The sequence below is a fragment of the Triturus cristatus genome, chromosome 9 (assembly GCF_964204655.1).
Source record: "Triturus cristatus chromosome 9, aTriCri1.1, whole genome shotgun sequence".
Classification (NCBI taxonomy): domain Eukaryota; kingdom Metazoa; phylum Chordata; class Amphibia; order Caudata; family Salamandridae; genus Triturus; species Triturus cristatus.
The window spans coordinates 405,979,597-406,123,775 of record NC_140592.1 but is presented as its reverse complement, the minus strand read 5'-3'; positions in this window follow the sequence as shown (position 1 = coordinate 406,123,775).

The window sequence follows — 144,179 nt, the reverse complement described above, 5'->3', positions numbered from 1 at the left end:
TTTACCATATACATCCCCTCTCAAACTCTAAACTCACCTTTAAAATTAGTTAGTTGTGAAAGAAATGTGGCACTCAAACAGCAGATTATCAGAACCAGGATCTCTGTTCTCTACACCTCTCTCCTCTCAGCAGAACCAGATAATGGCAAAGTTTCCCTCTATTTTTCCACACATATACATGTAAGTTTCAAATCTCAGTGCTTCCCCCTTTTTTTCAAATGTAATCACACATTTCTATTGGTTAAAAACCAACCCTTTTCCAAAAGTACCCTTCCACCAACTTGACTTCTGCCTAGTACCCATCCCCCAACTTGACTTCTGCCTGCTACCATAGCAACAGCTCATGGAACACTGCTGTGTAGAGTCAGGTCAGAAGTTCACCAAACAATGTTTCATTTCCAAAGAGCAGGAGTGCTTGACTTTTCAAACCTAACAGCAAATCCATAGTACTGTTCTTTGGTAACACATTTTTCTGTACCAATACAAAACATGCTTCTATAAATTTACACATACAGCCTAGTTTTTATTCTAGAATGGTATGAAACAGCCAATCAGTTTAAAAAAAAATATATATATGTTTGCCTCCATTTCCAAACTGTCTTTCATTTCTTTTTTCCATTCTACTGAATTACACCTCCTAAGTGCACCCAGTTCTCCTTTGAAGATGTTCACAGTGTGGATTGTAGGGCACAGCTATGTCTTCTGGAGTGAAAAGTATGCAGAGAAAACAGATATGGTGAGAGACCTTGCTTTGCCAAATGTAGACATTAAATGGATTGGTCAGAGAGGGTTAAAGTGGCACCAATTGATGCCATTGGTGAAATCCTTCATGCAAAACCAACACCCTGACCTCATAATAGTGCACTGTGGTGGCAATGACCTAGGCACTTTGACTGGGGTAGGTCTGGAAATGCTTATGAAGGAGACCTTTGCACAACTGTTTTCACTTTTCCCTAAAACTGCCTTTGTGTTTTCTAACATATGCCAAAGGCAAAAATGGAACTGGTCCAATCATTTCTGTCCACAGATTGACAAAGCAAGAAAACACGTCAACAAATCTGTTTCTGCTTTCCTCCGAGACTATGGTATGGGATCCATTTACCACAACAACTTGCGTTACAACATGCAAGACATTTATAGAGGAGATGGTGTGCACTTCAATGATGAAGGGAACAGAGTCTTCCTCTTGAACCTTAGACTCTGCATCGGTACTTACTTGTAGGTACCACTAAAAAATCACTTCATAAACACAACGGCTCTTTTTAGAGCCCCCTAATATCTAAACACTTAAATCTGAATTTTATTTCTTTTTTTATTTTTTTTTCTACCGTACGCGTACGGTAAGCTTACCGTAAGCTTACCGTACGCGTACCCCGCGATTTTTTTTAAAATCAATAAATGTTTTTTTTGTACTTTTCTGTCCTTCTTTGACCCCCTTTCAAATGTTAGGGGGTCTGTAACTCTCCTCATTGCCCCCTTTTCAAATTATCACCCTTTTTTTTCTGTGTGAAACACACAAAATGGCGGCCGCCGCTTCCTGGTTTCGACCGATTCGAATGTTTACTAAGATCTAACAGCCAATCAGAATCGCGCTCGCGCACGCCACCGTACGCGTACGGTAAGCGCACCGTAAGCGCACCGTAAGCGCACCGTAAGCTGTCACAGATATATATATTGATTTAAATGCTATTTTCTCAGAATCTACTGAACAGATTTACACCAAACCTACAAAAGGCACTTCCTTGACCTGAGGACTACCTCTCTGCCAAATTTCTAGTAATTCTGTTCAGCCGTTCGGGCTGTAGCTGTGTCTAAAGGTCCTATGGAAAAATGCATGGGAAAAATGCGTTTTGAGACCCCCCTTTTATCTCAGCCCCCGCTTGACGAATCCCCCCGAGACTTTCAGGGTAGGAGCGGAGCGTAGCGCCCCACCTATTTTGAAAAATTCGCGAGGATTCGTTGACCGGCGCCAAAGTTATTCAAAATAGAATGTTGCGGATTTCCTATGGAAACGTGGTCCTAACTATAACTACCTACTGGCGACCGCCAGTAGGTAATATCTATATATATATATTATCTACTGGCGGTCGCCAGTAGATAGTTATAGTTAGGACCGAGTTCCCATAGGAAATCTGAAAATTCTATTTTGAATAACTTTGGCGCCGGTTGACTTATCTTCGTGAAATTTTCAAAACTAATGGGGCGCTCCGCTCAGCTCCTGACCTGAAAGTCTTGGGGGGATTCGTCAAGCGGGGGCTGAGAAAAAAGGGGGGTCCCAAAACGCGTTTTCCCATGCATTTTCCCATAGGACCTTTAGTCGAAGGTACAGCCCGAACGGCTGAACAGAATTACTAGAAATTTGGCAAAGAGGTAGTCCTCAGGTCAGGCATGTGCCTTTTGCTTAAATGGTATAAATCCGTTCAGTAGTTCCTGAGAAAATCAAAAGTAAAATCACATATATATCTGGGCGGAGCCTAACCACACATCTCATCGTGAGATCTTATTGGCTGTCAGCACTTCATCCAAGAAGTGTTGGCAGCCATCTTGGGACCAATATACATGATAGCACCTCATTAAAAAGCGTTGCAGTTAATAGAAGGTTTTAGGACTTTAGTTACATTATAAATCATTTGTTGATGGTACCATAATCATTTTAGGAATTGTTGTGTGTTCTAAGGTGATTTTACCATGTGAAAAAGCCTTCTGCTGTGATATCACGAATCATGTTTGAGAGAAAACTATTTTCTCATGCTTTTCCCACAGAGGTTTGGAAGGTGATCTATAAGCTAACTGAGAGCATATTTTCTGTAAATTCACATTATCTTTCTCAGTCATGTGAGAATGAAGTCTGACATTCTCAGTAAAACATGTACATCCAACAAGGGCAGAGACTGTCAGTTGATTCCTTTGTGTTCTACTGCAGCTTCCCAGAGTGTTCTAAAGAACAACTTGAGCGCTAACAGTCCTACTTATGACAAACGTATGGCACACCTGAAGCCATCTTGGTTGGAATAAAGTGGTAATTCTTAAAACATTTAATTTAAAAAGGAACAAAATGAGGGGGTTCATTTTGCCATAGAAAGTATGATTAGTGCTGCAGAAAGAAAAATTAGGGCACATTTCGAGTGACTTCTCAAATCCTCTTCTATTTCATTAAAAAATTCTGACATGCAGACTGAAACATGCACTTTCAATACCAGCAGCAGACTTCCCTGGTGAGCAGTAGCTTTACTACAGTGATCTAATAAGCAACTAGAGTGCTAACATTCTGAATTTATGGCCAATTTGTGACACATCTGAATGCCTTCTTGATGGAATCAAAATAAAAAACTGAAAGTATTTCCTACTGAGGAGACTGTAATAAATGAGGAGATTAGGAAACATCATAACAAATAAGTCTCCCAAAATCGCCACCAGAGACAAAAGAGCCCAAATGTAGCCCAAATATCACCCAGATGTAGCCCAAGTATAGCCCAATGACAGAATGTCCCAGAGTGTTCTAACGAACAACTAGAGCGCTAACAGTCTTACTTATGACAAAAATATGGCACACCTGAAGTCATCTTTAATGGAATAGAGTGGTAACACTTAAAACATTTAATTTACAAAGGAACACAATGAGGGGATTCATTTTGCCATAGAAATTATGATGAGTGCTGCAGAAAGAAAAATTAGGGCACATTTTGACTTCTCAAATCCTCTTCTATGTTATAAAAAAATTCTGACATGCAGACTGAAAAATGCACTTAGAATACCAGCAGCAGACTTCCCAGGTGAGCAGTAGGTTTACTACAGTGATCTAATGAGCAACTAGAGTGCTAACATTCAGAATTTATGGCAAATGTGTGACACATCTGAATGCCTTCTTGATGGAACCAAGTAAAAAACTGAAAGTATTTGCTACTGAGGAGACTGCAGTAAATGAGGAAATTAGGAAACTTCATAACAAATAAATCTCCCAAGATGGCCACCAGAGACAAAAGAGCCCAAATGTAGCCCAAATATCACCCAGATGTAGCCCAAGTATATCCCAATGACAGAATGTCCCAGAGTGTTCTTAAGAACAACTAGAGCGCTTACTGTCTTACTTATGACAAAAGTATGGCACACCTGAAGCCATCTTGATTGGAATAAACTGGTAACACTTAAAACATTTAATTTAAAAAGGAACACAATGAGGGGGTTCATTTTACCATAGAAATTATGATTAGTGCTGAAGAAAGAAAAATTAGGGCACATTTTGAGTGACTTCTCAAATCCTCTTCTATTTCATTAAACAATTCTGATATGCAGACTGAAACATGCACTTTTAATACCAGCAGCAGACTTCCGTCGTGAGCAGTAGCTTTACTATAGTGATCTAATGAGCAACTAGAGTGCTAACATTCAGAATTTATGGCACATGTGTGACAAATCTGAATACCTTCTTGATGGAATCAAAGTAAAAAACTGAAAGCATTTCCTACTGAGGAGACTGCAGTAAATGAGGAAATTAGGAAACTTAATAACAAATAAATCTCCCAAGATGGCCACCAGACACAAAAGAGCCTAGATGTAGCCCACATGTAGCCCAATGACATAAGTGTGCAAAACACTTATTTTTTGTGTATTTGCAGTTTTATATAGTGCAGACTTGTCAGGTATTGGAATGCTTTACATGAGCATTGGTTACATCACACAAGATCAAATTCATTTTGGTTGTAGACATGGGGAGATTAAGTGATTTGACCACAATCACAGAATGTTGAGCTGAAGCAGAAACTCCAACCTGGTTCCCCAGTTGCAAGGTCTGCAGCTCTGGAAGTAACACCACATCCTCTCGCCAAGGTGCAATATTTAATCAAGTGGTCAACTGGATAAAAAAACATAAAGATTACAAAAAATTTAAAAGTTCTTTGTCGCTATTTGAAAACTCAGAAAAGATGTCCTCATTTTAGTTTTTTAGAGCACTAACCATAATTTTGACGCACATAAGACCCTCTCATATATGTCATTTCTAAAGGAAATACTCTAGGTATTACAGTTTTGATTACATCAAGATGACGTCAGGCGTTCCACACTTTTGTAATAAATATAGAATGTTAGCAATCTAGTTGTTCATTGGGATACTGTTGAGAGGCAGAGGCCAGGGGCACGGACTCTGAAAATTGAAGGCAGGTAGGAGAGTGCAGAGGCAACAATTTGACCACACTGGGCAGGCAGGAAGGGCAGTGGCAGCACAACAGACTATGGAGGGCAGTGGAAAGGGGGGCAGGGGCAACAAACCAACAATACAGGACTGGCAAGAGAGGCTGTGGCAATATAATAGACCATTGTGGGCAGATGGAAGAGGCAGTGGTAATACAACCATACATGCCAACAGCCTCATTTCAGCCAGGAAACGTCCAATGTTTTTAAGCTCAAATGGGCTTTATTTGATCTGTCTCCTGTCTACAATCTCCTCTTTTTCAATGTAACTCAAAGGGGAAAATCAATACCCCAGTTTTTTTTCAAAATCTCCCTCTTACCAAGTTTAAAATGTTCGCAAGTATGGTACATTGAATCATGGTAGGCAGGAGGATTTGGGGTAGGGACATGGACTCGGATAACAGAGGACAGGAGGGACATGGAGAGGTGCACCAAACTGACCCTACAGGGCAGGCATCAGGGTTTGCAGCAGCACAATACACCACACAGCACATGCGGGACGGGAGTGCAGCACAACAATCCATAGAAAGCAATAGGGAGGGGACAGGACCATGCACATGGACAACAGAGAACAGATGGGAAAGAGGCAATGGTAGCTAGCTGACCATAATGGACAGACAGGAGAGAAAGCTGCAGCATAACAGACCATAAATGGCAGGAGGGACGGATCAGGGGCATTACAATGGCAGCACAGAAGACCATGCATGGCAAGCGGGAGGGTTAGTGGCAGCACAATGGCTATGATGGGCAAGAAGGAGGGTGCAGGGGCATGCACAAAGGACCATGGAGGATAGAAGGGAGGGTCAAGACCTGGGCACAGACAATAGAGTTCAGGGGAAGGGGCCTCACAACAGACCGTGCTGGGCAGGCAGGAGGAGCAGTTGCAGCACAACAGATCAGGGAGGGAAGAAGGGTGTGGCAGTAAAATGGACCATGGAGGACAGGAGGAAGGGGATAGGAGGATGGCATGTGGACGGGCAGTGTGGAGGTGGCAGGGACAGGTTACAGTTATCTGACAATGCTTGGCAGGTGGGAGGGGAGTGGCAGCTCAACAGAACACTCAGAGTAGATAGGAGTGGCAGGTCCATGGAACATAGTGGGCAAAAAGGATGGAGCAGGGGCATGCACAAAGACATCGGAGGGCAGGGGGAAGGAGAATAGGGGCAGCAAGCTAAGCACAGAGGCTAAGCAGGAGGTCAATGATGGGCCATAGAATTGGGCAATGGAGGGCAGGAGGAGTGGACTGGTACATCATGCTAAATGGAGGGCAGTGGCAGCACATCAGACCATGCATGGCAGGAGGGAGGAGGCTAGTCCATGGATTCCGACAACAGAGGATAGGGATGAGGTGGATGGGGCAGCAAGCTAACTGTTCAGAGAAGGTGGGTATTAGGAACTTTATTGTTTTTAAAATGTGTGTCTGTGCGAACTACTTAAAATATGAACAAGTATGCAGCATAATCTCACTTTTATTCAGGAAGAAGAGGACGTTTGTGACTGTGACTCCGGGCTCCCTTGGCAGAAACACCCCCTGACCCTCCACCCCCATCGCAAAATGTAATGCCCGTGAAAAGGGTAGGTGGACGCAGTGTTATATAGAACATAGTCCTGAGAGCACGATTGAAAATGAAAACTAGATGTAGTATATGGTATAAACTATGCACCAAAAAGTGTGATATAAGATGAACCGGGGCGTGAAATATAATATGCAATAAATTGTGCGCAATGACAGATTCATTGGAGAGCGCGAGATAGCACAGGCACTGGCGCGTGCTATGCGATATGCGCCTTGGAGTGTAATATGCACAGGGCAGTGTTGTGTAACATAACTAGTCTCTAAAGTTGTAACATAAAATATGTGCTGGGGAGTGTAACGTTGCATATTCACTGTGACAAAGATATGGATCCCAGATTGTAATATGTATGGCATAGCGCTGTGCGTTATAAAATATAGATCGAGGAAGGCACGTTAGATGGGGCAATATAACCCGAATGCAAGTGTGGCATGATATATTCACGGGGTGGTGTTACAGTGCACATGGGCTAGAGAGTGTCATAGCATACGCACTAGCTGGTGGAATACAACACAGAGGTGTGAGGCAATCGGCGGGCACTGGTGGGTGTAACACAGCATTGGGCTCAGCCAGGAGCACGCTGTGACTCTCAAGTGAGGTTCGTCTCCTTTCCAGAGAGTAAAATAAAAAGTATTACACATCCGGCAGTGGATGTGTTTTTTATTAACCGTGAGGGGGGTTTCTTGCATAGTTTGGTCGAATTTTTGTCGAATCCCCTTTGAACGGCTTGGTGTGCGTGTATATTAAATGTGCCCGTCAATAGCTACCCACGTTTGTATAAATAAACGACAAGGGTGTCTACTTGGAGAGTACCCACTGGCGGGGGCGCCGGGATTAGGCACGGTAGGGCGTCAGACACGTCAGAGCTCACTAGCAGTGTAAATACATTCCATGTGGATTCATTCTATGCATAGTCGCCTTTTAATGAATATCACGCAAATCGTCATGGTGATAGGTACATACGGTTTGTCCAGCATGTCCTAGGTGTTTCTATAAATATATATATTTTTAAAATAATAAAAAACAAAGGCCGGCCCCGGGGGATGGGGTCCCCGGAGCCATAAGTGGCCTTAGGAGGGGGGCAACGCAGCCCCCTCCTAAAGAATTTAAATAAAACAAAAGGCCATGACCCGGGGGTTGGGGTCCCCGGGGCCGATTAAGGCCTTGGGAGGGCCAAATTTTTTTTTTTCAACAAAACAAATTAGGGTGCAGGCCCCGGGGGATGGGGTCCCCAGGGCCAGTAAATTAGAAAAAGAAGGGGGGCCACACAGCCCTCCTTCTTAAAAAATATAAAATAAATAAAAGACCGGCATCGTGCTGGAGGCCACGCCCCCTCCTTGCAGCACTCTGCAAACGTGCCCCCTGGCCAGTTGTAAGTTGGGGAATTAATTCCCCTTCAATACTGAGGGTCCCTGAGGGCCAACTAGCCCAACAGGTATCTCCAATATGCGCCAGGGAGCTGCGTTGCAGACAGGTGTTCTGAGGCCATGCCCCTTTTTACACCTCCATGCAACGCAGCTCTGTGGTGCTTACTGGAGGTACCTAGTGGGCTAATTTGACCCTAGGGACCCTTAGAATTCAAGGGGACCTAATCTCTCAACTTAGAATGGCCACAGGTCGCGTTTACACAGTGGTGAAGGGAGAGGTTATATTAGGGTGAGAGGAGGTCTACCACTCTGTCACAAGGATAATGTCATCAGTGATGTCATTTGAGATGTCATCAGTGATGCATGAGTGATGTCACTGACCATGTCATGAGTGATGTAATATGTGACGTCATCAGTAGTGCATTGCGGGCGCGCGAGTTATAGTTAGCTGAACTAACTATAACGGGGGAATTTCAATGGTTTTTTACGAGTGAAATGTCCAGCTAACTATAACATGTGTGAAACCTTTGGTTTTTTCATTGAATTTCTAAGGTTTTTTAAATGCTAACTCCTAACTATAACGTGTGTGAAACCCATGGTTTTTTCAGTGAATTTGCAAGGTTTTTTAAATGCTAATTCCTAACTATAACGTGAGTGAAACCCATGTTTTTTTCAGTGAATTTGCAAGGTTTTTTAAATGCTATTTTTTTTTTCTTCTTTTTTTTTACATATTTTTATTTTAATTGTCTATCCTTTTTTAAAGACTATGGTTAAATTTTAAAAATTCTACAATATGTTTTTATTTTACAATTTTTTTAAAATAAACAGGTAAAATGTGTTAGTATAACTTTTTTTTTTTGTTTTTCCATTTTTTTTTTTTAAACGTACGCGTACGGTAAGCGCACGTGTTGCTTTAATTACGTTAGATTTCTACACTGTTTGCGTTCATTTACGCAATTTGCGTATACGCACGTCACGCGCGCACAGCGTTTAACGCGTACGCTGCCCGCGCATGTTACGCGGAAGTGGAGGGGCGTGCCTGTTGTGCGCATGGGCGCGTGCGTGTGTCTTTTTTACGCGCATGCGTACTTTTGCCGTAAGCGCACCGTAAGCGTAACGTAAGCGTACGGTAGGTCATGTGATCATGAAACACAACTTTTGATTGGTAGAAACTACTTTCAGTTCTAGAACTCTCCTACACCACACCCATTCCCCTCATTTCTGCTTGTGATCCCTTAGGAGAAGGAGCTGGGTTGTCTTTGTGATACGATGGCAGAACAGCAGAGCTCTTCTGAGAGTGAGGCTAGCAGCACTACCTTGAGGCAGAGAGCGAGGAAACAAAAGACCTCTTACGTATGGGAGTATTTTTCTTTTCCAGAAGGCCAGCAAAAGGTAAATGCACCCTTAGTGACTTGTAAGCTGTGTAAGCGTGTACTTTCAAGAGGGAATCCTGACAGGAAGTATTCCTTTGGGAATCATACCATGATAAGACACCTTAAGGATGTACACAGAAGGACACATGCTCGACTTACTGAAGGTAACCCTTCAGTAAATCAACCAAGCACATCCACAGCAGCTCAGCCTGGACCATCATCTGCAGTGCCGAGTCCTTCTTCTGCAGGTCAGGTGAGCCCTTCATCTGTGGGGGGAGCATCTCCTTTTTCTGGTCCTCTGGAAATTAACCCTCGGTTTGCGAGGGTTGAAGTACGGTGCGCCACTTGTCATGATCTAATTACTTATAGGGAGACCAGTATTTCCCTAGTGAACAATAAAATAGATCAGCACACTTGTCGTACCATCTAATATTCCCAATCTTTCTTTCCTCTGTCCCTGCATGAACACAACGGCTCTTTTAAGAGCCAACCTTACCTTTCATCTATTTTTTATATATGTTTTTAAAACCTTTTTTTTTTTTTACCGTACGCGTATTTTTTTTTTTTTTTTTTAAAAACACTAAAAATCAATTATCACATTACAAGGTCCTTGAGAGACTACAATTAAAAACTGAAAATGTGATTGTAGAGAAGTGGAAAAAAGGGACCATGATATTATTGACTTACCATACCCACTCAAAAAAATATTTATTCATTTAAATTTTATTTTAATTGCTTTAAAAATGGTTCTAGTTTTCGAAAATTTTCTATCTCAATCTGAAAAAAAGAAAAAAGTATTAATATTTAATAAAACATTTTATAATACAGTACACATATTTACATATTTTTCAAAAAATATTTTTGCCTTTTTTTTGCTGTTTTCAGAATATATTGCATTTAACTATAAATTGTGAAAGCAATTGCATTCATCATTTAACAGCAGGCAAAAAAATAATTAACAATCTCAAAGATTGTTTTAAAAAAGCCCACAATCTCTATTTGCATAAACATAACTTTATAGAAATGCATAATATACTTAAAAAATATCATCTAATATCAATACTTATTTCTTTAAAATACCGTCTGATATTTTTGTTTCAGAAGTATAATCACAATAATATATCTCAAATAACTCCACAATACATCTGGTTCCATTTCCTTTAGGCCAAATAGTAATTTTAAAATTCTTTTTTGGTTAAATTTCCAATGGTAATCCAATAAAAATTTAAAGTTTAAATTGTACAGATCTCACCGATTCTCTGTAACATTTTGGTTTCCGAAAGATTTATTAATAATTAAATAAGTCTACAATAGAATTGTTTACCTTTCCGCATGGCCAAATAGTAATTTTAAAAATCTTTTTTGAAAAAATTTCCAATGGCAATCCAATAACATTCCAAAATTTAAATTGTGCAGATGTTACCGATTTTTCCTAAATTTTTGGTTTTCCAAAGTTTCCTTAAAAAATGGAAAAATTCCACATTACAATTGGTTACCTTTCCATTAGGCCAAATGATAATTTGTTAAATCTTTTTATTTGTAAATTCCAAATCATAATCCAATAAAATGGTAAAATTGTTTTGTCCAGATGTTGCCAAATCTCTCTAAAATTTAGGTTTCAGGAAGATTAGATAGGAATTTGCTAAATCAAAAGGCAAACGTTGCTTAAAAATCAATTGGGAATCATTACACAGTGTCCGGCCTTTTTCACATTTAAGATAAACTGTGTAATGACCAGAAGTTACAGTAGGTCCATCATGGAAAATTATTGCAACTGTTACAAAAGTTTTTCCTGAAATTGATAATTGCTGTCCTGTAAACTTCTTTATTAAAGTATCCAATTTTGAACCATCAGCTCTACATCGTTGCATCATTAAAATTACATACTGTCCGTATTCCTTTAAAATTAACGTTGAAAACATGCCAGATTTACACTCACCGCATTGCATGCTATGATTAGCATCTTTAAATAATTTAGCAAAAGTGACTGTTTTACTCTCTGGCAATGTTAAATAAATAAACCTTTCATTATCAACATTAGAACCACATATATTATAACAGTTTTCACAACTATGTTCCCATTTATAAGAGAGACCAAATACATTTTCAATGGGAACCCCTTCTTCTTCCAGTACCTGAAGAAAATACATCAAGAATTCCTGTGCGTCTTGCTGTACATTTTGAGAAAACTGTGTTCGTCCTGAACATACATCTAAAAGTTTTCTAATTTCAGTAGCACTTTCTATTTGAGTTTTATCATTACTCAGCTTTTGAAAAAGGAGACTCAGCACAGAACACAATCTTTTTCCCTGATTTACTATTATCTGCTCTTGCAAACTTTCCAGATAAAATGCAACATTCAGCACTACATTAGCGTAGCAGTTGACACCAGAGCTATTTTCAAAATGACATCCTACAACCTGTTCTTCATTTTCCTTATTCTTTTTGCTTGCAATTACATCACTCCTCTTTTTTTTCCTCCTCTCTACATCTTCATTACAGATATTCTCATTTCTCCTTTTACGAGAAACTACACGTTTCTCCAACACAGGATACTGACCTAAATTAGGAGCATAGCTTCTTCTTAATCTATTATACTCCTTTACACAATTTGTATCAGCACTAACTTTTGAATCATCAAAGTCTATCATGAATAAACCTGATAATGTTTTCACTCGTGACAAAGCAACATATGCCATACCTTCTTTGAACACAGTTGAACCAATGTTCACAAATGCACAATCTACAGTCAATCCTTGAGACTTGTGAATAGTTACAGCATATGCTAGCGAAAACGGAAACTGCTTCCTACGTACATATAAGTCTTTTACAAGCATGAAACGAACTGAACAACGACAAATGTCTTTAACTTCTTCTATCTGAACAAATTTTATTTTTAAACATTCAATTCCATCTTTTTTCTGATAATTAATAAAACCCACAACTCTTCCCATAGCTCCATTAACTAAACCTTTTTCAACATCCAAATTTCTCCTTAAAAATACTCTACAGTTCATGCAAACATATAGATTTTTTTCTAATCCAGCTGTTTTGGAAATGTTCTTCTCTAGTGAATCCAATTTATTTTTCAGTTTGCCTGTTAATGTGATAGTAATTCTTCCATCCTCAATTTTGTCCACTGCTTCCAATTTCCTGATATCTTCCTTTTCCAATTTCAAAAGCTCCTCATTGAATATTGAGCATTCACGTAGAGTTGGCATTAAGCAGATGACACTTTTGTTTTCTGCAATGTTCTTGTATATCTTCTCTGCAACTATTTCTTCCTTTTGAAATAAATTATGTAGCAGCCGACTCTGTAATGCTTTTTTGCCAGCTTCAGTGAGTAGTCCAATTCTGATATCTTTCAGAATACTTCCATATTCTTCATCGTTTGCTTGCCTCATATTAGTAGTAAGTTCCTTGTACTCAAAGAAGGACCAAATATTTGTATTACCGATGCTTCCCAATGACTTCTTCGTGTCTTCATGTGTCACAGTATTAAACACTGGTTGTCCTTTAACTGGAGTAAGTTGCAAAAGATCTCCAAAAACTATGACGTGTTTTCCTCCAAATAACACGTCATAGTCTGTCTTCAGAATTTGCTGCATTCTTAAATGCACAAAGGCAAGCATTAAGTTTGATACCATGCTCACCTCATCAATAATGAGAACTTGCATCTTCTTCAATACTCTTGAAACTTCCAAGCATGCTTCTCCAGTTAGCTTGTTGTATTGTATTTTGTTCTCATGCTCCACTGGTAACATTAGCAAACGATGTAAAGTGATTCCTTTTATGTTATATGCTGCTAACCCAGTTGGAGCAGTAACCACACAAGACAAAGTAGAATCCGTTTTTTGCTGTAGGTAGCTTCTGATGACTTTTATTAGGAAACTTTTTCCAGTTCCAGCTTGTCCGCTTACATACATCCTGATTGGATGAAATGATGTGCATGAGCACTCTTTTTTTTCATGTAGAAATCCGTGATCAATTTTGTTTCTGATCTCTTCATAAATTTGTTGCTGCTCTTCGTTCAGTTGTCTTTCCAAATTTTGTAAGTCTATAAATTCTTCTTGAGCTTGATTCATAGCCGTTTCCACTTCATTCATGGCTATTGATGCTTCATTTTCAACGATTGGTTGTCCTAGGGGATCTTGACTGAGTGTTCCTGAACTTTGGCTGTCCTGAGAACTGTCTCTAGCTATTTCTGCTGCAATTGTAGTTTCCTGTTCAATTTCTTCATTTAACATTTGCAGATAAGTTGAGAATGTACTGCATTGTATGCTGTCTTTGCTAGCATTGAAGGAATCTTCATAACTCTGGAATTCTCCCAGTAGTTCGTCCTCTGTACGCCATGGTTTAAACAGCTGTAAAAGAGCCAAGTAGTAAAATTCCTTTTTGTCAGTAGTGTCGCAACTCAGCTTCCTGTGATTTATCAAACTTCCTTTTGTTTGCTTCACCAAACATCCTTCCTCACCAATGACTTTATATTTTCCATTGTTGATGTCTTCTGTGGCTTTCCGTGAATAAATGTAGTTCTGCAGCACTTCATAGAGACACATGTTCTCCAGATGATGACTTCTCTTGGGATAATATGTGTCCAACATGTTTGATTTCAAAATATCTGTACTTTCTGGGTCATTCTCGGCCAAATATTCAATTTCTCCAACAGATTTCAGTACCTGATTTCTCATTGCTGCAAGGCCTAAACTTGCCCAAATTATTCTTCTTGATTTCGAGTAGAGACTTGCAGAAGATAACCTATCTGAACATTCGTAGGATCCAATTTCTCGATGCGATAACATCTTCAAACTGAAACTGTACAGCTTCTTACTGACAGTTTTCTCGTGAGAGAAATCTCTTCCCACATTTCCTTCAATTCTGTTTTTTCTGATTTCGTAATGTAAGACGTTACATATCGAGCAACAGCAATGGAATTGTCAGCTACATACTGTATATCCATGTTAGCGTTCCACATGGATAAAATGACTGGGTTGTAGTCATTTATATTTTTTGATTCTTCTTTTCTTTTAAGGTTTTAGGTATTCTTAGGTGATTTTCTTGTGATAGTATGTCTCACAGATGACATAAAACTGTTAACTCTTCCATTTGAAAGAACAGGTCTAGGAAATCCAAATCGACATTTAGTGTAGTATTTATCTTTGCTCTAGTATTTCCGTCGACAGTATTTTCCACACCGATGACTTTGGAAACGTAAAACTTGCTCCTTTAACTTTTTCTCTTCTGTGCTTTTTGGTATAGCACATGTTGCATATTCTTCAATGTAAGATAACACTGCTTCATCAGTATCTGTTCCAAACTTTGGGGCATCCTTGATCCACAACAGCATATGAATATGAGGAGCACCTCTTGCCTGGTACTCTTTTCTCCAAAAGAAATCCACTACTTCTCCTAGAGGTGGATTTTTTTTATTGCAGATGAAGGACATCATAGCCTCAAATCTATGATTGAAATATCTGCAAACATTAACCAGATCCAATGAGCACAGTTCTCCTGCTGTCTTGTATTCGATGTTTTTAATGTTTGAATTTGCCTCTCGTAGAAAATCCAGTAAATCATCCCAAGCGTACTCGGCACAGCTTAGGGTAACGAACCATGTTGGTGTTCCTAAATTCCGTAACATGCATTTTAATTCACCATGGCGTCGGTACCAATATTCATTTGTCCCACGCTGACAAGCCATCAGATTGATCAGTTGTGTTTCCAAATGATCATCTCGGTGCTGCACTTTCTCCATAAAATCCTTAGCAGACACATTTTGTAAATGTACTCCACTTTTTAAAATGTGATTTACTGCATAAGACAATTGTACTGCTCGATTTTCCCGGCCTTCTTGTGTTGAAGGGTGGTGAATGTGACTTCAGTCTCTTACCATCCAAGTCTAAGGGTTAGAGTAGTGAATGGAGCCTATTTACTAGGCACCTCGACATGATCCTGTGCCCTTCCCCATGGATCAGGGCTTGCACACATAGCCTAGGGGATAGATTCGTTAGTATTAGGGATAACCTGTCCTATAGTGAGGGTATTTCATGGAGCCGTGCTGAATTCAGGCCTGGTAGGCCTCAAACGGGAGAGACTCCATCTTTCTTTCTGCTCCGGCAGTTTGGGATGCTTCTAGGTCAAACTTAATGTTTTAGTTATGAGGTGTTATTCGCTTGGAGAAAACCGGTTCAGGCCGGCCCTTATCGAAGGATTGTATTTTTCTTCATGCCGAAGACACTACATCAGGCCGGCCGGCTGGGAACGTGTCCTTGGTACGGGGAGGTACAAGAATTTGGTGGGCGGCAGGTTACGGGCCGGAATTTTCCATGAGGAAATGCACCTCTATATTAGTGAAAGTCCGAGGCAGTTACTGGCACTTGCTTCAGTCCGTAGGCGGCATCTAGCCGTTAGCAGTAAAGCTACTACTTATTCCAGGGAAGACAGACACCATCTTGAGGACGGAGAAAAACCAAGAACAATATAGCCAGAGAGGAGAGAGTAGCCGATGAGGAAGAGGTCCCAGTGACTCGGAGAAGGGTGACTTCCAGGCGAGCCGAGGCATAGACGAGAAGGGAACCTAGATGACCACGGAGTGCAGGCTACACACTACTAAGGTGATGTCGACCCTTTCTTATTAGAGCGTACAACTTAACCTTTCACTTTTCTTTGTAGGTTATGTGTTATATTGTAATGTTATGTGATTGCGTATGTACTGAGTAATAAAGTACCCAGTTTGTAGTGAACCAACATGTGCTGCGTGTTCTTGTGTGAGGGTAGCTTATTCTTCTAGTCAGCTGTGACTTGACATGAACAGATGTTATTCCTGATCAGGTAAGTGGTAACTGAATAAGGGAGAGAGGAGCCCCTCGAACTAGAGAACAAGTCGTGCTCAAACTGGCAATTCTTGGGTGATCTGATAAATAGTGAGACTGATTCCCTTGTTGTATGTTATGGTGATCATAGGATGAACTTGTGCTGAGGCTGCCGTCTGGGTAGGAAGTCCTGGGTCCGTCTGGGATCGCGAGGCTGAGGCTGCCGTCTGGGTAGGAAGTCCTGGGTCCGTCTGGGATCGCGAGGCTGAGGCTGCCGTCTGGGTAGGAAGTCCTGGATCCGTATGGGATCGCGAGGCTGAGGCTGCCGTCTGGGTAGGAAGTCCTGGGTCCGTCTGGGATCGCGAGGCTGAGGCTGCCGTCTGGGTAGGAAGTCCTGGGTCCGTCTGGGATCGCGAGGCTGAGGCTGCCGTCTGGGTAGGAAGTCCTGGGTCCGTCTGGGATCGCGAGGCTGAGGCTGCCGTCTGGGTAGGAAGTCCTGGGTCCGTATGGGATTGTGAGGCTGAGGCTGCCGTCTGGGTAGGAAGTCCTGGGTCCGTCTGGGATCGCGAGGCTGAGGCTGCCGTCTGGGTAGGAAGTCCTGGGTCCGTCTGGGATCGCGAGGCTGAGGCTGCCGTCTGGGTAGGAAGTCCTGGGTCCGTCTGGGATCGCGAGGCTGAGGCTGCCGTCTGGGTAGGAAGTCCTGGGTCCGTCTGGGATCGCGAGGCTGAGGCTGCCGTCTGGGTAGGAAGTCCTGGATCCGTATGGGATCGCGAGGCTGAGGCTGCCGTCTGGGTAGGAAGTCCTGGGTCCGTCTGGGATCGCGAGGCCGCCACTTGTGTATTATAAGAGGTCTTGGTATATATATATATATATATATATATATATATATATATATATAGTAGGAATTCCCTGTCCTTAGGTGGTATATACATGTGGTTACTTATTGTGAATAGGCCCTAGGGAGGGGGTAACGTTCTGGCTGGGTTAGAGAGGCTCTGATGAGCGGGTTCTATCTGATCCGAAAACCCAAGCAGAACATTTGGCGTCACAAACCGTTTACGAAATCTGTGTGCGTTGTGGTTGTATTGTGTTTGCCTTCGGCGCGTGCGTGGTTTTGCTTGTATTTTATTTGTGGTATAATTGTGTGTATAGTTTTTCTTCTTCTTTCTTTTCTTTTTCATCTTTTTCTTCTTTCTTTTCTAAGATGTTTTCTAGAAAGTCGAAATCTACTTTTAAGTTGCCCGTTGATATTCCCGGCTGGGATTCAACGCCTTATGAAGCCTTAGCCCGTGAGTGGGCTGATTCTACTGGTTTGAGTGAGAATTGGAATTCTTTCTTGGAGCTGGCGGAGCCGACTAATGTGATTACTTGTTTACAGAAGGCACCCGTATCGAAGGATGATGAGATTCCCGTTTTGGGGCGCAGAGGTTGGATTGTTCTGTCTGCGTACAGGATTTTGCATGAGAGGTTGTTGAAATTACAGAAATCATGTCAGGATGTGGAAGCGACCTTTGTTGAGATTCAGAATGCTCATACTTTGTTGCGGTGTCAAAATAAGTTGCTTGCTGACAAACTTGAGACTTACCAAACTATTGCCGAGAGGGCGGCTGTGCGAATTGCTCGTTATAAATACAAGAATCGGCGTGGTCGGGTTTCGACGCGAAAGGTGCGTCTGGTCGTGGCGAAAGCCGGACTAGATTGGAATCCTGATGAATGGGATGGTAACATCTGGAACTCGAGTGATTCTTGTTCCTCGGGTGAGGAATCTGCCAAGCGTGAGTCCTCTCGCCCCGGCCGTGGTTGTAGATCTGCTTCTTGTGCCTCTGATGGTGCACTCCGTGATTGCGTTCGTCCCTCGAGTGGGGTCGATGCTTCTTGCACTGATTGTTCCTCTACATGTCCTGATCGAGCTCCTTCTGATGCTCGTCCCGCGGTCTCGGCGCACCCGGTTTTTCGACGGAAGTTGCAGCATGGTCCCAATGCTCCGAATGGTATTTCTTTAGACTCTTTGGAGGATTTTACTCAACAAGAAATTAGTGATATTTTGCAGCGATTTCGGCAGTGAGCTGGTGAGACCTTACTCACATGGATGGTGCGCCTGTATGAACTGGGCGCTGCTGGCATTATGTTAGATACTGGCGATTGTTTGAAGTTTTGTTCCTTGAGTTCGGATTCTACAGTACAGGATCATTTTCGTAACTTTAATGGTGGTGGTCAAATTTCTTTGCTTCAATTGGCGACTGAGGGTTGTAATCAAAAATATCCTACTGAGTCTGACTGGCCTGTGAATGACAAACCGTGGTATACTTTGCGCGACGCTGCACAACGTCTCAAAGAGGAGGTGATGAAAACGGCGATTTTTCTGGGTACTGCTGACAGGTTGCTTGATGGTTCGTTGACATCTTCTGTGCGGAATCGTATTATTCGTTCTTCCCCTGTTGCCTATAAGCAGGTCATGATGACTTTATTGATTAATCAGACTGGTAATACGTTATCTATGGTGCTGGAATCGGTACGCCAACTCGGTGAGTTGGGTGAGTGGTTTAAACCTGAACGTCAGTCCCGGCCTGACACTCGTACTCCTGGTGACAATAGACTTACTAGACGTGATATCTTTTCTGGTCTTTTGGCCGATGGTGTGCGGAGGGAGGACATTGACGGTGAGACTACTGCTCGTTTGTGGGAAATGTTTCGCAAACGTGGCTTGGATCGAAAGGAGGGTGCCCGGCGTGTTCGGACGACTGAGTGTGATCGTGGTTGTTCTGACGGGAGTGGTGATGACGACCGCCGTGGGCGCTCTGATCGTCGTGATGATCGACGTTATGTACGTGATTTGTCTCCCCGTCGTGAGAGAGACAGGGAGAGAGAGGGGGAAAGAGAAAGGGGGAGAAATGATTATGTTAACAGCAGACGTAGAGATGATAGGGATCAATCCCCTGAGTTGAGAAGGAGAGAGGATCGACACAGTTTGGCCGATCGAAACCCGCAGTACAATGCAGAAGACAGGAATCCATTTCGTAATGGGAATGGATATGAACAGGAGGTACCGATACCTAAGAAACGTGAGAGTCTTTATCCTGATTTATCCTGGTACACAGAATGCAGTAAAAATTACTAGGAAATAGGTCAAGCTCCCGTACACAGATGGGCTCACAGAGATAATAGACCCTATGTAGATATTGATATTTATTGGAGACATCGTAATATACAAAGGGCCCGAGCATTAGTAGATACAGGAGCGGAGGCCACTCTTATTCATGGAAAATCAAAGAAGTTTAAAGGTCAGTCTTTTACAATTACCGGATTAGGTGGAAAGGAAACTCCTGCAGTTCAAACTTTACTTGAAATGAGAATAGGTAGAATCCCTAGAAAAGAATACTCTGTATTAGTGGTGCCATTCTTAGAATTCATAATTGGAATTGATATTTTGAAAGGAATGACTTTGCACTTAGACGATGGGTGTTACCAATTTGGAACTACACATTATATATCGTCCAGGCCTGTACGGGTTGGTCGTTTAAGAATGCCCCCCATAAAAGTTCCCCAGGCGACAAAAGTGGTTTGTCAGAAGCAGTATCGTATTCCAGGTGGTCATGAAGAGATTAGTACCACTATTCAGGAGTTGGTGGATGCAGGAGTCATAACCCCAGTTACTTCTGCTTGGAATAATCCTGTTTGGCCGGTGCGTAAGAGTGATAATTCTTGGCGCATGACTGTTGATTATCGAGAATTGAATAAACACACACCTTCTTTGACTGTTGCAGTACCGGATGTTATTACCCTAATTGAAAGAATCCAAAAGCATCCAGGTACATGGTATGCGTCCATTGATATTGCTAATGCTTTCTTTTCAATTCCGATTGCCCCAGAGTGTCAGGAACAATTCAGTTTTACGTGGAACGGGCGTCAGATGACGTTTAGAAGTCTTCCTCAGGGCTATGTGCATAGTCCTACGATATGTCACCGGCTGGTGGCAGAGCATTTGGCTGAGGTACTGGTTCATCCGCAAATTCAGATATGTCACTATATTGATGATATTTTGATCCAAGGCGAAACACAAGAGGAAGTTCAGACCCAATTGGACAGAGTCATTGAGTGCCTGCGTGAGAAAGGTTGGGAAATCAACCCAGATAAATTACAAGGTCCGTCCCAGGCTGTGAAATTTTTGGGTATTAATTGGCATGAAGGGCACCGAGAAGTGATCCCTCAGGTTAAACAAAAAATTCTTGATTTTGCAGTTCCGAGGAATAGGAAAGAAGCCCAAAGCTTCATTGGTTTGTTTGGTTTTTGGCGCCAGCATATTCCCCATTTGAGTCAAATATTGGCCCCTTTGTACCGTGTCACTCGTAAAAAGAATGCATTTGAATGGGATAAACCACAGCAAGATGCGTTCAGTTTGGCAAAAGAAGCAATTCAGCATGCTCTGGATTTATGGCCTGTACGTGATGGTGATGTGGATTTGAATGTGTCTGTACAAGGCCTTTATGCGAATTGGAGTTTGTGGCAGAAACAAGGCAGGAGTAGAGTACCGTTAGGTTTCTGGACCAAAAAGTTGCCTGATGCTGGTGAGCGTTATACACCTTTTGAGAAACAGTTACTTGCATGTTATTGGGCTCTGGTGGATACCGAGCAATTGACTTTGGGACATGATATAGTTTTGCGACCTGAAATTCCTATCATGCAGTGGGTTATGAGTTCGCCGAAAACTCACCGAATTGGACACGCTCAAGAGGCGAGTGTGATTAAATGGAAATGGTATATACAAGACAGGGCACGTGTGGGACAAAAAGGAGTTGCATCTCTGCATGAGCAGGTGGCGCGAGCGCCATCGACTGAGACTGAGAGTGAATGTTCCGTACCTTTAGTACAGGAGTCTCCTGTTAAGTGGGGTAGACCTTTTGATGATTTGTCCGCAGAGGACAGAAACCATGTCTGGTTTACAGATGGCTCAGCAAGGTTCATAGGGACGAAACGGCACTGGAAAGCGGTGTCCTATAATCCGATCACACAAAAATTGCTGAGCACAACTGGTGAGGGTAAGAGCAGTCAATTTGCTGAACTCTATGCTGTTTATCAAGTTCTGAAACAAGAGTTACCTGGTACATGTCATATTTTTACCGATTCTTGGTCTACTGCCAATGGACTGGCAGTTTGGTTACCGACTTGGCATTCCCATGGTTGGAAATTGCATTCAAAAGAACTGTGGGGAAAAGAATTATGGCAGGAGATTTGGGAAATGCTCCCACAGAGTACTGTTACAATCTTCCATGTGGATGCTCATACCCCGATAGACTCTCTTGACAAATTTTTTCATAACATTGCAGATGAGAAATCTAAAATTGCTGAGGCAGTGGTGGACAGGCAAGATTCTGATATTGCGGGATTGGCGAAATGGGCCCACCAGAAAGCAGGACACTTTGGAGAGAAAGCCACTAGCAGGTGGGCTGCTGATCGAGGAATTTATATTCCCCTAGATTTAATTAAAAATGTTATTCTACATTGTCCCATTTGTCAGCATATCAGGCAGCGCAAAGTGCCCCAAATTGTTAAAGGTCATTTGCATCGCGGGAAATTGCCCGCTCAAATTTGGCAGATTGATTACATCGGCCCACTTCCTATGAGTAGGAATTGTCAATATGTTTGCACTATTGTTGATACATACAGTGGCCTGCTGGTGGCCCTTCCTTGTAAGCAAGCTACCCAATTGAATACTATTAAAACATTGGAATTGATTATGATGTATTATGGTGTGCCATTTCAAATTCAATCTGATAATGCATCCCATTTTCGTGGAAGATTGGTACAGGAATTCTGTGTGGAAAACAATATTGAATGGATATTTCATATACCCTATTATCCACAGGCCTCGGGTCTTGTGGAGAGGCTGAATGGTCTGCTGAAAGAGCAATTGAGGAAGTTAACAGATGACAAGTATAAGAATTGGCGAGACTTTTTGCCTCAAGCGCTATTAATTTTGAATAACCGTCCTTTTCTAAATGCTGAATCCCCGCTTATGCGTTTGTTTCCTCCGAATGTTGATATCAAACCGAATGAAATCAGAGAGACTGTGATGTACTGGGAAACTACTCCCGGAGCTTTGGCTCCATGTAGAGCGACCCCAGGGTCGGCAGGTTTAGACTTGCATGCCATGGATGACACCGTTTTAAAAAGTAAGGATCGGGTCATCATTGAAACGGGTGTTGGTGTTCATATACCAACTGGGAATTTCGGATTAATTGCCCCTAGATCGGGGCTGGCTGTGAAAGGTATTCAGGTGCTTGGAGGAATCATTGACAGTGATTATCAGGGAGAGATTAAGGTGCTCCTGCTGAATAGCAGTGAGGTTGACTTACTGATACATCAAACTGACCGAGTGGCTCAATTGCTCATAATGCCTGTTTTCAGTGGTGGGATAGTAAAAGGCACTGCCCCAACGTTGCTAACTGTGCGAGGCCAGAAAGGTTTTGGCTCTACGGATAATCCTGGGGCCAGAGTTTGGGTGCAGTCGCCTAAGAATCCCCCTGAACAAGCGGAGGTCATTGCCACCGGTCATGACAACACCATTTTAGTTATGAGACCAGGGAAAGATAGCTGGGAAGCGGTCCCGGCTGACAAATGTTACTTACGAGAATGAATAATGCCTGTATTTGATTCTCTTTCAGATCACTCTTTGGATTGTTGCTGCAGGATGTGTCGGCGCCGGACTATTTTTGGGATGGTACGACGAGAGAGAAGGGTTCCCATCAAACCGGGATGAGTTGAGAACCCGAGTGTCGCGTTCCTTCGCTGCGTGGGATTCGTCGTCGAACTTTTGGACTGTCCTGGCGAAACGGGTGACCAAAGCTCCTCACTTCTGTCTGACACCGATGAGATCAGTGAGCGACATTTTGGCAACCTGCCTGGTTGCTGTCCCTGCTTCCTTCGAAACTTTGACTCACATTTTCAATTTTTCACATGCTCGCCCCAATGTTCTTCTGGGCGATTTTGCCACCCATGAGTATTGCCCCTTGTGTACTAAACTGTCAGACCAGATACCCCCCGTCCAGTCCCAAATAGTTACCTATAATATCACACAGGGTGATTTATGTTTTTTCCTTACGTGCAATCCTAGTGCAATTTCTGAATGTCTGCGTTTAAAATTGAAAGGTGCCACTTCGTTCACCGTTCATGAACGAACTTTGTGCCTTCAAAGGACACCGAAAACATGTACTTCTGTTCAGAATAATATGACTTGCAAGAGTTTGGTAGTTACCCCCAGTCATTATCGTACGATGTTACTACCTGCTGGATGGCTTTTCTCATGTGGTAATACTTCCTGGCCATATGTCCCCGCAAATATTTCTGGAGGCCCTTGTGCCATTACTAGATTGAGCCTATTGATGTTCTCTTCACATCCGAATGCCAACTCTCGTGTGATTCGAGATACAATGAGGTTACAGGAGGACTGTGACTCATCTTTGCGTTTATATTCTAAGTCTGAATACCTTAGCTTGGCTATTTCAATTATTGGTGTTCCTGCTTTGGCTGTTTATAATGCCAAATCTATTGAGAAAATGGCCTGCTGGATGGTGAAATCCATTAATCATACTTCTACAGTCCTGTCTGACATGCTATTGGACGCCCAGGGTGAACGCAGAGCTATCTTGCAAAATCGAGCGGCCATTGATTATCTTTTGCTTAAACATGGACACGATTGTTCTGATTTTGAGGGTCTTTGTTGTTTTAACTTGTCTGATCATACACAATCCATTCGAGCTCATATTGACAAGCTACATGATTTAACAGCAGAAGTTAGAAAACACATTGACCAGGGCTGGTTTGACTGGCTCTTTAATTGGTTACCTGATTTATATCTGTTACGTCAAATATTAGGAGGTATTCTGATTACTATCGCCATTTTGATTTCTATCTGTTGCTTTATTCAGTGTATTCCTTCACTACTTCAATTCTGCACACCTGGTACTAGACATAGATCAGTGAGTTTTGTTTCGTATTATTCTTCCACAGATGTTAGTTCTGTTTAATGAATGTATAATAGACTGAAGTCAAGGGTGAAATGTACTGCTCCATTTTCCCGGCCTTCTTGTGTTGAAGGGTGGTGAATGTGACTTCAGTCTCTTACCATCCAAGTCTAAGGGTTAGAGTAGTGAATGGAGCCTATTTACTAGGCACCTCGACATGATCCTGTGCCCTTCCCCATGGATCAGGGCTTGCACACATAGCCTAGGGGATAGATTCGTTAGTATTAGGGATAACCTGTCCTATAGTGAGGGTATTTCATGGAGCCGTGCTGAATTCAGGCCTGGTAGGCCTCAAACGGGAGAGACTCCATCTTTCTTTCTGCTCCGGCAGTTTGGGATGCTTCTAGGTCAAACTTAATGTTTTAGTTATGAGGTGTTATTCGCTTGGAGAAAACCGGTTCAGGCCGGCCCTTATCGAAGGATTGTATTTTTCTTCATGCCGAAGACACTACATCAGGCCGGCCGGCTGGGAACGTGTCCTTGGTACGGGGAGGTACAAGAATTTGGTGGGCGGCAGGTTACGGGCCGGAATTTTTCATGAGGAAATGCACCTCTATATTAGTGAAAGTCCGAGGCAGTTACTGGCACTTGCTTCAGTCCGTAGGCGGCATCTAGCCGTTAGCAGTAAAGCTACTACTTATTCCAGGGAAGACAGACACCATCTTGAGGACGGAGAAAAACCAAGAACAATATAGCCAGAGAGGAGAGAGTAGCCGATGAGGAAGAGGTCCCAGTGACTCGGAGAAGGGTGACTTCCAGGCGAGCCGAGGCATAGACGAGAAGGGAACCTAGATGACCACGGAGTGCAGGCTACACACTACTAAGGTGATGTCGACCCTTTCTTATTAGAGCGTACAACTTAACCTTTCACTTTTCTTTGTAGGTTATGTGTTATATTGTAATGTTATGTGATTGCGTATGTACTGAGTAATAAAGTACCCAGTTTGTAGTGAACCAACATGTGCTGCGTGTTCTTGTGTGAGGGTAGCCTATTCTTCTAGTCAGCTGTGACTTGACATGAACAGATGTTATTCCTGATCAGGTAAGTGGTAACTGAATAAGGGAGAGAGGAGCCCCTCGAACTAGAGAACAAGTCGTGCTCAAACTGGCAATTCTTGGGTGATCTGATAAATAGTGAGACTGATTCCCTTGTTGTATGTTATGGTGATCATAGGATGAACTTGTGCTGAGGCTGCCGTCTGGGTAGGAAGTCCTGGGTCCGTCTGGGATCGCGAGGCTGAGGCTGCCGTCTGGGTAGGAAGTCCTGGGTCCGTCTGGGATCGTGAGGCTGAGGCTGCCGTCTGGGTAGGAAGTCCTGGATCCGTATGGGATCGCGAGGCTGAGGCTGCCGTCTGGGTAGGAAGTCCTGGGTCCGTCTGGGATCGCGAGGCTGAGGCTGCCGTCTGGGTTGGAAGTCCTGGGTCCGTCTGGGATCGCGAGGCTGAGGCTGCCGTCTGGGTAGGAAGTCCTGGGTCCGTCTGGGATCGCGAGGCTGAGGCTGCCGTCTGGGTAGGAAGTCCTGGGTCCGTATGGGATCGCGAGGCTGAGGCTGCCGTCTGGGTAGGAAGTCCTGGGTCCGTCTGGGATCGCGAGGCTGAGGCTGCCGTCTGGGTAGGAAGTCCTGGGTCCGTCTGGGATCGCGAGGCTGAGGCTGCCGTCTGGGTAGGAAGTCCTGGGTCCGTCTGGGATCGCGAGACTGAGGCTGCCGTCTGGGTAGGAAGTCCTGGGTCCGTCTGGGATCGCGAGGCTGAGGCTGCCGTCTGGGTAGGAAGTCCTGGATCCGTATGGGATCGCGAGGCTGAGGCTGCCGTCTGGGTAGGAAGTCCTGGGTCCGTCTGGGATCGCGAGGCCGCCACTTGTGTATTATAAGAGGTCTTGGTATATATATATATATATATATATATATAGTAGGAATTCCCTGTCCTTAGGTGGTATATACATGTGGTTACTTATTGTGAATAGGCCCTAGGGAGGGGGTAACGTTCTGGCTGGGTTAGAGAGGCTCTGATGAGCGGGTTCTATCTGATCCGAAAACCCAAGCAGAACAACAATGCAGACAAGTCGCTTTCAAATAAAAGATGGAACAAATAAGGAATACTTTGTCGAAATCTGGGATCTTCAGCATATAGTCTTGTAGTCCGATACTCAGAAGCTGGAATATGTTCCGGACGTTCATCGTATCGTCCTCCTTTTCCTTTAGGAAACAGCTGGGGAAAACATCGAGCTTTCAAGCTCTCCTTCCATACACTCACGGGAGTTCCTTTTGCTTTCTTCATCTGAAATAGATCAATATTGTCTCCCATAACTTCTTTTGAATGAAGAGGATGTATGCTAAAATGTTCATAAATTTCTTCTTCCTTTGACTTGTCCACTTTTTCAATTTGTCCAGTTGGTGTTTCTGTGTCTTCTTGTAAATCTTCTTCTTCTTCTTCTTCTTCTTCTATATAAATTGATTCATACCATTTGTTATTCCTTTTCAAATACAAATTTGCTCTTTGTACTTTCCGTACATCTACCAGCTCCTGCCAAATCTTCTTATTCTTTATAGGTACACCATTAACCAGAATAATTAATGGTTCAGTTTCCAAAGTATCCGCATCAATAGTTTCCATATTTTTTTTCAAATCCAAGGGCAAATACACCACTCTACCTTTTAAACCTCTCAGTAAATCTGAAGGAGGTAATTTACCAGTTTTGGGCTCCATACGTACTATGGTCTGGAACGGATGAACACATTGAATGAGTATAGACTCATATGTATTTAATTCAGAAAGTTCAGCAGGAATAGCATCCAATTCTAAATGATTATGTACAGCTCTGGTCGGCATTCTATTTTCCTCTAACTTGTTGTAACAGTATTTACAAATACGCTGATCTTCACCCAATTCAAAACAATTTTCAAGAAATATATATGTGGCAAAATCCTTCCACTTATAATTATCTTCATTTTCACTCTTTCTGTAGAGATCAACATTCCTAGTTTGTTTTCTATAATGAGTTCTGCGGCAACAAATACAAGTAATATTTGGTCTTTCATTAGAGATTATTGCAAATTTTGTTATGTGATCATTAAATGTCTTACTTACAGAGGGTTCTACATTCTCTTCCACTTCTTCCTCATTTACTGTGTCCTTCTCTGCACTGTTTTGTTCAGGACCAAAGTAACAAAACTGAATTTCATCAACAACCTTCTCTACATCTGATACCGTTCCACGGAACAGAGCCCTATTCAATTCATCTAACTTTATTGCTGGACTTTTAGCAAAATACAACCGTCTCACAAACTTTCTCATTTCAGTATGATGAACAGCCAGCATCCTAAAATGATGGAAAACACTATTACACACTTTTCTAGATAGACAAGCCAGAGAATGACCCTGCAAACCAGTATTCTCTCTTACTCTGCATGGATCCAGACTTTGAAGCACCTTAATCTTCTGTTTTACACTTTTTTTACTATATTCTCTTAGAAACTCACGAAATTTATCAATAGATTCCTGACGCACAGTGCAAATTCTACTACAATTCCAAGTGTACACTGGGGCTTTAGGACGTCTCCCCATAGCCTCATCCGCCATCACTTGTACCTCATCTCTTGGAACCATTATCTCCTTCTCCATTATGCAACCATTTTTCACTTCGTAAGCACGACCTCTGGTGTCAACTGCATGCAGCAAACTATTACTTTGAAAATAGCTCTCTTCATTAAAAAAAGGTTCACTACTTGAACTATGCATCCATTTTCCTAAAAACACTTTAGAAAAGTTTGTTCTGTTCACTACTCTTTTCCTTTTGCTATGTGATTTCAGTACATTAACCATTTTGTCTAATGTACGCATCCTATTCAAAATTAAAATGAATAGTTTCCTTTTTAATTCTAAAGCCTTTGCTGCAATGGCTTCAATTTCTTTTTTTCTCTTGTAATATTTTGCCTTTTTCTTATATTTCTTCACATCCTTTATCAAATTGGGCATAACTCTTCTCTGAAACATTTTTCTACGTATCTCTTTAAACGCTGTTTTTCTGTTTAAGTTAATCTTTGTTATTGCAGAAGGTATATTTGCATTAACTAAATTCTCAATTTTTTCCTGTTCTTTTCTATTGAAAACATTCTTTCCAGTACAGACATTTTGTACATTTTTCCTTTTTTTGAAGATGTTCTTTAAAAAATCTTTTGTCTGCTTACCAGAAGATTTTTTCTTTTTCCCAACATGAGCATCTTCAACTATCTTAGGTCCTCCAGTTGTCTTCAAATATAGGTTTTTTTTGTGGTCTTTTTTTACTCTGGATTTTGTAGGCATCTTAAATTTTGTTCACTGCTCTTCAGCAATACCTGAAAAAAACTAAAAAAAAATTCCTTTATTTTATTTAAATATATTACTACATTTGTTTTCACATTAGTCACAAAACGAAATTTCTTTGCCAATTTGAAAGCACACTTACTGCTCTTTTTTATGGCAAGTGATAAACACTTTTACAGACTGACACATTATGAATCCACTTTTCAGATTCTTAAAAAAGCACATGTCCAAACTGCTTTTTCAGACCACCACCATGTGTAACCTGGATGACTGCCTACACTCCAGCAAGGGCAACCAGCCTTAGTGATGCTGAATGTATTTGCATTACTGACTGAAACCTCAAACCCCACTCGCTTGTGAATACTGTGCATGATTCCACATGGTAAGCAGCTGGGTGTGTGCTAAGAGTCTGCTTCTGCACCAAAAAATGGCTCCCCCTTTCCATCTAATGCAACTGTGAAATCACCAGAGCAATACGCAATAAATCTCTGCCTGTAATTCCTCTTTGCACACAGAGTCATGTTTTCACATTAGTCACAAGACGAAATTTCTTTGCCAATTTGAAAGCACACTTACTGCTCTTTTTTTTGGCAAGTGATAAACACTTTTACAGACTGACACATTATGAATCCACTTTTCAGATTCTTAAAAAAGCACATGTCCAAACTGCTTTTTCAGACCACCACCATGTGTAACCTGGATGACTGCCTACACTCCAGCAAGGGCAACCAGCCTTAGTGATGCTGAATGTATTTGCATTACTGACTGAAACCTCAAACCCCACTCGCTTGTGAATACTGTGCATGATTCCACATGGTAACCAGCTGGGTGTGTGCTAAGAGTCTGCTTCTGCACCAAAAAATGGCTCCCCCTTTCCTTCTAATGCAACTGTGAAATCACCAGAGCAATACGCAATAAATCTCTGCCTGTAATTTCTCTTTGCACACAGAGTCATGTTTTCACATTAGTCACAAAACGAAATTTCTTTGCCAATTTGAAAGCACACTTACTACTCTTTTTTTGGCAAGTGATAAACACTTTTACAGACTGACACATTATGAATCCACTTTTCAGATTTTTTAAAAAGCACATGTCCAAACTGCTTTTTCAGACCAGCACCATTTGTAACCTGGGTGACTGCCTACACTCCAGCAAGGGCAACCAGCCTTAGTGATGCTGAATGTATTTGCATTACTGACTGAAACCTCAAACCCCACTCGCTTGTGAATACTGTGCATGATTCCACATGGTAAGCAGCTGGGTGTGTGCTAAGAGTCTGCTTCTGCACAAAAAAATGTCTCCCCCTTTCCATCTAATGCAACTGTGAAATCACCAGAGCAATACGCAATAAATCTCTGTCTATAATTCCTCTTTGCACACAGAGTCATGTTTTCACATTAGTCACAAAACGAAAAATTTTTGCCATTTTGAAAGCACAGTTACTACTCTTTTTTTTGGCAAGTGATAAACACTTTTACAGACTGACACATTATGAATCCACTTTTCAGATTCTTAAAAAAGCACATGTCCAAACTGTTTTTTCAGACCACCACCATGTGTAACCTGGATGACTGCCTACACTCCAGCAAGGGCAACCAGCCTTAGTGATGCTGAATGTATTTGCATTACTGACTGAAACCTCAAACCCCACTCGCTTGTGAATACTGTGCATGATTCCACATGGTAACCAGCTGGGTGTGTGCTAAGAGTCTGCTTTTGCACCAAAAAAATGGCTCCCCCTTTCCATCTAATGCAACTGTGAAATCACCAGAGCAATACGCAATAAATCTCTGCCTGTAATTCCTCTTTGCACACAGAGTCATATTTTCACATTAGTCACAAAACGAAATTTCTTTGCCAATTTGAAAGCACACTTACTACTCTTTTTTTTGGCAAGTGATAAACACTTTTACAGACTGACACATTATGAATCCACTTTTCAGATTCTTAAAAAAGCACATGTCCAAACTGCTTTTTCAGACCAGCACCATTTGTAACCTGGGTGACTGCCTACACTCCAGCAAGGGCAACCAGCCTTAGTGATGCTGAATGTATTTGCATTACTGACTGAAACCTCAAACCCCACTCGCTTGTGAATACTGTGCATGATTCCACATGGTAAGCAGCTGGGTGTGTGCTAAGAGTCTGCTTCTGCACCAAAAAATGGCTCCCCCTTTCCATCTAATGCAACTGTGAAATCACCAGAGCAATACGCAATAAATTTCTGCCTGTAATTCCTCTTTGCACACAGAGTCATGTTTTCACATTAGTCACAAAACGAAATTTCTTTGCCAATTTGAAAGCAGACTTACTACTCTTTTTTTTGGCAAGTGATAAACACTTTTACAGACTGACACATTATGAATCCACTTTTCAGATTCTTAAAAAAGCACATGTCCAAACTGCTTTTTCAGACCAGCACCATTTGTAACCTGGGTGACTGCCTACACTCCAGCAAGGGCAACCAGCCTTAGTGATGCTGAATGTATTTGCATTACTGACTGAAACCTCAAACCCCACTCGCTTGTGAATACTGTGCATGATTCCACATGGTAAGCAGCTGGGTGTGTGCTAAGAGTCTGCTTCTGCACCAAAAAATGGCTCCCCCTTTCCATCTAATGCAACTGTGAAATCACCAGAGCAATACGCAATAAATCTCTGCCTGTAATTCCTCTTTGCACACAGAGTCATGTTTTCACATTAGTCACAAAACGAAATTTCTTTGCCAATTTGAAAGCACACTTACTACTCTTTTTTTTGGCAAGTGATAAACACTTTTAAAGACTGACACATTATGAATCCACTTTTCAGATTCTTAAAAAAGCACATGTCCAAACTGCTTTTTCAGACCAGCACCATTTGTAACCTGGGTGACTGCCTACACTCCAGCAAGGGCAACCAGCCTTAGTGATGCTGAATGTATTTGCATTACTGACTGAAACCTCAAACCCCACTCGCTTGTGAATACTGTGCATGATTCCACATGGTAAGCAGCTGGGTGTGTGCTAAGAGTCTGCTTCTGCACCAAAAAATGGGTCCCCCTTTCCATCTAATGCAACTGTGAAATCACCAGAACAATACGCAATAAATCTCTGCCTGTAATTCCTCTTTGCACACAGAGTCATGTTTTCACATTAGTCACAAAACGAAATTTCTTTGCCAATTTGTTAGCACACTTCCTGCTCTTTTTTTTGGCAAATGATAATCACTTTTACAGACTGACACATTATGAATCCACTTTTCAGATTTTTTAAAAAGCACTTGTCCAAACTGCTTTTTCAGACCAGCACCATTTGTAACCTGGGTGACTGCCTACACTCCAGCAAGGGCAACCAGCCTTAGTTATGCTGAATGTATTTGCATTACTGAGTCCAACCTCAAACCCTTAAACTATTCTTTTTTTATACCAGTACACCTTAATTTATCGTGAAAACATAGTCCATATTATTTTACATGTTCCTCACATTTAAATTTCTCCCAAAACAGAAAATAATAAACACAACTTCAACAAAAGGAATTCCATTTCTATTATTCATTTCTTAATTTACCATATACATCCCCTCTCAAACTCTAAACTCACCTTTAAAATTAGTTAGCTGTGAAAGAAATGTGGCACTCAAACAGCAGATTATCAGAGCCAGGATCTCTGTTCTTTACACCTCTCTCCTCTCAGCAGAACCAGATAATGGCAAACTTTCCCTCTCTTTTTCCACATATATACATGTAAGTTTCAAATCTCAGTGCTTCCCCCTTTTTTTCAAATGTAATCACACATTTCTATTGGTTGAAAACCAACCCTTTTCCAAAAGTACCCTTCCCCCAACTTGACTTCTGCCTAGTACCCTTCCCCCAACTTGACTTCTACCTGCTACCATAGCAACAGCTCATGGAACACTGCTGTGTGGAGTTAGGTCAGAAGTTCGCCAAACAATGTTTCAATTCCACAGAGCAAGAGTGCTTGACTTTTCTAACCTAACAACAAATCCATAGTACTGTTCTTTGGTAACACATTTTTCTGTACCAATACAAAACATGCTTCTATAAATTTACACATACAGCCTAGTTTTTAGTGTAGAATGGTATGAAACAGCCAATCAGTTCTTTTTTTTATAAAAAAAATATGTATGCCTCCATTTCCAAACTGTCTTTCATTTCTTTTTACCATTCTACTGAAATACACCTCCTGAGTGCATCCAGATCTCCTTTGAAGATGTTCACAGTGTGGATTGTAGGACACAGCTATGTCTTCTGGAGTGAAAAGTTTGCAGAGAAAACAGGTATGGTGAGAGACCTTGCTTTGCCAAATGTAGACATTAAATGGATTGGTCAGAGAGGGTTAAAGTGGCACCAATTGATGCCATTGGTGAAATCCTTCATGCAAAACCAACACCCTGACCTCATAATAGTGCACTGCGGTGGCAATGACCTAGGCACTTTGACTGGGGTAGGTCTGGAAATGCTTATGAAGGACACCTTTGCACAACTGTTTTCACTTTTCCCTAAAACTGCCTTTGTGTTTTCTAACATATGCCAAAGGCAAAAATGGAACTGGTCCAATCATTTCTGTCCACAGATTGACAAAGCAAGAAAGCACGTCAACAAATCTGTTTCTGCTTTCCTCCGTGACTATGGTATGGGTTCCATTTACCACAACAACTTGCGTTACGACATGCAAGACATTTATAGAGGAGATGGTGTGCACTTCAATGATGAAGGGAACAGAGTCTTCCTCTTGAACCTTAGACTCTGCATGGGTACTTACTTGTAGGTACCACTTAAAAATCACTTCATAAACACAACGGCTCTTTTTAGAGCCCCCTAATATCTAAACACTTAAATCTGCATTTCATTTCTTTTTTTTTTTTTTTTTTACCGTACGCCTACCGTACGCGTACCCCGCGATTTTTTTTAAAATCAATAAATGTTTTCTTTGTACTTTTCTGTCCTTCTTTGACCCCCTTACAAATGTTAGGGGGTCTGTAACTCTCCTCCTTGCCCCCTTTTCTTGTTATCACTCTTTTTTTTCTGAGTGAAACACACGAAATGGCGGCCGCCGCTTCCTGGTTTCGGCCGATTCGAATGTTTACTAAGATCTAAGAGCCAATCAGAATCGTGCTCGCGCACGCCACCGTACGCGTACGGTAAGCTTACGGTAAGCGTACCGTAAGCTGGCTCAGATATATATATTGATTTAAAGGCTATTTTCTCAGAATCTACTGAACAGATTTACACCAAACCTACAAAAGGCACTTCCTTGACCTAGGGACTACCTCTCTGCCAAATTTCTAGTAATTCTGTTCAGCCGTTCGGGCTGTAGCTCGTTCTAAAGGTCCTATGGAAAAATGCATGGGAAAAACGCGCTTTGGGACCCCCCTTTTATCTCAGCCCCCGCTTGACGAATCCCCCCGAGACTTTCAGGGTAGGAGCGGAGCGTAGCGCCCCACCTATTTTGAGAAATTCGCGAGGATTCATCGACCGGCGCCAAAGTTATTCAAAATAGAATGTTGAGGTTTTCCTATGGAAAAGGGGTCCTAACTATAACTACCTACTGGCGACCGCCAGTAGGTAATATATATATATACATATATATATATTCACTGAAAAAACCATAGGTTTCACACATGTTATAGTTAGCGGAAATTTTACTGATAAAAAACCTGTGAAATTGCCCCGTTATAGTTAGCGCAGGCAACTATAACTCACGCGACCGCAATCCTCTGCTGATGCTAATACTGTATTTAGACACTTATTTGCCCATGTCTTCTTCCATACATTTTTAGCTATACATATATTACAAATATTTTTTTTTCATAAAGACACATATGTCATCAGCAGAAGATTGCGGTTGCGTGAGTTATAGTTGCCTGCGCTAACTATAACGGGGCAATTTCACAGGTTTTTTATCAGTAAAATTTCCGCTAACTATAACATGTGTGAAACCTATGGTTTTTTCAGTGAATTTGCAAGGTTTTTTAAATGCTAATTCCTAACTATAACGTGTGTGAAACCTATGGTTTTTTCAGTGAATTAGTACGGTTTTTTAAATGCTAAGTTTTTTTCCCTTATAATAAGCCCTGTACATTTGGTGGCCTACGGCCACCAAAAGCACAGGGGGTGGGGTAAGTGTGGATAGTGTTTTTTTCCATTGTAATAAGCCCAGCACATTTGGTGGCCTTCGGCCACCAAAAGCACAGGGGGTGGGGTAAGTGTGGATAGTGTTTTTTTTATTTTTATTTTTTTACCGTACGCTTACGGTAAGCGTACGGTAAGCGTACCCCGCGAAATTGCCGAAAAAAAAATAAAACCGTTTTTGCACTTGGGGGATGTTAGGGGACTCCCTCAACATGACTATGTGGGAGGGAGTTGTCAAAACAGCCCCGTAACATGTTTTTGGCCATCATGTTTGATAAACAACACTCAGTGCGAGAGACAAAATGGCGGCCGCCGCTTCCTGGTTTCGGCCGATTCGAATGTTTACTAAGATCTAAGAGCCAATCAGAATCGCGCTCGCGCACGCCACCGTACGCTTACCGTAAGCGTACGGTAAGCGTACCGTAAGCTGGCTCAGATATATATATTGATTTAAAGGCTATTTTCTCAGAATCTACTGAACAGATTTACACCAAACCTACAAAAGGCACTTCCTTGACCTAGGGACTACCTCTCTGCCAAATTTTGAGTAATTCTGTTCAGCCATTCGGGCTGTAGCTCGTTCTAAAGGTCCTATGGAAAAATGCATGGGAAAAACGCGTTTTGGGACCCCCCTTTTATCTCAGCCCCCGCTTGACGAATCCCCCCGAGACTTTCAGGGTAGGAGCGGAGCGTAGCGCCCCACCTATTTTGAGAAATTCGCGAGGATTCGTCGACCGGCGCCAAAGTTATTCAAAATAGAATGTTGAGGTTTTCCTATGGAAACGTGGTCCTAACTATAACTACCTACTGGCTATCGCCAGTAGGTAATATATATATATATATATATATATATATATATATATATACAGTTCCACAGGCTCCCAAAAGCAAGGCTCACTCTCAATTCGGCGTTGTCGGGTCAGGGAAAGTTCCTCAAATGCCAGCGTCCGCAGTTTCCTGACGCGTTTCGGGCATTCGCCCTTAATCATAGGTGTACTGCTTGCTGCAAAGAAAAGAAAACCAACAAAGGACTGATCAGCGTTCTCCCTTTTAATAGGTTGATAACACTCAGGTGAGTAACATCATACGGCATTCTGGGGCTGGAAGTCCAAAATAACACCACCGTGGGCTGCTGGCTTCTTTGCTGCACAATGTCAAAAAATTATAATCAGGCAAGTCAAGACACTTTTCCCCTGTTCAGCCACTCGCCAGTTAGATCCGCTCACATAGTCTCAAATAGGACTGCAGCGGAACCGCTGAATGTGCGGCGGTGCGCCTCCCGGCCGGGACGGCCGGATATATATATATACAGTTCAGTCCGGATATATACAGTCCGGATATATACAGTTATATATATATATATATATATATATATATATATATATATATATATATATATATATATATATATATATATATATATATATATATATATTATCTGCTGGCAGTCGCCAGTAGATAGTTATAGTTAGGACCTATTTTCCATAGGAAATCTGCAACATTCTATTCCCAATCAGTCTGGCGCCGGTTGATGAATCCTTGTGAAATTTTCCAAACTTTTGGCCAGCTCCGCTCGGCTCCTACCCTCAAAGTTTCGTGGTGATTCGTCAAGCGGGGGCCGAGAAAAAAGGGGGGTCCCAAAACGTGTTTTCCCCATGCAATTTCCCATAGGATCTGTTGTCGCAGCTACAGCCCGAACCGCTGAACGGAATGACACCAAATTTGGCAAAGAGGTAGTCCTCAGTTCAGACTCCTGCCTTTTGCTTAAATGGTGTAAATCCGTTCAGTAGTTTCTGAGAAAATTAGAGTTAAAAGTACATATATATCTATGGCCGGAGAGGATACGCGAACCCTACCCGCACCATAAGCGCACCCTTCCCGAATCGAGCACGCACCCTCCCGATTGCACGCTGAATGCTAATTGACTGTCGAGTGTCTGTCTACATTCGAAACCGGGAACTGTTGGCTGCCATTTTCTGCCTCGGTAGAAGCGAAGCTGAAGAAGCAAGGGGAATAAGTGTGTAAAACATATAAAGGGGGCAGATTGGAAATACTCTGACCCTCTAGAGGTGCTAGGGGGTCCTAGAAGGGCCCCCTGGGGCCCCCTTTTTTTTTTTTTTAACGGCGAATGCGCGCATGGTGCGCGCATCCTATCGCATTGGGTGCATGGATTCTCTCGCGTTGGGTGCGCGGATCCACGGGAAAAAAAATTGAAAAAAGACAAGAAATAATTGGTTGCATGACTACTTTATACACTGAAAGGTAGGGTGTATATTTCTGTTTTTTAAAGGTATGAGTCTTATTGGTTAACAAAAACAGATTGTAAGGAACATTATATATGATAAGCTGATATGTTGAAAAGTCAAGCACACTTGCTGTCTTGTTTAGCAACTTTGCGTGCTGAACTTGTGACCTGTGTGCTCAGTGCAGTGTTCCATGACCTGTTTCTATGGTAACAGGCAGAAGGCAGATTGGGGGAAGGGTTGAAATGTATTTCAGTTGGAAAGGGTTGAAATGTTTAGTTGCTTTTGAATGTATGTGTGAAGGATTGTGATTTGATGTTTACATGTATATGTGTGGAAAATGAAAGGGAAACTTTTCTATTCGTTGTTTTTGGTGAGAGGTGCACAGTGCAGAGATTCTGTAAAAGAAAATCTGGTGTGTGACTGATATACTTCTTAATCTACAAAACAACTTGAAAGGTGAGTTATGTAATTGTGAAGGGATGTATGTAGACTAATTTGATTTTAATCAGACTAATGTATTTCCCCTGCTAAAGTGTAGGGAGTACTTTTTTTTCTCTACAATCTTATTCACAATGTGTGTGTATGTAGAAACCATTCTGTGATAAGCATTTGTGTTTTTCATGTGTTTGCAGACAGATAACTGTGCTGTTTTTATATGTTAGTAGAGTTAGAAACAAGTCATTGTTTATGAATTTGTGAAATTAGTTATGTTTCTATATTAAAATGTAGTACTCCTTCTAGATGAAGAAATGTGTTTTGGTATAGTGCAAGGGATAGTGTTGTTTGTTTAGAATCACACAGTGAGTATGTGTGCATTTGGGAACCACTGTGAGAGAAGCATTTGGTAACATTGTGTATTTGCTGACAGATAACTCTTTTAAAACCTGTCATGTTGTCAAGTTTTAGTGCATTAGAAGCCATTCTTTGGTTATGCATTGATAAAATGATTCATGCTTTGACAGTAAAGTGCAGTACTGAAATATGTAGATTGTGTGCAGTCCCCTTACCCCTTCCACAGTAGTGAATGAGTTTTGGTAAGGTGCTAGGGATAGTGTTGCTTGTCTAGAATCACACTGTGAGTCTGTGTGCATTTGGGAACCACTGTGAGAGAAGCATTTGGTAACGTCGTGTATTTGCTGACAGATAATTGTTTTAAAACCTATCATGTTGTCAAGTTTTAGTAGAATTAGAAGCCAGTTTTTGCTTATGCTTTGAATAAATGAGTCAGGCTTTGACATAATAGTGCAGTCCTGAAATATGTAGATTGTGTGCAGTTCCCTTATCAGTTCCACTGTAGTGAATGATTTTTGGTAAACTCCTAGGTATAGTGGTTGTTGTCTAGAATCTGATTGTGAGTCTGTGTGCATTTGGGAACAACTGTGAGAGAAGCATTTGGTAACATTGTGTATTTTTTGGCAGATAACTCTTTTAAAACCTGTCATGTTGTCAAGTTTTAGTAGCATTAGAAGCAAGTCTTTGCTTATGCGTTGATTAAATGAGTCATGCTTTGACACTAATGTGCTGTACTTAAATATGTAGATTGTGTGCAGTACCATTACCTCTTCTAGACTAGTGAATGAGTTTTGGTAACCTGTTAGGGATAGTGTTGCTTGTCTAAAATCACACTGTGAGTCTGTGTACATTTGGGTAAGGATTGTGAGAGAAGCATTTGGTAACATAGTGTATTTGCTAACAGATAACTGTTTTAAAATCGGTCATGTTGTCAAGTTTTAGTAGCTTTAGAAGCTATTCTTTGCTTATGCATTGATAAAATGAGTCAGGGTTTGACACTAAACTGCAGTACCATGTACTATTCTCTTCACTGTGCCAGAACTGAAAATGTAAAAGTTTTACGCAGGCACTAACCTAGCAGTAGTCTAATGATTTAGTCAGTTTCCAAGTACTCATGTTGTTAACCATACATTACCACATAGATTGCTTCAAATGTCTATGTAGTATGCATGCAGTCTTTTATCGACCTACACACTTGTCTTTCACACCTTCAATACCCCAATCAGTATTCATACAGTTCCCGCAAACACCCTGTCACTCCACTTACACTCCTCTAGTGACCCATTCAGCACCATGTACTAATCCATTCACTGCGCCAAAACCCAAACACTTATAAATTCACCCAGGCACTCTCCTTGCTGTACTCTAATCATTCAGTCATTACCCAAGTATTCATGCAGTGAGCCAGGCCTGATGACATAGACTGCTTCAAATGCCTATCCACTATGCATGCAGGCCTCTAACACCTACACAGTTGTCTTTCACACCTTCAATTCCCCAGTCAGTATTCATACACTTCTAGCAAACACCCTGTCACTCACCCAGTGTGTCTCAATATAGTACTGTAATCATTCAGTCAGTTAGCATGTAATCTTTATGGGGCATATTAACAAGCCAGGCGATAAAATTATCGCCGCTTTAGCGGCAGAAAACTGCTGCTAAAACGGCGATAATGGGCTTGATAATATGCTCTATGGAATTCCAATTGAAGCCCATGTTAGATGTGAAGGACATCTAACATGGGCTTCAATTGGAATTCCATAGAGCATATTATCAAGCCCATTATCGCCGTTTTAGCGGCAGTCTTCTGCCGCTAAAGCGGCGATAATTTTATCGCCTGGCTTGTTAATATGGCCCTTAGTGAGGTAGGCTTTAGGGCATGAACTGCTTCAAAGTAGTATGCACTATGCATGTAGTGTTTTAACGATCGTCACACTTGTGGTTCAGGGTTATAGTTTCTAAGTCAGTTTTTATATAAAATGTGTTTGTACAGTAATGGAATAGTATAAATTTGAAAGTTATTAATATACATTTATTTGTGATTCTTTTTTACAGATACAGAACAGGAGTGTTTCTCATCTGTTTGCACTCTTCTCGTGCAAGAGTGTTTGGATGAAGGGTCCTTCGGTGTGTCATCATACTTGCCGTGCCGTACGAGTATTTCTTGTTAGGATCCCCTTGCAACAGAACTCTTTTGCAAATCTTGCACGTGACCAAGGTGGCATTGGTCTTTGTTTGCCCCTCGGGAACAGTAAAAAATGTCCTCACCACTGAAGGAAAACGTTGTGGGCGTGGTGCGTCCTCCAAAAATTCATCCTTAGATTCGGTGAATATTTTAAAGCGACAACATTTACAGTTTTTGTAAGTTAAACTTATAAAATTTTGTTAGCTGTAAGCATTTTATATATCTGTGATTTGTATCTTGTGGTATTTTGTTGAGAATAGCATGTTGGTTTTTTTTTAACAATCTTTGTGATTGTTTTTTTTTGCCCGCTGTTAAGTGATGAGTACGATTGAAATCACTATTTTTAGTGAAATTTAACATATTCTGAGAACAGAAAAAAAGGCAAACAAATTACGTTATGGAAATTATGCTCTGTTGTAAAAAATGTATTATTACATGTTATAATTTTTTTTCCTTTTCTTTCACAGATCCAAATTTTAAAATAAGCAATTTATATGAATTTAGATTGGAATGAAAATCTGAAAAAAATGTATACCATTTTTTATTCTTATTACTGTGAAGGTAAGTTTAACTAAGTCTCAATATGCACAATGAGGAGGTCTGCAAGAAGCTACAAAGTTGAAACACGTTTCTAAAAACACTCTGTTTTTATACCTATGTAGTTTTGAAATCTGACCATAATCAGATATCATGTGACCTGCAAAAAACAGAGATTTGAGGGGTTCATAATATTTCCCATTGTACCTATTGAAGGACCGCAATCATTTCAATCATTCTTCTTTGCACATCTTTGCAGACAAAACTCTGTGCTTACCTTCTATCATTTGCAAGGAATTTTAAAAACGGAAATATGTCACTTTTTGTAACATAGTTATTGTGCAAGATATTCGCAAGGAATTTTTAAACTGGAAATATGTCACTTTTTGTAACATAGTTATTGCTCAAGACACTCTTTCATATTTACAAAGAGAGGAAAAGGCACTCTGTGCACTCTTTATACTCCATGTAATACAACCTCATCATGCACACCACTTTGCGTTGAAAGGGTGTTCTATAAGTGTTGTTGTGCATGATTGTGCACTTAATACTCATAGAACAAGACACATGTCTAGATTTATCATAAATCATAAATCTCGATATGTGTGTGAATGCTGCACCATTCTAAAATTGGTGTAGGAAAGCACAACAAGGAGAATTGTTTTCATTTCTCCACATTTTTACATCTTTAATGCATGCTAAAATGCTCAGCATACATTGAAGGAGAACAATGCCTTTTCTCATTGTTTTTGTGCAGGAAGATGTGTCTTCCTGCAGAAAAACAAACAGCACATGACACAGATATCCTTGCACTATGGTGCAAGGGTGCCTGTGTCACCACATGGCTAAAGTTTAAGCAGCCGTGCAGAGAGAAGCATAGATTTGCAACATATTTATGTACATATGTTGCATCCCTGTGCTTCGTAAGTACTACAGCTCACTGTAGTTAAATGTAGTTAAAGAGGTTACTGTGTGATGCTGCAGCACTTCCTCATAGTTCTGCACTCATACATTCACCACACACTACTAATGCATTTGTTCTGTCAATTACATACTACACATACATTCATCTAAACTTTCACAGACAAACAAACAAATATAGCTCTTTTTTTAAACCAGGAAAGTTAGTTCTTAGAAGAACTTTTTTTTTCTTCTTTTTTGTTTTTTAATTTTTTTGTACTTTTTGGAACAATTTTGTTATTTTTTTGTTTTTTTCAAAAGGAAAAAAAGACAACAGGAGGAAGAAAACAGTCAACTTCTGCAACAAAAAAAATAAACACAAGTTTAGCACTTGTGGTTTTGCTGCGCTCGGCAGATTAGTTCAATTGACTGCTTGCCGTAACATAGCAGTTTGTTGCATTTAATGCAACTAATTTTTAGTTTTCCAAATTCTGGACGTATGTCCAGGTGAGTGCTCGATGGTGATGCTGCAGAAGTGCTTGCCACTGCTGGCTGAGGCTGCTGTCGGAGTCTTCTGCATTCCTGCTTGGCCAGGTTCACGGGATGCAGAGTCTTCAGGTGTTTTAACATACTCGCAGTCCCACAAGAGTACTTTTTTGATTGATCTCCTCTGGAAAGCACTCTTTGACATATTTTACATGTCACTTTAGTTGAATTAGTTTTATTTTGTCCTTCTGGGAAGGTAAAAAATGTCCACACCACAGAGGTGTATCTTTCTGTGCGTGGAGGTTCCACAACAAATTCCTCATCGGACGAATGGTCTGATTCTGATGGTGGCTGCTGTGCAGAAGCCATTGTCTTCAGAAAAATTGCAGCTGTGGAAATCTTCCCCAAAAAGTTTCTTCTAGTTCTAAGGTGTGAGATGTTCCTCTAAAGAAGCTCAAAGAAGAATGATTGAAATGGGTGGGGTCTTTCAATAGTTAGAATAGGAAGTGTAATGAACCAATCAAATCTCTTTTTTTGCAGATCACATGAGATCCGCGCACCCTGCGCATATGCAGCATGCACCCAGCGCGCATCCGCGAAATTGAATTAAAAAAAATTATAGGATTAGATGTAAAAATATATTAGTTTTAAGACTAGTTTAGAGTTTGTCTTCAATTAATATTCACATGAAATACATATATATATGTTTTTTTAAATGTTAAATATTTCGCGGGATCCGCGCACCTACTGCGTCATAGACGCAAATGACGCATCGCGGAAGTGCGTAAACGTCGCGTTACGTACATCGAACGTGTCGCGTATAGGCTAGGAGTCGCGTACCTGTCGCATTGCGATCGCGCACTAAACACATACCCAACGCATACCATGCGCGGATGCTAAAGCGTAGGGATCGAGAATGGTGCGCATAGGGTGCGCGGATCCAAAAACAAAGAAAAAAAATATATAAAATAAAGTTTTGAATATATAGTTAAAGAAATATTTATAAAAATGTTTGAAAAACCCCAAAAAATAAATAATATTTTTTAATTTTTAAAAGAATTCATTGAAAAAAAATTAAAAAATGGTGATTAAATAGTATTTCAAAAAATCATAATTAATGAAATTGTCACACTGAAATTGAAAAATATAGAAATCCAATGAAAATCATTAAACATGATATCTTTAGATATAAGTTATAGATAGGAATTAGCATTTACAAAACCTTTGAAATTCACTGAAAAAACCAAAGGTTTCAGGGGCGTTATAGTTAGGAATTGCCATTTAAAAAACCTTAGAAATTCACTCGAAAAAACCATAGGTTTCAGGGGCGTTATAGTTAGCTGGACATTTCCCTTGTACAAAACCCTAGAAATTCCCCTGTTATAGTTAGTTCAGCTAACTATAACTCGTGCCCCCGCAATGCACTGCTGATGACGTCACATATTATATCACTCATGACATGGTCAGTGACATCACTGATGACATCACTGATGACATCTGAAATTACATCACTGATGACATCACTGATGATGTCATCCAGTGAGTGTGTGTTTCTGTAAATTTTAAATATGTTTAATATATATATAGGGAAAAACCTATGGAAGAATGAGTGGGTGTATAAGTGTGTGAATGGATGATTTAGTAGGTGCGTGACTGACTCTATAAGTGAGTCATTAAATGTCTCTTACTGCAGACTAGTGACTAAACTGTGTGAATGTCTGTAACTGTCTGTCGGTGTATAAGCGGCTGCATGATTTTGTGAATAGCTATATGAGTGTCTCTATGTGTTATTGATTGGTTGTCTGAGTATCTGTATGGGTGCCTGAGTGTTTGTGTGGGTGGGATGTGTGTGTGACTTTGTGCATACATGTGTAAGTGGGTGATTCTATGGGTGCATGGTTTTAAGAGTGCATCTGTGATGAGTGTATGGTTGGGTGAGTGCATGTATGGGTGTGTTAGTGATTGAATGTATATCTCAGTGGTACATGTGTGAGTAACTACATATGTGAAAGGCAGTATATATGTGTGTTAGAGTATATAAGAGTATATAAGTGGGTATATGTGAGAGTGTGTGATTGTGAGAGTGGCTGTATGGATGAGTGTGTGCTTGTATCAGAGCTTAAGAATGTGCTTGTATTTGTATGAGTAAGTGAGCTGGTGTGTGTATAACTGTATAGGTGAGTAAATGGGAGTGTGATTAATTATTTGCATGACTGACTAGGTGTGTGAGTAACTCCATGGATGAGTGGTGGTGTGTGAGTGTATATATAGGTGTATGAGTGCATAGGAAAGTCCTGTAATGAGTGACCATAAGTATGAGTGATTGGATGTGTGTGTAGACCTAAGAATCAGTGAGTGGGTATGTAGTTATTGGTGTTGGAGTGTGTATGGTTTTGAGAATGGCAGTCTGTAATTTAGAGTGGGTGTATCAAATGTTATATTAGTGTGTGAGAAGATGCATGAAATTATCAAATGGATGATGTCATCAGTGATATCATTTGAGATTTCATCAGTGATGTCATCAGTGATGTCACTGACCATGTCATGAGTGATGTAATATGTGACGTCATCAGCAGTGCATTGCGGGGGCGTGAGTTATAGTTAGCAGAACTAACTACAATGGGGTAATTTCTATGGTTTTGTATGAGTGAAATGTCCAACTAGCTATAACGCCCCTGAAACCTATGGTTTTTTTTGTGAATTTCTAAGGTTTTTAAATGCTAATTTGTAACTATAACGTGCTTGAAATCTATGGTTTTTTCAGTGAATTTCTAAGGTTTTTTAAATGCTAATTTCTAACTATAACGTGCCTGAAACCTATGTTTTTTTCAGTAAATTTCAAAGGTTTTTTTTAAATGCTAATTTCTAACTATAACGTGCCTGAAACCTATGGTTTTTTAAGTGAATTTCTAAGGTTTTTTTAAATGCTAGTTTCTAACTATGCCTACAGAGGTAGAACATGTGAAAAAAGAAGAAAAATGCACAGAAAGAAGCAAAAGAAATACAGGAAGAAGCACCAGAAGTCCACAAAGAAGAAGAAAAGTGCAGGAAGAAGCAAGACGTGCAGAAAGAACCAACAGAGGAGCAAAAATAAGCCTTGTTGTAAAATCATCCTGTGCCCACAACCTTTTCAGACGGGTACTGGTGGTAACTGACTCTGACTAACCAGGCCTAGAGACAGTGCTATGCTAAAAGACTTAGAATACAGTGAAAACACCTACATACACTAGGGAACACTATGCGTTGAGGTACCCCTGTGATTAGCATGACCTCCTCTGTAAGGCCCTAGTACATAATACGGCAGGGGGATTAAAACTACCTCTAAGTCAGTGGTGCAGAAATATGCTACTTTAACTAGTAGTCGCGTTTGCAGAGTGGTGGAGAAAGGGTGCTGGGCGTCCAACCAACGCTCAGGAATTCTGCTGCGTAGGACTTACAAGAGGTACCAGGAGAGATTCTTGGCCCCCAAACTCCCTCAGGACTAAATTGGACTTCATCCCCCATTCCGTAGTCTGCCACGAGGCACGTTTGGAAAGTGGTAGAGAAAGGGGGCCATGGCGTCCGAAGAGGTCTCAGCAATCCCACTGTGTGGAACTTACTGGAGGTAACAAGAGGGGTAGTTGGCCCCCAAGGACATCCTTGGGGGCCAACTTCCCAAACTATTACCTCCAGTCAGTCCCTCACAGCAGCATTGGTAAGTACTCGTACCAGGCCACGCCCACTTCGCCCACCACTCTACAAACGCGCTCCCTGGCACACTCTTGGATGGGGATTGAAGTCCCCTGCACCGCTGGGGGTCCTTTATGGGCCAACTAGCCTACCTTTTACCTCCAGTAAGCCCCATGCAGTGGGATTGGTGAGAGCTAGACAAAGGCCATGCCCCCTTTCTCCACCACACTGCAAACACGCCCCCTGGCACATTGTAAGTTGGGTGAATATGACCCCTTGAATTCTGAGGGTCCCTGTGGTCCAACAAGTCCACCCGGTACCTCCAGTAAGCGCAACAGAGCTGCGTTGCAGAGAGGTGTTTTAAGGGGCATGGCCTGGACAACCTCTCTGCAACGCAGGCCTGTGGCACATACTGGAGGTACCTGGTGGGCTAGTTGGCCCCAGGGGCCCTCCGGATTGAAAGGGAATTAATTCTCCAACTTAAAACGCGCCACAGAGCGTGTTTGCACACATGTCAACCCAGGCCCGGCCCCCTCCCTTCATCACTGTGCAAACGCACCCCGTGGCGCATTTTAAGTTGGGGGATGAAGAACCAGACCTTATGGGCCTGGCGGCGCAGGGTACGCCTTAATCTCCTGAGTTCACCTGCTTTGTTGAACAGAGACACAGGACACTCTGTTAAGAGTAGAAGATCAGGTTTATTAGCTGCAGCTAAGTACAATTGTCCCAGAAGTACACCCGGTATATTCTTAGGAGACTGCCACTTTACTCCATGGCGCACAATCTTTTATAGCACATAGATTCACCAAGAACACACCCAATGCATACATGTTTAGCCAATGGGAAGAGTTTGAAAACAAGATATAACCAATGAGAAAAGTTTAAAAACAAGATATCAAGTAACCCAAATAAACCTCTCTTCCAACTGTTTTTGTCACCCCTCCCCACAGGTTAATCAGTGGTCGTCTCTACAACTCAGCTTGCAGGTGGCAGGACATTTGTATGCTTTGGAGGACAGTTGTGAAATGAGAGAATACAAGTAGAGAATAGCGAAGGCCAGAAGATAAGATACGGTATGAGAAAAACACTAAAGGCTAACAGATAGTTGTTATAGAGATTAGGTAGTCCAGACAAGGATTAGTTTAGGCCGGCTGCTGTCTGAGATGGGTTTCAAGACAAGGACGGAGGGGTTTTTTGACACGTTGCAGTCCAAGGGGCAGAGACACTTTGTGAATCGAGCAGCCTGTGTAAAGGCAACACAAAATGGCGGTGAATGTAAAATGGAGTCGAAATGAAAGAACCTCAGGGATTAAGTCTCCTTGAATCCTGAGGGTCCCTGGGGTCCAACTAGCCCACCAGGTACCTCCAGTAAGCGCCACAGAGCTGCATTGCAGAGAGGTGTAAAAAGGGGCGTGGCCTGGACCATCTCTCTGCAACGCAGCGCAGTGACGCTCACTAGAGGTACCTAGTGGGCTAGTTGGCCCCCAGGGACCCTCAGAATTGAAGAGGAATTAATTCCCACAACTTAAAATGTGCCACAGGGTGTGTTTGCACACATATCAACTCAGGCTCCACCCCCTCCCTTCAGCACTGAGCAAACACTCCCTGTGGCACGTTTTAAGTGGGAGGATTAAGTCCCCTTGAATATTGATGGTCCCTGGGGTCCAACTAGCCCACTAGGTACCTCCAGTAAGTGCCACAGAGCTGCATTGCAGAGAGGTGTAAAAAGGGGTGTGGCCTGTGTGGAAATATGGATTTTCCTGATCAGTTATGTCCCCTATCTTGGACCCCAACGGTTCTATGTGCATGTTACAAACACATGTATGTTCCCTCTAGTTCCAGTTTCGAAGACGCAAACACATGTGCGTCCACCGTCAACATGTCCTCTGTCAGATCCGCCATGAATGGGCTGGATATTCGATTCCTAAGTATGAAAGGCCACCGACTTTATATGGCTCAGTTACTCCATTTTTACAGTTCAGGCGAGTAGGCCCGATTCTGCCATCAAGCCTTTCCCTGCTCTCTGCCTCTGACAGCTTCAGCTTGAGCTCGCATCTGTATCCATGAACTTTGTCCTACTCCCTGTGCGGCTAACGGTGCCTGCCTCGGCCAGTTTTGCCTGCCTGCCAAGAAACCGTATTTCACCTTCGAATTATCTACTTTGCTCCTCAGCCGATGCATTCCTGTCTAGTAGTTTAGGTAAACATTTCCTTCAGCTACCGAGCCAAGGGCCCGGCCTCTCTGTCCTCATGCAAGTAATTCATAGCCCTGTTACCATGGAAAGTTTTCTGCCCCTTGCATCTCATATAGACACTTAGACGCTTGTGCACGCACACACAGTCAGTATAGAATAGATTCTGTCCGAGAGTCCTTCCTTTGTGGATAACATAGTTCTTTAAACATAGGATGTTAGATATGATTTGGGATTAGGTTGACTTGACCCCCCAGACTTCTTGTCTCCACATGTAGAGCTAAATGTCAAGTCCCCTTCACCCCCTAGTTGCACGTCAATCACACGTCATGCTGCTGCGCGCGCATCTCTGCCAAGTATTATCTTATAGATCCACCTATATATGACATCATAACCAATCATGTTTCTTTTTACTCCTCATTACGCCCATTTTCGGTTACGCATATGCATTGTCATTTTCCTTATCAATTGTTACGCCTTCTGCATTTGCTTCATTGTAATGTACTTTCTATAAAAATGCTTGTCTATCAATAAAGTATTGTACTTCACTTCCTGAACCCCCGTGGTGACGGAACATGAAGGCCGCGACTCGAGTCGGCCATTTTGGAATAAAGCCCATTCAGAAACCTCTTATACCACGGATTCTGCCTCTTATTTTCCTGAGCTATTTTATTTAGATTCTGTATTAAATTCAGTCCCGGTAATTAGATTATTTACCACATAATTGGCGCCCGAATAGGGACACTTTCTCATCTCACGCGCCGGTGGTGCGTTGCAGGCCCGGTCTCCTGCCACAGCTGGACGGACCAAAAACGCGTACCAGCAGGATTTCCTGTAGCTCCCTCCGGTCAAGCGGGGGCGACTGAGGCTGCGATCAACCCAGACGAGGCGGTGAGAAGTGCGAAGTATCCCGACCAGAGCCTAGCAGAGAGAGAGCAAGATCCGAGGTATACAGAGGCCCACCAGATTTCGAAGTCCCGACGTCCAGAGGGTCCGATGTCCGCTGTTGTCGAGTCCAGTCCAGTCCATTTCCGAGGCCTTCCGTTTCGAGCTACCCGGTGAGTACCATTGCTGGGGAGGCGTTCTGACGTGCACATAGTTTTGTGCCGGTCAAGACGGGTTTGGGTACACAAATCCGGTCTGCACTGTTTCAGCAGTGTATATGTACTGTTTAGCAGTATATCAAGTATTCCGAAGTATCTAGTTATTGTCAAGAATTATGCTTGGTGATTAGTCACGCAGACGATCATCATTGTTGTTTTAGTTCAAGGTTTAATGTTTAAAGTTGAAGTGTTAAACGTCTTGCATATTGTGGTATGAATGATTGTTTATTTGTGCTTTTTGTACTAAGTGTGTTCAAGATTAAGTATCGGTTCAGTTGTCAATATGCCGCTCTTTTCGAAATTAAGACAGATCACTACCAGAAAAGGGGTACTTGAAGAAGCAGTTCCTATTCCTCCTAGGGACACTCCAGGGCACTTCATGTATCACAAGCATGGCTTAGACGCCATATTATTCCTTGATCTATGGGTGGACTACACCAAAGAATTACCAGAAAGTCAGAGGTGGCCCGTAGCGGGGACCTGGGATGCAGAATGCATTATGAAAGTAGAAGAAGAGTTGTGGAAGAGGAAAGCTAGACAGTCACAGAAAGACGCTGTTGAGTTATGGCGTAAAGAATCGCATAGACGTACCGAAAAGGCGCTAAGACAGGAAGAGAGAAGTAAAGAAAGTGCAAATAAGGTCCGAGAAGGTTTGTTGATTGAAGAGGGTACACGAGTCAAAGCAGAACAAACCGATAGACAAAGAAATGCCCTTATGAAAGGTATGTATCCCCTTCTGGCCGAAGGATTACCTAAGGCTACTACGGAGATACCAAAAGACTTGCCACCCCCATTGTTTCCAATCAAGGTACATCCTAAAGGACATCCCAGAACCGCAGAAGGTGTTTTTCTTTCCTCATATCTAGATGACGCAGCTCCCGAGTATGCTAACCCCGCACCACATAGACCGTCTGCTGGGGGGGGTTCAACGTCAAGATCAGGTATCTGTCCCTGTGCAACAGCAAGTTCCGACACAAGCTTCGGCAAGCACATCTGTTTCCGCATCTGTCCCCGCAACCGATTCTACAGTGGTGTCCACACCTGTAGTTGCTGTAGCACGTTCAACGAATCCTTTCACGTCCGGTACCCCAGAGGGGGCTACTGGAGGTGCTACTAGCATTTATTCTACGCCACCCCGAATGAGTAAACTTACTTTTCAAGAACCAGTGCATGCACGTACGCCCAAACTTGTAAACCCCCGCATGCTTAAGGACCTTATGATAGATTGTAGATATGACCCGGTGCCCGGCAAGGAGGACGAAATGGTTCTAGCATCGTTACGTATTAGACGAGCTGCATCGTTTTTAGGGAAGCTACCAGGAATGACTATGCATTTAGATAGCATATATCATTTTGTCCAAACAGGGAAAGACCCTGAATGCATTAACAGAGCTATGGAATATCAGAAAGTGGAGATACAGGGGGAATTGTTACGCTTTCTTGTAAATTGTGTGATCAGAAATCAAGACCGACCGGGGGTGGACCCGGGAATAATGCAAACTCTTACGAGATGGAGTCAGAATATATCAGACGGAAGACATGATAAACAAGGAAGTATAGTAGCCATGTGTCGAAAAATTAGGAAAGAAATAGAACGTATACATGAAGAGAGATTGGAGACAGACGAGTTCGAGCAAGATGGTGCGTCCGAATCAGGGGATTCCGTAAGACAGTCAGACACTATAGCCTATGTAGGAAGAGGAAGGTCCTGTAATAATACTAGATGTTTTACTGATCCAATACATTCAACATGTCCAGATAATAACAGAACTTATCCGACGCCTATAATAAATCTGAAGTCTCCCGAACATTCGTTTCAAGCCGCTGACAAAATACTCCGAGAACGAAGGGGTTACCACCTCCTCGATTCTATGGATGAGCAAGAATTAGCTAGGTCAGCCGTTCATTGGATTGATAGTCCCGGAAAATATGGGGATGACACAGTAGCACACACGTTTTTGAACCTCAGTCCAGATGAACAACGGTTAGCTGGAATCTATATGATTCAGCAACTTCTTATATTATATAAGAATCAACATGCTGATCCTGGCCCCTTACCTGATATATTAACTGAATTACTCACGAATAGATGGAGAGGTTCTGGTAACAAGTTAATTAAAGAAATACTAGTATCACGTAAGCAGTACATTCTTTTTGTGAGCCCAGATCCTTTCTCACTGCCCAACAAGGAAAGAACGCCGTACTACATGGATAGACAGAATCCCTTACGAGAAGTGCACCCAATAAAAGGCGAAGACAATCATTTTCACCGTGTATTTGTATATACACCCATATCTAAAATGGAATTGTTAGAAATGAAGAAAGTGGTACCCAGTCATGACAAGGACCCAGCAGGTTTCCACCGAGAAATCAAAGACATGTTACTAATGGGAGAATATACCTATCCTGACATTATGACGATATTAAAGGTGCTCTTGCCTGCTGGCATTTACGAAAAACTTAAGGAAAAGGAGTGGGAAGTGGGAGACCAAAAGATAGACTGGACAGCCTTAGAAACCGAAGAAAGAGGTCGAGCTGCAGGTTCAGGACTTGGGGATAAAGTTAAAGCACTACCAGGTTTACTAGTACAGGTACTGCCACGTTTATTAAGTACGAAAAAGGAAGACTGGGGTGCAATCTCAGCCTGTAAACAAAAACAAGATGAAGACACAAGTGATTTCTATGCCCGTTTTGAAAAATGTTTTGGTATAAATAGTGGTATAAAAGCAAATAGTGAGTCATATCCACATCTGTTTGTGACAAAATTAGTGGAAAATTCCTTGCCTCAGGTGAAGAATAGAGTATTGAAATTCGAGAGTACATGGCAAAGTAACACTCCGTCACAAATGTTACAAATGTTACAGTATCATCATAATAGAATTAGAGATGAACAAGAACACGAACAGAGACGTATGAAGGACACTAAAATGAAAATGCTAGTTTCCCAGACAGTACCAGCGGATGGTCACAAAAAGGGTGTGACACATTCCGGAGATTCAGCAGTTCCTGTAAAAGGAACATGCAATTACTGTAAACAACCAGGTCATTATGTACACGATTGTCCAGTCCTGAAGCGTAATATAGCTGTGGGTATTGCAAAGGAAAGACCACGACCAGTCAGACAGGATAAGAATGAACAAGGAGCTCCACAGCATGTACAGTCCATGCCAGCTCAGCAACAGTCTATGCCAGCCTCACAACAGCCTATACAGTTTGTGCCAGCTGCACCAGCGCTGCCTGTTGCTGCTACACTAACGACAACACGACAAATGTATCAGACCGCACAGTATGAATATCCTGAGTACCAACGTTACGCATGAACCAGCTTAGAGAGGGAAGTTGACTTACCCCTTATTGAGATCCCAGTGGATCAAGAAGGACCTTATGTGCATAGTGAATTATTAGGTCAAGACAGAAAATTTTTACTTGATACAGGGGCAAGTCGAACAACCATAAAACGTAGTGAAGTTCCAGGGGCACCCCTCTCAGGCTCTCAAAATGTTTCCCTTGGTTTTTCAGGAAAGCCTATTGTTAATGAAGTATCACAGCCACTTCCACTTACGATTGGTCCCTTGACACGAACTACAGATTTATTGCTTACCAAATCTTGTCCAGAAAATTTGTTAGGTATAAAGACACTGAAAGCTTTAGGGGCTATTATATGTTGTTCTCCGGAAGGAGTAAGATTGTTTTTACGTGATTTTAAAGGTCACTATGTGTCCAGAGACATGGATCCCCGACTACAGACTTTACCCGCACATCTATGGGCACAAGGCCCTACTGATGTCGGTTGCATGAACATTACACCATATCGAGTCACACTAAAGGCAGGAGTAGTATTACCACGAATGCGACAATACAAGTTACCACCAGATGCTGTAGTGGCTTTACTGAAAATCATTGACGAGCTTATTGCCCAAGGAGTGGTTGTGGAAACCGACTCCAATGTATGTAATTCACCGATAATTCCGATTCTAAAACGAACTGATCCAATGGCCCCGCCAGTATATCGATTGGTTATTGATCTGCGCGAATTAAACAAATGCATTGTGCCACAATTTCCTGTGGTCCCCGATATCTCATCATTACTGACAGCTATTGATTCACAAGCCACATTCTTTACAGTAATTGATCTCAAGAATGCTTTTTTCAGCGTCCCCATAGATCCGGAAAGCCAATACTTGTTCGGATTTAGTTTGAATGGACGAAGCTTTAAATTCACACGCGCTCCTCAAGGATTTACAGAAAGTCCCAGCATCTATAGCCAAGCACTGAAACGAGAACTTGACAGTATCCATATGCCAGTTTGTACCGCACTGCTTCAATATGTCGATGATCTGCTGATCACCGCCCGAAGCGAGCCTGAATGTGAAAAGGCATCACTGACAGTTTTACAATTTCTAGCCGAAAAGGGGCACAAGGTATCCCCTTCTAAGCTGCAATTCTGTGCACAGCGAGTTGTTTATCTTGGTCACTCGCTGTCCAAGGAGGGAAGGCAGCTTACACCCGATCGCATCCAGTTAATTGCTAACATGCCAATACCCAAGACACAAAAGGAGGTGCGGGCTTTTATAGGCCTCACTTCATACTGTAGGCAGTGGATCCCCCAATATGCATTTCTAGCAAAACCACTCATTCAGTTGACAACGCAGGAGGCAGCCACATCGACTGTCCTCCCTTGGACTCAGGAACACACACTAGCTTTTGAAAGCTTAAAGAAAGCTCTATGTCAAGCACCTGTTTTAGCGACACCATGTTACTATAAACATTTTACGCTCTTTGTTACAGAACGTGAAGGTACTGCTTTGTCAGTACTCACTCAGGAACAAGCAGGATCACGCAAGCCATGTGCTTATTTCTCTAGTACATTAGATCCCGTAGCTCAGGCTTTGCCTGCGTGCCTGAAATCAGTGGCAGCAACAGCTTTAGCAATCAGACAAAGCGATGCCATAGTGTTAGGACATCCATTGACAGTACAAGTACCACACGCAGTAGAGGTTCTTGTGAACCGAACGCAAACACAACACTTGACCGTAGCTAGACTTACAGGATATGAACTAACATTGTTTCAGCCACACATAGAAATCAGACGTTGTAATACATTGAATCCCGCTACACTTTTACCTGTAATCGGAACAGACCCACTAGCTCATGATTGTGTTGAAGTTATTGAAATAAAGACGAAACCCAGACAAGACTTAACAGACGTTCCATTGTTAGATCCAGACCTGACGTTGTATGTAGATGGATCGTGTATGAGGACAAGTACAGGAGATTTAGTGGCCGCGTATGCAGTCACAACAGACACTGAAGTCATTGAAACAAACTGTATAGATACTTTGTCAGCCCAAGCAGCAGAGCTTATTGCTTTGACACAAGCCTGTATTCAAGCTACAAATAAAAAAGTTAACATATACACCGATTCACGTTATGCATTCGGAGTTGTACATGACTTCGGGGTGCTTTGGCGAGAGAGAGGTTATTTAACTTCTCATGGCACCCACATACAGCACGGGTCCCTCATTCATGCTTTGTTAGACGCAATTCATCTGCCCACTGCTATATCGATTATGAAATGTAAAGCACACACGAAGGTTACTGATATCATTTCTCAAGGCAATGATTTAGCCGACAGAACAGCTAAACAGACTGCTCAGACTCGCACATCCGACATGACAAAGCCAATAGTTCCGACACCAACACATTGTATGACGATTAAGGATCCCGCACTTGACATAATTGACATACAGACACATGCTACAGCAGAGGAAATAAAGAAATGGACTGAACTAGGAGGGATCCAAACAGATCAGGGATGGATGACGAAGGAGAAATCTGTATGGTTTCTTCCTGATTCTATGGTCCAAGCTATTATAACTACGATTCACAGTCCGGCGCATCTAGGAGAGAAAGCTATGCTAGACAGCATTCAACACATTTGGTTCAACAAACATTTACGAGCAGCAGCTAAGCAAAAAGTCCGTACCTGTATGATATGTTGTCAGTTTAACCCAGGTAAAAGCATTCCCGTAGAGCAGGGTGGATTTCAGCCTCCAGATCACCCTTTTGAAGTCCTCCAGATGGATTATATCCAGATGGAACGATGTCGAGGATTCAAATATGTTCTCGTAGTTGTCTGCGCTCTTTCCCGTTGGACTGAAGCATACCCAGTATCAGATTACACTGCCCCGACCACTGCTAAGCAGCTAGTTCGAGAATTCTTCCCACGGTACGGTTTACCACGTGTTGTCTATTCAGATAACGGCCAGCCGTTCTCATCCGAACTGATGAAACATGTTTCACTCTTGCTAGGGTATCAGTGGAAGTTTCATTGTGTCCGACACCCCGAGACAGCAGGTCTCGTGGAACGACATAATCAAACTCTGAAAATCAGATTGTCAAAAATATGTAGGGAGAAAGGTGTCGATTGGGTAGTAGCCTTACCAGTCGCACTCTTTTACATGAGAATGGTAGCACACTCTCGAACAGGGCTATCCCCTTATGAGGTGATCTTTGGCAGACCACCGAATATGTGGGGGACGCCTATACCCCGTAAAATAACTGATGTTGACTGTAATATGCTGACAGATTACCTGGCTTCCTTGATGTCTGCACTACAATCTTGTCGTTCACAGGTAGCTGCAGCCTTTCCTGACAACACTGAGGTGAAACCCCATGACGTAGTTCCGGGGGATCTCGTCCTCGTGAGGAATTTTGACCGAAAGACTCAGCTGGAGCCCAGGTGGAAAACACCCAAATTGGTCCTGCTCACCACAAGGACAGCCGTGAAGATCGAAGGCAGGAAGGGATGGGTGCATTCAAGTCATATCAAGAAATTTCATGGACTTTCTTCAGATGTAAATAGCCCACCCCGTGTGTCTTCACCCATTGACTCAAAACTACCTTTGACTGAGGTTACCAGTAAGGAACTGTACAAATTAAAACTGAGACCTAAGCCGTCGGACGATTTGATTGTTTAAGTCCTCTCCAAGGTGAAGCGGTTGAATCTGTCCTCGACATGTATCCCTTAGGCCTGAATCATGAGAAATCACGAAAAATGTTGAAACGACACGCGTACTGTAAATCACTGCATAGCCACTGTATTGTGACTTTATTAATTTTGTTTTTCTTGAGTTTTATAATAATTACTGCAAGTATATTGTTGCATATATATTATCCTATTTCTAAACATGCTTTCAATATGACTGATGAACATTTTTTTAGTGACCTACCTCTGCATGAATTGTCCTATAGACTTGCGCTGCGCAATAACACTTTCATTAGTATGTTGCATCATTCCCATCAGACTAGTAATGCTACTAATTGTTGGGTGTGTGGCCGACTCCCTCCCTATCAGAATAATAAAGGAGTTTTGCCTTTCTTTCCACATCCGTTTACACATAATGGCTCCTGTGGAGCATGGTTTAGTTTAATCAATTCCATAGATTCAGACACAGCAGTTTATCAAGACCATTGGGTATGGGGAAATTTGAACCTAGTTTTACTCAAGGTCTGCTACCCTGACAAGGAGGGTCGCCCCAAAAGAACAGGAACTGACCTAGAAAATGAAGTATATGGATTAGGTAATTTTACACCTAACCTCATGATTCTGAATGTCGAATCCGAAGTTGAACTAGTTTTGCCAACTATGTCAGTATTTCCAGCTAAAGGTGAATTGTGTGTAAGGAAAATTGGTTCCATACATATGGGCCATAGTAAATGCACTACTATAGTAGAATTCAGTGATCAAGGCAAATCCTCATTTAGAGCTTCTCGCCACTCCTACTTCATATGTGGTCAGACTGCATATATGCGTCTACCTCTAGATTGGGATGGTACCTGCTACATTGCCTTCCGTTTGCCACCTGTTTTCCTAGCCCCTCCTGATTATTACAGAAATATTCATTTCGTACACAATAGAGAGCGAAGAGATCTCCCAGTTGTCGATTATACTGAGACGGCATGGGACAAGTATGTAGATTTCAATAAAGGTATCTTTCCCTATATAGGTACAATTTCAAATAGTAAACTAATACGTAGATTAACCAAGACTCTTGAAGCTGTAGTGAATGAAACTATTGCCGCCCTAGGCAATCTGACAGAGGAGCAATCTGCGATGAGGATTGTTGTTCTTCAAAATCGTCTTGTCCTTGACGTCATCCTGGCCGATAGGGGCGGAGCTTGTAGGGTCATCGGATCAAGCTGCTGCGTATTCATACCAGAAAATTCGCCATCTGTATATAAAGCTATAACTCGCCTTCATAAGATTGTGAGCCAGATACACCAGAATCCAGGCACTTGGACTTGGTCCGGGTGGTTTTGGAGTGTGATATCAGCCTGGGGATGGAGAGTTCTATCCTTCCTAGGTATTGGCCTTCTTATACTGTTCAGTTGCTGCTTATGCCTGCAATGTGGACAAGCGATTTGTGGTCTGTGTGCCACATCGTGTATTCCGCATCAAGGTTTTCACTCAAGATCCCGGAAGAAGAAAGAAGAAGAAATGATGCTCCATGAGCAAATCGATGGATTAATGAAGATTGATGTTTCTTGATGGGCAAGTAGGGGACAAGGAGGGAATGTGGAAATATGGATTTTCCTGATCAGTTATGTCCCCTATCTTGGACCCCAACGGTTCTATGTGCATGTTACAAACACATGTATGTTCCCTCTAGTTCCAGTTTCGAAGACGCAAACACATGTGCGTCCACCGTCAACATGTCCTCTGTCAGATCCGCCATGAATGGGCTGGATATTCGATTCCTAAGTATGAAAGGCCACCGACTTTATATGGCTCAGTTACTCCATTTTTACAGTTCAGGCGAGTAGGCCCGATTCTGCCATCAAGCCTTTCCCTGCTCTCTGCCTCTGACAGCTTCAGCTTGAGCTCGCATCTGTATCCATGAACTTTGTCCTACTCCCTGTGCGGCTAACGGTGCCTGCCTCGGCCAGTTTTGCCTGCCTGCCAAGAAACCGTATTTCACCTTCGAATTATCTACTTTGCTCCTCAGCCGATGCATTCCTGTCTAGTAGTTTAGGTAAACATTTCCTTCAGCTACCGAGCCAAGGGCCCGGCCTCTCTGTCCTCATGCAAGTAATTCATAGCCCTGTTACCATGGAAAGTTTTCTGCCCCTTGCATCTCATATAGACACTTAGACGCTTGTGCACGCACACACAGTCAGTATAGAATAGATTCTGTCCGAGAGTCATTCCTTTGTGGATAACATAGTTCTTTAAACATAGGATGTTAGATATGATTTGGGATTAGGTTGACTTGACCCCCCAGACTTCTTGTCTCCACATGTAGAGCTAAATGTCAAGTCCCCTTCACCCCCTAGTTGCACGTCAATCACACGTCATGCTGCTGCGCGCGCATCTCTGCCAAGTATTATCTTATAGATCCACCTATATATGACATCATAACCAATCATGTTTCTTTTTACTCCTCATTACGCCCATTTTCGGTTACGCATATGCATTGTCATTTTCCTTATCAATTGTTACGCCTTCTGCATTTGCTTCATTGTAATGTACTTTCTATAAAAATGCTTGTCTATCAATAAAGTATTGTACTTCACTTCCTGAACCCCCGTGGTGACGGAACATGAAGGCCGCGACTCGAGTCGGCCATTTTGGAATAAAGCCCATTCAGAAACCTCTTATACCACGGATTCTGCCTCTTATTTTCCTGAGCTATTTTATTTAGATTCTGTATTAAATTCAGTCCCGGTAATTAGATTATTTACCACACCTGGACCACCTCTCTGCAACGCAGGCCTGTGACGATAACTGGAGGCACCTGGTGGGCTAGTTGGCCCCCAGCGGCCCTCAGGAATGAAGAGGAATTAATTCCCTAACTTAAAACACGCCACAGGGCGTGATTGCACATTTGTCACCTCAGGCCCTGCCCCCTCCCTTCACCACTGTGCAAACGCACCCCGTGGCACGATTTAAGTTGGGGGATTAAGTCCACTTGAATCCTGAGGGTCCCTGGGGTCCAACTAGCCCACCAGATACCTCCAATAAGTGCCACAGAGCTGCGTTGCAGAGAGGTGTAAAAGGGGGCGTAGCCTGGACCACCTCTCTGCAACGCAGCCCTGTGGCGCTTACTGGAGGTACCTGGTGGGCTAGTTGGCCACCAGGGGCCCTCAGGATTGAAGGGGAATTAATTCCCTAACTTTAAACGTGCCACAGGGCGTGTTTGCACATATGTCACCTCAGGCCCCATCCCCTCCCTTCACCACTGTGCAAACGCACCCCGTGGCACGTTTTAAGTTGGGGGATTAAGTCCCCTTGAATCCTGAGGGTCCCTGGGGTTCAACTAGCCCACCAGGTACCTCCAGTAAGCGCCACAGTGCTGCGTTGCAGAGAGGTGTAAAAAGGGGCGTGGCCTGGACCACCTGTCTGCAACGCAGCCCTGTGGTGCTTACTGGAGGCACCTGGTGGGCTAGTTGGCTCCCAGGGGCCCTCAGAATTGGAGGGGAATTAATTCCCTAACTTAAACGCCCCACAGGGCGTGTTTGCACATATGTCACCTCAGGCCCCACCTCCTCCCTTCACAACTAGGCAAACGCGCCCCCTGACACATTGTAAGTTGGGGGATTAAGTCCCCTTGAATCCTTAGGGTCCCTGTGGTCCAACTAGCCCACCAGGTACCTCCAGTAAGCGCCACAGAGCTGCGTTGCAGAGAGGTGTTAAAAGGGGCGTGGCCTGGACAACCTCTCTGCAACGCAGGCCTGTGGCGCATACTGGAGGTACCTGGTGGGCTAGTTGGCCACAGGGGCCCTCAGGATTGAAGGGGAATTAATTCCCCAACTTAAAACGTGCCACAGAGCGTGTGTGCACACATGTCAACTCAGGCCCCGCCCCCTCCCTTCATCACTGTGCAAACGTGACCTGTGGTGCATTTTAAGTTGGGGGATTAAGTCCCCTTGAATCCTTAGGGTCCCTGTGGTCCAACTAGCCCACCAGGTACCTCCAGTAAGCGCCACAGAGCTGCGTTGCAGAGAGGTGTTAAAAGGGGCGTGGCCTGGACAACCTCTCTGCAACGCAGGCCTGTGGCGCATACTGGAGGTACCTGGTGGGCTAGTTGGCCACAGGGGCCCTCAGAATTGAAGAGGAATTAATTCCCACAACTTAAAACGTGCCACAGGGCGTGTTTGCACACATGTCACCTCAGGCTCCACCCCCTCCCTTCACCACTGAGCAAACGTGCCCCGTGGCGCGTTTCAAATTAGAGGATTAAGTCCCCTTGAATCCTGATGGTCCCTGGGATCCAACTAGCCCACTAGGTACCTCCAGTAAGCGCCACAGAGCTGCATTGCAGAGAGTTGTAAAAAGGGGTGTGGCCTGGACCACCTCTCTGCAACGCAGGCCTGTGACGATTACTGGAGGCACCTGGTGGGCTAGTTGGCCCCCAGGGTCCATCAGGATTGAAGAGGAATTAATTCCCTAACTTAAAATGCGCCACAGGGAGTGTTTGCATATATGTCACCTCAGGCACCGCCCCCTCCCTTCACCACTGTGCAAACACGCCCCGTGGTGCGTTTTAAGTTGGGGGATTAAGTCCACTTGAATCCTGAGGGTCCCTGGGGTCCAACTAGCCCACCAGGTACCGCCAGTAAGTGCCAAAGAGCTGCGTTGCAGAGAGGTGTTAAAAGGGTCGAGGCCTGGACCACCTCTCTGCAACGCAGCCCTGTGGCGCTTACTGGAGGTACCTGGTGGACTAGTTGGCCCCCAGGGGCCCTCAGGATTGAAGGGGATTTAATTCCCTAACTTAAGACGTGCCACAGAGTGTGTTTGCACATATGTCACCTCAGGCCCCATCCCCTCCCTTCACCACTGTGCAAACGCACCCTGTGGCGCGTTTTAAGTTTGGGGATTAAGTCCCCTTGAATCCTGAGAGTCCCTGGGGTCCAACTAGCCCACCAGGTACGTCCTGGACCACATCTCTGCAACGCAGCCCTGTGGTGCCTACTGGAGGTTCCTGGTGGGCTAGTTGGCCCACAGGGGCCCTCAGAATTGAAGGGGAATTAATTCCCTAACTCAAAACGCGCCACAGGGTGTGTTTGCATATATGTCACCTCAGGCCCCAGCCCCTCCCTTCACCACTAGGCAAACGCGCCCCATGGCATGTTTTAAGTTGGCGGATTAAGTCCCCTTGAATCCTGAGGTTCCCTAGGGTCCAACTAGCCCACCAGGTACCTCCAGTAAGTGCCACAGAGCTGCGTTGCAGAGAGGTGTAAAAAGGGGCGTGGCCTGGACCACCTCTCTGCAACGCAGCACTGTGGTGCTTACTGGAGGTACCTGGTGGGCTAGTTGGCCCCCAGGGACTCCCAGTATTGAAGGGGAATTAATTCCCCAATTTAAAACGCGCCACAGGGTGCGTTTGCAGAGTGTTGCTGGGGGGGCTGGGCCTCCGTAACGATTGCTGATTTTTTTTATTTTTTTTAGAAGGGGGGCTGTATATATATATATATTCACTGAAAAAACCATAGGTTTCACACACGTTATAGTTAGGATTTAGCATTTAAAAAACCTTGCAAATTCAGTGAAAAAACCATAGGTTTCACACACGTTATAGTTAGCGGACATTTCACTCATAAAAAACCATTGAAATTCCCCCGTTATAGTTAGTTAAGCTAACTATAACTCGCGCACCCGCAATCCACTGCTGATGACGTAACATATTACATCACTCATGACATGGTCAGTGACATCACTCATGACATCACTGATGACATCTCAAATGACATCACTGATGACATCATCCAGTGAATGTGTGTTTTTCTCAAAATTAAATATGTTTTATATATGTATATCTCAAGGTCGATGTAAGAATAAATGGGTATATAAGTGTCTAAAAGGATGATTTGTTTTTGAAAAATTGATTGTGTAACTGACTGATTAAGTGTATCTTAGTGAATACATGGCTTAATGAGTAATGTTTAAATATGTAATTTTCTGTATCAGTCTCTCACCTTGTGTATAAGTGTCTGCATGGGTTGGTGAGTAGCTACATGGGTGTTTATATTGGATTTTAGGTTGTTTTTTGAGTATCAGTCTGAGTGTCTGCATGGTTCGGTGGGGGGTTTAACGTAGTGCATAGGTGCATGAATGATTGTCTCTCTGGTTGTATGTTTTGAAGACAGCATGTGTGCATGACTGTATGGTTGGATGAGTGTGTGTATGGGTGTGTTAGTGAGGGAATGACTGTCTCAATAGTGTCTTTATGAGTTACTAAATATGTTTTAAAGAAGTATATTTGACTATTGGTGTATATAAGTGAGTATGTGTGAGAGTGAGAGATTGAAATAGTTCCTGTATGAATAAGTATGTGTTTTTATTAGTGATTATTTAAAAGAGTAAGTATGTGTAAGTTTCTGAAGAAGTACGTGTTGAGGTGTGTGTATAACTGAATATGCAAGTAAATGGATGTTTGACTCTTTATTAGCATGAGTGACTATGTGTGTGAGTAACTCTATGGATGAGTGGCAATGTGTAACAGGATGTATAGGTGTATGAGTACATATGATGAGTGAGTACATGTATGAGTGACTGTACAGGACTGTTGGTGAATGAGTGGATGTGTATGTGGATCTAAGAATTACTGAATAGGTTATTGTAACTGGTATTGGTATGTCCATTGTTTTGAAAATTGTAGTCTCTATTTTTGAATGTGTGTATCAAAGGTTATATTAGGGTGAGAGGAGGTCTACCACTCTTTCACAAGGATGATGTCATCAGTGATGTCATTTGAGATGTCATCAGTGATGTCATGAGTGATGTCACTGACCATGTCATGAGTGATGTAATATGTTACGTCATCAGCAGTGGATTGCGGGTGCGCGAGTTATAGTTAGCTTAACTAACTATAACGGGGGAATTTCAATGGTTTTTTATGAGTGAAATGTCCGCTAACTATAACGTGTGTGAAACCTATGGTTTTTTCACTGAATTTGCAAGGTTTTTTAAATGCTAAATCCTAACTATAACGTGTGTGAAACCTATGGTTTTTTCAGTAAATTTGCAAGGTTTTTTAAATGCTAATTCCTAACTATAACGTGTGTGAAACCCATGGTTTTTTCAGTGAATTTGTATGGTTTTTTAAATGCTAATTCTTAACTATAACATGTGTGATTTCCATGGTTTTTTCATTGATTTTGTATGATTTTTTTAATATAAATTCTTATATTAAATGTGTTTTTTTTTTAAAAAAGCAAGATTTTTTTTTTTAACTTTATATTCTCTTAAAACACTATGTTTATTTTAAAAAAATTCTGCAATATAATAATTTTTCTCTTTTTTTTTTTACCAAACAGGTAAGATATATTAGTATAACATACACATTCTTTTTTTCTATTTTTTTTTTTTTTTTACTTTATATTGTCTTAAAACACTATGCTTAATTTTTTAAAATTCTGTAATATATTAATTTTTCTCATTTTTTTTTTACTAAACAGGTAAGATATATTAGTATAACATAGAAATTCTTTTTTTCCTTTTTTTTGTTTTTTTTTAAGTGCGCGTACGGTAAGCTTCCGGTAAGTGTACGGTTTGCGTAATGTTCGTAATATTTCTACTCTTTTTGCGTATGGTTACGCAATTTACGTAGCCGTGCGTACTGTGCATGGGGCGCGTAAGCGTGTACGCTACACGCGTACGTTACGCGGAAGTGTTGGGGAGTGACTGTTATGCGCATGCACGCGAGCGCGTGTCTTTTTTACGCGCATGCGTACTTTTACCGTAAGCGCTCTGTAAGCGCTCCGTAAGCGTAACATAAGCGTAACGTACGCGCACGGTGGGTCATGTGATCATGAAACAAAACTTTTGATTGGTTTAAAGTTGTTTCAGTTCTAGAACTCTCCTACACCACACCCATTCCCCTCATTTCTGCTTGTGATCCCTTAGGAGAAGGAGCTGACTTGTCTTTGGGATACGATGGCAGACCAGCACTCTTCTACTGAGAGTGAGGCTAGCAGCACCACCATCAGGCAGAGAAGGAGGAAACAGAAGAGCTCTTTTATATGGGAGTATTTTAGTTTTCCTGAGGGTGAGAAAAAAAGTCAATGCTGCTTTGGTGTCTTGCAAGCTGTGCCAGCGTGTACTTTCGAGAGGTAATCCCAACAAGAAGTATTCCTTCGGGAATCACACTATGTTGAGACACCTTCACGATGTACACCCTAGGACACATGCTCGACATACTGGAGGAAACCCTTCAGTAAGTCAACCAAGCACATCCACAGCAGCTCAGCCGAGTCCTTCTTCGGAAACTCAGCAGAGCCCTTCATCTGTGGGGGCAGATTCACCTTTTTCTGATCCTGTGGAAACGAACCATTGGTTTGTGAGGGTTACTATGCGGTGTTCATTTTGCCATGGTCTAATTGTTCATAGGGAGACCAGTCTTCCCCTCATTAACAACAAAATAGACCAGCACATTTGTCCTACCAGCTAATGTTCCCATTCTTCCTTTCCTCTGTCCCTGCATGAACACAACGGCTCTTTTAAGAGCCAACCTTACCTCTCAACGTTTTTTTATTTTTTCTTTAAAACTTTTTTTTTTTTTTTACCGTACGCGTACGGTAAGCGTAATTTTTTTTTTTTTTTTTAAAAACACTAAAAATCAATTACCACATCTCAAGATCCTTGAGGAATTAATAACTAAATACTAAAAATCTGTTTGAGGAGAAGTGGAAGAAAGGGACTATCTAATTTCTGACTTACCTGACCCACCCAACAATTTAATTTTTTAATTAAAATTTAATTGAAATTACTTGTAAAAATGGTTGGTTTTTTTCGAAAATTTTCTTACACAATCTGGAAAAAAAGAAAAAAGTATTAATATTTAATAAATCATTATATAACACAGTACACGTATTTACATATTTTCAAAAAACAATTTTTTGCCTTTTTTTGCTGTTTTCAGAATATATTGCATTTCACTATAAATCGTGAAAGCAATTGCATTCATCACTTAACAGCGGGCAAAAAAAAAATAACAATCTCAAAGATTGTTTTAAAAAAGCCCAGAATCTCTTTTTACTTAAACATAACATTATAGAAATGCATAATATTCTAAAAAAATATCATCTAATAACAATAACTATTTCTTTAAAATACCGTCTAACAATTTTGTTACAGAAGCATAATCTCAAAAATAATATATCTCAAATAACTCCACAATACATCTGGTTACATTTCCTTTAGGCCAAATAGTAATTTTAAAATTCTTTTTTGATTAAATTTCCAATGGTAATCTAATAAAATTCCAAAATTTAAATTGTGCAGATGTTACCGATTCTCTCTAACATTTTGTTTTCCGAAAGATTAATTAATAATTAAATAAGTCCACAATACAATTGGTTACCTTTCCTTATGGCCAAATAGTAATTTTAAAAATCTTTTTTTAATAAATTTCCAATGGTAATCCAATAAAATTCCAAAATTTAAATTGTACAGATGTTACCGATTTTCTCAAAATTTTTGGTTTCCGAAAGATTCATTAGGAATTAAATAAGTCCACATTACAATTGGTTACCTGTCCTTTAGGCCAAATGGTAATTTGAAAAATCTTTTTTTTTTAAAATTCCAATGCTAATCCAATAAAATGGTAAAATTGTTTTGTACAGATCTTGCCAAGTCTCTCTAAAATTTAGGTTTCAGGAAGATTAGATAGGAATTTGCTAAATCAAAAGGCAAACGTTGCGTGAAAATCAATTGGGAATCATTACACAGTGTCCAGCCTTTTTCACATTTAAGATAAACTGTGTAATGTCCAGAAGTAACAGTAGGTCCTTCATGGAAAATTATTGCAACTGTTACAAAAGTTTTTCCTGAAATTGATAATTGCTGTCCTATAAACTTCTTTATTAAAGTATCCAATTTTGAACCATCAGCTTTACATCGTTGCATCATTAAAATTACATACTGTCCGTATTCCTTTAAAATTAACGTTGAAAACATGTCAGATTTACACTCACCACATTCCATGCTATGATTAGCATCTTTAACTAATTTAGCAAAAGTGACTGTTATACTGTCTGGCAATGTTAAATAAATAAACCTTTCAGAATCAACATTAGAGCCACATGTATTGTAACAGTTTTCACAACTATGTTCCCATTTATAAGAGACACCAAAAATATTTTCAATTGGCACCCCTTCTTCTTCCAGTACCTGAAGAAAATACATCAAGAATTCCTGTGCGTCTTGCTGAACATTTTGAGAAAACTGTGTTCGTCCTGAACATACATCTAAAAGTTTTCTAATTTCAGTAGCACTTTCTATTTGAGTTTTATCATTACTCAGCTTTTGAAAAAGGAGACTCAACTCAGAACAGAATCTTTTTCTCTGATTTACTATTATCTGCTCTTGCAAACTTTCCAGATAAAATGCAACATTCAGCACTACATGAGCGTAGCAGTTGACACCAGAGCTATTTTCAAAATGACATCCTCCAACCTCTTCTTCACTTTCCTTTTTCTTTTTGCTTGCAATTACATCACTCCTCTTTTTTTTCCTCCTCTCTACATCCTCATTACAGATATTCTCAATTCTCCTTTTTCGAGAAACTACACGTTTTTCCAACACAGGATACTGACCTAAATGAGGAGCATAAGTTCTTCTTAATCTATTATACTCCTTTACACAGTTTGTATCAGCACTAACTTTTGAATCATCAAAGTCTATCATGAATAAACCAGATAATGTTTTCACTCGTGACAAAGCTACATAAGCTATACCTTCTTTGAACACAGTTGAACCAATGTTTACAAATGCACAATCTACAGTCAATCCTTGAGACTTGTGAATAGTTACAGCATATGCTAGAGAAAACGGAAACTGTTTCCTTTGTACATATAAATCTTTCACAAGCATGAAACGAACTGTACAACGACAAATGTCTATAACTTCTTCTATCTGATCAAATTTTATTTTTAAACATTCAATTCCATCTTTTTTCTGATAATTAATAAAACCCACAACTCTTCCCATAGCTCCATTAACTAAACCTTTTTCAACATCCAAATTTCTCCTTAAAAATACTCTACAGTTCATGCAAACATATAGATTTTTTTCTCATCCAGCAGTTTTGGAAATGTTCTTCTCTAGTGAATCCAATTTATTTTTCAGTTTGCCTGTTAATGTGATAGTAATTCTTCCATCCTGAATTTTGTCCACTGCTTCCAATTTCCTGATATCTTCCTTTTCCAATTTCAAAAGCTCCTCATTGAATATTGAGCATTCACGTAGAGTTGGCATTAAGCAGATGACACTTTTCTTTTCTGCAATGTTCTTGTATATCTTCTCTGCAACTATTTCTTCCTTTGGAAATAAATTATGTAGCAACCGACTCTGTAATGCTTTTGTGCCAGCTTCAGTGAGTAGTCCAATTCTGATATCTTTCAGAATACTTCCATATTCTTCATCGTTTGCTTGCCTCATATTAGTAGTAAGTTCCTTGTACTCAAAGAAGGATCAAATATTTGCATTACCAATGCTTCCCAATGACTTCTTTGTGTCTTCATGTGTCACAGTATTAAACACTGGTTGTCCTTTAACTGGAGTAAGCTGTAGAAGATCCCCAAAAACTATGACATGTTTTCCACCAAATAACACGTCATAGTCTGTCCTTAGAATTTGCTGCATTCTTAAATGCACAAAGGCAAGCATTAAGTTTGATACCATGCTCACCTCATCAATAATGAGAACTTGCATCTTCTTCAATACTCTTGAAACTTCCAAGCATGCTTCTCCAGTTAGCTTGTGGTATTGTATTTTGTTCTCATGCTCCACTGGTAACATTAGCAAACGATGTAAGGTGATTCCTTTTATGTTATATGCTGCTAACCCAGTTGGAGCAGTAACCACACAAGACAAAGTTGAATCCGTTTTTTGCTGTAGGTAACTTCTGATGACTTTTATTAAGAAACTTTTTCCAGATCCAGCTTGTCCGCTTACATACATCCTGATTGGATGAAATGATGTGCATGAGCACTCTTTTTTTTCATGTAGTAATCCGTGATCAATTTTGTTTCTGATCTCTTCATAAATTTGTTGCTGCTCTTCATTCAGTTGTCTTTCCAAATTTGGTAAGTCTATAAATTCTTCTTGAGCTTGATTCATAGCCGTTTCCACTTCATTCATGGCTATTGCAGCTTCATTTTCAACGATTGGTTGTCCTAGGGGATCTTGACTGAGTGTTCCTGAACTTTGGCTGTCTTGAGAACTGTCTCTAGCTACTTCAGCTGCAATTGTAGTTTCCTGTTCAATTTCTTCATTTAACATTTGCACATAATTTGTGAATGTACTACATTCTATGCTGTCTTTGCAAGCATTAAATGAATCTTCATAGCTTTGAAATTCTCCCAGTAGTTCATCCTCTGTACACCATGGTTTAAACAGCTGTAAAAGAGCCAAGTAGTAAAATTCCTTTTTGTCAGTAGTGTCGCAACTCAGCTTCCTGTGATTTATCAAACTTCCTTTTGTTTGCTTCACCAAACATCCTTCCTCACCAATGACTTTATATTTTCCATTGTTGATGTCTTCTGTGGCTTTCCGTGAATAAATGTAGTTCTGCAGCACTTCATAGAGACACATGTTCTCTAGATGAAGACTTCTCTTGGGATAATATGTGTCCAACATGTTTGATTTCAAAATATCTGTACTTTCTGGGTCATTCTCGGCCAAATATTCAATTTCTCCAACAGATTTCAGTACCCGATTTCTCATTGCTGCAAGGCCTAAACTTGCCCAAATTATTCTTCTTGATTTCGAGTAGAGACTTGCAGAAGATAACCTATCTGAACATTCGTAGGATCCAATTTCTCGATGCGATAACATCTTTAAACTGAAACTGTACAGCTTCTTACTGACAGTCTTCTCGTGAGAAATCTCTTCCCACATTTCTTTCAATTCAGTTTTTTCTGATTTAGTAATGTAAGACGTTACATATCGAGCAACAGCAATGGAATTGTCAGCTACATACTGTACATCCATGTTAGTATTCCACATGGATAAAATGACTAGGTTGTAGTCATTTATATTTTTTGATTCTTCTTTTCTTTTAAGGTTGTGGGTATTCTTAGGTGATTTTCTTGTAATAGTATGTCTCACAGATGACATAAAACTGTTTACTCTTCCATTTGAAAGAACAGGTCTAGGAAATCCAAATCGACATTTAGTGTTTTATTTATCTTTGCTCTTGTATTTCCGTCGACAGTATTTTCCACACCGATGACTTTGGAAACGTAAAACTTGCTCCTTTAACTTTTTCTCTTCTGTGCGTTTTGGTATAGCACATGTTGCATAGTCTTCAATGAAAGATAACACTGCTTCATCAGTATCTGTTCGAAACTTTGGGGCATCCTTGATCCACAACAGCATATGAATATGAGGAGCACCTCTTGCCTGGTACTCTTTTCTCCAAAAGAAATCCACTACTTCTCCAAGAGGTGGATTTTTTTTATTGCCGATGAAGGACATCATAGCCTCAAATCTATGATTGAAATATCTGCAAACATTAACCGGATCCAATGAGCACAGTTCTCCTGCTGTCTTGTATTCAATGTTTTTAATGTTTGAATTTGCCTCTCGTAGAAAATCCAGTAAATCATCCCAAGCATACTCAGCACAGCTTAGGGTAAGGAACCATGTTGGTGTTCCTAAATTCCGTAACATGCATTTTAATTCACCATGGCGTCGGTACCAATATTCATTTGTCCCACGCTGACAAGCCATCAGATTGATCAGTTGTGTTTCCAAATGATGATCTCGGTGCTGCACTTTCTCCATAAAATCCTTAGCAGACACATTTTGTAAATGTACTCCACTTTTTAAAATGTGATTTACTGCATATGATAATGCAGACAAGTCGCTTTCAAATAAAAGATGGAACAAATAAGGAATACTTTGTCGAAATCTGGGATCTTCTGCATATAGTCTTGTAGTTCGATACTCAGAAGCTGGAATCTGTTCTGGACGTTCGTTGTATCGTCCTCCTTTTCCTGTAGGAAACAGCTGGGGAAAACATCGAGCTTCCAAGCTCTCCTCCCATACACTCACGGGAGTTCCTTTTGCTTTCTTCATCTGAAACAGATCAATATTGTCTCCCATAACTTCTTTTGAATGAAGAGGATGTATGCTAAAATGTTCATAAATTTCTTCTTCCTTTGACTTGTCCACTTTTTCAATTTGTCCAGTTGGTGTTTCTGAGTCTTCTTGTAAATCTTCTTCTTCTTCTTCTATATAAATTGATTCATACCATTTGTTATTCCTTTTCAAATACAAAGTTGCTCTTTGTACTTTCCGTACATCTACCAGCTCCTGCCAAATCTTCTTATTCTTTGTAGGTACACCATTAACCAGAATAACTAATGGTTCAGTTTCCAAAGTATCTGCATCAATAGTTTCCATATTTTTTTTCAAATCCAAGGGCAAATACACCACTCTACCTTTTAAACCTCTCAGTAAATCTGAAGGAGGTAATTTACCAGTTTTGGGCTCCTTACGTACTATGGTCTGGAACGGATGAACACATTGAATAAGTATAGACTCATATGTATTTAATTCAGAAAGTTCGGCAGGAATAGCATCCAATTCTAAATTATTATGTACAGCTCTGGTCGGCATTCTATTTTCCTCTAACTTGTTGTTTAGTATTTACAAATACGCTGATCTTCACCCAATTCAAAACAATTTTCAAGAAATATATATGTGGCAAAATCCTTCCACTTATAATTATCTTCATTTTCACTTTTTCTGTAGAGATCAACATTCCTGGTTTGTTTTCTATAATGAGTTATGCGGCAACAAATACAAGTAATATTTGGTCTTTCATTAGAGATTATTGCAAATTTTGTTATGTGATCATTAAATGTCTTACTTACAGAGGGTTCTACATTCTCTTCCACTTCTTCCTCATTTACTGTGTCCTTTTCTGCACTGTCTTGTTCAGGACCAAAGTAACAAAACTGAATTTCATCAGTAACCTTCTCTACATCTGATACCGATCCACGGAACAGAGCCCTATTCAATTCATCTAACTTTATTGCTGGACTTTTAGCAAAATACAACCGTCTCACAAACTTTCTCATTTCAGTATGATGAACAGCCAGCATCCTAAAATGATGAAAAACACTTTTACACACTTTTCTAGATAGACAAGCCAGAGAATGACCCTGCAAACCAGTATTCTCTCTCACTCTGCATGGATCTAGACTTTGAAGCACCTTAATCTTCTGTTTAATACTTTTTTTTACTATATTCTCTTAGAAACTCACGAAATTTATCAATAGATTCCTGACGCACAGTGCAAATACTATTACAATTCCAAGTGTACACTGGGGCTTTAGGACGTCTCCCCATAGCCTCATCCGCCATCACTTGTACCTCATCTCTTGGAACCATTTTCTCCTTCTCCATTATACAACCATTTTTCACTTCATAAGAACGACCTCTGGTGTCAACTGCATGCAGCAAACTATTACTTTGAAAATAACTCTCTTCATTAAAAAAAGGTTCACTACTTGAACTATGCATCCATTCTCCTAAAAACACTTTACAAAAGTTTGTTCTTTTCACTAGTCTTTTCTTTTTGCTTTGTGATTTCAGTACATTGACCATTTTATCTAATGTATGCATCCTATTCAAAATTAAAATGAATAGTTTCCTTTTTAATTCTAATGCCTTTGCTGCAATGGCTTCAATTTCTTTTTTTCTCTTATAAAATTTGGCCTTTTTCTTATATTTCTTCACATCCTTTATCAAATTGGACATAACTCTTCTCTGAAACATTTTTCTACGAATCTCTTTAAACGCTGTTTTTCTTTTTAAGTTAATCTTTATTGTTTCTGAAGGTATATTTGCATTAACTAAATGCTCAATTTTTTCCTGTTGTTTTCTATTTAAAACATTCTTTCCAGTACAGACATTTTGTACATTTTTCCTTTTTTTGAAGATGTTGTTTAAAAAATCTTTTTTCTGCTTACCAGAAGACTTTCTCTTTTTCCCAACATGAGCATCTCCAACTAACTTAGGTCCTCCAGTTGGGGGCGCTAGGTGGTGCCGTGCAAGATGGCCGCACACTTGTGAGGCTCCTGCCGTCCGGCACGCCGATCCGATAATTATCCTGCCCCACGGCGATTTTAGCGACCTGCCTGCAAGAGCTGCGTGCCCTGACACCGTCCAAGTACCTGGCGGCCACTTTCTAGCGGCCGGGAGGGCTCCGGTTACCGAGGAGGAGCGGCTGCCACGGAGCGGCTGCGGCGAAAAAGTTCCGGAAGAAGTGCGGCCCAGCCACTGATCTACGGGAGCCCGCGGCTTCCCACGAGGCGTGCAGGCCGCTGGGACTGAGAGTGCCGCACTTTGAATTCCTGGATGGGGACGGCTGGTGGACGAGACCTGGGGGGCCCGGGACGCTGGCAGGTGCTGCTGGAAGGTGCAAGGCGGAGGTGCCCTCGGTCCGCGCTGGGCTGGGCGCGCATCGCTGGAGATCGGGTGATTGCAGCCGCCACTGTCGGGCGAAGGAGGTCCCAAGGGTGCCGACGGCGGGAGCGAGGGACGCACGCTGCTTTGGGGTGAGCCTGCCGAGCCTTGCCCACTGCTCCCCCCTGCTTGCTGTGGGTCTGGTGCGAGATTTTCGGGGAGCCTCCTGGGCGCAGCGGGAGAGAGGAGTACGCCACGACCTGCTCCGGGGCCTCCCCCCCAGTGCCTTCCTCCATAGCCGCATGAGAGATAGCGCAGAGGCGCGGGATCGGCCGCACTAGGCGTAGAAGATTGAGCTCCGGAACCCTTTCTCGGAGGACTGGGAGTGATCACTTTCCTTGAGGCCACTGGGCAGAGTACAAGCGGAGAACTGTAAATACACTGCCGCCCATCGCCAATAGTGCGACACTTAGCGACGACGACCACGCAGGGCCGGGAGGCCCTTAAGGCGGCCCCCCTCTGTGCTTCCTCAGGCCCCGAGAGCGTGGGGACGGTGCACCGGTGCTACGAGCACGAGATTGGACCTGGAAGTGGAGGCGGATTGGTGCCTTGAAAGGTCTGGGGCGATTGTGAACGGAGATTGAGGCCGCAATTGGTGTCTGTCCGCGCGGCGCTTGATACTGCCCCACTGGCAGCGCCTGGTGATGGGGAAGGCCGATGCCTGACAGTCCCGCCTCACCTTCGAGGCGAAGAAGACGGGCCGCGCTCCTCCGGCCGAGAGGGTGGAGATGGCCGCGCCGGACCTAGCTGCTGTGTCTGCGGAGGGCGCGGGGGAGCTGACACCGCTCCTCCGGGAGGTCAGGCAGGGTTTTGCCACCATGGTGGAGAAAATGGATGGCATGTCTACCCGGATGGATGCCATCGTACAAAAGCTCGACAAGCATGAAGATCGCATCTGCGAGACGGAGCGTCGTATTTCAGATACAGAGGATACCACCGCTCGGGTCTCGGCACAGGTTGCACAAATGGACAAGCTTCTAAAACTAATTGCAGCCAAGAACGAGGACTTGGAAGCGAGGAGACGGCGCAATAACATCCGCGTTCTTGGACTACCAGAGTCCACCAATACGGGCCGCTTAGAAGATTATGTGGAGAGGATGTTGATTGCAACCGTGGGGACGGAACAGCTCTCTTCCCAGTTCATCGTGGAGCGAGCTCATCGGTCCCTGGGCCCCCGCCCTCCGCCGGGGAGTACGCCTCGCCCCATTATTGCCAGACTCCTTAATTACAGAGACCGAGACACCATATTGCGAGTGGCGCGAAGTAAGCAGCAGCTCCACTACGAGGGGGTTTCCTTCTCTATCTATCCAGACTTCACGGCCGCAGTGCAGGAGGATAGGCGCAAATTCATGGCGGTGAAAAATAAGCTGCGTCAAGCTCAAGTGGACTACGCCCTGCTGTACCCGGCGCGCCTCCGGGTCACCCATCAGGGCAAGCAGAGTTTCTTTACTAACCCACAGCAGGTGGAAGACTTCCTTAAGCAGCTCAGGCGCTCCGGGGGCTGCCCGGATTCGCTGCCCGTCTCGGGCAGGCCAGCCTCCCCAGTCTGATAGATACCGCAGCCAAGGGTGCTCTGACCAAGAGACAGTGAGCAAAGTGGCCGGGATGGAGTGGCGGAATGCTAGTGACCTTTGCAACGCATGTCTTTACTACTTTACTGATATGAGGGGCTTGGAAAGGCCCGCGCCAGTGGGCACGGCACTTGGAATTGCGCCGGACACCCACTCCTGACCCGCATAGGGCTTGCCCCTCTATCCATCAGCGGGTTCAGGGGGAGGGGAGACCCGGTTCGCCACCTGGAGAGCACACCCCAGCGGGTAGCACCCATTGACACACTTTTGTATGGGTAAACCTAACGGTATTGAAGTTGTTCGTTGTTTTGCGCGTGGGGGGAGGGACTGGGGATTCTGGCAAGTTGGGGCTGCTTCAGTGGGAGGTGGGAGGGACGTTCACGGGGGTTCAGTATGCAGGCAGCAATTGTGGAGTGACAGCGGAGGTGTGCAGGGGCTCAACATGCAGGACTGGTATGTGTTAATTTGCGACGCCAATGACTCGGGAGGGTGATGATGTGATTAACATAATGACGTGGAATGTGCGGGGATTGGGGGACCCGAGGAAACGCAGGAAGATTTTGGCATACCTAGATATACAGAAGATTCATGTGGCGCTGTTGCAGGAGACCCATCTAGACCCAGGGGTGGCTAGCACGTTCGCATGCAAATGGGCAGCGCATCGGATGCTCTCCTCCTACTCCTCATACGCCCGCGGGGTGGCGATCCTTTTTAAGAAACAGCTGCGCTGCGAGATAGCGGGCACACTCTCAGACCCTCAGGGCCGCTATGTGATCACCTGGTCACCTGGGGCAGGTTGGGGGAGGACTCTATCACGATAGCTAATTGTTATGGTCCGAATGCTGATAGTCCAGACTTTATTCACGATGTATGGGGTAAGATAATGGCGATTGGTTCTGCGCACATAATATGGGGAGGAGATTTCAATGTTGCCCTCAGACCAGCTCAGGATCGCTCTCACCCAATGCCGCACCACTACACTAAATCTAGGGAGGCGCTGTCCGGCGTACTCGAGGAAGAGGGGTTGGTAGATGGGTGGCGATATTCACATCCCTTAGGGAGGGAGGGCTCGCATTTCACATCTCATTTAGGCAGCTGGGCGAGAATTGACTATTGTTTGCTATCCCGAGGACTGGCCTCGGGTATCCGTGAAACCTCGCACTTGGCCAGGACGTACTCGGACCATTGCCCGGTGAAGCTATCGCTTACTCTGCCAGGATATGCTGCTCCTATACCACGCTGGCGATTGCAGCCCACTGTGCTGCTCGATGCCGTGTTTCAGACGGAGCTCGGGGAGGAGATACTAGATTTCTTCGCGCGGAATAAGGATTCGGTCAGCAGCGTAGAGGTGATATGGGAGGCCTTTAAAGTGACGATACGCGGCTATTGTCTCTCCAAGAGCTGTGGAGTGCTTAAAGATATACAGCGCACTCTCAGCCGCCTGGAGCAAGAACTGAAAGAGTTGGAGGGCCAGATGTGTCAGGGAGAGGTGGAGGCAGCGCACGGTGCATTCCGGGAAACGCTCACTAAATACGAGGCCGAAGCGCAACGCGAGCTAAAGTTTCGTGGGAAGTATTGGGTGGCCCGCAGATACGGGGAGGGAGAGTGTCCAGGGAAGGTCCTCGTGGAGGTGACGCGCCCTCCTCGTTTTGGTACCCACATACTTGAAGTGCGTAGCTCGGATGGCGCGGTTCACAGGGATTCACGCGCTATACTCGACACATTTGTAGACCACTACCGCACACTCTACACGTCTCAAAGATCGGGGACACTTGAGATGGATGATTTCTTGGGAGATGTGGCCTTGGAATGGTTGGGGGATACACAGCGAGAGTTTTTGTGTCACCCGTTCGAGCTCGATGAGGTGCGAGAGGCGATCATGCAGCTGCAAAATGGGAAGGCGCCGGGTTCCGATGGATTACCGGCAGAGTTTTACAAGAGTTACATTGATGTGATGGCACCGGTCCTCTGGGAGGTGTATGCGGAATCCCTGGAGGTGGGCGTGCTGCCGCCGTCGATGAGGGAGGCGGTGGTCACCTCGTTGCTGAAGCCCGGTAAGGCCCCGGACTCATGTGACTCTTATAGGCCACTCTCGCTAATTAATTGTGATGCCAAGATACTGGCTAAGGTGCTAGCGAATCGCCTTACGTTATTGATGGGCAAGCTTGTCCTGCCGGACCAAGCGGGGTTCGTGCCAGGGAGGTCTACCTCCCATAATCTCCGGACGCTCTTCTCCCTGGTGCAGATGGTGGATCAGGAGTTCCCACTTGCTGCTGTGTTCCTTGATGCTACAAAGGCGTTTGACTCAGTGGAGTGGGACTACTTATTCGGTGTCCTTCGACGGATGGGCTTCCCTCAGCTGTTTCTATCCTGGTTGCATTTGCTGTATAATCAGCCGACGGCCCGAGTGCTTATCATTGGGCACCTATCCCCACAGATGCAGATCTCGAGGGGTACCCGACAGGGATGCCCGCTGTCACCCCTGCTATTCGCACTGGCCGTGGAACCGTTAGCTGCTAGGCTCCGACAGGTACACAATGACAAAGCGTTCCGCTGCAGCTTGCGGCAGATACTGGTCTCGCTTTATGCGGATGACATAACATTATATATTAGGGACCCGCAAGACAATATTAACCCCATATTGCGGGAGTTTATCCGATTTGGGCGACTCTCCGGAGTGGGCATCAACTGGGGGAAATCTATGGTGTTCCCGCTCACTGCGGCGGTGACCCCCTTCCCACTTGATTTCCCACTGGAGTGGTGCCAGGAGGATTGCCGGTACCTGGGAATTCAAGTAACCCGAGACAGGGACGAGATTATTAGGGCGAATTACGGCACGGCTGTGGAACGGCTCAAGGCCAATGTCACGAGGTGGATTGCGCTGCCATTATCACTGGCGGGCTTTGTATCGCTCATTAAAATGAAGGTACTCCAGCAGTTTCTATACCTCTGCCTCAACATTCCCTATTACCCGGGACGGGTTTTTTTCGCCACGCTGCGTTCGGAACTTATACGATTGGTATGGGGTGGCAAGCAGTCGCGTCTGAAATGGTCTATCCTTACCAGGCCGTATGCTCAGGGAGGATTCGATGTTCCAGACCTCGAATTATACTATTTATGTGCTCAGGCACATTATGCCTACTATTGGATGCGCCCCCCACGGTATATGCCGCAGATAGCAGTAGATGCCTGGCTGGCCGACCCTATCCCCCTCGCTGGCCTAATACATGGCTATAAGGAAGCGCCTGTTGTGGCACCCACCACGATCACTGGTACGGTGGTGGCGTGGCGACGTCTGATGGCCCTCATGGGAACCTCGTTCCTATACTCCCCCAGATTGCCGCTCACGTATCATCCGAGCCTAACATTGCTACAGGAGAAGGGGTTTCGAGACCTCTGCGCCAGAGCGGGGGTCGCGACTTGGGGGGACCTCTTCCGAGACGGGACCTTCCGCACCGCTGAAAACTTTTTGCAGGGCACGACGGGCACGCCGCTCGATGTATTTCTTTACGTGCGGCTGCGACAGGGTATGCGATCATTGCTTCCCTCTTTCCCTTGTGTGCCAGAGTGTTTTGCACCGTTACATCTGCTTTTGGGCGCGACGGACGGGGGGCATTTGGTGTCCAGATTATATGCCTCCGTGCGCGAGCGAGACACGGGAGAGTGCAATTCGTCCCGGATCCGATGGGAGGAGGAGCTGGGGAGCGACCTCACGGATGAACAGTGGCTATACTGCTGCGCCAGACGGCACAAATATCGGCTAGCAGTAGGTTCCGGGTCATACATTTTAAATTCCTGCTCCAGATTTACTATACACCGGTCAGGAAGCTACGCTTTGGACTGGCTGACGATGACCGCTGCGGGAGATGTGGCCAGTTGGGGGCGGGATTCCTGCATCTTGCCTGGAACTGTGCTGCGGTGCGAGGCTATTGGGAGCAGGTGTTCACAGCGCTTGGGAGTATGATTGGGACTCCGCTAGAAGGGGACCCGCTGCTTGCGCTATTGGGGCATAAGGCTCATATCCCCCCGACCCATAAAAAATACGTTGCCATCGCAATGCTCCTGGCGAAGCGAAGAGTAGCCTGCAGATGGGGTAGGGGCCGAGCTCCGAAATTCAAGGAGTGGCTGGCGGACATGACGTTTTGTCAGGAGCAGAGCACCACTTACGCTGAGCTATTGCCACGAGCCTCACGGCCCAGGGATGTGTGGGGACCCTTGGTGGGATACCTCCTGGCGCGGGGTCCCATAGGGGGTGCCCCTGAGCTGGGGGCGGCAGGAACTGCCACTGAGAAGTGAGTGTTGCGACTGTCTCTGCTCGCGGTGGGGCTGTGCACTCCTGTCTGGTAGGGTTTGAGCAGGCTCCACGGAGGTTCGAACGGAGACGGGGCCTGGTACATGGAGGGGTCCTGCATGCATTGCGTGGATGGGATTTCTGTTCTCATTTTGCTGGGTCTATTTACTCATTCGTCTGTCTCCTTCCTGCTGTTGCCTCTGCCTGAATATTGTATGGGTCCCGCATGGGCATGTGTTGAGTTCACTACCTGATTAGACTTTGTACTGTATACCTCCTGTAGACATTGATTCTTTGACATTGCTGGTACTGTAACTTGGTTTGTTAAGTAACTGTTCAAAAAACTACAAATAAAGTTTTTAAAAAAAAACTTAGGTCCTCCAGTTGTCTTTAAATATAGTTTTTTTTGTGGTTTTTCCTTAGTCTGGATTTTGTAGGCATCTTAAATTTTGTTCACTGCTCTTCAGCAATACCTGAAAAAAACTTTTAAAAAATTCCTTTATTTTATTTAAATATATTACTACATTTTTTATGATCTTTTCAAATCTTAAAATAATATGTACCCCTTTCCTACAAGTGAAAATCACAATAACACCTTCACATATCTAAAAACAAGTCCTGTGTGCACACAGAGTCATGGTTTGAAATTAGTCAGAAAACGAAATTTCTTTGCAAATTGGAAAGCACGCTTCCTACTGTTTTTTTGGCAAGTGATATGTACTTTTACAGTCTGACACATTTTGAATCCACTTTTCAGATTCTGAAAAAAGCACATGTCCAAACAGCTTTTTGAGACCAGCAACATCTGTAACCTGGGTGACTGACTACACTCCAGCAAGGGCAACCAGCCTTAGTGATGCTGAATGTTTTTGCATTACTGACTGCAACCTCAAACCCCACTCGGTTGTGAATACTGTGCATGATTCCACAGGATAAGCAGCTGGGTGTGTGCTAAGAGTCTGCTTCTGCAGAAAAAAAACTCCCCCTTTCCATCTAATGCAAATGTAAAATTACCAGAGTAATACGCAATAAATCTCTGTCTGTAATTCCTCTTTGCACACAGAGTCATGCTTTGATATTAGTCAGAAAACGAAATTTCTTTGCCAATTTGAAAGCACACTTACTACTCTTTTTTTGGCAAGTGATAAGTACTTTTACAGTCTGATACATTTTTAATCCACTTTTCAGATTCTTAAAACAGCACATCTCCAAACAGCTTTTTGAGACCAGCAACATGTGTAACCTGGGTGACTGACTACACTCCAGCAAGGGCAACCAGCCTTAGTGATGCTGAATGTATTTGCATTACTGACTGCAACCTCAAACCCCACTCGGTTGTGAATACTGTGCATGATTCCACAGGATAAGCAGCTGGGTGTGTGCTAAGAGTCTGCTTCTGCAGAAAAAATAGCTCCCCCTTTCCTACTAATGCAACTGTAAAATTACCAGAGTAATACGCAATAAATCTCTTTGTGTAATTCCTCTTTGCACACCGAGTCATGCTTTGATATTAGTCAGAAAACGAAATTTCTTTGCCAATTTAAAAGCACACTTACTACTCTTTTTTTTGGCAAGTGATAAGTACTTTTACAGTCTGACACATTTTGAATCCACTTTTCAGATTCTGATAAAAGCACATGTCCAAACAGCTTTTTGAGACCAGCAACATGTGTAACCTGGGTGACTGACTACACTCCAGCAAGGGCAACCAGCCTTAGTGATGCTGAATGTATTTGCATTACTGACTGCAACCTCAAACCCCACTCGGTTGTGAATACTATGCATGATTCCACAGGATAAGCAGCTGGGTGTGTGCTAAGAGTCTGCTTCTGCAGAAAAAAATAGCTCCCCCTTTCCATCTAATGCAAATGTAAAATTACCAGAGTAATACGCAATAAATCTCTGTCTCTAATTCCTCTTTGCACACAGAGTCATGGTTTGAAATTAGGCAGAAAACGAAATTTCTTTGCCAATTTGAAAGCACACTTACTACTCTTTTTTTTGGCAAGTGATAAGTACTTTTACAGTCTGACACATTTTGAATCCACTTTTCAGATTCCGAAAAAAGCACATGTCCAAACAGCTTTTTGAGACCAGCAACATGTGTAACCTGGGTGACTGACTACACTCCAGCAAGGGCAACCAGCCTTAGTGATGCTGAATGTATTTGCATTACTGACTGCAACCTCAAACCCCACTCGGTTGTGAATACTATGCATGATTCCACAGGATAAGCAGCTGGGTGTGTGCTAAGAGTCTGCTTCTGCAGAAAAAAATAGCTCCCCCTTTCCATCTAATGCAAATGTAAAATTAGCAGAGTAATACGCAATAAATCTCTGTCTGTAATTCCTCTTTGCACACAGAGTCATGGTTTGAAATTAGGCAGAAAACGAAATTTCTTTGCCAATTTGAAAGCACACTTACTACTCTTTTTTTTGGCAAGTGATAAGTACTTTTACCGTCTGACACATTTTGAATCCACTTTTCAGATTCTGATAAAAGCACATGTCCAAACAGCTTTTTGAGACCAGCAACATGTGTAACCTGGGTGACTGACTACACTCCAGCAAGGGCAACCAGCCTTAGTGATGCTGAATGTATTTGCATTACTGACTGCAACCTCAAACCCCACTCGGTTGTGAATACTATGCATGATTCCACAGGATAAGCAGCTGGGTGTGTGCTAAGAGTCTGCTTCTGCAGAAAAAAATAGCTCCCCCTTTCCATCTAATGCAACTGTAAAATTGCCAGAGTAATACGCAATAAATCTCTGTCTATTATTCCTCTTTGCACACAGAGTCATGGTTTGAAATTAGGCTGAAAACAAAATTTCTTTGCCAATTGGAAAGCACACTTCCTACTGTTTTTTTGGCAAGTGATAAGTACTTTTACAGTCTGACACATTTTGAATCCACTTTTCAGATTCTGAAAAAAGCACATGTCCAAACAGCTTTTTGAGACCAGCAACATGTGTAACCTGGGTGACTGACTACACTCCAGCAAAGGCAACCAGCCTTAGTGATGCTGAATGTATTTGCATTACTGACTACAACCTCAAACCCCACTCGGTTGTGAATACTGTGCATGATTCCACAGGATAAGCAGCTGGGTGTGTGCTAAGAGTCTGCTTCTGCAGAAAAAATAGCTCCCCCTTTCCATCTAATGGAAATGTAAAATTACCAGAGTAATACGCAATAAATCTCTTTGTGTAATTCCTTTTTGCACACAGAGTCATGCTTTGATATTAGTCAGAAAACGAAATTTCTTTGCCAATTTGAAAGCACACTTACTACTCTTTTTTTTGCAAGTGATAAGTACTTTTACAGTCTGATACATTTTTAATCCACTTTTCAGATTCTTAAAAAAGCACATGTCCAAACAGATTTTTCAGACCAGGAACATGTGTAACCTGGGTGAATGACTACACTCCAGCAAGGGCAACCAGCCTTAGTGATGCTGAATGTTTTTGCATTACTGACTGCAACCTCAAACCCCACTCGGTTGTGAATACTGTGCATGATTCCACAGGATAAGCAGCTGGGTGTGTGCTAAGAGTCTGCTTCTGCAGAAAAAATAGCTCCCCCTTTCCTACTAATGCAACTGTAAAATTACCAGAGTAATACGCAATAAATCTCTTTGTGTAATTCCTCTTTGCACACCGAGTCATGCTTTGATATTAGTCAGAAAACGAAATTTCTTTGCCAATTTAAAAGCACACTTACTACTCTTTTTTTTGGCAAGTGATAAGTACTTTTACAGTCTGACACATTTTGAATCCACTTTTCAGATTCTGATAAAAGCACATGTCCAAACAGCTTTTTGAGACCAGCAACATGTGTAACCTGGGTGACTGACTACACTCCAGCAAGGGCAACCAGCCTTAGTGATGCTGAATGTATTTGCATTACTGACTGCAACCTCAAACCCCACTCGGTTGTGAATACTATGCATGATTCCACAGGATAAGCAGCTGGGTGTGTGCTAAGAGTCTGCTTCTGCAGAAAAATATAGCTCCCCCTTTCCATCTAATGCAAATGTAAAATTAGCAGAGTAATACGCAATAAATCTCTGTCTGTAATTCCTCTTTGCACACAGAGTCATGGTTTGAAATTAGGCAGAAAACGAAATTTCTTTGCCAATTTGAAAGCACACTTACTACTCTTTTTTTTGGCAAGTGATAAGTACTTTTACAGTCTGACACATTTTGAATCCACTTTTCAGATTCTGAAAAAAGCACATGTCCAAACAGCTTTTTGAGACCAGCAACATGTGTAACCTGGGTGACTGACTACACTCCAGCAAGGGCAACCAGCCTTAGTGATGCTGAATGTATTTGCATTACTGACTGCAACCTCAAACCCCACTCGGTTGTGAATACTATGCATGATTCCACAGGATAAGCAGCTGGGTGTGTGCTAAGAGTCTGCTTCTGCAGAAAAAAATAGCTCCCCCTTTCCATCTAATGCAAATGTAAAATTAGCAGAGTAATACGCAATAAATCTCTGTCTGTAATTCCTCTTTGCACACAGAGTCATGGTTTGAAATTAGGCAGAAAACGAAATTTCTTTGCCAATTTGAAAGCACACTTACTACTCTTTTTTTTGGCAAGTGATAAGTACTTTTACAGTCTGACACATTTTGAACCCACTTTTCAGATTCTGATAAAAGCACATGTCCAAACAGCTTTTTGAGACCAGCAACATGTGTAACCTGGGTGACTGACTACACTCCAGCAAGGGCAACCAGCCTTAGTGATGCTGAATGTATTTGCATTACTGACTGCAACCTCAAACCCCACTCGGTTGTGAATACTATGCATGATTCCACAGGATAAGCAGCTGGGTGTGTGCTAAGAGTCTGCTTCTGCAGAAAAAAATAGCTCCCCCTTTCCATCTAATGCAACTGTAAAATTGCCAGAGTAATACGCAATAAATCTCTGTCTATTATTCCTCTTTGCACACAGTCATGGTTTGAAATTAGGCTGAAAACGAAATTTCTTTGCCAATTGGAAAGCACACTTCCTACTGTTTTTTTGGCAAGTGATAAGTACTTTTACAGTCTGACACATTTTGAATCCACTTTTCAGATTCTGAAAAAAGCACATGTCCAAACAGCTTTTTGAGACCAGCAACATGTGTAACCTGGGTGACTGACTACACTCCAGCAAAGGCAACCAGCCTTAGTGATGCTGAATGTATTTGCATTACTGACTACAACCTCAAACCCCACTCGGTTGTGAATACTGTGCATGATTCCACAGGATAAGCAGCTGGGTGTGTGCTAAGAGTCTGCTTCTGCAGAAAAAATAGCTCCCCCTTTCCATCTAATGGAAATGTAAAATTACCAGAGTAATACGCAATAAATCTCTTTGTGTAATTCCTCTTTGCACACAGAGTCATGCTTTGATATTAGTCAGAAAACAAAATTTCTTTGCCAATTTGAAAGCACACTTACTACTCTTTTTTTTGCAAGTAATAAGTACTTTTACAGTCTGATACATTTTTAATCCACTTTTCAGATTCTTAAAAAAGCACATGTCCAAACAGATTTTTCAGACCAGGAACATGTGTAACCTGGGTGAATGACTACACTCCAGCAAGGGCAACCAGCCTTAGTGATGCTGAATGTTTTTGCATTACTGACTGCAACCTCAAACCCCACTCGGTTGTGAATACTGTGCATGATTCCACAGGATAAGCGGCTGGGTGTGTGCTAAGAGTCTGCTTCTGCAGAAAAAATAGCTCCCCCTTTCCTACTAATGCAACTGTAAAATTACCAGAGTAATACGCAATAAATCTCTATCTATAATTCCTCTTTGCACACAGAGTCATGCTTTCATATTAGTCAGAAAACGAAATTTCTTTGCCAATTTGAAAGCACACTTACTTCTCTTTTTTTTTGCAAGTGATAAGTACTTTTACAGTCTGACACATTTTGAATCCACTTTTCAGATTCTTAAAAAAGCACATGTCCAAACAGCTTTTTCAGACCAGAAACATGTGTAACCTGGGTGACTGACTACACTCCAGCAAGGGCAACCAGCCTTAGTGATGCTGAATGTATTTGCATTACTGACTGCAACCTCAAACCCTAAAAGTATTCCTCATTTATAACAATGCACCTTATTTTATGGTGAAAACATAGTCCATATTATTTTACATGTTCCTCACATTTAAATTTCTCCCAAAACACAAAACGATAAACACAACTTCAACAAAAGGAATTCCAATTCTATTATTCATTTCTTAATTTACCATATACATCCCCTCTCAAACTCATAACTCACCTTTAAAATTAGTTAGTTGTGAAAGAAATGTGGCACTCAAACAGCAGATTATCAGAGCCAGGATCTCTGTTCTATACACCTCTCTCCTCTCAGCAGAACCAGATAATGGCAATGTTTCCCTCTCTTTTTCCACACATATACATGTTAATTTCAAATCTCAGTGCTTTCCCCTTTTTTTCAAATGTAATCACACATTTCTATTGGTTGAAAACCAACCCTTTTCCAAAAGTACCCTTCCCCCAACTTGACTTCAGCCTAGTACCCTTCCCCCAACTTGACTTCTGCCTGCTACCATAGCAACTGCTCTTGAAACACTGCTGTGTAGAGTTAGGTCAGAAGTTCACCACACAATGTTTCATTTCCAAAGAGCAGGAGTGCTTGACTTTTCAAACCTAACAGCAAATCCATAGTACTGTTCTTTGGTAACACATTTTTCTGTACCAATACAAAACATACTTCTATAAATTTACACATACAGCCTAGTTTTTAGTGTAGAATGGTATGAAACAGCCAATCAGTCCTTTTTATTTAAAAAAAATATGTATGCCTCCATTTCCAAACTGTCTTTCATTTCTTTTTCCCATTCTACTGAAATACACCTCCTGAGTGCATCCAGATCTCCTTGGAAGATGTTCACAGTGTGGATTGTAGGGCACAGCTATGTCTTCTGGAGTGAAAAGTATGCAGAGAACACAGGTATGGTGAGAGACCTTGCTTTGCCAAATGTAGACATTAGATGGATTGGTCAGAGAGGGTTAAAGTGGCACCAATTGATGCCATTGGTGAAATCCTTCATGCAAATCCAACACCCTGACCTCATAATAGTGCACTGTGGTGGCAATGAACTAGGCACTTTGACTGGGGTAGGTCTGGAAATGCTTATGAAGGAGACCTTTGCACAACTGTTTTCACTTTTCCCTAAAACTGCCTTTGCATATTCTAACATATGCCAAAGGCAAAAATGGAACTGGTCCAATCATTTTTGTCCGCAGATTGACAAAGCAAGAAAGCACGTCAACAAATCTGTTTCTGCTTTCCTCCGAGACTATGGTATGGGTTCCATTTACCACAACAACTTGCGTTACGACATGCAAGACATTTGTAGAGGAGATGGTGTACACTTCACTGATGAAGGGAACAGAGTCTTCCTCTTGAACCTTAGACTCTGCATCGGTACTTACTTGTAGGTACCACTAAAAAATCAAATCACTTCATAAACACAACGGCTCTTTTTAGAGCCCCCTAATATCTAAACACTTAAATCTGAATTTTATTTCTCTTTTTTATTTTTTTTTCTACGGTACGCGTACGGTAAGCTTACCGTAAGCTTACCGTACGCGTACCCCGTGATTTTTTTTATAAAATTAATAAATGTTTTTTTTGTACTTTTCTGTCCTTCTTTGACCCCCTTTCAAATGTTAGGGGGTCTGTAACTCTCTTCCTTGCCCCCTTTTCAAGTTATCACCCTTTTTTTTTCTGTCTGAAACACACAAAATGGCGGCCGCCGCTTCCTGGTTTCGACCGATTCGAATGTTTACTAAGATCTAACAGCCAATCAGAATCGCGCTCGCGCACGTCACCGTACGCGTACGGTAAGCTTACCGTAAGCGCACGGTAAGCGCACCGTAAGCTGGCTCAGATATATATATTGAGTTAAATGCTATTTTCTCAGGAACTACTGAACAGATTTACACCAGACCTACAAAAGGCACTCCCTTGACCTGAGCACTACCTCTCTGCCAAATTTCAAGTAACTCTGTTCAGCCGTTCAGGCTGTAGCTGTGTCTAAAGGTCCTATGGAAAAATGCATGGGAAAAACGCGTTTTGGGACCCCCCTTTTTTCTCAGCCCCTGCTTGACGAATCCCCCCCGAGACTTTCAGGGTAGGAGCGGAGCGTAGCGCCCCACCTATTTTGAAAATTTCGCGAGGATTCGTCGACCGGCGCCAAAGTTATTCCAAATAGAATGTTGCAGATTTCCTATGGTAAGAGGGTCCTAACTATAACTACCTACTGGCGACCGCCAGTAGGTAATATATATATATATATATATATATAGATATATCGTCATGTGATCAAGGTTCTTTTCGAACCAAAACGCGTCAAGACCTTACAGGCTAATAAACTACGCACTTTGGCACCTACTTGTGGTCCGTCTCCGTCTATAGCGTGAAGCTGCTGATTGACGGTGTGATTTGATATATATATATATATATATATATAACCTACTGGGGGTCGCTAGTAGGTAGTTATAATTATGACCTAGTTTCGATAGGAAAAGCATTTTTTGATTTGCTATTAACTTTGGCGTCATTTGTCGAATGTTCGCAAAATTCTCCCAAACCTAAGTCTATCCAGGTCAGCTCCTATCCTGAAAGTTTGGGGTGATTTGGGAAGCAGGGGCTGAGAAAAAAAGGGGGTCCCAAAACGTGTTTTCCCCGTGTTAATTTGCATAGGAAATTTTGAGACGAGCTACACCAAATTTGGCAAAAAAGGTAGAGCTTGGTTCAGAAAGCAACCTTTTCTTTTAAATGGTGTAAATCAGTTCAGTAGTTGCTGAGAAATTCAAAAAATAAGAGTGAAAAAATAAATTTCCCATTGGAAACTCTGGGCAAGGCTACAGCCGAAACTACTGAACAGAATTACCCCAAATTTGGCAAAAAGGTAGTGCTTGATTCTCAAAGCGGCCTTGTGTAAAATGGTGTGAATCCGTGCAGTAGTTGCAGAGAAAATCAAACAATAAAAATGTATATATCTATGGCCGAGGAGGGTTGGCGAACCCTCCCGACCATGAGCTTTATTCTAATTGGCTGTCAACACTCCAAACCAGGAAGTGTTGGCAGCCATCTTGTGACTCAGTAGAACCGAGTCACAAGAAAACAGAAAAACAAAGATGAAAGAAAAAGAAAAGGGGGCAGGGTAGAAACACCCTGACTGCCTTGGCCTGATCAGGGGGTCCCACAAGAACCCCCAGGGCCAAAATCTGCATTTTTTTAAAAAGAAATTGGCGAATTTCACGCTGGGTCAGCGAATTCCGCATAATTTTTTTTTTTTTAAATGAAGCGCGGGCTCTCGCACTTTATTTAATTGAGGCCCCCGGGTGGGTCAGGTCTCGGGGGCATTTGCAAAAAATATATGCGGGGGCCTGTGGGGGCCCCCGCAGCCCCGGGAGCGCAAACCCCCGGGGCTTGGTTAAAATGATGTGCGGGAGGCCACTCGGCCCTCCCACAGCCCTGGGGACTGCCACCCCCTGGGGCTTCTTCTTAAATGTGTGGGGGGCCTCCAAGGCCCTCCAGCCCTGGGGACCAACAAGCCCCGGTGCGTTTTGTAACAAAAAAATGAACCTGTGGGGGGCGGGGCCCGAGCCCCCCCACACGTCCCAGGGACCACCACCTCCCCGGGGCACTAATATGGCAATGTGGGGGTCCGTTACGGACCCCCGAGCCCTGGGGACCACCATCTCCCTGGGGCTGTGCATTAGGTGGGAAGGGGGCCACATGGCCCTCCTCCGAAAAATAAATTTAAAAAAAGGATGGCCAGGCACTGGGGATAGGGTCCTTGGGGCCTGATAGTGGGGCCATGCGGCCCTCCTTCCATTTGTTTTTTTTGTTTTTTAACGTACATGTGGGCATGCCTCGGGGAATGTGGTCCCCGAGGCGAATGTAAATTAGTGAAAGTGGACGTTTCCATTTTCAAAAAAAGAAAAAAAAGGAGTCATGACCCTAGAACGGCCCCTAGTGTGCACGCGATGGGTGTGTGGCTCTCAGCGAAGGCCCTAGTGTGCACACGATGGGTGTGCAGCTCTCAGTGCGGGCCCTAGTGTGCACGCGATGGGTGCGCGGCATCAAGTCGCGCTGGGTGAGCAACTCCAAGCAACAAAAAACAAAATATATTTTTTGAAAAACTAATATGTTGGGTTATTAGGTGGCTCTAAAAAGACCCTTGTGTTTATTGGGAGATGTTTGAAGCTACATGTAAGTTTTGATGCAGAGCCTTAGGTTGTTGAGAAGGACTCTGTTTCCCTTATCTGTGAAATGTATACCATCACTCCTGTAGATGCCATCCATATCAAAACGTAGATTGTTGTTGTATATGGAGCCCATACTATGGTCTCTGAGATCAGCAGAAACAGCCTTATTGACATTTTTTTTTCTAGATTTCTCAATCTGTGGATGGAATTGGTTGGACAACTTCCATTTCTGTCTTTGGCATATGTTACAAAGGGGGGCGTGGCTTGGCACCTACGGGTGATGGCGGCACTCGTGTGAGGCTCCGGGGCGGTTTTGGGAGACACGCCGGTTCCTGCTTCGTTTTCCTAAAGATGACTAATTGACGGAATGTCGGAACATGCCCTGACCCCATCCGTCTTCGATGAAAGTGTTTTGGAGTTCGCGCGACGCTGTTACAGTCAATCGTAAGTCCTGTCAGGATTCTCTCGGATGCGGCCGCCATCTTGGGCCCGTCGAGCGACGCGCATTATGATGCGGTTCTTCTAATGTAAGCCTAACGCTCTGCATGCCAGGAAACACACGTTCCCAATGACTTATAATTTGCCTGCCTGGATGTTTCCTCACTCCCACACGGAGCGTCTGCATTATTAGTTTGCTACTTCCTTCTAAAGCGCAAAGATAACATCTCCTCATGAAGTGCTTTTGCTTCACCTGCCTGCTTCTGTGCCGTCTCTTAAGCCACGACTTTATTGTCGCCCTGTGTGGATTTCTCTCTGATTTTCTTTGTAAGCGGCAAGTTGTCTCATTAGAAAACGCCAGGTGGCCATCTGCTGTCAGCGCCATCATTCACTGCAGACTCCTGTGAGAAGGCCTCTTCCACTTTTCGTATGTGCTTTGACGACTGCTTTCACTTGAAGTGATGTGAAGCCGGCTGCATTCCTTTCCTGCAGTATTCCGATACCATCGCATTTCTGCTTTGCTCTTTCTTGTACTGTCTTCGTTCTTGCCTCCTGTGACCTCCACTGTGTTAGCCATTCCACGGATTTGCTACATGGGCAGACTTAAGTCAATGTCGCGCTTGCCTCGCTCTACCAAGCCTCAGATTGTGAAGAACTCCAAGGTTTTCTCTGCTTTTTCGCAACTAGAAGATTCTCTTAACTCATCTGGCTCAGATACGCCAATGGATCCTCCCAGGAACCCGCAGGATACTTCTAAGTCTAACACAAAAAGACTCAAGTCAAACTCTCTTTCACCTCCAAAGCATTCGGGGCAAGTATCCCTGGAATTGTTGCTGGAAGAGATAAGGTCCTTGCGTCCTTTTATGGAAGAGACTAATGTCAAGCTCCAGGTCCTCACGGATAATTGGTCGCAAATGGAAACGAGGGTAACTTCGATTGAAAAATCTGTTCAGTCGTTCCAAGAGACATCCTCTGTGGTCTCCAACTTGAAAGCTCAAGTTTCAGATCTTCAACAACAAATGGAGCAGTTGGAAAACAGAAACAGGCGCAACAACCTTCGTATTTATGGCCTGGTTGAGGGACTTGAGGGATCTGACCCAATCACCTTCTTCAAGTCGTTCCTCCCCAAGCTCTTACATCTGGCGCAGGACAAGGCTCTCAACATTCAATGAGCTCACAGGCTGGGTCGACCACCTTCCTCTACTTCTTCATCTCAGAGGCCCAGAGGGGTCATCATCTACTTTTTAGAGTATACTGACCTTTTGATGGTTTTAGCGGCGGCCAAATCAACTCCGAATTTAACCTGGTCTGGCTCGTCCCTATTTTTCGCACAGGACTATGCTAAGGCTACTGCCTCTCGGCGAAAGGCTTTTTTGAATTTAAGAGCGGATCTGCGGGCGATGGGGGCGCGATATGGCCTTTACCACCCATGTTTATTCAAAGTTACTCACAATAATAAGACTATAACTTATGAAGATCTAGTACGTTTACAAAGTTTCATCAATGCGCACAAATCATCTGCCATGGACGCCTCCGGATCATCTTCCTCTGCTTATGGCTGATTGCTGCTTTTGTAATTCTCATATGGCTATTGCATTTTCTGCTGTGCTTCTTCAGAACTTTTTCTTGGTTGTAATTCACCTGAATTTTTTCTGATTCTCCAGTTGCCCACTTTGTTAACTCTTTATTGTCTAGGCATGACGACTGTTCTTTGTTTTCCTTGTTCGTCATAGTTTCAACATGACTTCCTGGTATGTTTTAATCCTTTGTTCTCCTTTTTTCGTCTTACAGGAATTTGTCCCTGTGTTTGATGATGTCTCTTGACCTCTGCCTCGCTGCTCCCGGATGTGCTGCCCCACCCTTGTGGTTCCTTCCTCCCTCCACCCTTTCTCGTATCTCTCCTTCGTAGGTATGTTTCTCCCCTATTTCCTTATTTGCCTATCTGGTTTTTCCCTTTTTTCTTCCCTTTTCCCCTTTTTCTTGTTCATGTTCTTGTTCACACACTTTTATTGTAAGTTATTATCTCTGATCGAAGTCTTTTGTTCATGTAAGGACTGCATTCCTTGTTCTTCTTGGTACACTCATTTCTCAACTTTTTTCCCCTTTCTGACTTCTTACTCCAGCACCCACATTGTTCTTCTATACTCTCCTCTCTGCGCTAATGCTTTTGCTCTTGTCTTTTGTGAGATTTACATTCCTTGTCTTTCTAGCTCCATTTTTCTCTCCACCTTTTCCTTATTTCTGGCTTTTTGGGTCATTCTTGACGATGTTCCATTCTACTCTTCCTCCCTTGCTACGGCTCACATTTTTGATCACTTACTTTCTTTCTTCTACTTCAACGTGTTTCCACCAGTTTTTTACTTTTCTTTCTGTCTTCTCTACTTTTCATGGGTTTTTCTTTTACTAGCTCTGTTCTTCACATTTTTTATAGATAAATTACTGTTATGTCGCTGAATATATTATCATGGAATGTGAAGGGTATTAATTCTCCGATTAAGCGTCAACGGATTCTGTCGCACCTTGCCAAATTGAATGTTGATATTGCATTCCTCCAAGAAACGCATTTAACTGAAGCAGAATCTGCTAAGCTTAAACGTGGTTGGGTGGGTGACCTGTTTTACTCGCAAGGTGATGGTAAACGCAATGGTGTGGCAGTCCTCTGTCGCAAGTCTCTTCCCTTTCAGGTCCTCACCCATGAATCGGATACTTCTGGTCGATGGGTTTATGCCAAGTTATTACTCAGAGGTGTTCCAGTCTCTCTCCTCAATGTCTATGGTCCTACCACGGGTGAACCTTCTTTTTGGGCTGATTGCTCTCCACTCTTGTCTAAATTTATGGACCACAATTTTATTCTAGCGGGGGATTGTAATCAACCTCTCGATCCTTTTATCGATAGGATGTCTATGGCCCCTCATATTCCCAACAAACCCCACAAACTGTTTAGTCATGCTATTTCCCAGCAGAAGCTAGTAGATTCCTGGCGCCTTTGCAATCCAAAGCTGCGAGAGTACACTTTTTACTCTCCCTGTCACCATTCCCAGTCACGACTTGATTACATTTTTGTCTCCCACAATCTCGCTCAATCACTCTTACACTCTGAGATAGGCCCGATATTGCTTTCTGATCATGCTCCTGTCCTTACAAGCGTTGATGTACTCCCTAAACATGTTGGCCCTAGGAGATGGCGTTTCAACAATTCCCTTCTTGCAGATCCCCATTTTACAACCACCTTCACTTCCTTTTTTGATGAATTTTTCCTCCTTAATGATGACGATACTCTCCCTGATCATACTATTTGGGATGCTTTTAGAGCAGCTGCACGTGACTTTATTATTAGTTACGTTGCGGACAAACGCAAGAATGCCCGTAGGTTCACTAAAAATCTCCTTTCTGACATTAAGAAATTGGAACATGCGTATTTCAACTCCCATTCTGCTGATAGCCTGACAGCCCTTGTTGCAGCAAAAATGAAGTTTAATGAGAAGTCTACAGAGGATGCCTCCTTGTGCCTGTTGAGGTCTACTGCTAAATTTTATGGGGGTAGGAACAAAGCAGGAAAGCTTTTAGCTAATTATTTGAAGATTAAGCATAATAAGTTAAATATTGAATCTGTTTTTGACCCTGATGATAATTTGAAACATATGGATGTTGATATTCTTGCTGAATTTTCACGTTTTTATGAAACTTTGTATACCTCTGAAACTCAATCTTCTCCCAGTTCCCTTGCTCGTTTTTTCTCTACTATTCATGCACCAGCCAACTTCCCTCTAGATCTCTCCTCTCTAGAATCAGACGTCACACAAAAGGAATTACTAAATGCATTGCAACATCTCAAACTCAACAAAGGCCCTGACGGTTTTACCGTCGAATTCTACCTTCACTTTTCTAAATTGTTGATTCCACGACTCCACTCTCTTCTCCATACTTTTATTACCTGCGGTGCCTCCTCAGGGACATTTTCGGATGCCCATATTTGCCTCATACCTAAGCCTGGTAAAGACGCACAATACTGTAAAAACTACAGACCCATATCCTTAGTCAATATTGACTACAAACTCTTCGCTAAATCGTTGGCAATTAGATTGGACCACCTTCTCCCCGATCTTCTTGGCGAGGAGCAATCTGGGTTTGTTAAGGGCCGCCATATTACGGACAACACTAGACTTTTATTCAACATCTTGTCAAAATCCTCCCGCTGCCAGCACTCACTTGCAGCGATTGCCCTCGACGCCGAAAAGGCTTTTGACCGGGTTGAGTGGCGTTATCTATTTCACACCCTTACCTGGTTTGGTTTTGGCCCCAGATTTATCTCTTTAGTCTCCCTGTTATACTCCCGTCCCAGAGCAGCAGTATTTGCGAATGGTCAAATCTCCTATTTTGACCTAGGCAGAGGTGTTCGCCAGGGTTGCCCTTTATCCCCCTTTCTCTTTAACCTTGCTTTGGAGCCTTTTCTGTCCAGGCTGCGTCAAAATCCTGCCATCCATGGTTTTCAGATTGCAGACTCCCATATTAAACTCACTGCTTATGCAGATGATATTTTACTCTTTCTTTCCAGCCCTGCAGAATCCATCCCTGCTTTTCTGAATGAAGTCAGAAATTTTTCCTCTATCTCTGGGTATAAGCTTAACCATGACAAATGTGAGATCCTTCCCCTGACCAAATTTACTTTCAAGCAAGAATTTAGTGCCTCTCGGTTTACCTGGTGTCCTTCTCACATTAAATATCTGGGTCTATACATTACCCCCTCAATTTCAGACACTGTTTCTTTATGTATGTCCAAGTGCGCACAAAAGATTGCAGACCTCACTGCTAGATGGCATCCTTTATACCTTTCCTGGTGGGGTCGTCTCGATACTATTAAAATGATGATCTCTCCTATTATTCTCTATACGCTCTCCAATATCCCAGTGCCCATCCCAACGAAATTCTTTACAAAGATTAACTCAACGTTATCCTCATTTTTATGGAACCTCAAGAAACCCAGAATGTCTCTTGCTAGACTCATCCGTCCTGCCTCTGAGGGTGGTGTCAACTTTCCTGACTTCCCTGCATATCAGAAGGCCTTTTTATTGCGTCAAGCTTCTCTCTGGTTACAAGATCCCACTTCCCCTTGCCCTCTATGGACTAAGGTTGAACGTACTCTCCTCTCTCCGTTTTCTTTTGCAGAGTATCTTGCCTTCTCTCGTAAACCCTCTTTGATTCCTACTTCCATTCACAAGTATACCCTTTTTTTCTTTTCTTTTTATAGCCACAGGCATGGCCACCATTCCAGAATAGATTTTTTCCTTATTGATCAGGTGTTACTTGCGGCAGTTGACACTACCGAATATACCCCTGCCATCTTGTCAGACCACTCGACAGTGGAGTTAATCATTACTTTCAAAGTAAAAGAAATACAAAGGAGATGGACCCTAGATAGATCTATGTTACTAGAGGATGAGACAAAAATGGATCTGATAACTTTGACAGAGGATTTCTTCAACAATAATATAGGTTCAGCCAACCAACAAGTGGTTTGGGAAACATATAAAGCGTTTCTGCGGGGTATGCTGACCTCCATGTCAATTGTTAGGAATAGGAAGAATAAGGAGAAAAAGGAAGAAGAGCTTCATAAAATCAAAGTGAAAGAATTGGAACTCCAAGCAGCCTCTGCCAATCATTCTAGTATAAAACCTCTCCTACAAAAGGAACTAGATGCTTTGCGAGCAGACTATCAAGCAGGCTTGGATAAAGTCCTGAAAGGTAGATGGGACGCCAGCAAACTTCAAAATTTTTCTTATGGGGAGAAATGTGGTCGCCTTCTTGCTTGGAAATCTCGGATGGACAGAAATAGAAATATGATCACAAGTCTCAACCAGGGAAGTTCGGGTATTGTCACAAGCGATGATGAGAAAATTAGGGTTGAGGCTGAATCCTTCTTCAAAACGCTGTACTCTGTTGGAATAAACCAATCTCCTTTGTCATTGGAAAGCTGGTTAAGTAAGATACAGCTCCCATGCTTAGCTGAAGAGAATAATAGTTTCCTTGCGTCGGACATAAAGGAAGGTGAGGTCAGAGCTCAGCTGATGAGAATGGCTAAGGGTAAGGCAGCTGGACCCGACGGCCTCCCAGTAGAAATTTACAGGATAATTATAGATCAAATAGTGCAAGTTCTCACAACCCTGTTTAATAAAATTTTTACGTGCGGCGAGAATGCTCCCGACTCATGGGCAGAGGCTACTGTAACGCTAATCCTGAAACCAAATAAGGACCCATTAAAGATCGAATCTTACAGGCCAGTCTCGCTGTTAAACACAGACTATAAGATTTTTGCCGGTGTGCTTGCAGCCAGACTGGCCAAAACGGTAAAGACAATTATTCATCAGGACCAAAGGGGTTTCATCCCAGACAGACAACTAAACGAACTGACATTTCAGGTTATCGCAGCAATAGATGTTGCTATCAGTAAGAAGCTCCCTTTGACCCTGGCAGCAGTGGATGCCGCTAAGGCATTTGATCAGGTAGATTGGTTATATCTATGGAGGGTCTTGGAAGCCTTTGGCTTCCCAAATAAGTTTGTAGCTGCTATGAGGTCTCTTTACCGCTCTCCAGGGGCAAGGATATTAATAAACGGTCTTTTAACCTCCTGGGTACCAATTGCTCGCGGAACTAGGCAGGGCTGTCCGCTGTCGCCTTTATTGTTTGATTTGTATATTGAGCCTTTTGTTTGTTTACTTAGATCTGACCCAGCATTTAAACCCTTTAAGATTTCTGACTTAGAACTAAAATTCGCATTATATGCTGATGACCTTCTTATGTTCACTTCAAACCCAGGGGTCGCCTTGCCCAAATTGATAGCTCTAGCTGACGAATTTGGGGCGGTCTCTGGTTACTCCATTAATAAAGATAAAACCGAAATCATGGAGTGGAACCAAGAGGTTAGTACGGTGGGCACCAAGTCAAAAATGAGATACCTGGGGGTCCTTTTGACCCAAAAAATTGAGGATATCACCAAAATTAATATGGAAAAGGTCTCTAAGGAGGTCTGTGCTTTATTGCAAAGATGGTCATCACTCCTTCTAAACATCTTTGGGAGGGTTAACCTAATAAAAATGATTATCCTTCCTAAACTTACTTTCCTATTTAATTCTATCCCATTATCTTTTAACACTGTATCCATTAAAAAGTTGCAAGGGAAATTGGGTTCCTTTATTTGGAACTCTAAATCGCCAAGGGTAGCATGGAAGAAGCTTAGGAGATCTTTAAAGGCAGGTGGTTTGGCCTTTCCTGATCTATTGGTCTACTGCCACGCTTTCCATTTCAAGAACTTTAGACCCTTGGCGGGGGAGATAGAGGCAACATCATTAGGTTTATTATTTCAAGCACTACTACGAGATATACCACAGGGCCAATCGCATTTTCTTTTTAAGTTTGGAGACCCAACATTTTTCCAAAAGATAAGACTAAAGATCCTGGGGACAGCTATTAGAAACTGGGTCTTTGTGAGGCAGAAGCTCGATATTCCCTATTACTCAGTGCAGGCTCCAATCTGGGATTCCCCAGGAACACCGGCCTGCCTTGACGATTTACTATCTCGTCCTCTTAGGGCCGCTGGGATTGAGCGCTGGGGGGATCTCCAGGTTGGCTCACAGCTTCTCAGTTGGGAGGCAGTATCTGGTCTTACTGGGGGTACTCTTACTAGGTTTAAATATCATCAGTTATCCAGATGGTGGCTATCTAAGCCCTGGAATCTCAATAACCCTAATCCAAAATTTGATTTAATATATAGGAAAAATAAGTGGAAAAAACAAATTTCATACTGGTATACAGCTATGTTAGAAGCTGAGAACATCTGCGAATCAGAGATACAAAAGCTATGGAATAATCTACTAGTATTGGAGAATGTGGATATGGTGGATATTTGGGTTGACTCATTTACTATCTTGCAGGCTGTGGTAAAACCGGCAACATTAAAGCGGAACCATTTATACACCATGTATAGGGCATATACATCCCCAAAGAAACTTATGAAATTCGCCAATCTAGATTATCATTGCCCAAGATGCAGATTCCTGACCGCAGATGATGTGCATATGTTGGCTGTATGTCCAGAAATAAAAAATTATTGGGATTCGATACAGGGTTTCTTGGGGGAGGTTCTGCAGACACCAATAGTAATAACAATTAATACTATTCTTTCCGGACTAGGAGTTGCCTACAATATTGAGGATATTAACACAAGGTTCATTCTCTACGTCATACTCCTAGCCAGGCGTGAAATATGCAGAGCCTGGAAAGATCCATTACCTCCATCTTTTTCAAACTGTCTTAAACATGTTATTGTTACCAGTAAGTCAGATATGGCATGTGATCTCACAAGTTTTGATAAAATTTGGAAGCCCTTGGTGGCATGGCAAGATAGGTAAAGGTAAAGGTAATTTGGTGTTCCTATGATTTATCTTGGGCCCTGTCGGTTCCTAAATCTCCCCAGTAACGCAGGGAGTCAGTTTTGGCGTGAAAAGGAGTGGATTGGGAAAGCAGTGGCAACTTGAGGGATTAGGCATGGCTCTGTATGAACTTGGTCGCTTAACATTAGGGCCGGATAGGATCGACCTTTTCAAATTGAGTTGCCTAAGCTCCCTTTAAGAATTCCATAATGGTATATGAGGAAACCAAAAAAGAAAAAAAAAAAAAAAAAAACAAGTATACCCTTAAGCTTTTATTATCGGCTGCTCCTGATCCCCCTACGACCGTTGCTGATTTCCTTTCTTCCACTATCTGGCATAATAAATATCTCCTAATTGGTCGTAAGCCCTTTTATTGGAAATCTTGGAGATCCCGAGGTTTGATTTGGATTTCGCAGCTCTTCTCTGGTTCTACCTTTATTTCTTTTCCTGATCTCTGTTCTTCCTTTGGCCTACCCCAATCCTTTCTTTCCAAATATCTTCTACTTAAAGCTGCTGTCCTGGAGATCCATGAGCGACTCTCGGTTTCTCCTCCTTCCCCTATTTCACGCACCCCTATTTTTCAACTTCACTCCCTCTTGTGCACAACCCCCAAAGCATCTCTTGTCTATAAACACCTTCACACACATGAGTCACCTAGACCTAAATCCAAGGTTGAACTTCAATGGGAAACTGACCTTGGTATAGATTGGCCGATATCTCTATGGGACAAAATCTGGACAAAGCTACGTAAAACTTCCAGAGCAGCTTCCTTGACACAATCCCTATTTTTTATTTATAACCGATTACTTCTTACTCCTTCTACACTTCACAAGCGATTTCCTACTACCCCAGACAAATGCTGGTCGTGTGATGCTCCCAATGCTACCCTACTTCACATGATATTTCTTTGTAGACATGTACACGATTTTTGGCTACAGGTGTGGGCTCAAGTCAATGTTATTTTTCATACGTGTATTCCTTTTTCTCTCACTCACCTTTTCCTAGGCAGTCTATCCCCTAGCTGGAATAACGTAGACATGTATGCCTGCATTGTTGATTTGTTATTGGCCGTTGCCTTTCAACAGATTACTGTTAATTGGAAAAATGCATCAAATATTTCTTTCAAAGCGTGGTGGTATAATGTCTGTCATAACCATAGACTTGATAATGCCTTTGTCTTTCCTGTTCAATTAGCAGCTAAACGTGCTGACTTGTGGCTCCCCATTACGCTATATTTAGATAACTGTGTTGCTCACCCCCCTCGTCCATCACCTGCTCAACAAGAAGTTCCTAAGCCCCCATGATACCCTCTTCACGTTCAGAATTTTCCAACCTGTTGTTTTATTCTCATGCTCTTTGTAATTAGCCGCTTAATTATGATTGATGTAATTTATTTGTTTGTTTTTTTCAATACCCATGAAACCATGATCATTGTTTTGTTGTGTACTTTCTCTTACATATTGTATTTTGCAATTCCCTTTCTTTCCCTTTTTCTATCCCCTCCCTCCCTACCCCCCTCTTCCTAATTGATACTCTGTATTGCATTTTCCTTTTTCATTACTTAATAAAAATTCTTTTAAACATAAAAAAGAGTATACAAAGACAGTTTGAGGCAAAAGCATCAATTCTACAAAGTTGTCCTTCATTAGCATTTCCAGACCTACCCCAGTCAATGTGCCTAGGTCATTGCCACCACAGTGCACAATCATGAGGTCAGGGTGTTGGAGATGTAAAAAGGTTTTAACCAAAGGCATCAATTGGTGCCACTTTAATCCTCTTTCTCCAATCCATTTAATATCCACATTTTGCAAAGCTAGATCTTTGTCAATACCTCTGTGTTCAGCATACCTTTTGCACCAGAAAACATAGCTGTGTCCCTCAATCCACACTCTAAGCATCTTGAAGGGAAGTCTGGATGCACTGAAAAGATGTGTTTAGTTGAAGTACATAGTTGGTAGAATGGGAGATATCTAAAATGGTGGACAAGATGCAGTTTTTAAAGAAGAAGAGAAATGATTGGCTGTTTAAGAACATTATATAGTCAAAAATAGGGTGCATGTTTCTGTCTTTAAAAAGCATGTTTCTTATTGGTTAGTAAAAAATGTTTGAACGGTACATTAGATAGGATAAGCTCATATTTTAGAAAGTCAAGCACACTTGTTGTTTGTATTTGCAACATTGTGTGCTGAACTTGTGACCTGTGAGTTCAGTTGAGTGTTCCATGAACTGTAGTTATGGAAATAGGCATTAAGGAGAATGGGGGTGGGTTTGAAATGTAACGGTGGCATTAAAATGTGAATTTGTTATGAATATTAAAGTAATATGTTATTACAGTGAGATTTCCCAAGTCCGTGCTTTCTTTAGAAGTTATTAAAAAAAAGTGGTAACATTATTTTTAATATATTTCTGAACTCCTGTTTGGATTCGCGGCGCCATCGCTTACAGTGTATGGTGCAGGACGCGACTCTAGAAAATGTCAGAAGCATTTTGGGTTCAGTTAGAAGTCAGTTGGGAAGGGTTGATATGTGTAACCAATAGAATTGTGTTTTATAATTTGAAATAATCTGGGAAGCAATGTGATTTGTTATTTACATCTATATGTGTAGAGAAAGAGAGGGAACGTTTGCCATTACTGGTTTTGCTAAGAGCAGTGCATTATATTGATTGTGTGCATAAGAAAATCTGGTGTGATATTTTGATACTTCATAATCTTCAAATCAATTTGAAAGGTGAGTTATCAATTTGAGAGGTGTGCTATGTGGTGCATTTGTTTTAAAAGATAAAATATAAATCATGAAATTTGACGTTTGAGATATATTTTGAAATGAAGAAATGTTTATTGCAGTTTTTTGTAATGTATTTAAATGTTGTTTAATATAAATTCTGTATAGTATTATGTGTGTTTTGGAATAGGGATTGCTGATTATGGTAGTTTATTTCAGTGTGTCGATATGTACATTAGTAGTATACTGCATAATTTTATGTGGTGATTTTAAATTGGAAGTGCATATGTTGAGTTAAGGTATTAGTGATGAGACAAGTTTTTATAAGTCTCTAGAAAGGTACAGTTGAAATATGCTACATAATTGTTAGTGTTTGGTTTAAAATTGAAGTTTGTTCTGTGTATTTATGAGGTGTAGATAGTGTTGTGGTAGAGAGATTTCCATTTATGTTTTCAGTAATATGGTGAGTCTTATAGCAGAGAAATGTGAATGGTTCCTGCTTTGTATTTGGATAGTAATCAATGATATGATTAATGACCTCGACATGACATCAACGATGGCTCTGACGGACCCAAATATACGTTTTGTGGTGCCTACTTTTAAGGGCCATGGGAAGGGGACTTTTATTGACTTTGTGCTGATTACATCTTTTATGCAAAACTTTGTACACTCCTTCCAAATTGTCAAGAGTGAACATAGTGATCATAACCCACTCTTACTTTACTTAACCAGTCCCTGGGTAACGAAAGTAGGATCAAACCCCAAACGGGGGATTCTCAGCATGGCTGATGGGAAGCGAAGACTAAGATGGTCTCAAGTAATCCCGGAACTGTTCTACAATGATATAAAATCTGTATGTGAAGATGAAATAGTCATCTGCACACAGGGGGGACATCAACATACGAAGGTTCTAGTGGCTTTCCAGACTGTCATAGATAAGGTTACTGACTTGTTGACAGTACCAGCCAAGAAACAGATAAAAGTGGGACCAAAATGGTTTTATCAGCAGTGTTCAAAAACAGCAAGAAGTTTGAGGGTTGCTCTTGCTTCTAGACCCAGAGTGCAAGCTGACGTAACAACTTGTCGTAGGGATTATAAAATAGCATTAGCTACACGTAAGGAAGTTTTAAGGGATGAGGCCTGGAATGAGTTATTGGACCCTGAAACACTCAAGGACAGCTCAAAGTTCTGGGGTATATTAAAAAAAACATTTCTTGCCCAGGAGATAGGAGCAGGTCTTGAATGTTATATAACGAAGGAGGAATGGGAGGCCCATTTTGAGCAGATGTATGCCTGCCCCTATGAAGAGGATGATAGATTTGTATTTGGTTTTAACATTTATTTATTTATTTATTTATTTGCAGGTTTATAAAGCGCTGGAATCGACTCCAACTGGAGTATCTCTGCGCTACTGGCATAAGAATCCTATATCAAGAGTGGAGCATGTGGAAGGCATTAGATTGCATTTGTGAACAACAGGGTTTTTAGTTGTTTCCTAAACACCAAATGTTCAGAACAGGAGCGAATGGCTACAGGAAGACAGTTCCACAATTTAGGCCCCAACACTGAGAGTGCCTTACTTCCGTGCCTAGCTTTCTTAGCACGCGGCACTACCAGTGAGTGCCCATTACTGGATCTGAGCATTCTAGATGGAATGTATGGGATAAATTTCTTTTCCAAATAGAGTGGACCTTGTCTATTTAAGCTCTTGTGTATTAAACAGCAAGTTTTAAATTTTATCCTTTGACGGATAGGAAGCCAATGAAGTTCTTCTAACAGAGGCTTAGATGCTGTTCTTGGGGGGGCATTTAGAACGAGGCGAGCCGCGGTGTTCTGTATAACCTGAAGTCTATTCAGTACTCCCTCATTTGCAGAAAGTAGGAGACCATTACAATAGTCAATCCGACTCATGACAAGGGCCTGCACCAGCGTTTTCCTGAATTGCTCAGGCAGCAATGGAAAAACTTTCCGCAGCAAGCTAATGGTGTGGAAGCATACGCCAGTGACATAGTTTGTATGTTGTTTCAGTGACAAATCCTGGTCAAGGCGAACCCCCAGGTTTTTAACAATCTGTTTGGGCTCAGGTGCTATGCCTAGACCAGGAGGCCACCAGTCAGGGGTCCAAAGCATTTTTGCTTCACCAAACAGCATGACCTCCGTTTTATTTACATTACACTGTAGGTAGTTGGAGGACATCCAACATGCCACAGCTTCCATGCCAGCAGAGAAAGACCTCCTCAATTCCGGAGTGAGAGTCTTAAAAGGGAAGAGGAGCTGCGTATCGTCCGCATAAGACACGGGGATGAAGCCAAATTTACGCATCACTCTCGCTAGGGGTGCCACATAGATGTTAAAAAGTGTTGGGCTTAAACAAGAGCCCTGTGGCACCCCTTTCGAGACTTTCATCTCTTCTGAGCGATACGTACCCATGGTGACAGTCTGGGTACGATCAGAGAGGAAGCTTCCCAACCATGCCAGAGCTTTGTTCTTCACCCCCACGTTCGACAACCGGTCAGTAAGAATGTTATGTGACACGGTGTCGAACGCTGCTGACAAGTCCAGTAAGACCAAGATCACTGAATAACCCCTATCCTGGAACATGTGCAGGTCGTCCATAACAGAAAGTAATGTGGACTCTGTACTGTGTTTCGGCCTAAAACCAGATTGCGAGTGGTCAAGGCCGCCCACAGTTTCAATAAAGTTGGAAAGGAGTCTGTTGACATACTTTTCTGTAAGTTTCCCAAGAAAAGGTAACAGTGAAATTGGTCTCAGATTGGATAGTTCAGACCAGGCAATGGTGGTATTTTTCCTGATGGGCCTGACAAGTGCACGTTTCCATTCTTTAGGAACAGACCCTGTACTCAGCGACAGATTAATAAGTTTGATGACAGTGGGACATAATGTGTCAAATAGAGAGGGTATTAATCTGGCTGGAATGGTATCGTCTGGACTACCACTTTTAATCTGTTTAACCAACACAGATAGCTGTTCATCAGTAATGGGGGGAAAGGAGTCCAGAGTATGAGTGCCATGATCAAACTCTGTATTTTGAAAGGCAGAAGCCAGGTTTGGGAGGGGTGAAATAATGGAAGGTATTGTAGGCTTAACAGCCGGTAAAGCTCCTGGTCCCGATGGGATCCCTCCCGATCTATTCAAGACTGACCCTTCTTTCTGGGCACCAATTTTGGAATCGGTTTTTAATGCCGCAGTTCAACTAGGTTGCCCTCAGTCTTGGGGGACTTCAACTATAATACCTGTCTTTAAAAAAGGGGATAAATGCAGTCCACACTGCTACAGACCTATTTCACTCCTAGACTCCATGGTGAAAGTAATGGGTAGGGTCCTCCTGCAAAGGCTCACCTCTTGGGTAGAAGACAATAATATCATGTCCGACTCCCAGTATGGGTTTTGTAGAGGCCGATCCACGACCACTCAATGTCTGAACTTATACTTGATTTTAAGTAAATATACAGTGGTTTATAAGGGGACTGTCCACCTAGCCTTCATGGACTTGTCCTCAGCTTCTGACTGTGTGAACAGGAAGAAGCTCTGGCAGTCCATGAGGGCAAAGGGGGTTGATGGAGGCATTGTGGATTTTTTAGAAGATCTACATAGATCCACCTGAGCAAATGTTAGATTTTCTCAGGATCTGAGCATGACGAAGGACTTCAAAATCAAAAGGGGAGTCCGACAAGGTTGTATACTGGCCCCCTTTTTGTTGAATTTTTATATTAATGACTTAGATCGTTTTTTGCAGGAAGTAGGGGTCGATTGTCCCAGAGTGGGGCGCCGGGGTATCCCGGTCCTACTATATGCGGACGATGCGGTCCTTATATCTAGGACTGAAAGAGGTCTCCAAGCACTCTTAACTGCTTTTAAATCTTTTATGTCAGGCAGGGATCTCACAATAAATATCTCCTAATCATTCATTATGCAGGTAGGCCAAACCCCAAAAAAGAATTTTCAATTTAATGTGGGCAATGAAAAGATTCCCATCTCTAGCATGTTCTCCTATCTCGGTGTCCTTTATGACAACAAATTGAATTGGGGCCCGTACATTCTGAAAAAGAAAGGGGACTTTACTAGGGTGAACGTAGCTATCTTTAATTTTGCCTCGAAACTGGGGAAAAAGCCTACTGGTGCAATGTTGCAATTATATAATGCCAAATCAGTGGCAATGGCATATTTTGGAAGTAAAATTTGGGGGTATAGCTCGGGTGAGCGGTGACAGATTGTGGAGAATACTTTCCTGAAACGCTTACTGTGTCTCCCACAAAGTACATCTAATTTAGCTGTTCATGAGGAGTTGGGGGTACAGTATATCAATGATATTTTTTCCCTGCGACTATTGATTTGCTGGTTAAAACTATGGTTAAACCCAGATATCCCCCTAACGCACATGATCTTAAAAGTTTGCTTGTCTATGGATAACTCATCTGCTGTACCCTGGCTGAATTATATCAGGAAAGGTTTTTTAAGCTTAGGGCGGGGTGAGCTATTCAAAACTACCGAATGTATTATTAAGGGGGATGTGGAGGCAACAAAAATAGCCTTCATGATGGACAGGAAAATTATGAGGGAAGCTAAGGAGGCACAGAAATCAAGCGTCAGGACTTTTCTTATGTTAAAATCATCTCCACACACTGAGCCTTACATAATGGGATCTCTGTCTTCTCATGAGAAATTTTTACTAACTAGATTTCGGATGAATTTATTTCATCATTTGCTTGTCAGACCATATATTTAGTTTTTTAATAAAGAAGCAGCATCCTGCGGCTGCAACGGAAAGTCTCCGCAGGACATGCTGCATTTTATGTTTTTATGTAAATTTTACGAATTTCCCCGCAAACGCTATCTGGTCCCGATTTTAAAGAAACTTGATTTTTATCAGATCAGACCTGCCATGATGTATTTACAACTACTATGTAGTGACAGTATTATTTTTGTATTAGAGTTTTTAAAGTCGGCTGTTAAATATAGAAAATTCCTGGATTTATAAGTATGTACCGCCTAAAATTCCTGCTAACTCAGCACTGATGTATCCTAATGATGAACCTATTCCCAATATTTACTCTTATTGTGTAATACTTGTGTGTACTTTTATGGTTTGTTTTAACAAAACCGAAATAAAGTTTTTATTGATTGATTGATAGTATACCGCATAATTTTAGGTGTTGATTTCAAATTGGAAGTGCATATGTTGAGTTAAGGTATTAGTGATGAGACTAGTTTTTATAAGTCTCCAGAGAGGTACAGTTGAAATATGCCACATAATGTTTGGTGTTTGGTTTAAAATTGAAGTTTGTTCTGTGAATTTATGAGGTGTAGATAGTGTTAGTATTCATAAACTCTTCCAATCACTCATCCAGCACTATCTACTTATCCAATCACTTTGCCAATACCTAGCACTCTGTTTGCAGGACTGTAATCATTCCAGTTACTAGTCACGTACTTATGCAATGGCCTAGGCACTAACACAAGTACAGCTACAATACTCTGTTGTGCACTATCCATGCAGACCTCTAACCAGCTACATACTACTGATTCACTCCTATAATTACCCAGGTACTATCCATGCAGTCTAGGAATGCTCCAGTCAGTCCCATGCACTTCACTATCACCCATCCAGCACTATCTACTTATCCTATCATTCCGCCAATACCTAAGCACTTATAAACTCACCATGCACTTTGTTTGCAGCACTGTAATCATTCAAGTTACTAGTCATATATTTATGGGATTGTCTAGCCACTAACACAAGTACAGCTACAATATTCTTTGCACTTTCCATGCAGACCTCTAATCAGCTACATACTATTGGTACACTACTCTAAATACCTAGTTAGTACCCATGCAGTCTAGGATTCCTCCAGTCAGTCCCATGCACTTCACCAATCACCTATCCAGCACTATCTACTTATCCTATCACTCTGCCAATACCTAAGCACTTATAAATTCACCATGCACTCTGTTTGCAGCACTGTAATCATTCTAGTTACTAGTCATGTGCTTATGGAATTGTCTAGCCACTAACACAAGTACAGCTACAATATTCTGTGCACCCTCCATGGAGACATCTAACCAGCTACATACTATTGGTACACTCCCCTTAATACCCAGTTACTACCTATGCAGTCTAGGAATCCTCCAGTCAGTCCCATGCACTTCCCCAATCACCCTTTCAGTACTATCTACTTATCCTATCACTCCGCCAATATCAAAGCACTTATAAACTTAACATGTACTCTGTTTGCAGCACTATAATCCTTCCAGTTACTAGTCATGTACATATGCAATGGCCTATCCATTAACACAAGTACAGCTACAATATTCTGTGCACTATCCATGCAGACGTCTAACCAGTTACATACTATTGATACACTGCTCTAATTACCCAGTTAGTACCCATGCAGTCTGGAAATGCTGCTGTCATTCCCATGCACTTCACCAATCACCCATCCAGCACTATCCACTTATCCTATCACTCCGCCAATACCTAAGCACTTATAAATTCACCATGCACTCTGTTTGCAGGACTGTAATCATTCGAGTTACTAGTCATGTATTTATGGAATTGTCTTGCCTCTAACACAAGTACAGCACTTTCCATGCAGACCTCTAATCAGCTACATACTATTGGTACACTACTCTAAATACCTAGTTAGTACCCATGCTGTCTAGGATTCCTCCAGTCAGTCCCATGCACTTCACCAATCACCTATCCAGCACTATCTACTTATCCTATCACTCTGCCAATACCTACGCACTTATAAATTCACCATGCACTCTGTTTGCAGCACTGTAATCATTCCAGTTACTAGTCATGTGCTTATGGAATTGTCTAGCCACTAACACAAGTACAGCTACAATATTCTGTGCAACCTCCATGGAGACATCTAACCAGCTACATACTATTAGTACACTTCTCTAATTACCCAGTTACTACCTATGCAGTCTAGGAATCCTCCAGTCAGTCCCATGCACTTCCCCAATCACCCATTCAGTACTATCTACTTATCCTATCACTCCGCCAATACCTAAGCACTTATAAACTCACCAAGTGCTCTGTTTGCTGGACTATAATCCTTCCATTTACTAGTCATGTACTTATGTAATGGCCTAGCCACTAGCACAAGTACAGCTACAATATTCTTTGCACTATCTATGCAGACCTCTAACCAGCTATATACTATTGGTATACTCCTCTAAATACCCAGTTAGTACCCATGCCGTCTAGGATTCCTCCAGTCAGTACCATGTACTTCACCAATCACCCATCCAGCACGATCTACTCCTCCTATCACTCCACCAATACCTAAGCCATTTTAAATGCACTTAGCCACTCTCTTTGCAGTATTGTAATGTTTTAGTCACTAGCCATGTATTCATGGAATGATAAAGGTACTAACTATGCAGTTCCAGAATCACATGTGTACTACTAATGCTGTGCTCTGCTATCGCACACACTACTCATACACTCGTACAATTATGCAGGTAGCACTGTTCCACTGCTCAAATCATTGATGTAGTTTCTTTATATATATTTTTATAATTAGACATGTGAATATTTTTATATAAATATTTTAATTATAATAAATTGTTTTCAAAACTTTTCTTTTTTATAGATATTTTGCATAATTATTAAGAAAGAGTTACAATGACAAGAAAACAGCAAAGAAAAAGAGAACAAAGAAAAGAGGACTATGTAAAAAAAAAGCAAAAGAGCAATTAGATCAAGTACAACATGGATTTTTAAAGAAAAAGCCTTCTGGTAAGAGAAGTAAAGATTTTTTTTTAAACTTGTAAAGAGTGTTTCAAATTGTAAAAATAAAGAGGAGAGAGATAGAACATCAACAGTGAACGAAAAGCAAAAGAAAAATGTACAAAATAGTGCAAAATTTGATTATTAGAAAAATAATTATGTTGGAAGCAGGAAGAAACAATTTTCAGAAATTCGAAAAAGATTGTATAAAAGTAGAGTTCTCTAAAACTTACTAAACAATTAAAAAAATATTAAAGGAGACCAGCATTTTATAAACAAAAAAAGGAGATTCTAAGTGTCATTGAAAAAGCATTTAAATTGAAAAGAAAAATGTTTATCTTAATTTTAAGAAGATTGAAAACTTTAAATACAATAATGCAGTCTATGAAGGAAAAATGTAAAAGAAAAAGAATTGTAAATAGAACTAATGTTTGTAAAATATTTTCCGGGAAATGGAAGCATAGTTCTAGGACAGAACCTTTTTTTAATGAAGAAAGCTATTTACAACAAAATTCAATAGTGCATGCAGTTGATACCTGTGGTCGTTGTTACTAACTGAAAAATGGTTGTCCAATTGAAAAAGAAAAGATGGTTCCTATAAATGTTGAAGAAGTAATAGCTGAGGAAGTTCAAGGGAGACGTACCCAGACTCCACTGTTTACATGGGGTTGTAGTAGTATTTGTAGTATACGTCAGGAATCTATTGATATTTTAGTAAATTTCTTAAGAGAATAAGGAAGAAAAACTGTGAAACAGAAGATTAAGATATTACAAGGACTGGATCCTTGCAAAGTGAGAAAAATACAGGGTTGCAAGGTCATTCTATGGCTTGTCTTGCTAGGAAAGTGTGTCAAAGTCATTTCCATCATTTAAGAATGTTAGCAGTACATCATTCCGAAATGTGGAAGTTAGTAAGAAGATTATACTAAGTGAAAAGTCCTGCATTATGTCTAAATGAAATTAATACAACTCTTTTGCATGGTTCAGAGCTGGATGTAAAAAAGGTTTGTGATGATATAGATTTACGTTTCTTTGCTCGTGAAGAGGAGTGCAGAGAAAGAGAGAGTTTGATACGTGTAGGTGTTGAAGAAGAGATGGTAGATACTACTGATGTGAAGTTTGAAAAATAAATAAGAAAGTTTAAAGAAGTTTCTGGTGAAAATCACAGCTATATTTGTATTTGTTGTAGATGTACTCACTATAAAATTCAAACTAGGAATGTAGATGTGTTTTTAAAAAGTGAGAAGGAAAACTATGATAAATGGAGAGAATTTGCTGCTTATCTGTTTGTGGAAGGTCGTTTTGAGTTAGGTACTGTACAATGTATTTGTAAATATTGTTACAATAAATTAGAAGATAACAAAATGCCAGCTAGAGCTGTCCATAATTACTTAGAATTAGTTGCTATACCTCCAGAACTTAAAGATTTAAATACATATGAGGCCTTCCTTTTTCAATCTGTGCACCCGTTTCAGGCTATAATTCGTATGGAGCCTAAAACAGGTAAGCTGCCTCCAACAGATCTACAAAGAGGTTTAAAAAGAAGAGTTGTGTATTTACCTTTAGATTTTAAGAAAAATGTTGAAACTGTTGGTATAGAAAGAGAGGATACTGAACCTGTTTTCATTCTTGTAAATGGTGTACCTACAAAGAGTCGGAAAATATGACAAGAGTTAGTAGATGTTATAAAAGTCTAACAGGCTACATTATATCTGGTGCAAAACAATATTTACTATAAAAATGTAAATGTAGAAGAAGAAGAAATGAGTTCAAAAGATGAAAGACACATTTCAAGTGGACAAATAGAAAAAGTGGAGAACTCAAGAAAAGAAGAAATTTATGAACATTATACTATACACCCTCTACATTCAAAAGAACTGATAGGAGATACTATTGCATTGTTCCAGATGAAAAAAGCAAAAGCAACTCCCATGAGTGTATGGGAAAAAAGTTTGGAAGCTCGTTGTTTTCCACAGCCCTTTCCTACTTGAAAAGGTGGACGATATGATGAACGACCAGTTCAGATTCCAGCTTTAGAATATCGTACTTTACGACTATACTCAGAATAACCAAGATTTCGCCAGTGTATTCCATATTTGCTTCATCTTTTATTTGAAAGTTATCTGTCTGCACTTTCATATGCAGTCAACCATAGATTAAAAACAGGAACTCATCTTTCACATGTTTCTGCAAAGGAATTCTTGGACAAAGTAGAAGAAAGAGACGAACATTTGGAATCACAGTTAATTAATTTGATGGCATGTCAATGTGGCACTAATGAATATGGGTATCGACGTCACGGGGATCTAAAATGTATGTTAAGGAACTTAGAAACCCCTACGTAGTTTGTTACACTTAGCTGTGCTGAGTACGCATGGGATGATTAACTGGATTTTCTACGAGAAGCAAGTTCAAATATAGAAAATATTGAATTGAAGACAGCTGGAAAATTGTGTTCCCTGGATCCTGTAAATGTTTGCAGATATTTTATTTATAGGATTGAAGCTATGATGTCTTTCATCTGTAATAAAAAGAATCAACCTATTGGCGAAGTTATTGATTTATTTTGGAGAAAGGAATACAAAGCTAGAGGAGCTTCTCACATACATATGCTTTTATGGATCAAGGATGCACACAAATTTGGAACTGATTCAGATGAGACTGTTTTATTTTTTATTGAAGACTATGTTACCTGTGCGATTCCAAAAACAGGAGGAGAAAATATCTTAAGACAGCAGGTTTTATGGTTTCAAAGTCATCGATGTGGAAAATATTGTCGACGGAAATACAAGTCAAAGGAAAATTTTTACACAAAATGTCGATTTGGTTTTCCACGTCCAGTAATTTCCAAAGGAAGAGTGAACAGTTTTATGTCAGCAGTGAGTCATACTATCACTCGAAAATCACCAAAAAATACTTATAATATAAAAAGAACAGAAGAATCAAAATACATCAATGATTACAATCCAGTAATTTTAAAGATGTGGAATGCAAATATGGACATACAATATGTTGCAGATAGCTCAATTGCTGTTGCTCGCTATGTTACGTCATATATTATGAATTCTGAGAAGACAGAATTGAAAAAAATGTGGGAGGAAATTTCACAGGAGAAGACACTTAGCAAAAGATTGTACAGCTTCAGCTTGAAGATGCTTTTACATCGAGAAATTGGATTGTATGAATGTTCAGATCGATTGACATCTCCAAGTTTATATTCAAAGTCAAGAGGAATCATCTGGATAAGTCTAGGTCTTGCTGCAACACGAAATCGAGTTTTGAAATCTGAACAAGAAATTGAATACTTAGCACTGATTGAACCGGAAAGTACAGGTATTCTGAAAACAAGTATGTTGGATACGTACTATCAAAATAGAAGTCCATACCTGGAAAACAATTATCTATATGAAATACTGCAACAATTTTAGTTTTAAAAAAATATTACGGAAAATATAAATGAAGGAAAATATGCTGTAATTGGATCTGAAGGATGTTTGTTAAAGCATGCCAAAGGAAATCTGATTACTCACAGGAAACTAAGTTGCGATACTCCAGATAAAAGAGAGTTTTTCTATTTAGCTCAAATGAAATTACTTGGAGATTTTGACTGCTGTGAGGATTCTTTCAATGCATGTAAAGATAGCATTAAATGCAACATTTTTCCAAATTATCTCCAAATGTTGAACGAAGAGATTAATCATGAAAGTACTATTGCAGTTGAAATAGCTAGTTCCCAAGATAGTCAGAGTTGTGCTCCACAAATTCAAGATCCACTAGGAGATGCCATACTTGAAAATGAGGCGGTAATAGCAATGTGTGAAGTGGAAACGGTAATGCAGCAAACACAACAGGAGAATATTGATTTGGAAAATTTAGAGGAACATCTGAATACTGAACAGAAAGAAATATATCACCAAGTTACACAACAGATACAACATGGATTACTGCATGAAAAGAATGATTGCCAATGTACATCATTTAGACCTATTCTTATGTACATCCATGGACAAGCTGGAACGGGGAAAAGTTTCTTGATCAAATGTTTGTCAACTTATCTACAGAATACAACGGATTCACGTTTGTCTTGTGTTGCAACTGCTCCAACTGGGTTAGCAGCACTCAACATTAAAGGGGTTACATTACATCATCTGCTTATGTTACCAGTAGAACATGAAAATAAGTTGGAATATCACAAGCTATCTGGAGAAGCTTGTTTTGAAGTTTCAAGAGTACTGAAGAAAATGAAAATTCTGGTAATTGATGAAGTAAGCATGGTCTCAAACTAAGGGCACCATTAGCATGGCGGGCGGACATAACCCCGGGAAATGGGACCGCCCGCAATGCATGTGGCGGTCACGCAGTTGCAATTAGGGTGTGCCCGCCACCGTGGCGGGTGCATCCCGCATTGTTAACATTGCGGCGTGCGGTGCAAAAAGCACCGCCCACCACAATGCCAAGAAGGCAGGTCGTGCACTTCCATGCACGACATGGCAGGCACCGCGCGGTGCCTGCCATGTTGTGCATGGAGCTGCAAGGGGTACCATAGGTACCTCCCATGTGCACCCCCCACCCCCAAAGATCCCTGGGGGCCCGCTATGTTCCTCCAATGGCAAAAACCACCTGCCTGCATAATGCAAATGCTTTTCCGCCCGGTAGACAATCGTTCAGATTGCCTACCAGCGGGAAACCGGCGGACGGTCTTCCCGTCCGCCGGGGTCCCCCCGCCATGGTAATGTGGCGGGGAACTTGGCAGCGGGCGGAGGTTTTTAGCTGGCGGATCGCCACCATCATACGGGCGGTGGCTATCCGCTCACTATACTAATGGGCCTCTTAATGCTTGCATTTGTATATTTGAGGATGCAGCAGATTTTAAAAACAAATTACGATGTTTTATTTGGAGGAAAACATGTAATTGTATTTGGTGATCTACTACAACTCACACCTGTGAAAGGCCAACCGATTTTTAAGACCCTCATGAAGACACTAGAAAATCATTGGGAAGTATTGGAAATGTGAGCATTTGGACTTATTTTTAATATAAGGAACTTACTAAGAGCATGCAACAAGCAAATGATGAAGATTATGGAAACATTCTTCAAAATATTAGAATTGGTGTCTTAACAAAGGATGGAAACAAAGCTTTAGAAGGTCAGCTACTAGGAAACTTGTTTCCAAAAGAAAATATTGCACCTGAAAAAATTGCATAAACAAAACCTATAATTTGCCTTATGCCAACACTGAAAGAATGCTCTACATTCAATGAAGAACTCCTGAAACTGGAAAATGAACCAATAATGAAAATGGTAGCCACTGATAAAATAGAACATGAAGGAGAAACTATTCTTTTGTCAGAGAAATTACAGTTAAAATTAGACTTTTTGGAAAAATCAATATCTAAGACTGCTGGTTTGGAAAAGACCTTATATGTATCTGTAAACCGCCGGGTAATATTACGGTGTGATTTGGATGTTGAGAAAGGTTTAGTAAATAAAGCCATGGGGAAATTGTTAACTTTGTTAGTTATGCAAATAGAGATGGAATTGAATTTTCGAAGATTACATTTGATCAGATTGAAGAGGTGAAATAGATTGCACGTTGTTCTGTTAGTTTCTTGCTTGTAAAAGATTTGCATGTTCGTTGAAAACAGTTTCCTGTTTGTTTAGCATATGTAGTGACCATTCATAAATCTCAAGGTTTAAGTGTAGACAGTGCTTTGGTAAACATTGGAAGTACTGTGGTTAAAGAGGGTATGGCATATGTTGCACTGTCCAGAGTCAGAACTTTTTCTGGATTGTATTTGATTGATTTTGATGAGAGAAAGATTAGTGCTGATGCAAATTGTGTAAGAGAGTATAATCAGTTAAGAAGACTGAATGCTCCCAACTTAGGTGAATATCCTGTATATGAAAAGCATGTAGTATGTTGAAAACAAACTTATGAGAATCTCTGTAGTGAGGTTGAAAAGAAGAAAAAAATCAAGAGAATGTTGAGATTGCAAAGAAAAAGAAAAAGGACATTGTTCAAGAGATTGTAGGGTATCAATTAGAAAACATTTCAGGTATCAGCTGCTATTCTAATGTAGTTGTGAATGTCGTATTTTTTCTAGAACGTCTCCAAAAACAAATTATGGAAAATCAAGAAGAAAGATTTTGTTCTTTATTACATTCTGTTAGATCTGGGGGTCTCTAGTTGGCATAGGTAAGTACCACTGTCCAAATAGGGCCCTTAGTTCTAGTCAGGGTAAGGGGGATACACTCATTAGATAACCCCTGCTCACCCCCTTGGTAGCTTGGCACGAGCGGACAGGCTTATCAAAGGCAATGTGTAAAGTATTTGTACCAACACTCACAGTAACAAAGTGAGAACACCACAAATGGACTCCACACCAGTGTAGATAAAGAAAGTACTTTTATATAAACTCCACAAGACCAAAACGACAAAAATCCAACATACACAGTTCAAGAATATGGTTTCAAAAGAGTTCTTAGCTTAGCCACAAAATAATCCACGTTAGCGTTGATTTTAGCCAACAGTACCTGGTGATGCGATAAAAGTTCCTAGTGGCACTCAGGCGTCGAAAAACAGGCAACAGCGTCAGTCCTGAGACCCTGGGGAGGCGATGCAACAACCCCGAATCCGGTCTGTATGGGGAGTGAGGCGATACTTGTATGGTTTCCAAGGCGTAGCTTCTCCGGTAGAAATTTACTCGCAAAGGCACGATGCGACGATCTTCGCTGGCTCTGCAACGATGTTCGCAGCGACAAAATGTGGCCCGCTAACGAGCGGGGCGACGATCTTTGATGGCTCTGTGATGATGTTCGCAGCGACGAAATGCGGCCCGCTAACGAGCGGTGGGACGATCTCACTCAGCGGCGGCGGACTCTGCGACGATACTCGCAGCGACAGGAATCTTCCCGCTCCGGGGGCGATGCGCTCCGAAGATGAACACGGCGTTGATTTTGCAGCGGCAACAGGCGCTGCGATGATCTTCGCGGCGACGGAATGTTTCTCGCTAAGCCAGCAGTGTGTGACAAAGTTGTAGATCTTTTACTTCTTTTCTCTTGGTCAGCTTCCCAACAGCAGGCACAACTTCCAGAGGCCACACAATGGGATCAGGCACTCGAGGAAGGGCAGAATTCACACAGCAGAGTTCAGGGGGAAGCTGGAGGGGAAGTCCTTTTGTTCCTGGGACTTCTTAACAGGAGGCCAGCTCTACTCAGGCCCTTGGAGATTCCTTCAAGCCAGGGGACACAGCACACAGCAAAGTTCTTCCCCTCTCCTTGGCAGCAAAGCAACTGCAGGTCAGTCTTACAGCAGGTCAGTCCTTCTTCTTCAGTCTTCCAGCTTTCTCCTTGGCAGAGGTTCCTTCTTGATTCCAGGATGATCTAATTTTCTGTAGTCTGGGTCCCAATACTTATACCCCAAAATCCTTTGTCCTCTGAAGGCAGAGGGGCCTTGGCCTAGTTAGAAGCAGTTTTGGCCAGTCCTGGAGCACTCTGTTTACTTGGTTTCTTCTTTCCTTTGAGAGAGAGGGGCAGGGTCGTCAGCCGCCCAGCAGGGGGTGGAGCCGGCATTGTGGAAGGCAGGCACAGCCCTATTCAGGCCCAGGCGCTACTCCTCCCACCCATCTACAGGGGAATTTCCCTATTCAGCCCTGGGCTGACTCATTCAGCCTCTGGGAGCCACCCCTGTCCCTGTCACTCACAAACCAGACAGTCAATTCACAAACAGGCCAAGGCACACAGAAAGGGCAGGAAAGGAAACAGCCACTTTCAGGGATATCAGACTTTAATTTTGTATTGTGCTCCCTATGGGAAGATATGCAGGTAAACATTATACTCAGCATTCCCCATTATAGCCTATGGGCAAGATAGCCTTTCAATAGTGAAAAAACAAAAATGGCTGTAATTCACTACCAGAGCATGTCACCTATACCAATACATGCTCTACCTTTCACATACACTGCACCCTGCCCAGGGGGGTACCTAGGGCCTTCCATAGGGGTGTCCAATGTGTACAGAAAGGGAAGGGTTATGCCTGGCCAGTGTGGACACTGGTCAGGTCAGCATGGCAGTTAGCAACTGCACACAGGCACTGCGGTGGCAGGCCTGTGACACCATTTTAGGGCTACTCCTGTGGGTGGCACAATCAGTGCTGCAGGCCCACTAGTAGCATTTGAATCACCAGCCCTGGCACACTCAGTGCACTTTAGTAGGGGCTAACAGGTGAAACAAATATACCAATCATGGATAACCAATCAATATAACAATTTACCTAGGGAGCACTTGCACTTTGACACTGATCAGCAGTGGCAAAGTGCCCAAAGCATCTAAACCAGCAAAAACTAAATCCACACAGCATCAAAAATACAGGAGGTAGAGGCAAAACGTCAGGGGAAACCACGCCAAAGATGCCAGGTCTAACACATTCTATTCATGAAAAGTTAACAACTGATAAAACTAAAATGCAAAGTGTTTCTGGCATTCGGAATTTTCTAGATATATGTTCTGGTTCTTCACAATTTACACAGAATGTAAAGCAAGATGCTTAGGAATTTCTTATGTTTATGCTTGCAGTATTGGAAGATGAAGGAATACAAATTGAAAATCTGTTTGGACTACATTACACATGGGATCATACATGTGACAGCTGCTCATTTTCATCTACCACTAAAATAGACACTGAACGATTCATATATTTAACATTACCAAATTGCAAAACAGTGTCTTTCAACAAATTAGTGAAATCAGCTAATCAAGATATGGAATGTACTCACTGCAAATCGGAAATGTTGTCAACATTATTTATAGAAAGATTTGGACAATATATTATTTTAATGCTGCAACATTGTAGACCAGATGGAACAAAAATGGAAACCAAAATTAGTAATTTTGTAGCTGGTCAAGTGTCTATTTCAGGAAGAACTTTTAAAACAGAGGCTATTGTTTTCCACGATGGACCAACTTCAACATTTGGACACTATACTGTGTATTTAAGATGCAATAAAGGATGGACACTATGCAATGATGCACATTTAGAGTTCAAATGTCGGTTGCCTTTTGAATTAGCAAATTCATATTTAATATTTTTGATGCCAAAATTCTGAGAACATGTCAACATGAATTAATGAGTATATTGTGGATATTTACACTACAAATGATTTTAGATACACCATTCACCCTATTGGAAGTATATGAATATGAATTTAGAAGTCTATCTTGGATATCCTCATTGCAAATGTTTTCAGAAACATCATTCGGCCTATTGGGAAGATGTGAATATGAATTGAAAAGTTTATTTTGGATATACTTAATGGAAATATTTTCAGAAACACTATTCGGGCAATTGGGAGAATGTTGATAATTATAGTTTGAAATCTTGATTCTGTTCTTTTATATTGCATTTGGAAAATTGTGTTCAAAAGAAGGTGGTCATATACTTGATCTTTATATTATATACTATGTTACGAAGGATGTTCATTTGTGATCATGTAAATACAGAGTTGAGTTTGTTGTAGATATTTTGAAGACAAATATGAATTTTTTAACAATCTTATTGATTGTATTTGTTTGCCCGCTGTCACCTGATGATTAATATTGAAATCACTGTGTATGGTGAAATTCAATACAATCTGAAGACAGCAAAAAAGGCAAATTGAATAAGTGATGTAATTGTATAATTATGTTGTGTTATAAAAACTATAAAATTATATGTAATAACATAATTTTTTTCTTCTCTTTTACAGACCCTACTACTAAATTTTAAAATATTTTAAATTTACATTACAAAACAAAGTAGTTAAAAAAAGTTTCAATTAGTTTCATATCTACTTGAAAACAGGTAAGATTAACTCATCCAAGCACTACCCATGCAATGGTACAATCACTTGTGCACTATCTATACAATACCCTAACCACCATAATCCTACTTATTTGCACCTTCAATTACTCAGGTAGAACCCATGCAGTTGAGTGATAACATAGTTACTCCCTATGTACTCCTGCTATCACCCATTACCACAATCTACTTATCCAATCACTCCACCAATACTCAAGCACTTAAAAATTCACCATGCACTCTCCTTGCAGTACGGTAAATATACACTCAGTTTACATCTACACATACAATGACCCAGGCACTAACTCATGCAATGCTACAATAACATATGCACTATCCATGCAGTCCTCTAACAATCTATACGCTGCTTATTCAAAGCTTCATTTTCCCAGGTACTACCCATGCAGTCCAGCAAACACATTGTCACTCCCCGTGCACACTTCCAGTCACCCAGCCAATACCCTATATTTATCCAATCAGTCTGCCAAAACCCAAGCACTTGCAAATTCACCATACACTCTCCTTGCAGTACTCTAATCATCCAGTCACTACCCATGTACTCATGCAATGACTCAAGCACTAACACATGCACTGCTACAATAACATGTGCACTATCCATGCAGTCTTCTAACCATCTACACGCTACTCATTTACAGCTTCATTTTGCCAGGTACTACCCATGCTGTCCAGCAAACACACTGTCACTCCCCATGCACACCTCCAGTCACCCAGTCAGTACCCTATACTTATCCAATCACTCCGCCAAAACCCAAGCACTTGCAAATTCACTGTACACTCTCCTTGCAGTACGCTAATCATCCAGTCACTACCCATGTACTCATGCAATGACTCACACACTAATACATGCACTGCTACAATAACGTGCACTATCCATGCTGTCCTCTAACCATCTACACGCTACTCATTCACACCTTAATTTTCCCAGGTACTACCCATGCAGTCCAGCAAACACACTGTCACTCCCCATGCACACCTCCAGTCACCCAGACAGTACCCTATACTTATTCAATCACTCAGCCAAAACCCAAGCCCTTGCAAATTCGCCGTACACTCTCCTTGCAGTACTCTAATCATCCAGTCACTACCCATGTACTCATGAAATGACTCACACACTAACACATGCACTGCTACAATAACATGTGCACTATCTATGCAGTCCTCTAACCATCTACAAGCTACTCATTCACACCTTCATTTTCCGAGTTACTACCCATGCAGTCCAGCAAACACACTGTCACTCCCCCTGCACACCTCCAGTCACCCAGCCAGTACCCTATACTTATCCAATCACTCCGCCAAAACCCAAGCACTTGCAAATTTACCGTACACTCCCCTTGCAGTACTCTAATCATCCAGTCACTACCCATGTGCTCATGCAATGACTCATGCACTAACACATGCACTGCTACAATAACATGTGCACTATCCATGCAGTCCTCTAACCATCTACACACTACTCATTTACGGCTTCATTTTGCCAGGTACTACCCATGCTGTCCAGCAAACACACTACACACTGTCACTCCCCATACACACCTCCAGTCACCCAGACAGTACCCTATACTTATTCAATCCCTCAGCCAAAACCCAAGCACTTGCAAATTCCCTGTACACTCTCCTTGGAGTATTCTAATCATCCAGTCACTACCCATGTACTCATGCAATGACTCACATACTAACACATGCACTGCTACAATAACATGTACTATCCATGCAGTCCTCTAACCATCTACACGCTACTCATTCACACCTTAATTTTCCCAGGTACTACCCATGCAGTCCAGCAAACACACTGTCACTCCCCATGCACACCTCCAGTCACCAAGCCAGTACCCTATACTTATCCAATCACTCCGCCAAAACCCAAGCACTTGCAAATTTGCCGTGCACTCTCCTTGCAGTGCTCTAATCATCCAGTCACTAACCATGTACTCATGCAATGACTCACACACTAACACATGCACTGCTACAATAACATGTGCACTATCCATGCAGTCCTCTAACCATCTACACGCTACTCAATCACACCTTCATTTTCCTAGGTACTATCCATGCTGTCCAGCAAACACACTGTTACTCCCCATGCACACCTCCAGTCACCCAGACAGTACCCTATACTTATTCAATCACTCAGCCAAAACCCAAGCACTTGCAAATTCGCCGTACACTCTCCTTGCAGTACTCTAATCATCCAGTCACTACCCATGTACTCATGCAATGACTCACACACTAACACATGCATTGCTACAATAACATGTGCACTATCCATGCAGTCCTCTAACCATCTACACACAACTTATTCACACCTTCATTTTCCTAGGTACTACCCATGCAGTCCAGCAAACACACTGTCACTCCCCATGCACACCTCCAGTCACCCAGCCAGTACCCTATACTTATCCAATCACTCCGCCAAAACCCAAGCACTTGCAAATTCACCGTACACTCTCCTTGCAGTACTCTAATCATCCAGTCACTACCCATGTATTCATGCAATGACTCACACACTAACACATGCACTGCTACAATAACATGTGCACTATCTATGCAGTCCTCTAACCATCTACAAGCTACTCATTCACACCTTCGTTTTCCGAGTTACTACCCATGCAGTCCAGCAAACACACTGTCACTCCCCATGCGCACCTCCAGTCACCCAGCCAGTACCCTATACTTATCCAATCACTCCGCCAAAACCCAAGCACTTGCAAATTTACCGTACACTCCCCTTGCAGTATTCTAATCATCCAGTCACTACCCATGTGCTCATGCAATGACTCATGCACTAACACATTCACTGCTACAATAACATGTGCACTATCCGTGCAGTCCTTTAACCATCTACACGCTGCTCATTCACAGCTTCATTTTGCCAGGTACTACCCATGCAGTCCAGCAAACACACTGTCACTCCCCATGCACACCTCCAGTCACCAGGCAGTACCCTATGCTTATCCAATCACTCCGCCAAAACCCAAGCACTTGCAAATTTACTGTACACTCTCCATGCAGTACTCTAATCATCCAGTCACTAACCATGTACTCATGCAATGACTCACGCACTAACACATGCACTGCTACAATAACATGTGCACTATCCATGCAGTCCCCTAACCATCTACACGCTACTCATTTACACCTTTGTTTTCCCAGGTACTACCCATGCAGTCCAGCAAACACACTGTCACTCCCCATGTACACCTCCAGTCACTCAGCCAGTACCCTATACTTATCCAATCACTCCACCAAAACCCAAGCACTTGCAAATTCACTGTACACTCTCCTTGCAGTACTCTAATCATCCAGTCACTACCCAGGTACTCATGCAATGACTCACACACTAACACATGCACTGCTACAATAACGTGCACCATCCATGCAGTCCTCTAACCATCTACACGCATATCATTCACACCTTCATTTTCCCAGGTACTACCTATGCAGTCCAGCAAACACACTGTCACTCCCCATGCACACCTCCAGTCACCCAGCCAGTACCCTATACTTATCCAATCACTCCGCCAAAACCCAAGCACTTGCAATTTCACTGTACACTCTCCTTGCAGTATTCTAATCATCCAGTCACTACCCATGTACTCATGCAATGACTCACATACTAACACATGCACTGCTACAATAACGTGCACTATCCATGCAGTCCTCTAACCATGTACACGCTACGCATTCACACCTTTATTTTCCCAGGTACTACCCATGCAGTCCAGCAAACACACTGTCACTCCCCATGCACACCTCCGGTCACCCAGCCAGTTCCCTATACTTATCCAATCACTCCGTCAAAACACAACCACTTGCAAATTCACTGTACACTCTCCTTGCAGTACTCTACTCATCCAGTCACTACCCATGTACTCATGCAATGACTAACACACTAACACATGCCCTGCTGCAATAACATGTGCACTATCCATGCAGTCCTCTAACCATCTACATGCTACTCATTCACACCTTTATTTTCCTAGGTACTACCCATGCAGTCCAGCAAACATACTGTCACTCCACATGCACACCTCCAGTCACCCAGCCAGTACCCTATACTTATCCAATCTCTCCGCCAAAACCCAAGCACTTGCAAATTCACTGCACAGACTCCTTGCAGTACTCTAATCACCCAGTCACTACCCATGTACTCATGCAATGACTCACGCACTAACACATGCACTGCTACAGTAACATGTGCACTATCCATGCAGTCCTCTAACCATCTACATGCTACTCATTCACACCTTCATTTTCCGAGGTACTACCCATGCAGTCCAGCAAACACACTGTCACTCCTCATGCACACCTCCAGTCACCCAGCCAGTACCCTATACTTATCCAATCACTCCGCCAAAACCCAAGCACTTACAAATTTACCGTACACTCTCCTTGCAGTACTCTAATCATCCAGTCACTACCCATGTACTCATGCAATGACTCACGCACTAACACATGCACTGCTACAATAACATGTGCACTATCCATGCAGTCCATGCTCTCATGCAATCACTCTGCTAATTGTTCTTTTTTTAACCAGTAGATGTGGTTCCATAAGAACCGTTTTTTTAAACAATTTTTTCTGTTTGTATTTTTCTAACCTTTTTTTACAAAATGTTTTGTGTTTTTTATTTTAAAAACAAGAGAAAAAAACGAAGCTCAGGAAATGATCTGTTGAACAAAAACAAAAGCACATTATAATATTTTTAACATATGTGCACTTTTAGGGCAGCTGAAATAACATCTATGCACTGCTCGCCAAAACAGAGTTCAGTGGCGCACTTAATGCAGCTAATAGAGGCATTTTGTAATTCGGGCATAATGTGTGGCCTTGGTGTTGATGGCACTTGTCCAGAGGTTGATGGAGAACTGGGGTCTTCAGTAGCAGCAGCATTCAATTTTTGCTTGGTTTCCTCTCTAGCGAGGTGCACATGGTGGATGGTCTCCATATACTTTTTCATGCTACTTGTTCCACAAAAGTACTTCTTATCAGACCCTCGGGACAGCACTCTTTTGCAAATGATGCTTGTGACTTTTGTAGCATTAACCTTTTTCTCTCCCTCCGGGAACACTAAAAAAGGCCCAAACAATGCTCTTCTTTCTCTTCCTCTTCTGCTGCACTCTCTCTTCTTTCTCCTGCACTGCAACTTCATCCACTTTTGCAAAATTTGAAGCCATACTTGGTTTCAAAATAAAGAAACACACAAAAAAAGTAATAGTATGAAGACAATAAACAAACGGGTCTTCTCTCTGTGAAAGTCAAAGAATAAGGGAAATATCAGAAGGATGGATCCTCCCTCTGACATACTAAATTGTTTTAAACCAATCAGATTCCTTTTTTCTCTTGCTGACAAGAAGTCACGTAGAGTGCGCACACCCGTCATGCACCCTTCGCGCACCCGCAAAATACATCTATATCGCTATATACTATAAAGGGAAATTTCTATAAACCTTTAATAAGTATATTAGCAAAACTGCTCAGTATAATATAATATTCTAACTTTGTATAGTCATTTTTTCAACTTTAAAAATAAGCCGAAATGGCGACTTCGGCACGAAGTTGGCGCGATCGCGGCACGACCCTGGAAACACGTGCGTGGAGAGTTTGCGCACAGCAAGCGGCTACACCGCAAATTTCGTAACTTTACTTTCATTAAAATTATATTACAAATAATACTTTAAAAAAAAATTATAATTAAATTTAGACAAACACGCAAATGAAAAGTTTTATTTATAATTAACAAATTACGGCAAAGTCGCGACCCCAGCGTGAGTTTTCAAAATGGCTACCGGAATGCGCATAGCCATCGTGCAGGATGCGCGAAGGATGCGCGTCTATTGAGTAATATAAAAATAAAAAATGAATATAGTTTTCAAAATTAAAAATTATTCACAATTTAAAATATATATATATATGTCTATATATATATATATATATATAAAATTTAAAAAGATAGGATTCAGGTACACTAGACTTAGAAATTTACTTTTAAAAAACCTTTAAAATTCACCAAAAAAAAACATAGGTTTCAGGCACGTTATAGTTAGAAATTAGCATTTAAAAAACCATTGTAATTCACTGAAAAAACCATAGGTTTCAGGGACGTTATAGTTAGTTGGACATTTCACTCGTACAAAACCATAGAAATTCCCCCGTTATAGTTAGTTCAGCTAACTATAAATCGCGCCCCCGCAATGCACTGCCGATGATGTCACATATTACATCATTCATGACATGGTCAGTGACATCACTGATGACATCTCAAATGACAAATTAACACACGAAAAACACTTTTTGGGACTCCCTTTTTTCTCCACCCCCGCTTGATGAATCACCCCCAAACTTTCAGGATAGGAAGTGACCTGGATAGACCTTTTTTTTGGAGAATTTCACAAAGATTCGTTAAACGACGCCAAAGATATTAGCAAATAAAAAACACTTTTTCAATAGAAACGAGGTCCTAACTATAACTACCTACTGGCAACTGCCAGTAGGTGATATATATATATAGGTTTTACTCACCTGCAAAATACTTAAAGGCATATGTGTGGATAAAGTTTTTGTGGTAAAGACATGAGTAGTTAAGACGCATGTGTTGTAATGGATGCGTTGTAAAGGCATGCATGGTAATAACTTGTGTGGTTCCATTATACGTCCATGAAAAATACAACCCCTTCTAGGGCCAGGCCCAAGACCAGGGCTCTTGTGAACAACACAACTGCACCCAGTGCAGGGCCAAAAATACCAGGGATCTAGTGAAAAAAACACAACTGCAGCCAGTGCCCCGGCCAAGACCAGGGCTCTGATGTGAAATACTATTCCAACCAGTACCAGACCCAAGACCAGGACTCTAGTGAAAAACACAACTCCACTAATGCCAGGCCCAAGACCAGGGCTCTGGTGAAAAGTACAACTGCAGCCAGGGCCAGGGCCAAGACCAGGGCTCTGATGAGAAATACTATTCCATCCACTGCCAGGGCCAAGACCAGGGCTCCAGTGAGAACCATATCTTAGTTCAATGCCAGGGCCAAGATCAGGGCTCTGCTGAAAAACCTAACTCCATCAATGCCAGGGCAAAGACCAGGGCTTTGGTGAAAACTATTACTTTGTCCAGTTCCAGGGCCAAGACAAAGGCTGTGCTGAAAAACACAACTCCACCCAATGCCAGCGCCAAGACCACAGCTCTGTGAAAACGAGAAGTTCCAATGCCACCTTTGTGAAGGCTAACATCTCCTACCTAGGCAACCTCCTACCAATGCCACAGCTCTAACTAATACCAGACCTCTATGAAACTACACATTCTGGCAAAACCATGCCAAGTTTCATAGCAAGTCCTACTGCCAAACTCACATCTCATGAGAATAACCCATCTCTTACAAAAAGAATGCACTACCTGCAAGATCAGAACACTGCCCAAGGCCGCATTTTCTCCAAAGGCCAAATTGTATGTCTAGACTATTTATCCACATACCACATTTACTAAGATCAAGCATTCCATCAATTGCAGGCCTCTTATTAAGTCTAGGCTACCTACCAAGTCCAGGCCATGATTCCCACCAAGTTAGGAATCCTGCCAAGGAAACGATCACTCTACGATTACAATCCACACCAAGACTTCTGCTTCAACTATGAGCCTGATTCGAATCAAGGCCATGACATTGACAAGACTATATCTCAGCCTGTTCTCAAGGTCCTTTGGGAATCACAAGTAACTGCAATCCTTGCAATCCTGCAAACGTTGCCAGTTGTTCCTGGTACCAGAGGAACAAGATATTCTTTTGAGCTCACTAAACTGCCAAGTAATGCTTTTATAGGCTTTGACTTTCAGGGGTAGCGAGGTTAGTTGGCAAAGGTTAATCTTGATGGTCCATTGTGGGGTGGAACCGCAAACTCTCATATAGTACCAGGTAAAAATAATAGGCCGTATATTCTTTTAAGTTCAATGCCTGAGAAGTTTGCAATAACTTAGCAGTTAAAACAGTTCTACACTTAGCACGCAATATTGACTGTCTCTATCATGAAGCAACTTCATTATACAGCTTGGGAGACAGGTAAAGTGTGGAGGAAAGAGGCATCGCCTGTTCACAGGGAGGCCCAGACACTGCATGTTCGGTTTGTTGGCAAGACACTTTGCATGGTTTGCAAGCAGCTGCTTAAGCTTACGTACTGTTTGGAAAAGAAGGTGCAGTAGGGCAGACACAGGGGAACCTTCTGGTCATGATCGGATCCTCAGTAATTCTGTAGTTCTGCATGGTCTTTTCACATGTGTATTGCAACAGGTAATTCAGGCTGCTAATGTAGAAGAATTTCAAAGGAGTTCAGATGTAAGGAAACCTGCAATCACTTCAGGTCCTTGGGGTTGGTGACACACTACCATTGAAGAGGTACTCAGCAGCTTCTTGGTGGGGATTGTCATCGCCAACACAATGGGCAGCCAAAAGCATGAGAGCCTGAAGACCTGTAGTGTGACAAGTGTTTGAGCATAAATAAGTGGATGAGCAGCATCACCAATGAAGAAAGAATGACTAGCTTACTGCTCTACAAAATGTAATAAGATCACCGTTTCTCATTGGCAGATGCCACTTTCAGCCAAGGTGATGCAGAGGAGGAGTCAGGCACGTAGCTGTTTGTCATGATGGATCTTCGAGGATCAGGAAAGACAGGGACACTCCAATCTGGAATGACTTCTCTCCGTCAGGCAGTGTCCTCTTGGTGTCCTATTGTCCTTCGAGTGACCACAGGCAGGTTCTCAGCTCACATGGCTATTCCTCAGTTGTCAGCAACAAAAGGCTTTGTTTCTCAGTCCTGGAGTACTCATTCATTGGAGACAGCCAAAACTTCTGCCCCTTGTCCAGCAATTTCCTAGAGTACAGAGCTCCTTGAAGAAGAAAGTTTACCATTAATACCTGACTGACAGTGAAGTTGGGCCTGAGCCAACTGAACATGCAGCTTTAAAGTTGCTCTCAAACGTTTGGAGGGATCCAGTCCCAACCTGCATCTTGGTGTAGGTGTATTTCAACTGCCTGGAAACCACTGTCTTAACCTATGAACAATGACTCAGGTTTCTGTGAACATAGCTGGCATATCATAATGGCACTTGGCTTGTTTTCCCAACTAGACATAATTCATCCAATGAGTGGTTGTTGCTGGGTTCAGCTGTACTTTTCAAATCTGGACCGAGGATTTCGGGAAATGAACCAGATTACGACTACAGTGGTCCATTGGGCATATGGATGGAACATGCTGCACAATTACTAAGGTTCCCATTAAATCAAGCAAACTCGTATTTTCTCCACTTATGCATGGAACAAAAATTAACATGGCTTACAATCAGCCATATGGCAGCACACACTAGGGTGCTGCTAAAAAAGGAAAGGCTATATTTGCAATTATATGTACCAGTCGGAAACTTTGCGAATTTATTACAAGGTTATGCAGCTCTCTTAGTGCATACATCTCAAATGTAAAATATGTTCACACTTGCATTTAAAGGGAAATAAAGGCTTAAAAGCCATATTTTGTGCAAGTGACTGCAATCTGGTGTAGTGGAAAGTGAAATATTTTGCCGCAGCCTATATTATGTAAATTATGTAACGCTAAATATCAGTTGTGTGTCACATACACAGTAAGGAATACATATATCAAGAGATACATTGGTTTCTTATTATCTACACTGCTAAGATGGCTTTTGAAAAGCTGTCATATTACCTGCATACAACTTTAGCCAATGCCAGCAGATGTCTAATCCCTTCCATATAGCTCAGAGATAATTAGTGTTGTTCAGACCTCATCATCCCTAGAGCTGTCAAACCAAGTGCCCAGATTCAACGACTTTTCAGGAAAATGGCCTTCCTGTCAGTCCATCCCACATCCAGGAAACACCATCCTGCCAATGAGACCCATAATACTTGAATTTTTAGAAAGTAAAAGTACAGACGAGCTTTTCACTGCAAGAGGTGGGAGCAGGTGCCTATTGGATGAATTTGATTTTATCTGTGAGCCTCAGAACGCAGGGGTTAACTGGCTGTATTCAGAGCTTTAGAAGGGAGGGAAAGAAACCAGGAGAGGCATAGCGTGGTCGTCATGAGGTCCTACAGGATAAGGTACTGTGCGATTACCTTTGCAGTAAAACAGATTTGTGAGGTTGTTACTTGAGAACTGTGGAGTAAAATGGGCGTGGATAGCTTAATTCGCTTAAGGGTTGTCAACTATCATCTGAGTACATCTTTTAGAACTGCTAGAGAGGATCAAAAAATAGAATAGAATACAGCTTGCTTGCTTTGAGAATTTTCATCTGCCTTGTAAAGGATTGTGGAGCATGGTGTTATGCCAAATTTGGCAACGCCACCCTCCGACATTTTTTTAATGCAGGGATGCGCCATATTTACAAACATACAGTGCACCCTTGCGTTTTCCCCTAGTACTGGTGCTATAAAAGCTGCCTAGTGCCAGCGCAGGCACCCTTGAGCCTTGTTGTAACGGTGCCTGCGCTGCAGGGGTAATTGTTTATGTGCAGGAGGGGACACCTTCCTGCACATAAACAATCTTTAATGGTGATTTGCTCTTTCTGTGTGTGCTGCAGAATGCAGCATGCATAGAAAAAGCAAAATACGAAGAGAAATTAATATTTTCTCCTCATATCGCCATCCTAAGGCCAGGTATTAAATGGCCTTAGTATTTAGTGCTGCCCCAGCCTTGTAAATTTGGAGCAGCATCAAAAAGCAATCGGTGTTGTGGTGAGAAGCTCACACCAACACCTATTGGACGCCCTTTTGCCGCAGCAGACGGTCCCGGCAAGGGGCACATTTACAAGGTGGCGTTAAGCCACCTTAAGTGGCTCGGCGCCACCATGTAAATTTGTCAAATGGCGCTATGCCACCAGAGCGCCAGAAAAAGTAACGCTCCGGTGGCGCTTTGGGATTGTAAATATGCCCCACAGTTTCTTGATCACTTACAAGGACATAGGGTTAGAGGTCCTAACCTGATGGAGCTTGTATGCTAACTAAATTTTCTCTTTTGGACCGAGTGCATGAGGAAGGATAGGGCAAAGGAAGCTAAATATGTATTAGAATGAACATGTGGACCTGTGGCAGATAGACATTATTTCGGCAAACCCAAGTGATACTTCTCGCTGGTGAGTGTGGACTGGAATTAGAATAGCATAAAGAGGGATTTTTTTGCTGCTGCTGCAGAAACCCAGGGAAGATTTGCAACTGGCCATTCTACTTTCGATCTGACTTTGTAGGCAGTCTCTGCAACAGGGATCTGTGGGCTGGAGTCTGAGGAACTAGTCCTGAAGATCTGGACTATTTTTGTCACTTACAGTTTAATCAAGGACATTTGCTGCTATGAGCGAGTAGAGCTGTGATTGTAAATGACCAACATTGCCCGGGGACATTGCTTGGATTCAGTACTAGAATATAATTCACTGATGCTCCCCATTTTGAGAACCATGGCCATCATTTTGTTTTGACTAGTTTTGATGCAGAATGTTACTTTTACATTGTAAAGCATACCAATTCGTGTTATAAATAACTGTTGTTCCCTACATGAGATTCGCTTCATTTTTCTCAAACGTTTTACTAATTGTTTATCTTTGTAAGTATGTTGTGTTGGACCTTTGTTGGGAAGGAAAAGTCCTCAGCATGGTAATGGGCATGCACCCCTTTCCTGAGTGTCCAGCTGCACTGATGTCTGGATACCTAATGCTTATTTTTTATTATCATGGGCAAACACTGATCATGTGTGTGCACCATGACATAGTCCTGTCTGGTGGATTGTGGTTTTGTTGGACCGGTATGAGGGCCCAAAGTTCTACCCTGATAGTGGTGAAAGGTTACTGCCTTCATCAGGAGTTAAGTAGCACAAGCATGGATGTGGCATCATACCGCGTATTGATCAGTAGGAGTGAACAGGTCCATTTTACCAATGTCACTGAAGTGAGGTCTATAGGCTCACTCAGTTGAAGCTCTGCTGCTGTGTGCTTATTTCACCTTTCCCTTTATTGGGTTGGTGTGTATTGCTGAGCAGCACATGAGTGGTATATCGGAGCTGGATGTATGTGTGCCGGGGAATGTTACAATACAGGTATAATGCTGTACTGAGCAGTGAGTGCATGGTGAATGCATGTGCTAGATGTGTGTGCCTATGAGTGGTACAATAGTTGGAGGATGTAGTGCTGTGCAGTGTGTGAAGGTTAAATGTATGTGTACCTGTGAGTGGTACTATATGTGAAGGATGCAGTGCGTGCATGTTCAATGCATGTGGTGGATGTATGTGTGCCTATGAGTGGTACAGTGCAGGAAGGATATAGTGTTGTGCAGTGTGTGTATGCTGTACACATGCACTGTGTGCATGTGTGCCTGAAAATGGTACGTTGAGGGCCCTGGGTATCATTTTGGGAGTCCCAGGCCTCAATGGCGAAACATGAGGAGGTATTGGAATTCCCTAAGACATATTTGTATATTGCTACATTACTGTAAGCTGTGTGGGAAAAACACTAGATAGGGGGAAGCCAGGCTTCCCCTGCACACTTCAAAGGATGCTCTTTGATTCAGTGATAGGTCACAAGGAGGGAGCCTGGGCGCATCTCAGGAAGGAAATAGGGCTGATAAGAGAATCATAAAGAGTAGAGCTAAGGCCCTGGGCTAACATTTTCATACAGATTGACATCCAGGTGTGAATTCTAGTCATTCCCATGGACTGTGTTGTCGAGCTGTCAGAGTTTGAGTCACTTCTGCTGTGACCACTGCTCTCAGGAGGAAGAAGGAGACAGAGGAGGGGGCACTTCAAAAGAAGCAGACTCCCAACGTAAACTTCAAAGACCCTGACTCTAAATCAGAGTTGGTGTCTGGAAACAGACTAAAAGAAGGGGAGCTGATGACCCCATAAATTGTCATCTGCTGTCAAAACTGTCATCTGCTAAGATGCAATGTGTAAAGAGGAAAAGCTCCGCAAGACTTCTGTCTGTTACTAGACATGGGGGGCTAAGGCCTGCTAGTCTCTAAGGTGGGTGAAGGGACATTACCCAAGGCATCCAAGACCACTTACCCTGGAGCACCAGCACTTGGCTGTTTGCCAAGACCAGTGTGCCTTGTGAGGAAGAGGAGAGAGTTGGAGGGAGCGAGATCCAGTGGGAAGCGCTGTCAAGTGAACTTCCAATTTCAAGGTGTGAGGAAATGGCTGCTGCACTGAGCGGGCTGGACTCTTGATACCTTGGACTACTAGAGGGACTTGCTCTGGATGTTGCTTTTAGAGAATGGAGAATAACCACTCTCACTAGAAGCAAGGACGGACTAGAACCCAAGGGACCACCTATAGAAACACTAGATCCCTGAACTCAGGGTCGCTTTTTAGTTGTTTGTGAATGTTGTACTTTTCCTTTATGTTAGTAGTGGTAGAAATAAAATACTTTACTTTTTTCATAAAGGTTAGCATTTGGCTGAACAATGATTTATTGCTGCTGCTGCTGCACACATTTTAAGTTGTGAGTCTGTGTTCACTCTGCTGTATCCATCACCCCCCACCACCCCCAAGGGTGGAGGGAGCCTTAGAATGCTTGACCACATTACTAGTGAGAGTCAAGTGCAGAAGTGGTACGTGGCCAAGTTGCTCAGAATCCATAGTAGGTTGGACCCCAGGATATCAGGAGTAAAAGGCTTCAGCCCCACTGTTGGGGCCAATAGTTCCTGCTTGCCCCATAGCCCTTTGAAAGTGATTCTGACAATCAATTACATTATTTCTATCTTTAACTCTATTGCTGTTTTGGATGACCAGGAGTTACGGGCTAGGAGTAATAACATCTGCATTGTGTGGCTACCTGAGCACGCTGAGGGGGATTCACTGTTGGCTTTCCTTGAGATTTGGATCCAGGAGATTATGACTCTTGGGGGTCTCTCTACCTTCTATGCCTTGGAACGTTCACACAGGGTGCCGGCGTCAGAGCCTTATCCTGGGGCCCATGCATCCTGTGGTGGCTCACCTCCTCCATTTCACATACCGGGATCATATCCTACAGCAGTGAACACGGTCCATTGTGATGTCTCTGTACCCTAATATATTCTCTCCAGCTTCAAACACAGAGGGCATCTGCCCTAGTGGTACAGAAGAAGCTGCGTGGCATGGGACTTCTATATTCCTTCGTCTTCCCAGCTCACCAGCCGGTCCAGTCTGAGGATAAAATAAATTTCTTCACAGACCCGTCTGCTACATGGGACTGGATTGAACTCCATGACAAGAGCACAGTGAGACTGGAGACGTCCGGACCTAGCCATTCTTTACACTTCAAGCGCCAACGATCTAGGCAGCCGTGGGTGGCACTGAAATAGTTGAGGGCAGTTGAGATTGCTGCCACTCTGGAATCTGGAGGGATCTCCTGGCGACCGACATCTCCAGAGTGCCGTTCCTCCTCTTTGGATTCTGAAGACTCCACTACTCCTGGTCTTGAGGGCATCCTGCCTGGGATCACTGCGGGGTCTGTGGATGAATTGGTTTGAAGCGCCCCACTGGGCTTATCTTGGGTATTTTGCACTGTTTTTATGAGGTGGGTTGGTGCAATGGCTATTTATTAATGTTTGCTTTTTTTGTTCCTACGTGAGGGATTCGGGGGGTCTGGGCAGTGGGGAGCTTGTGGGACACGTTCTAATGCACTCTTGTTTTCCTTGAGTGTTGGTTCTCCTGCTTTCAGCTTCATCCCCACGTGTATTCTTCTGTCATGGATCCAGTTGCCCTTTTGGCCTTTAGCTGGTTCCTATCTGGAGCCTGTGTATGGTGTTGCATGTCTCAGTCCTTTAGGGGATGGGGGGACTGTTGGGGTATTTTCTTGTGGTTTGTACAGCTTTGGTTACTGCATGTGGGCTTCTGGGCTCTACGCCCTTTACTTTCACCCACAGGGTCAGCCATTGCACAAGTGAACAAACTAATTATCAGTTAAAAAAAGTACACATACCTCTTGCTTGTGGGCAAGCCCGGGGCTGCTGTTGCTGTGATCATGACTGATGAGTCAGTCTCATGTGATGCTGCCAGTGACATCGATGCACTGTATTTTCTATGGGTGGGCCTTGAGTCTACAGTATTTGCCAGGCTTACAAGCTCACAGCCCTGAGGCCTGTGAGATCATCAGCTCAGCAAAGACATAGCCTCGAGGGCCAGTCTCTACCCCCTAATGATGTGGGGGTAAAGTTATACCTGGGCACTCCAGGCTGAAGCCCTGTAGTGCCAGGAGTGGAGAGGATTGTCACACCACCCTTTACCAACTCTTCACAGGGGAATGGGTCCTTCCCTGTGATGAGTTGGGAAATGGTGGGGTAGAGGCTGTAGACAGGTGGGAAGCTGAGACATTGAGTCTGTGAAGTTTGTTATCAGGACGTTTGAAGACATGCCGCTGACTTGTGGTGTCTGCTTCCTGCGCTGCTGTTAATTGCAGGACCGTGTGGAAGCCATCATTCATTTGCAGCTCCAGCTCCGGTGGCATGATCCGAAGTTCACACTCCCGAAAGACAGTCCCCTGCAGCCCCAAACTCCATGAGTTGTCCTTGGTGACGGCACCAGGGCCGGACTGGCCGTAGTGGGCACCGGGTGTTTCCCAGTGGGCCGGCAGGGTGGGGGCCAGTTTTCAGGTCCCTGGTGGGCCGTTTTTGTTACAGGGTCGTTTTTGCAGCATAGCTGCAATATCAGCCCCTGTAACAAAATCGTCCCAAACCGGCCCTGACAAACAGCTCGGCCGCACCCCCAATCCCCCCAGGGGCTGGTCTAGCACTTTGCCAGGGCCGGTTTTTGTTCCCAGTCCGGCCCTGGACGGCACCAGGCGAAGAATGTAAGTAAAAAAATCCTAGCAGCTGGCCCAGCAAAACTGAAGTATTGGTCCAGGCACTGGCATGCTGAATTTACTGCTAGTGCTAAACACATGCAAAGCAATACAGAATTACGGGAACAAACCCTGTTGCTCTGTTGAAAAGTATTAGGGTTCCTTATAGTGTTTCTTAGTGCAGATAGAATATTCAACCTTTTGAGGGCAGAAAGTAAATTTCAAGTTAGACACCTCCTGGAACCCACGGAGAAGCACTTTATTGTTAAACTGGAGTCCGGAATCCAGACTCTGTCTCAGTAGCGAGTTACTTGCCTAAAAGGATCTCAAAATCCTTTATTGAGCAGGTTTCAAAATAGTTTGATGGCTTTTAATGGAACACTCCTCTTAAAATGCCTATGCAGAACTGTTTTCGCTGTATTTGTGTCAGAATACATTGACTATACATTATCTTTGATAACGGGTTGGATATTTGGGTACATTTATTGTGATGCCCATTAAAACCATTACCTCAACTATGATGTGTATAAAAGCATTATGTTCACTTCCTGTGCAACAAACAGAACTTTTGGGGGCATATTATCAAGAACGGCGTTAAAATTATCGCCGCTTTAGCGGCAGGAAACTGCCGCTAAAGCGGCGATAATGATCTTGATAACCTTGTGAATTCCAATAGAAGCCCATGTTCTGGTGTCAACATGGGCTTCTATTGGAATTCTGAAGGGCACATTATCAAGCCCATTATCGCCGCTTTAGCGGTAGTTTACTGCCGCTAAAGGGTCGATAATTTTAACTACGTTCTTGATAATATGCCCCTTGAACTTGCCGCTCAGGCGAATAAAACGGCACTACAGTCGGCTGGAGAATTTTAATATATTCACTGCTGGTTTTGCGAACTTTATTTGATATTGTTACCATATATGTCCTCACTCTGCACAATTTGTTTAACCTGTGCCGAAACCGCACATTTCTTACAGGTGTGCACTTCGTCATGTGTAAGGGTAGCAATTACTACATGTCGGCGTTAGGTTGCACTGGCCAAGCATTGTGGGATTGACAGTAGTGGAATAATGAAGAAGGAAGGCTGCGGAGCAGGGTTGAGGGACATTGGCAGAGCTGTACGTGGCTCCTGCTTCTGGAACAGGATAGGGAGCTGCAGGACAGGTTTGAGGTACATTGTCAGCTGTGCGTGGACCCTGATACTGGGAAAGGATAGGAAGCTTTATGGCAGGTTTGGGGTGCATTATCAGAGCTGCCTATTGGAATAGTAATTTATTCTTTCTTTTATCCTCAATTTGCTGTGCACTTGATTCCATTAACCGACATCATGATCACGCCCGTATTTAACCATGGGCATACTTTATCATCAGGCAGAGGGAATGTGAATGAAGTTGATGGCTGGCGCGCTCCACACATTTCTACTTCCGTTCCTGAAGGGCTTAGCAGAATGTGGCAGCTTTCATATGGAAGGATGAAGGGCCCAGGGGAAAAATGAGCGTTTCCCATTTTTAGATTTTCAATGCAGATTTAGCCAAGTCAAGGACTGTTGGCAGATAAAAGCTGCAGTGAACAAAAAAAACAATGCCTCGAGGAAGTCTCTGGGTCAGCGCTGGTCTTCTTTAGTACTTTTCAGGCAGCTGGTAGAGCTACCCACCTGCTTCAAATTCCAAATTAGTGCACAAAAGCCTGTGAAAGCGCTTTCTTTTTGTTCTTGTTATTTAAAAAAAACAATCCTGAAAATGCATAATTTTTCTCCAATGGTTTAAAAAAAAGATTTGCACAGGAAATGGCGTCCGGCCTCCCAAAAAATGTTATGTCCCCTTAAAGTGAACCCCAACACATTCTGCATTCCGTCCATCATTTGTTGCTGCAGCTCCTTTGTGAGGTAGTCACACACATCACTCCACTAAAGGGTAAAAGGGCATTTATTAGGACAGGATTGCACTTAAATTAACCTTTAAACAATTAAATACTTTGAAACATCCTAAACATAGACCCACTTATATCCACCCACATTCTCACTTCGTCCCAATCTTTCACTCCAGCCCATCTTGCTTCACTCTTCCTTTCACCTTTTACTCCATGAGCTCCTTCCATACCCAGTCTCATTCTCACTTCTTTTACCAAAGCATCCTTCAATGGAGCCTCCTTTCCCTGTCCCGGGTATCCCGCACACCGTCATCCTTCGCCTATCCTCCCTTCCTCCCCCCAAGTGGGGGATACACCCCATCTGACTCTCCACCCCCCCAACTACTGCCACTCAGAAAAACCCCGGAGGGCGTTTTACTGCCCCACCCATGGACCCACTGCAACACAGCTACACCACTAACCCTTCATCTGCACCAGAGTCTTGCATCCCATAGTTCCCCAACCAAGCCCTCAATTCCGCCATATGAAATTGCATACCCCTTCACCAAAAGATCAAAAGATGTACCCATCAGATCAAAAGAGACCCGGTTCTCCCACCTGAATGTCTCCATGTGCCAAAACCTTGGCATAGTGTCAAACAAATAACCCTTGTTGCCCTGGTGAGTTGCCGCCTGCTTTATCGATGGCCACATGCTTAAACAAACCCCTCCTTTGTCTAAGTGGTACAACTCTGTCCATATCAAGCAAGTCCCTACCACCTTTTGCTGAATAAGTACTCAAACCCGCTACCTGTGTTGTAGTAGGTTGAGCCCCCAATATCTCACCAAATCACTTTTACCCCTTTGTTGTAGTACAAGCAGGTCAGGACAGCCCCATTTTGATACCATAGGTGGTAAACGTGGCAGCAGGTACCTCCATCGCATCCCACACTTCCCCACCAGCGCACCTCATGCAGACCGCTGGGCAATCCCAGGTTACTTCTATAAATCTGGCGTTCTGCGTAGTTAGCTTTCCAGTGGATAAGCGTATGTTCAACCACCCATGTGGCCATTCCATGTCCCCCGGGGCCACTCAAGCACCCTGCGCAAAAAGAACAAAGTTAGCATGCATCATGCACTCCACAGCACCTCCCGAACCAGGCTACCCCCCTTTGTTTGTGCACATATATCTCAACACCTTGACCTCCACCGGCCACTTTCGTGAAATCTTTTCCCAATTCCACACCCAACCATGCAGCTGCAGTTGCTGTCCCCATTCCGAAACAAGTGAGTCCCAAAGCGATCGGGGTCCAGCCCAACTCCTGTAAGGTCATGTAGCACACAGCCAACGGCTGAAAAGCTGCACTTTGGCCCCCCATTTGGGACAGAATATCGCCTCCCGTCTACTTCCTGATCAATCGTTAAAGCCGCCCCTTGGGGTTACGCAACCAAATACCCAGCCTACCCCTTTTTAATCATATCTCCCCAACAGCAACACCCCTACCTCCCGTCCAGACTCCAAAAGCTCAACCACCTGAAATGCTCCAAAGACTTCTATGTCATTCAATAACCAAAAAGGGGCAACCAAAAATGTATCCCCACACTCCAGGGCAAATAAATCGCAGAACATCCAAGAGAAAATCAAAAGTGAGAGCCTCCCACAACTCACACCCCGTATCATCCGGCCTCTACCTTACCCTCACAATACCTTCCCCAATAGGGCACCATGAGCAGGGTAAACCCCCCATACAATTTTCAGAAAGGATAAACCTGCCAGATTACCCACTATGGATTGCAGGCGACGAACCTATAACTAACAGCAACATAACAACATATGACCCTTCTCCCTGTACAGATTAATCCTCACTCAACAAACCTACCTGTGTGACCCTCAAAAGACCCAACTTCACTCCACGCCTGCAGCTAGCTGCTTCGTTGTACTCTGACAAAGACTTCTCGACCAGTCTAACTACGCTCATGCCCCCAATTCTCTGCAGGAACAGGTGTCCTCCTTTCGTCCGCACCCAGCGCCAGGCTGAAAAATCAGGGTCCCTGAGGGGAAACGATGAAAACACTACAAAATTGGTGACAAACACTACATGGTTTGCCCAGCATATCTGCCACCTGCCAGACGGCATTCCCTTCCTGAAAACGTATTGGCACCCAAAAAAAAAGACCTGTACCAAGGATTCACAAAACTGATGGTCCAATCTCCCACCCATTGAAACACGAATCCTACATGTTACAAGACAGCCCCTAGACATGGCCAAGCCCATTCTCCTGTAAAAGTCCAACCATCCGGTACCCCTCTGTACAGAAACTTCTGGAAACCTAACCATGGCTGCACCACCCCGAGCTCCACTCTCTTTGCCCCAGCCACTTCCTCTAGAAAAAACTTTCATCTCCTGTATCTTTTCCCTAAGCAGCCATGGCATCATATGGACAGTGTCCTAATTGATAACCAAAGTTTACAAATGTGCTAGTATCTAAGGTACCCCATGGCCAATGAAAACTCCCAAGTCAATCGCCTTGTCCTCAAAATGCCTCATAGCTAAGCCTGGACAAAGCACTACGCTACGCTCGCGTAGTTTGCGAAGTTTGCGCTACTTCACACTACGCGAATTGCACGTAGCACAGTGCAAACACGCGTTGTGTAGCGTTGCGTAGTGCAGCGGTCATTTTTTGCTTGCTCGCTGTCCTCAACATCAAGTTGGCGACTGCGAGCAATCAAAATGACATCCCAGCGAGACTTTTTCCTCGTTCGCGATCAGCAACATCAAGTTGGCGATCGCGAGCGTGTGAAATAAACCTCCCGGCGAGATTTTTCAACGCGGGGAGGTCAGGTTTCTCATTGCGAGTGGTCGCGTATGCTCGCGACCGCTTGCGATGAGAAACTACCAGTCCGCGTTGAGAAAGCTGCCAATCGAGTAAAAATCTACTTGAGCGGCAGAAAACTACAGCTCGGACTGTGCAAGATGCCGTTTTCAATGATTGCACAGTGCCGGATGCTTGTCTGCACTGTGCAATCATTGAAAACAACATCTTGCACAGTGCGAACAGGGTACTACGCAGTTCGCAAAGTGCTAGGCGTAGCTCGCGAAGTGCACTTTGCATAGCTACGCATAGCGCTACGCCCAGGGTTACTCATAGCCCTGCGAAATTCAGCAGACCCAGCCTTCCCAACAAAGGGAAAGTCATCAACTTGTGTGACACCTCACAGAGCCCACTTATTTTCGCAAAAATTCCACTGCAAGAGGTAGTAAATGCCCCAAACGGCACAGAAAAAATGGCACAACCCCATTGGTAATGCCCTGTCAACATATGTCAGCCCATCGAGTTGCATCCCCAATAAAAGAAAAATCAGCAGGCGCGTTGGAAATAGCCAAAATACCTTTGCCAGTTCCAACACCCCTCCACACAATCAGCCCTCCAAATAGCATCATCCGCAGTATATACCACTATTGTGTCCTCTGAAATAAGGAAGCCGTTCATTGAAATCTCCCCCAGCTGGGATAAATGGCTGATCAAACGGATTTCCCCTTCCTACCGCCTGGGAACCACCCCAAGTTAAATACGCTGATGTCAGTCAACAACCAGTTGTAGCAAAGTTGGTCAACAATCCTCCCCTCTACAATCTCTCTACTGTCTGGCAGATGCCACCCTGCGTGCCACTGTGGCTGACCACAAATTGTCCGCCCACGCCTTACCCCTGGGCCCTTGATAACCAAAGCCAAAACCCTTGCGAAATACCAACTCCAATCCCAAAGCCGTCTCACTGTCAGGATATATCACCTGCCATGGCAATAAACATCTCAGCCTAAAGGCATAGGAGCCATTCGTCCAGTAAAGCCTGTAGGTCCTTACCCCTGGTCACCCTCCATAACCCGGAGGGCCTTGGATGCTTGAACACTGTAACGGTACATCAACCTCCACCTTCCGCACATTCATGGTTGAATTTGCACGAGTACCATGACAAAAACTTTATTCCAGCTCCATCATGCCCCTGCAGTAGATCTCGAGGCATTTGCTGTCCTACCCACAAAGTACAGCAGCGTAATCAATACGAAATCAAAGAATGAATAAGGCAATTTCCCTCTCCACCAATTTTCCACAGGAAATGCTAGCACATATAAAAAATCTGACGTCCAGGCGTCCATAGTAAATGCCTTTTCCCCCTTCTTCCTCTATAGACCCAACATTGGCCTGCCTGTCTCCATGAAAAAGCCCCCCCAAAAAACAATATTCTCTTGTTTCCATATTCAATTCCCGTTTTGACCCGAAAAATATGAGCCTCAGAGGCATCACCAGGCCTATATAAGGGAGCCGCTTCCTATAGCCTCCCCCTTCTTGATATCATGTGAGGCCTCCGTCAATATTGTTGCTGTGCCGTTCTTGGCACCCAGCATAAGCCGACTCTTGTGTCTACTTCCATCTTAAGGAACCCCATACTCTTACTTACCCCACACCCACCCCAGTCAATTTACACCATTTTGCTCTCATGCCAGCCTGCCGAGTGCCCCATACAGTCCACCAAATCCCTGTTACTGGAGCGGCCCGTGCAGGTGGCTGGGGGGGATGCCACAGACGACGAGGGAAAATTAAATAAATAATTAATTTCCCCTCGTTGTCGTCTGTTGAATCCCCCACCCCGCCCACCGCTTTTACCTGCACGAGACGCTCCTGCCCTCTTACCTGGTGGTAATCATCCATGTTCCCTGCTCGCCTTGCGACTCCCATTGCGTGCCTCCATTTTCCGCCCAGCGTCATCACCAGAGTTCGCAATGGATGTCTGCAAAACACCAATTAAAGAAGCCATTGCTCCATCACTCTTCACCCCCTGCACCACCAGCTACCTCACCTAATATGGCACCACGCAATACACCATCCTCCCACTCATCACAACTTCCCTCGTAATTCCATGCAAAGCATCTTCTTGCTCATATGATTCAGATGGATTTAGGCCCAGATCTCTGTACTGGGGTGAATGTATGACATTGTTCTGCATTCTGTCCATCAACTGTTGTTTTTGCATTTGTCACCCTGAGTGGGAAGGGTATGCTCAGACGTGAGTCCCGTGCTCTCCATGCCACTGGAATCAAGCTATCCTGGCTGAAGAGGGGTGAAACCCCAAAACCGGTCCTGGGATGCTTGTTTCCCGTCCAGGGAGGACCTGGCTTGGCAGTTCGGGCTGGACTGTTCCCATGAGGCACAGGGTCAAGACTGATTTGCATATGGCAGGGTTCAAACTGGAATGGCATGGTGAGGAAAAAAACGATGGATTTAGGCCCAGATCTCTGTACTGGGGTGAATGTATGACATTGTTCTGCATTCTGTCCATCAACTGTTGTTTTTGCATTTGTCATCCAGAGTGGGATGGGTATGCTCAGACGTGAATCCCGTGCTCTCCATGCCACTGGAATCAAGCTATCCTGGCTGAAGAGGGGTGAAACCCCGAAACCGGTCCTAGGATGCTTGTTTCCTGTCCAGGGAGGACCTGGCTTGGCAGTTCAGGCTGGACTGTTTCCATGAGGCACAGGGTCAGACTGATTTGCATATGGCTGGGTTCAAACTGGAATGGCATGGTGAGCAAAAAAACGATGGATTTAGGCCCAGACCTCTGTACTGGGGTGAATGTATGACATTGTTCTGCATTCTGTCCATCAACTGTTGTTTTTGCATATGATTCAGTCATCATGCGCTCTGACTCATTTTTGCTCACCACGCCAGGCACCGCCCAGTCAAAATAGGTGAATGACTCCTCAGCATAACATGTCTGATCCCTCAACATAGAAAAGGCCACCGAAGACAACCCCTAGTACTTCAAACCAAAGTGCCAGCCTCCCCACTGGCATTGTCAGTCCACCTACCGCCTGGCAACGCTAACCCTGCGGGCTCTTTGCACTACTAGGCCCAAAGGATTGAACGGGCCCCCGAAATCCTAGCACCCTCTCTATCCTCTCCTGGCACCCCTACCCAGTGCCCCAACACCACTGGCATGACCTGGGGCTACACTGCCATCCCCTGTGCCAAAAACAAGCCCATCGCCCTCTCACCTGCCTGACTTGCTCCTCGTAAGTTCCTTCTCACATGGCCCCTACATGTCCTCTGCCATCCAGCACTGCCCCAAAGGCCTGTGCTGCCTGGGCCACTCCCTGCCACCTGCAAACTGACCTCTTCTCGCCCCTACTGGCCAATCAGGGGCCCCCAACACATGAAACCCAGCCCCCAGGCAGCCTCCAGTCCACCTAGATTCACTGCTGCACCTGCCTAACCATACTCCCCTTCCTTCCCTCCAGCCCAAGTACCTGTGCTCCGCACCCGTCGGCCTTCCATCCCCCAGGCCTCTTCTAACCAGCCCTGCCCCAGCATGAGCCTTCATAAAGAGGTCTCCAAGCCCAACGTTGTCACTCGGGCCCACTTACACTTGGAGCACCCCGCAGGCATCGAATAAGCCCCATTCTCCGATGAGTTAAACCGGCGAGTCGCTTCCCAGTGCGGCCCACCTGGCAGTTGCAGGAATGCTATAACATCTGCCCGCAGGCTTTGCAGTTCAGTACTATGAAGCGATGCGCTGCGACCCCGCCCCTCTTGGCATATACCTCACCTCAAGGTGACACATATGCCTCCATAGCTGCAGCAACTCTGCCGAACACGGCCCTCATCAGGAGTAAAGACCCGGTCTCGGTCCAACTCAAGACCTGAGGAGAACACTTGCCCAACATCAAATCCCTGTCTGTTACTCGCCCAGCCCTGGATCCAAACCCATAAGGTAGCCCAAATCTTTCTACTTGGTAGCAGCAAGGTGTGAGCAAGAGAGAGGACGATCCCTTCTCTATGGATCCTACTAACACCCTTCCCTAAAACCCACCCGAAACCATCTCCCACCTATCCTGTCCTGCCATTGATCCCCCTCACAATGAATCCCCTGGGAAGACTAGGCTGCTCATCTGCCCATCCTTCAGACTCAGTCCAGTTTGAGAGGGCTCGCATGAAAGCTTCAATCAAGGATGGAGGATTTGACTTCCAATATGGCGGCTATCACAGACGCCGTCAGCAAAGAGTTAGACACATTTTGAAACTTTCACGCGGTGAGTGCATTGTAAAATTAAAAGTTCCGTTCCAATCGCATTATCACGCTAGAGGGTCATGCACTGTTATAGTTGAAACTAAGGAGCACCCTACGGTTACGATATACATATACTTGTACATCAGCCTACAATTGCATGTTAAAGAAAGTGCTTGCGTTGGTTTTTCTTTTGTTTATACCCACTTATTCATGTGAGAGCATTACACACGAGATCACCTATTTTGAAATTTCATGAGCATTTCGTGTTTAAACGTACATCTATAAAAACATATTAATATGTTGCAGATGTGATTACGTTCACAACGAGCTTTCCAATTACACACAGTTTCACCCGCTCATAATATTATGGAAGCACATATTGGTGTGTGAGGTGCACCACCAGTTGTTTTTGGTTCTGTTTTACAACAGATTAACCCCTTCGACGCGCTTGACGGAACGGTTCCGTCATGCACGTCGGTTAGGCTGTGCTTATGACGGAACCGTTCCGTCATGGCCCCGCCCGCGCACGGAATCTTCAGCGTGGCGCGGAAATCCGCGCCGCGCTGAAGGGGTTAAGGGCCAGATGTACGACATTTACAATTTGCGAGTTGCAAATTGCATAATTTTGCAATTTGCGACTCTCAAAATGTAATTTACAACAGTGTCTCATGCACTGTTTGCAATTCCTAATGGGGTTCCAAATTGTATGCCTCATTAATATTCATGAGGCAGGTGCAATTTGCGACCCCATTTGGAATGGCAAGCACTTCCAGGGATCGTGGCCTGCTGGGGTCAGCAGACCACCATGTCTGTGACTGCTTTTTAAATAAAGTAGTTATTATTATTTTTTTTTTTAAATGCATCCCGTTGTCCTTAAAGGAAAACGGGATGCATTGACAAAAGGAAAATTAAACATTTCTGTTTCATTTTTTAAGAGTAGGTCTGAGCATAAAAAATATTTTCGCATCCATTCACAAAAGGGAAGAAGTCCCCAGGGGACCCCTTCCCATTTGCTAGTGGCTTACCACCCACTTGAAGTAGGTGGTAAACTGCAAGTGTTCTGCGACCGCAATTGCAGTCGCAAAACAATTGTACATTGAATTACGAGTCGCTATTAGGAAGGGACACCGTTGGCACACCCCTTCCTAATATTGAGTCGCAAATCCGATTTTGCGAGTCAGTAATAGGTTACTGACTCGCAATATAGGGTTTGTACATGGGGCAGACCAATTTTGCGGTCACAAACTGGCCGATTTCCCATTTGCGACCGCATAAAACATTCGTACATCTGGCCCCTAAATATATACGTCCTTTCACCTCTAGCAGAGTAATTAATCACAGGATGATGTTCACCAAAGAGTGTCTTTACGAGGGGTTTTGAGCACGTCATAGATACATCCATGGATCTATCTATTACCTTAGACATGTGCCTGAAGTTCTGGTTTAATTCCCGTCATTTTCTTTAATTAATAGGATAATACTTTATTATGATTGGCTAGAAAGGGACAATGTGTCAACAACACTACTAAACCGTTTTCACAAATTGTAATACTATTTTGTCTTACTGATGAGCGGGTAACACAATAATCGACTACAGCCCGGGACACACTGGCTTTCCTCATCGTAAATCGCGATAAACTCAATTCTGGTTATTTTCTATGCCCTTTTTAAACTCAGTCAAAACTGACATGTATCACAGAATGAATGTCAATGGGTAACCTAAATGAGCTGAAGTCGGCATGTTTGGATTCGTTTTAATTTTACCATTTTCAAGCTGGT